The sequence below is a fragment of the Athene noctua genome, chromosome 4 (genome assembly GCF_965140245.1).
Source record: "Athene noctua chromosome 4, bAthNoc1.hap1.1, whole genome shotgun sequence".
NCBI lineage: Eukaryota > Metazoa > Chordata > Aves > Strigiformes > Strigidae > Athene > Athene noctua.
In genome coordinates, this window is record NC_134040.1 from 28,771,685 (window position 1) to 28,893,580 (window position 121,896).

The 121,896-nt window shown below is 37.7% G+C and overlaps 1 protein-coding gene across 2 annotated transcripts; it reads right to left on the bottom strand.

Annotated features, from left to right (window-relative positions):
- Positions 1 to 61,287: 61,287 nt before the first annotated feature.
- Positions 61,288 to 121,418, bottom strand: GABRG1 (gamma-aminobutyric acid type A receptor subunit gamma1). 2 transcript variants are annotated; one of them, XM_074904733.1, is made up of 9 exons: positions 121,151 to 121,418; positions 104,170 to 104,318; positions 94,587 to 94,654; positions 76,947 to 77,167; positions 74,239 to 74,321; positions 72,827 to 72,964; positions 72,558 to 72,710; positions 69,767 to 69,978; positions 61,288 to 65,096 (listed from the first exon to the last, which is right to left on the bottom strand). In XM_074904733.1, the coding sequence occupies exons 1-9, from the start codon at positions 121,240 to 121,242 to the stop codon at positions 64,818 to 64,820; spliced, it is 1,395 nt and encodes a 464-aa protein (XP_074760834.1). In that variant the 5' UTR covers positions 121,243 to 121,418; the 3' UTR covers positions 61,288 to 64,817. The 2 variants fall into 2 exon arrangements, with proteins under 2 accessions (XP_074760834.1, XP_074760835.1); XM_074904734.1 differs by lacking the exon at positions 121,151 to 121,418 and adding an exon at positions 111,061 to 111,147.
- Between the last annotated feature and the right edge of the window lie 478 nt (positions 121,419 to 121,896).

Here is a 121,896-nt window from a genome sequence, read left to right on the forward strand (position 1 = left end):
GCATATCTCGCAGCTCAGTCGGGGACAGAGATCGGACAGTCACCTCTGGTCCTTCCTCCTGTTCCCCTGATGGGCCTGGCTCATCCTCATCCCTCACTCTGCGAACTGACTTTCTGGTATATTTTGTTTTCTGTGTTGGGGCGACTGACACTGGCACTGTCTGGCTCTCTGGCCCAGTTTGCGTGCTGGTGGAGGCAACTGAGACTGGCTGTGCCTGTGCCCCCGGTTCAGATATTTTTTGTGTGGCCTTTTCTTCCATTTGAGGGCAGTGGGTGGTATCAAAGAGGACACGGTATGCATGGACAAGTCCCCAACACATCGCAGCGAGTTGTGTCTCCTGGGTTTCGCCAGTTTGGTAACACCCCCTTTCTAAGCACTCCATCAGCTTCTCAGGGCTCTGCATTTGTTCAGGAGTGAAGTTCCAGAGCATTGGGGGTGCCCACTGACTCAGGCCTTTGCCCATCTTTTCCCACACCCCTTGCCACTCACTATCATCTGACCTCAGGGCAGGTTTCCGGGCACTGCTATTGTTAGAGAAGTGCCGCATGGCCAAAACCAAAATCAGGCAGGCATTCAGAAGGCATAGTACAGCAATCACAGTGGCCTGCAGGCTCCAAGGATAATTTAAACTCCCCAAAGCCAAGAGGATCTCTTCCCCTGGCTCACCCACAACGGGGGTGAGACCCCTAACAAAAGCCCAAACGGCAAACAGGTACCGGCCCACCCCCCCGCACAGCGATACAAAAGCAGCATAAGCATTCGATAGCCCGTATAACAACATGACCTTTTATACTTTTTCCACCGATAACAAACGCCACCACTGGGATTATACACTGGATATAAGGATTAATCCAGCCCCACCGCGCAAGCAAATGGGCCAGCATTGCAAACATTTTCTTATCAAATAAACACGAATACAAACAGAAAGATTACACCCAACAGATTGCTTTATCACACTCTGGTTAGGGTCTGCCCCACGTTGGGCGCCAATTTTTAATGTGCAGGTTTAATTCCTGCCAGGATCTGAGAGCACGTTGCTGTTGCCCCTCCCCCACCCACGGCCGGTCGGGCTGGAAGTTAGGCACAGACCCGGGCTAAAGTAACAAGGAATTTAATACAACAGAGTGATAGAACAATCTGAACAACAACAGTAACAGTGATAATAACAATGAACAGCAATAACAGTGAGCAAGATAAAAGATATACAGAGAAATACCGGTAGCTGGTTTACGGACAAAGGATTCCCGCCACCGAGCCTGCCAAAGAGCAAGGTGAAAAAGGTTCCACCCCTGGACCTGATGTCAGCACGGTATGAATAACCCGGCTGGAGATCCCTTCCCCCTCTCTCTCTGTTGGGAAGCTTAACCCTATCCTAGCTGAACCAGGACAGGTGGATAGGCTGTTCTATCTACAAATCAATGCCAAATGGGAATGACTTTGCTTTTAGCTAGTTGTCCGGTTACTGATCTGCTTAAGACAGCAAAGTACATTGTCCATAAATTATCATTTGCTCTTGAAAATTGAATCTTTTCTTACACAATAACCATCCTCAGTCATCAGAAGACTTTCAGATTTCAGAAAATATTTAATTTTTGCTAGCACTGAATGGACAATCTGTCTGGTTAGCACTTTGTAATTAAAATACATTAAAATATTTTCCAAATTACTTCGATAAATACATTACTTTGAACATCAAGTGACTCCATGTAGAATTTTGGAATTTTTTTAAAGGAAGAATGAGTGAAAAAGATGGAGACTTTCACTTTCTGAAAGCAAGTATTTTTTAATGCAGTAATCTTATAATTATGACAATCTGATCTTATTCAGTATGAAATTTAGGACAAGAATGCATTCATAAAATTGGAAGTTAAAGCTCAGAAATGAAGAGACATTCTCTGGTCAAAATATATCACCTTAAAACAAATTGTGGCAAAGTGAAAAAAATCAAGAGAGGTTTCTTTCATTAGTATATAATAGCACTCAGACACCTGACTTACTACCTTGATTTAAGGAAACAAAATTACTTTCATCAAATTCAGCCACAGTTTTTGACAAAAAAATTAACTTTTCAAGATATTTTCAATCTTGACTTTTGACCAAAGGCTGAATACAGATTAGTTTTAAGCATTATGCACTGAGAGTTTTATTAAAATACTGGTGCATAATTTTATATTAGTGGTATAATACTGACTTTAGACCGGGTTTTCTTAAATGTCTTAAAATGTCTGGAATATATTATGTCAAATACTACCTCAAATGCAGTGCCAGAATATTTTCTTTGTTTAAACAGTGGTAGACAGTTTTCCAAATATTGATTCTGCTGAAACAAATCTTCAAATGAAGATTATTTTCTTTTATATTATACATGTGTGTTTACTTTTTTTAAAAGTAGAGATATTAAATCTAATCATAAATACTGCAGTTCATGGTAATTGAATTTAGCATTTGAAGGCAAGTACATTTGAAGGCATATACTTCATAGAAAACTAAGTTATATGTTAAGCACTTATCTAAACCGTGATTCAGAAAGAACACATTGCAAACTCTTACTGTTTTCCCTTTTTCCAGCAGAACAAAAAATGGTCACTTAGTTCTCAGATAAATACTATTGGCCTTAGATATGAGACAGATTAAAATGGTATTGCTGTCAAAATGGAAGACTTCTGAGAATGAACAGAAAAATTCTCAGATATCAAAGTAAAACCTGTGGAGGTAAAAGGTATGGAGAGGCACATTTAGGGTTTGGTGGCAGGTGCATGAATTTTCAGGATTAACTTTGAGCAAAAGCACAAAAATGAATTCTAAGTTCCATGTTAGGCACTCAATATCTGTGGCTATAAATACTGCCTTTAATTATGTTTTACTGTACAAGACAACATTGGCTTTAATTTAAATTTTTCATGAATGCCTAAATGACTGAAATTTCCAACCGGAAATCAGCTCACAGTGTACATCCAAATAAGCAAAACTACTGATGTTGTTCCTTCCTGGCAATAGGTATCTATTTGTTTAGAAAAAGAACTCTCTTACCTTACCAATTAAAAAAGAACAGAAAAGAAAAAAGTAACCCTTTATTTCAAAGTACTTTCAATTTTATGTTTATTATTTCAATTAAAGTTAACTAGGTTCATCGCATCCTGGGGTAAGGTCACAAAGAACTCACGTGAAATTAAATATTATCTTAACAATCATATCACATCAAACACACTAAGGAAAATAATCCCCCAAAAATTTAGTTCTGAAGCAACTGAAAATTCTCTCAGGATTACAGAAATTCAGATGAAGATCCTGAAGCAGGTTCAGAGGAATTTCCTCTAACCAGTCTAACAGAAAATCAGAAGTTGGATGTACATTATAAGCCTGATTCTAATGTCAATTGTCAAAATCTTCCTCTAATTTACTACCATGAAATGAAATTCTTGTTTACCTCAGTCTGAGCCAGATCAGAATCAAAATCTGTGCCAAGTTCAGGAATTGTCTCAAATTGATTGTCACAAATAAAGGAAAGTTCAGAGGCAAATAGGGAGCAAAATGTACAGACACAGAAAACACTTTTATGTGTTCTTGCATTTCCTAATCCAGATTTTACCAAACACCCTGTTCCCTCCATCTTTTCCCACTCTAGCTTTCCCAAGCTGAAAGAAAAAAAACCAATTAGCTGAATAAAAGAACAGCAAGAAAGAAGGAGAAAGAAGGAAGGAGACATGTTAGAAACTGACCTCTTCAGCAGCCTGCAGATAGCAAAACCTGCATCTTTCCTCTATGGGAACCTTCCTAGATCTCTATAATAAACTAATCTCACAGCAATAAGCAAGATCATTAAAGAAGTGACCTGGAACTTGGTGATAATAGTTTAGTTGATGATTGCACTGTTCGGATTTCTCCCATCTGAAGGGCTCTTTCCCATCTCTTCAGTCTGAACAAAAGGAAATCCTGATTTATTAGTAGATATTGATGGGAATATGGCATTGCTCAATGTAGCATTTGTATTTTCCTGGATGACACTCAAGAGGGAATCATTGTGAGGAACAGTAAATGTATTTGGGACAGGGAGCAAAACCTACTAGTTATCCTGGAGGATAAAGCAGTTATGTCTACCCTACTGGGAAGTCAAAGGAAACAAAAAAGACATAATGGGAGACCCTGAAAGAGGAAGATAGATCATGAGAGAGCTGTGCAAAAGATAAAATGAAGAAGTCAGTAGAAAGTAGTTTAATGAGAAAGAGAAGCAGCCTTTGAAGCTCATGAAGAGGCCAGAAGTCTGCTGAGGACAGACTAGGAACGGAGAGGGAGAAGAGCACAGATGTGAGAGAGGACATTCGGGGCCCACCTCCTTTAAACAAGTCTTACAGAAAAGCAAGCATGATCAGTACAAACTTACGAATGGAAAGCAGGGACTCTGTTCTTTAGGTCTTTAGGCATAAAATAAATAAGATTACTGGGATGGAAGAGCACTTGTATTTGACAGAAGTGGGGTGGCTCAGTTTGGTGGCATCATTAACCTGGCACCTATGGGAGCTTTTGCAGCCAGGATCAGCCAAAAGGTGGAAATGATGAAGAAAGGGATGTTTCAGAGAATTATGTCAGTGGGGAGAGATGAAAGCCTGAGAAGTCTTGAAAACACAAGTTATTCAAAACAAATTATTTTGCCTGCTCTGAATGTTTCACATTTTTAAAAAATTAAGCTTATCACTAGTGTACCCACTACAATGTTAGTGCTGCACAGCACTGTGAGAGCACATCAGATGATTAGGAAAGACATACCTGACAGCTGTTGAAAAATATTTATTAAAAGTGAGGCAGAAGAGCACAACCCAAAGGTATTCTACAGGGATCAATACTATGATTGAAGTACAATCAGCACCTTACTGAATTAACAGAACAATAATTACAGATAAGCTGTGCAGGTAAAAGAAAGGGTGGTGTGGCTTTTTAAATAGTAGTAGGGACAGTACAAAAGATGGTGCAATACTCCTATTGTGATAGACAGGGATTAATCACACTCATGCATTTTTTTCAGCTACAGACCAAACTACTCATATGCAATATGAGATGTTGAATATGTACTGAAAAAAAATGTCAAAAGCATACACTGTTAAAACAATTTAAAATGCTTCTTAAAGAATAAATATAACTAGAATTACTGAGTAATAACAGGGAAGTGATTTTCACTTCTCCTTATGGCATGATAAGACCAACACAAACATAATGAGTAACAATGGGGGTTCACGCTACACAAAGACGTTACTGAGAAATTACAAAGGGTACAGAAAAGTATTCAAAGACTAGAGAAAATGCCTTCCTATGAGAGATATAAAGAATTCAATCACTAGAGTTTATACAGAAGAAAGTTAATGACAGTGGCTTCACACTGTCCTAGAGAGAAAATTTCTGTTATTAAGACACTTGGTGAGCTACAAGAGAGAAGAAAGGCAAAAACCAATGTTTGGAAGCTAGAACCAGACAAATTCAATATGAAAACTCACACAGTTTTAATACTGATTAATGAGGGGAAATACAATTCTCAGAGGAAATCATATATTTTCTTTCTCTCTTGATTTCTTCCCATTAAGACTAGCTCTCTAGAAGTTAAACAGTAGCCAAACCAGTTGATGGGCATGGGAGAGAAATAGCTGGAGATCAGTTGCATAACCATTTACTGATCCTTCTAGACTTAAGATATTCTAAATCCCTGAATGCATCTCAACTTGGGAGATTAGCAGAGTACTCTTAGAGGTCATTCACTAGTCCTTGCTTCACTGGTCTTTGTGGGAGGGTGGTGAGAGGAGGAGTTAATTTGTCCCCAAAACAGACAAGGAACCTTTCTCTGTCAACTTCTGCTGCCCGTTTGTATTTCAGATGACAGCAATCTGTAATGCTCTTGTGCTTGACAAGAAGAAGATAAGATCCACTTTGAAAATAATGACAGTTTGGGGAAAGTTATTCTACTTAGGTAGACGACCACTGAATTACATGCAGAGGTCACCACTCAACAGTGGAGGGAGAAGCCCATTTCTTACTGACCTGTACTTTACATTGCTGCAACAGAAGCAAAAGTTGTCCCTACATATCTTTCTTCTAGAGTTAGCCCAGACTGGGATGTCCTTTAGTATGTACAAAAGTATGGAATGCATGAATTATAGAAAGTATGTATTCTTTTGAGTAATGTGTCTGTCCAACATGACCTATCTCCAGGTTCTTGTCCCTCAGGAAATCTAGCACACAGGCAGCTAGAGGATAATTAAGGACATCTGTTGCTTTAATTATGAATGCCTTTGCTTTTATCCATCTTAGAAAGGCAGCTCTAATGTGCTGTCAAGTGTTTGTTAAGAAGTGTCTCTCATTGTCAGTTGTCCACAGATAATTTGTTGTTACAACCTCTAATCACACAGATGCAGCTTTTTCATACAGAAGGTAGATAATGAAGTTTTGTCTCTCTTGTTCTATATATGGTTTGTCAAAGTGGTAATTGTCATCCAGCTTGGGTTTACTTGGGATATAAGATGTTCTGGATCTGTTGATCAGGATAAACTTCCTTTAAATAGAAGAGAAATGTGAATGGTGGTTTTGCCACCATTTTTCTTCATATTATCTGTAAAGGTAACTGCAGCCATTTATACTGTCAGAAAGAGCCAAATACATAAAGGTTTCAAAAATATTTTCTTTACTAATCATGCTACTGATTGTGCACTGTATAATTGTACAGATGGATATTTTCAAAGGAAGAAAAAAGAAACCCTCATTGAAGAACTAGTGATAGAAGGCACCTGTCCCTGTAATAGACTTCATGGCTCTGAAATGTTGATTTTTAACAATGTACTTAACCCAAAATGGTAAAAATAAAACATTTTAACAGCTGCTGCATATTTTATAACTGATTTAATTGACTATGCCATTTGAGACATGAATGACATTTTAGCTGACAAAGTTCATGACAAATTCAGCTGCTGGCAGTGTAATTATCCCCAGTCATTTATTCATCTGTAAATTTCCAAGAGGCAAGATTTCTGTGTTTTTCTAGATGTGATCATTAACTGTGTCTCTTTCTTACAGGATGATACCTATGTTTAGTTTGCTTATTTATTGGTTTTATTTCAGACAAAATAATGAATGAATTTGGTATAGTAGGAAGAGTACATTCTTTCTGGAATAAGAGATACAGTACTGAAGAGTGGAAACTGGAACAACTACCTTTTACAAATAATTCAGTGATATCCAAAGAGTAAAGGAGAAAGTTGAGTATTATTTCTCAAAACATGAAATCTCTGGCATTATTACTGAAAAATAGGTCAATTTGAATTTCAACAGATAATTCTAAATATGAATTTGCATTTCTGGATGAAAATAAAGCATAAGCTTGTAAGTGCTTGTCTGCATGCAATAGTTAGCACAGCGTAATTGCACTACAGTGATTTCTTCACACTAACTCTGTGCCTGGAAAACCTCACTCTGTGCTGAGGGATCCTATGCTGAGTCCCCCCTCTAGATAAAGTTACTTCATTTCTGTAAGTGTAGCGGAGCCTCAGGAGATTAATTTTACTAAGCTAAAGCTAACCTTTGTGAATTTAACCTACAAGTGCTTGTGTGCTGTAATTTAGTATCTGCCCAGGAAGAAAGTGGTGCTATAAATTATTCCCTCATTTACTGTGGATTAACTGGTCTGTGAAGACAAATTGTAAGTCACCTGGGTACTCACATTTTTAGCTTCACAGAACAACCATTTTCTTGTCATGCTCAGACATAGCAATCAAAGTCTTGACCTTGACCAGGGTTAGGGAAGCAGCAGTTACTCAAAATCAATCTTTAGAAATACTCAGAGGCAGAAAATCAGGTTTTGGAACAGTTTACTTTCTAAGAAACCCCTGTAGGTTCATTGTTGATTTCTAGTGCTAGCTACAGAGGCAGTAATCACAAAAAGACACCTATTAGTTCATGGTACTTATTTACAACAGTAAACAATACTTCATTTTGTGAGGTATTTTTACTGGTCGACTAAATTTAAAGGGTTTAAATACATGTTATTTCTGTTCTGATGCATATGAGCAAAGAGGACTTTCTGGGAATAGGGAAAGAAATCATCTAATAGATACCTGAAGCAGTAGATATTGATTCCCAGAACATCCTTTGTTTTCTATTTTTGTTCATGACTTTCTCTGATACAGGTAAATAGCAGTACTGTCAACTGAAGATGTGATCTTGAATTTTTTTCTCCAAAAGTGTACAGAATATTTCACAAATTCTATCAGAATTTTTCAAACATTTTATGCAATGTGTTTTGCATCTTAGCCTAGAGATCTATACATCTTATTTGAATTACTACTTATTTTTATAAATTTTTATTAGCAAGAATTTATATGTGAAATCAGATGAGTTAACAAAATCAATGAACTACAGCATTTCATTTTTTTACCATGTTTTAACATTGCTTTCCGGATTAAGGAAACAGTAGTAACACTGTAGTGTACTAGCCTTATAAAAACTTTCCATGAAATCTGATCATGTGTAAAGGGATGGAGGAGAGAGAAGGCAGAAGAAAATAAATTGACCTACCATCATGGTTATTATGTGTCAAGTAATTTAATTCTGTCAAACTTATAGCTCCAGGTCTAATGTTTAGAAAACTTCATATATATCCCTATTGACTTCGGAATTAGCATGTGTAAGATAAAAGCAAATGCAATTCTTAAACAATTACCATAGGAACATTATTAATGTTATGTTAGTTAAGACTGCAACAATGTTTCTATTTTTAAAAAAGTCTTCCTCCACTTTAGTAGTTCGTATAAAATGGAAAGTATACAGAAATATTTACTTCATGTCTCCCTCACAATGAGAGGTTATCATCTGAATTAATGTTCAGTCACCACTGAAATGGTACAAAATCTTTGGTGACTGATGCATTATATTAAAAATTTAATATTGTAAAATAACATCTAAATATTTTAGTTACAACTGATCCACAAGCAATGCTGAAAATTCCAACAAATCTGCTCATTTGGAGTGTAAAGCCAATATACTTTCCAGCCATTCTGTCAGCTGCTACATAAGGATGCCTTTATGTATATATGCACACTGAATTTACTAGGAAAAATTTTCAGTGTTATTCACCACAAATTGCTTCAGCTCATAAATTAGATACCTCAATATTTGCTGTCCTCAAAGTGATGGGACTCACAGGACAGCATTTCTAATTACGGTTTGCAGTCACTCAGAGATAACAAATGTAATCCTATTTCGGAGTATGCTGTATGTAGCAATGCATGAAAGCTGTATTTTCTCTTTAGATTATCAGAACGTTTTTGTAATTTGCCTAGATGTCTCCTACTATTGATAACTCTTTGTTTTCCTGGGAGATCAGACACTAAAATATAAATATATCTTACATGGGTTTCTGAATCCTTCATCCTTTCAATATTATGTCAACATTTTAATGGGTGAAAAATTAATTTACATTAGAATAGTATGTGAAAGAGTAGTCAGACAGCTACTTGGGAGTAGAAATGAACACAAAATTCACAGTGAAAAAGAACCACATTTCTCCCCAATGTTCTCATTTGCTTGGATAAATTTTCTTTGAGTTTCTGGATACCTGCAATGGAAACTGCAGTAGGACAAGTAAGTTCCCATAAAGCTGATGTGTCAGACAGAATAATTGGCACATTATGCTCTCTGCCTTTCTCCTTGCATGTACCTGCTTCATCCTGGAAGGCATTCTGGGCTGCAAGAGGATGAGAAACAAGGTATTGCTTGTAATCAGCTGAGAATCCTTGGCAAAAAAAAAGAACAGTGATGTTTTTGCCTTCAACCAGCTTTTTTTTCCTTTGTCTTTTGCTACTGTGTGTCTTTAGGAAGGGACAAGCTTTTGTCCAGGCCTTACATAAAATAAATATAAAATACTTTCTATTCCCAACAGTAATAAATGTCCATTCTGAACCAATTTATTGTAATCAGCCTGAAACGAATAGCTTTCTCTTACTGTCAAAATCTTTATCTCTGAAATCAGCTCCATATTGTCAATGAAAGATCTTTTTGCTGTAGTGAGGTGTTGATCTGTATGCTCTCATTTGAAATTACATTACTTCTAAATGTGTCCAAATTTTCAGATTTTGGAAAAACACCCAGAAGTTTTTTTACTTCTTGCTTTGAGATAACCAGATGTAATACTGCTAATCCAGAATAACTGGGTTTCTGGGAATGCAAAGCACCAGCAAGGATGAATTGTAGAAGGAAGAGTAAAACTCATCATTAGATAGAAAGGGACTGTCTAATTGAAATTTGAGAAGTGAAGAATGAATCATGCTCTATGTCTTGGAATGCTGTGAAGTTTTCAAAGGAAAAAACCTCACTACTTTCAGAATATTATCCAGGCTGCTTATATGACCTAGCAGGACATCTCTGAGTCAGAGAGCATTCCATACCCACTGACCTTCTGAAAAGGAAATTTGCCTTTTAAACTCTCTATGACTGCGTATGGAGGAGGTGGGAAACTGTATCTGGTTGTTACATGACATGGAGGTTTTTGTTCTTTAATAACAATGAAAAGACAACTTCCCTCACCAATTATTTTTTCCAGTGGTGTTCATAAGCTAATATACCGTAGAAAGCAATGCTGTATTTTTAGTCTTATACATTTGATCTAGACATGCCACAAAAAACTGTGTGACACTGACTCAGTTCAGTCCTATAATTTACTTGAAGTACTAAATTATTTCTAATTGCTCCTCAATTGTAATTAGGAATTTAAGACTGTTGTTGGATTAGCATGTCTAGTCTGATGGCCTCTTTTTTTCTTCCTTTCAGAAGTGCAAGTGTCTCTGTAGGTAGGTAATGAAACATAGTAACATGGCATCCTTACAGGGATACTGAGGCAATGTTCCCAGGGCTTCTGTTATCCTAGTATTTTTTACAGTTTTCTTACCCCAGAAAGCCTTCTTGCAACAGGATCAACCTCTTTACAGAGGAATGACTGTCTTGTGTCAGAACAAATATCTCTCTGAAGAACATGTCTCATCTGCAGTAGTAGTCAAGATCAGATGTTGAGGGAAGAATACTCAAACGGGGCAATTGGGCAGCAATGCTTTCCCAGAACACTCTCCCAGACTCCAATATTTTACAGTTCAAGGAAATATTTTGCCAAAACTGATATGTTTGTATTTAATAGTCCTTGGGATTCCACTGATTTGCCTAATGGCTTTTTTAACTCATGTAAGCTTTTAACAATCACAGCATGTCATGTCATGGAACTCCATAGCTCATCTATCATGGATGGATGCACTTCAGTTTCTTTTGCATAAGCCTGTCAATAGTTTTATCTGGCCCCTTGCTCTTGCACTGGAAGAAATAGTGAACTGTGTCTTTTCCAAGATGTTTATATTTTCACAGATTGTATCCATGTTTGCTCCACTGTTTCTTTTCTAAACAGAGTCCTAGTTTTCCCACCTGTTCCTTGTAGGGAATTATTCCATATCTTTGATCATCCTTGTTATACCTCTCTGAAATTTTTCTAGCTCTACCACCGTCTTTTTGGGATGGGAAGGGTGTGGGAGAGGCAGATGTTCAGAACTATGCACATCATCCAAGATACAGGAGTACCTCGGATTTACAGAGTAAGATAAAATATTTTTATTAAAAGTCCAAGATTTTACTTCAGAGTATTAGGAGCCAGCTTACAGCTCACTAGGTTTTAAATTTCCATGTCCTTCCCTTGCCAGCAATGAAATCTAAATTCTGTTTGCTTACTCCAGTAGACGCTATGGCAATCAAGTCCTCCCACATGCTTCTGGAGTCATGTGTGGAGAGTATACAATCAATATTACTTGGTGTCTTTAGTAATACCTCCCTGAGGTCTGTGCTATCCGCTGCTCAGTCATGAAGAAGGAATAACTGTTCCAGATGTTCAAAAGTCAATATTATCAGTGGTTTAACTGCACTGACCTGGTAAGTTGCATTTAAACAAAATGCTGTCTTCTCATGGGGAAAATAAAGCTTCTTCTCAGAATCTAAAGGCTTTCAGATTATTTCAGTTTTATCTCATTTTGTAAAGTGTACATGGCCCCGGATTAACAGCAGCATTTTCTGCTTAATTTAACTTGGTTTTATTACACAGTCTTATTGGTTTAAAAATTCCAAGTTCTGAACGGGTGTACTCCTAACAATGAGCTATTTCCTTATATTTGCTTTATTTAAAAAAAAAAAAAAATTATGATAAATTATATTTTCTGGAAGATGTTACATTTCTGCCTGAAATCTTAAGTGGAAAGAAGCCGGACATTGATTCACTGTCATTCCTAATCATATTCCATGCCTATAAATTATTATCTCCCTCGGATCAGCCAGGAGTCACACATTAGTTCAATGAGAGCTGCCAAGCTTAACAAAATAACCTTTCCTTTCTCTCCAAAACATGTCCAAAACCAAGCTGGATGAGACTGTAGTCCAAAACTACTTCTAGTTTTAAGCACAGAAATGGGGCACAGCTCTTCTAGAATCCTATTGAACCGGCTGCTTTTAATTGTTTCCCATGGTGGACGATAAAGTCCACAGTCTGTCCTATTTTGATAAGGACAGCTCCTAGTGGTTTTGGGAGGTTTGGGGGTTTTGGGGGGGGTGTTTTTTAATCTGAATGCAACAAAGTTCAGAAAAGTTTTCAAAATTAAATTCTACTGGTTTATATTAATTATCTTACAATGCTTTCCAGCTCAATTTCCCCAGTTGGAATGTAAAGATAATTTCCCTGACTGAAAACCCTGTAAAAACATATGAAGATATGTGGGTAGCTGCATAGACATGTCCTTGAAAATGCACTCTGAGCAAGACAAGTGACAACTCTTTAACTGTCTTTGTACCTTTAAGGAACTTTGTCTTTATGATGACTTATCCCTGTTTTAAAATTAAATATAATTCGTTATGTTTTAATATTAATATTATTTATAATAGTGTGACACACCGAACAAAGACATTTTAATAAAAATACCTCTTCTCTTAGTTTGAATTAAAATTTTAAAGTACCACTGTAGAGAATCGTATAGCTAAACAGTGGTTCCTTACTGCATAATTTATGTCTTTCAGCCAAAGATTTGGGTTGTAGACAGAAACAATTAAAACTCTACAGAACAAAAGTTTTAAGAAAGAATACTGTAACTCCAGGTGATATGTTTCTATTAGGCTCAATAAGTGAAAAAATCTTTTCACCTTGCAGATTGTTATAAGTCATTATTACTCAAACCCTGAGGCAGGCTCTGCTGTTTAATTGAAAAAGAGAAGCCACTGGCCAAGAGCGTTTCTATGGGGAGAGCTGTTGTGTGGTTTTAATCCAAAATAATTTTTTTAAACAAAGGATAATTCCATTCAATAAATTTAAGTAGTGGTAGCAAAATTCTATTTTACATGACTTTTAATGCAACCTAGATCTTATGTTTTTGTTAAAATTGAAAAAATAGAAATTTCTGTTATTGCAGTTTTTGTCTAAAAATAATCTAATTTGATCATTATCTGATATATGAATAAGAGCAAAAGCTTAATTTATCAACTTTAGTTTGCACAAATAAAATTTCACACCTCAGACTTTGTTACTCAAATTTCAAAGTGAATTTGTATCTTATAGCTCTGGATGCTCCTCACCAGAATGCATAAAATAATTGCAAAAATTATGTTCTTTAAACACTATGAAAAGTGTACTCAGCACAAAAGCAACCCTGACAGCAGCACCTGGGAACAATACTCTGTTCAAAATACCACTCTTCTTACACCCCAACATTTTAGCTGACAGTCTCTGTTAGGAGCATCATAATGACAAACATCTCTATACAGTATTATTTTCCTGTATGCTAATATCCAGTCATGCCTTGGTGTTATTGAGTAGGAAGTCCTGAAATCCCGAAGGGTACTTTATCAACCTCCTTCCTGCCCCAGGAAGCATTGCCCAGATTTGCATAGGAGTCCCAACACTTAATCCAGTAATAACAATTTCAGTACAACCTCCATTACAGATTTCTTCTTCTATAGCTTTGCCTTACCAGGTTAAAAACACATCTGAATTCTGTCTCACATCAAGTTCTCACAAGAGCAATGGATTCTCGGGGCAAGATAATCACTACCCTCATGCATTGGCTTTGGCTGGGAAAGAGATAATTTCCTTCATAGTAGCTAGTATGGTGATATGTTTCATACCTGTGATCAAAACAGTGTTGACAACACACTGATGATTTAGCTGTTGCTGAGCAGTGCTTGCACATCATGAAGGCTTTTCTGTTTCTTATGGTGCCCACCACACGAGTGGTCTGACGTGCACAAGCTGGAAGGCAATGCAGCCAGGACAGCTGACTTCAACTCACCGAAGGGATATTCCATACTATATGATGTCCTGCTCGACAATAATATCTGTGAGAAAGAAAGAGAAAGGGGAGACGTTCAGAGTTATGCCTGTGCACACAGCTTTTGCTTTAGCTATTAAACTGCCTTTACCTCAACACACAGGTTTTCTCTTTTACCCTTATTCTCTTCCCCCTGGCACTGTGGGGGTGAGTGAGTAAGAAGCTGTGTGGGGCTGAGCTGCCCACTGGGGTTAAGGTGCAACACCTATTGTGGAAAATCTCTTTTCCTCAAGAATATAAATCTCTTTTAACAGTCAGTTTTCCTGCTCAGCTCTGACTTTGTGTGGAGTTGCAGTTACTTTCAAAGTCACCAGTGCAGTCTTACATAGTCTACTCAGATGAAACATCTTTCTGGTAATCAACTCCTTATTCAGAAACAGGTGAAAGAAGATTACTTTTGTAGCATTCTCCCCCTGGGTCCCTACAGCTCTCTTTGGAGCATAAGACCCAAAGATTGTTGTAAACTTTTGGAGCTGTACACAGATACTTAAACATGACCTACCCCTAAAATCATTATTAGAGAAAAGAGATTGTTAGACTATAGTCTTTAAATGACAGCAGAATACAGCATCCTCTTTTTCCTAAATGTGAATTTAAAAAATGAGAATTTTTTTTCCATTCTTTGAGATAATACATTAAGCTCAAATTTATTGAAGATGCATCAGGAAGAGAAAGTGAAAGAAAGGAAGGTACCTGGAGTAAAAGAGTAATGGATCTACCAAATCACCCTAGAATAAAGTGAACTAATGAAGAATAAAACATAAACTCACCTCACTTAATGCAGAAGATCCATGATGGGAGAGAAGACTGACTGGCTGAGATGGGATAGGAGAGATGTGTGTGCTGAGCATCTACACCTACGATCTTACCGTTTCAAATTCAGAGAAAGATGTAGAGGAATGGAATAATGATCATGAGTAGGAAAAGAAAAGATGATAACAGTACAGTCAGTAGTGTTACTGCATTATAAGTGTTCATTAGCACCTTTAATATCCATTAGAGATTTACTAATGCCAGAGATTAGACAATAAGATTATACACCTTTTTCAAATCATTTCACAGGCAACAGAGTAATAAATGAATATTCAGGTCTAACAATTTGTCCATCAAAGAGTAAAAATAATGTGGTATTTCATGAATTGTGCAAAAATATAGATGCATTATGAGAAAAAGCCTGTGCAGTGACCCTCCTAAAATGCTTTAACTGCCCAAACAGTAATTTGCTGCAAGCTAAATTCACTGAGTCATCCTTCAGCTGTCTATTAGAAGAGATAATATACTGTACCAGGGGTTAATCTGGCCAACATGCATCTTTCTGTGACATCTTTAAGCCTTGAGAAGAAATGATAAAGTTCAAAGTTATAAAAGTTATCTAAGATTTTTTTCCTAAAACAAACTAAAAAATATATTAAAAATAATAGTTGAAAAATATTAAAACATTTAAATTAATATGATAATGAAGATTCTTTTTAAACCCACCTTTGCTCTAATTTTACATTATTTGAGAATTAGACAAAATATTAATTAGAGAAAGATAAGCAGAAAGTCCTCTGTAACAGTATGAGATACACACCTTGTACGTGAACCAAAATTGACCAGTCTTAATAGCTCAAATAGTGGCTTTGTCCTGCTAAAGCTTACCATTAAGGCTGGAAATAATATTACTCTTCCTTCTAGAGCTGCATGGATTGTCAATATCCTGGCAAAGTACCATCAACCTTGAGATCAATGAGGAAGGGACAGTGGGAGAAGAGGGTAGTTTTTGCAATGTATATGACTGAGCCACATTAGAGCTAAGGCTTGTTATTCCATGATATCAGCAAAAGTCTAAGCCTGCTAAGTCTAATTCTACAAACTGGCAAAGTTGAAAACCTGACTGAAAACTGATTCTAATTGAACAGTAGATGGGATTAGGAATCTCTTTCTGTGGATCAGATACAGTAAATGAGGTTACATTTGAATGTGCCAGTTCTGAGAAGATGGTAAAGCAATAGCTACAGTTTTACTGTCTTACCACAGGTTACTTATTAATCAATGCTTGCTCTTTCTTTTACTAGAGTATTGGTCTTAGACATTATGAATTAGTCCTCTGTTATTTATCAGATCCCACCTGAATTTCAGTTATTCTTTCAGTAATTTTTTTTCCCCCCTAAATTAAACTCTTTAATATTTTAATCTATCATAACAACAAAAATAATCACTGAGTGAGTCAGGAAAGGTATAACTTTCATAAAATTAGTTAATTGACCCACATAAAGGTCTTTTAAGATTTTTATGAAAGGTTTTTTGTGAGATATATTATGGATTCATCTCTACATGTATTGAATGAATGAGAAGGAAAGCAAGATAGAGCCTGAAGTCACTGAGGGAACCATTGACAGTTGTTCTACCAGAGCAAAGTAGGCTGCCCTAAGAAAGGGAGCAATCTTTGCTCTTGTAAGAAGAAAAGTCATTAAGAGCTAGCCTTCATTTTCCTTGGAGCCATTTCCAAGTGTTGCTAACTACCAAATACAATTATTTCTTTTAAATACTGGGTAACTATACTGTTCTTGGAATAGAAGTAAGTTACTGTTTTTTTCTAAGACATTATTTTATGTATTATTCATAGACAGTGAACAGTCCAGAGGGGCTATCCCTGTATACCACATCCTGATGAATGAGCAAGATATTCAGCTGCCAGTGATTATTTTTCTGCTACTGCAGTATCAGTCAGGAGTAAACCAGGTTATTATGTCAGACAGCACACTGGAGGAGACTGTATCACATCTTCCTTATCTTTCAGTGGAGCAGAAGTTTTGATCATTCATTGCTAGCACTGACAATTACCTCTCAGCTCTCCACATTTACACCTACCTGCTCCCAAAAATATGTTTAAGTTTACAAAGCAATTATGGAGTCAGTATGGGATTCAGTTCTTCACATAAAGAGATGTAAGTAGCTGTTTTGGCTACTATATTGTATGTTTCTGAGAGACAAATATTGTACTGAAGTCTATCTACAGCTGACAGTGTTTCAAAACAGATACTTTTCTACACCTAAGTAAAGGTATCTAGTGAGGAAAAAAAAACACAAACAAAAAACCCAACCATAAACAAAGTATGAGATTTTGCAGAATGAGTGCATAACTGTCATGACACTAATAATGGGTCTGCCATAGACTGGAAAGATGGTTTGGAACAATGCTGTGTAAGTGCAGAAATTGTTTCTATTTAGTGAACTTGAGTGTGGAAAAAGAAAATTTGAAATCAAAGAAATGCAAATTTGCAGTAAATCTTTTAAAATCTTTACCGTTGGCAGCAAGGGAACACCTAGGACAGGTAAAGTTGTGGGCAGAGACTGGGAAGAGAAGGAGACATCAGTTCCCAGACGTTCAGCAACAGCCTTTAATTTAGTTGTTCGCCCTGCTTCTTTTCAAATATAAAAGTCAAGTTCCATGTGTGAAGGAATCACAGGACGCACCAAGCCTGTTAGAAGAGACCTGAAACAGAAGTGCACATAGAAGGAAAAGGATGCAATAGTTCCCAGAGATTAAATGATGAGTGAAGCACTACAGCGCACCCTGTAATAGTGATGCTTATAACAAGGAGAACAGTAGAGCTGTCTGCACAGCCACCAGACAGCTTCCTTCTTCTTCCCAACAAAATTGTCGAAGTGATAGTACCATGAGAGATTCCTGGTGTGGTAATATGCTAGAAACACTTCAGTTCAATGTAATGTTATGTTTTAGCACAGTTCAACATATAACAGTTTAGGATGTTGTAAGAACAAGCTTTGTTGATATATTCTCAATACAGCCATGCTTTGGAATGAACAGTTAGCTATGCACCATTTCAATATCAGGAAGAGATTTCAGACATAGCTCTGTACATCGATTGTGGCCATCACAGAGCAATGGAAGTAACACATTTCCCACTGCTGGACAAGGAGGACCATTAAATACTTTTATCTTCCCTGACAGTTTCTGGCAAAGAGGAGGAATTTTAAAAGGAGGAAAGGTAAAAGAAGGAATCAAAGGATAATGAGATACCAAGACACCTGGCAGGAATCTAAAGGTTTCTGGAAGAAACATGAATGACTGTGAATGAGTAAGTTAGCACTGGGCGGGGGGGGAGACATGCAAAGCAGTCTTTGTCCAGCTACAGAAAACTGAGGTGGTAAAATGTTGGTAAGGTAGCAACCACGGGTCTAAGAAGTCTTGATAGTTTAGATCAACCATAAATGTGGAAGACTGCAATGTGAGATTCCTCATTTAATTTCTCCCTGACAATGAAACAAATCATTAAAAAAAAAAAAAAATTGGTCTGTACTGATCTTCAACAGTTTTCAGTACTTGTTAAAAGTTTTGTATACATGGTCTTCACTGAGTTCCAAAATGTTTATGGAGGAGCAAAGTAATTCATCTTAATATTAGAAAATGTTTTAAAATTAGAGGGAAGCAAATGTGAATATAATTGCAGACTAGCATCTATTCCACACTAATTTAATTTCTCAGGAACTTAAATAACCTAGCAATCAATCTAAACCAGCATTTTCTCAAGCATTACAGAAAGCAGAAAAAAATTGAATAACATCTTTCCCAGAAATCTGAGAAGAACTCTAGTGTTAAAATGAGATTTTTAAAAAACAAGAATCCTTTTGGTTTTCTGGCACACATTTTTCTTTTCACAAGGTTTGGAATTTGAGAGTTCATACAAGAGTCTTTTAAATTATATAAAAAGCCTTCAATGATACTTAAAGGGGCAAAAAAGACAAAGGGAAATGTAAAAAAAAAAAAAAAAAAAACAAAAATCCACAATTTTTTTTAGGTACATTGAAAGGTAGTTTTATAACATTTTGACAGGTCCCAGTAATAGAATGAAAGCAAGATCAAACATCTGCCACTTCACAGCAAATAGCATTCATACACCCCTTGGACCTCTGTCACAAAACAATATAAACCTGCTACAGTGGAAAAACCTACAGATAACGTAAGTGTATCTTACATGAGTTCTTCATTAATTTTTCAGGGCAATATACATTCTTATGACGAGATATTTAGGGTGAAAAGCCTAACGAAGGAACTCTCTAAAAAGAAAAGATGTTTATTTAAATAAAATATGTTCAATTTTATCAGCAAGCCATGTCATATCATGTAAGAACTTGGAATTGCCCAAGCACATGTTGAACATATGGAAAGTTCTAGAGCTCTGGCAAGAGGAAAGCTCCCAGCTGATATTTCTAAATTTCCACATAAGATGTTGTTTACATAATGCAGATTCTAATGCATCAAATATATGCCAGACCATGGCAGTCCTTGGCCATATTTGTGTGCAAGAGGAGCATCTCCTTTATTGTCTGGAACCGATTTCTTTCTCAGCTCCAGACTGTGTATTTATAGCCCTGGATTCTGAAAGGGAATTACTAAAACTAAACTTAACAATTTAAATCCCAGCAAGGGAAAAGACAAACACTGATGAAGTCTCACCTAACTTCAGACTCCCTGCACTGAAAGGTTTCCTCCTCCTCATGAATGTTTGAGTTAATGGGGGGCACTCTGCATTATCAAGAGCAGTCTTAAAATTATGCAAATAGACAAGTGTCATTTTGCAGACTGTCAACTACTCCTAAAATTGCCAAGGTACTATCAGAGAATTTCTAAATTGGAATTGCTTAGGTGGTAAAACTGCTACATCAAAAGCGCACAGCTCTGAGCCTCACTGTGGAACCTTATTTTTTCATAGGATTCAAAGAAAGAAACTGGATTTTTTGCAGGATAAGTTTTACTTTGAAGAGGCAATCAAGCGTGAATTATTCAAGTTTACCTGGAAAATTTCAATTGCACGTATATGAGGGAATTACTGACTCCTCCACACAAGTCTAGGTGAAAATGAAGCCTCTAATGTAGACATAAATTTCCTGTTATCTGTCTCTAGTTCACCACAAACACTGTTTAGTAGGTTTCTCTATTACAATTTTATTATGCACACAACTAGAATGAAGAATGTAACAGAAGCCCCCACTTATGAAGTTAAAGAATAAAATCTATATTTATTCATTTACCCAGGCGTTTAGAATTTCAAATTATCAGTCACTTAACAGGGGATTTGAATGGCAATTTCATATAGGTAAAAGTAGGACCATGAGAATTTTGATATTTCTTCTTTGACTTCATTTCAAGCCTTTGTTTATTTGTGCTTATCAATGCATTGTAATGCAGCTTCAGACAATATGGACAAATGCATCTTATTTAGTGGACTATGTCCATTTGCCACCAGCTGCAGATCTGGCCCATAATTTACTGGTTTGCTGAAACGTTCTAAATAATTGAGTAAATAAAATTCATACCCTTGTGCTTAAAACCAGGCTTTGGACAAACACCAAGAATAGAACTCAAGCCAAACCATCTGGAAATCACAGGAATGCAGTTCAGCCCCACATATCCCTCTTCCAGAATATAAATTGAAATATTTGCCACTTTGTTTCTTAAGCTTCTCCATAGCTATCATATGACACTCAAAAATTAAGCTTGTCCTCAGACACAGAAGTAAGGTACCCAGTAGATAGTAACAGGTGCATGCCATCTTAATGTTAGAACAAAAAAATTAGGCTTAAAAATACTTGCTATCTTTTTCCCCAAGATACCTATTATTTGATTTTCTCCATTTTGATGAGAGACAGTGGGAAAGTTTGTCCAGGTGTCAATTAGAGAAGGATATTTAAATGAGTTAATATTAAAAAAAAAAATCTTTTTTTTTCATTGTTTTTTCATCAGTGTTTCTAGTTCTCAAAAGGAAAAGTAAAAATAAAAACATTTACTTCCCCATAGCTTTTTCTACCTAATTTGGTTCTTATTTATAGCAACAATGTGAGTGTATGACTTTTAAACACAAAGACCCGTAGGAAAACCATATATGAGTGTGAAATGCTGGGTTGAAACACCCCAATCCCCAAATTAAGGTTGACACATGGGTGATTCCCACAGCCCTTCACAAAGGGGGGGGTGAGTTTGCCTTTAGGCTTCCCTCCAGGGTGCGGCCGGCCTGGCAGACAGAGCCATTGGGTAAATGAGCCCCAGGGGTCCCACATTAAGTCAGCAAAGGTCAGGTGTCCCACTTCGGGATGAAAGCTGGGACCACTTGCAGGAAGGGGCAGTGTCTGTCTGTGAGGTGGATGCCCTGTGCAGAGTTTCCTGTTGGGGAAGGATCTCCTGCCTCCCTGGGACTGGGCTGTAGTCAGGTCTGGCTTTTGTAAACGTGGGCTGTGTAGGGATTCATTATGTGGCTTCCTTGGTCTTATGTATTTGGTTTGTTGACTCAGTTGTCTCCTGTCCCTTCTATGGGAGACTGCATTTCACCATTTATTCCCCCCATTGCTGGTCATGCAGTGTTGTTATTGGGGTCAGTGGGATTGATGCTGATTATGTATAATCTGATTTGTTTGTACCCCCAGTGCTCACCCATGTACTGACCCTTTTGTATCAAATATGATTTGGTTCTTGGTTCATCTTTATGCTGGCTGTGTCCTTTATGCTAGGCCTAATAATTGGCAAAACAAAATGTTAAACACAGTGAATTTTCAATGAAGCAGTGAGAAACACATCAGCAAGCTTAGTCCTTGTGTCCTGCTTAGGTGACAGTGAAGAGCAGGTTTTTTATGCTGAATGTTGTAGAAGGGGAAAGTTTCCAAGATGACAACAGGGTGGACTCACTCTTCTTGGTTTGAGCAGACTTTTGCCTTCTCCTTTCTATTCCCACTGATGTCAGTATATCATCTGCCTTCTGGCAAGTGCCAGAAAATATCACTAGGAGGATCCATATAACATTGTTCAGCTGCAAGTTCTGGGCACTTGGTTCATTTTGGCTAGTGCATGCCATTAACATGCAGCCATCATTCAGCTGTTCCCAAATCAAAACATAACTTTGTTCATCTAAACTGATGTCTTCCAGGGCATTGTCCCCAATTTGAATTTAGCGTTGGCATGCCATTCTTGGTCACTCAGATCCATTCTCAGTGAGATGCCAGTCAAGATCTGTTTTTTCTGAGAGATCTTCAGATACTTTATAAGTTAAAACAAGTGAAAATATAATCAAGTCTAAGGTCTTCATGAAGAACAGGTTGATCTCAGTATTCTGATAATAATGACCCAGGAGAAGAACATTTACTTGTACTAGTGAAATTCAGTATTTGTTCTCACGAAGCATCAACATGTTTCCAGGTAATACTAACATCCATTCCTATAAGGGTGGAAAACTGCCTGATAAGTACTGGTAATAGTAGTTATATTCCCCACCTCAAATTCACCTAAAAGATGTCAGATTGATCACTAGATCATGGTTCTCCTATTTACTGTAATTAATACTGTGCTAGCACCAAAAAAACAAATGCACAACTGGACTTCTGTCATATCTGGTTTTACACATACAAAAACCGGAAAGACCAGAAAGAGCTCTTGCAGGCTCTGCAGTTTTCAGCTTAATATTTAGACAGTGTGTATTGGGTAAACAAACAAAATGACTTCATGACCTATTCCCACTTCTATTATGCCAAGTTATTTCCCCCTTTTTCCTTTTATCTGTACAGCTCTGTACAACAGAAACAACACATAAAAGTCAGATTACTTTGCAAAGTTACCACCTACTGCTGCAGATTTATTTTCTCCTATTCATTTTCATAATGTACTCAGCAGTTTTAAATGGAGCAGAAACAGTATTTCTATTATTTGTCTAAGGGACTTATATTACCACTAATAGTTCTAAAAGTGAAAAGATTTAACTTCATTATCTTTTACAATGTGTTATTATAGAGAACATCATTACCTAGAAATGATAGCTATTCAAAGTTTACATATGGCAAGACCTTTGAGATAAGACAGCTTTTTACGTGCATGGAGTGCAACTACCATCTCTGGAACCCACTATGAAATAGTGGCTTCTGTGCAATAAGCAATGTTCTGCGTTAGTAAGTCTTGAATCAGTAGATAGATGCTATAGAGAAAATGAAATACAAATGGAAATATGCAGCTGTATTAAATAGACAGAAGCTGGTTTTACAGGTTTCTCAGTGGAAGAAATCGCCTATTACTTTCTCCTTCTGGTAAGCGAGAATTGGGTTTGTTGAGTAATATTAGCTGTAATATTAGATAGCTTTGTGACAAACAATTTGTGCTTGGATATCCTCATTGTATTTGTTTTGAATTAAATGCTTTGGCATCACTGAATTAAAAACACTATCTGTTATCTCCTTCTCCAGGACTCAACCTTACTAAGGTTTAAAATAATTATTATATCCCATTGGACAAACTAATTTGTTTCGTATTATGAACACTAATGAAGAAACTGTACAAACTTGTTTGAAATTTTCTGGAACTCCCCCAAGATTATTTTTTTCCCTGCAATTGAGTTTTAGCAGCAGCAATCCCTGCTGAGATTAAACCTAGAAGCAATAACTGTTCTTCACATATAGAGATATGCATATATGTATATGTATGTGTGTACATACATATTTACAGATTTTCATTTTTTTCCTGATCTGGAACTCTGATCAAGGATGAACCAGATCAACAGCTGATATAAAATTACCTATGAAGCCAGATGGACAAAATCCAACTAAATTTATACTACAAAGAGCTGTAGACCTCATTTTAACTTTTCAATAAACATAAAAAATATTGTTATTTGTAACAGTTGTACTGCTGATAATAGAAATTTGGATGAAAATATTGACAATAAAACCATTTCCATGTATTTTTTTTCACCCAGAAACTATTAACAAACAGAACAACTGAAATAAAAGGAACTAAGATACAGCAGACTTATGGAAGGATGACTAGAAGGAGCAGATAAACATCTGTTTTGAAAAAAGTAAAAAAAGTAAATTACAGAGATGGATTAAACAGGATAGATTGGCCTGTCATCTAATAAAGACCTGTTCCAATATATATACACATATCTGACATACCTATGTATGTGCATGTATACATACACATAAAAATATATAACATGAGATTATAGTATAGAGTCTTTTTATCAATTATAAATCTTAACTTTAAATACACAAACTGACTACATGGTCAAGCCTGCCTTCATATTCAGAAACTTAGGAATACCAACTTTAGATACAAATTTAACCATGCTAATTATCTTCTGTAATGCATAAGCAAGCCCTAAACTTTTCCTGATAGATATAGGACTAAGTCACAGTTCACAGACAAAAAAGTATTCTCTTGTTTTCAGAATAATTTTTCTTTATCAGTGTCACCAAATGTAGAAATACTGACAGGGAAATAAGCCATTTCTATAAAGGTATTCAGAGTTTTTCAAGTCAACACCATATTAAATGGCTGTAGAATACCTTAGATGTCCTATTTTATTTATAGTGTTATAAAATTTAAAAAAATATTTTACACCACTAACATAAAAAGAGAATAAAAATGACAAAACAACAAAAGTAACAAAAAAAGGACTTGTAAGTGGAAGCAATTCATGTTGCCTTTATGTTTATTCTTGTTTTGCCATCCTTTGACACTGCCAGATTCAAAAACCTGTAAAACATCTTTTACATATCTTAGAACTGAGTAATGTCCTTGAAGATGTATATCTGAAATCTTCCAACTCACTTCTTAAAGCTGGTGAATTATTTGCAAAGAGTTGATCTGTAATCAATATATGATATTTTTAGGTACTTCTAGAGCGCAGCTCATAACTGTTACAAACAACTTCTATTAAGTAATATTCTTTATTTCTGCCGCTTTGAGTAGAGCTACCCCTTTGTTTGTCTTACCTATCAAGAGAATTAAAGATAGAGCTAAATTCCAATTTGAATTGACCATGGAACAGCAACAAAACAAAAATTGATAGTGATGATGATGTAATAATAATATTATTCTGGTACCCACCACATTGTAATCAGGAGCAATATCCTCTGCCAGTTTGGCTAGCAAATCAGCTTTATCAAATTCACTGTCTGCTTGAGTTGCATTTGATTTGGTGACTATAGATGTAATATTCAGTCATCATCCCTGTTTTACTGAACTTGGTGACTATCTTGGTTTTGCCAAGAATAAAAGTCTGATGCTGAAAAGCAGGATGTAGAACACAACAATCAAACTAAAAAATGAGGATCATTCTAGACAACAGGGCAAACAGTAAAGATAAGAGAGTGTTTAGGATGGTCATGATTGTAAGTGCTCTGATGTAGCAAAAGCAGAACTATGCCCTTCAGAGAGCTCTACATATCAGTGCTGGCATTCTGGTGACCTGTCCTTCAGGCCCAGGCAGCAGCTTCTGCCTGAGCATGAGGGGAAGTTCTACCACATCACAATTGGTCACATAGGGGCAGCATACAAACCTCACATGTTTGATGTGCCCTTGAGCAGTTTCCAGCTCCTACATGTCATGACTTTCCAGTCCTCATATAGCCATATCATTATCATACTAACAGACTCCTTCAGAAAAATTGGGTCCCTACCAACAATAACCAAAGGAGGTGTTAAATTTACCTAAACTGAAGGTCATTTCTATAGCTGGTCACTATCCATCATATACATAATCATGTATCAGAGATCAAAGACCACAGAATCACAGAGTTGTGAGGTGGGCAAGGACATCAGAAGACCTTCTAGTCCAACATCCTGTGCAAGCAGGGTCACCTACAGCAGGTTGCTCAGGGCTGATTCCAGTCATGTTTTGATGGACAGACCTTTCTGGGCAACCTGTTTCAGTGACTGATTTCCTTCACAGTATAAACATGTCGTCTTCTGTTCAGCTGTGTTTCAGTTTGTGCTCATTGTTTCTTGTTCTTTCATTGGATACCACTGAGAAGAGCCTGGATCCCTTCCCTTTACACTCTCCCATGAGGTATTTATACACAGATAACATCCCCCCGATCCTTCTCTTCTCCAGCTAAACAGTTCCCCAACTCTCTCAGCCTCTACTCATAGGAGAGATGCTCCAGTCCCTGGTGATATCAGCCATGCCCCAAAGATATCATAAACCTTACAATTTCCACATCACACAAAGCAACTGAGCCAGATTAGCTAGCTTGCTGGAATTTAGTGAAAATTGGAAATACACCAAACTTAGCTTTCTTTTGAAGAAATGCCTAGTTCATCAAAACAGTATTAAGTCTTTTAATACATTTTGTAGTCTTATTTTTAATACATTCAATAGAAAACAATAGAAAAAGTATGTACTAATATTGCTATTTAAATTGCAATACTTCACCCAGATTTCACATAAATATTTATGAAGCTCTTATTTACTATTTCTTGAGAATATTTTACTAACAGGCAAAACATATCAGTTTTGTAGCTACAACACTATATATCTGTGGACTTTGTCCTGAAAACAGTGAATAGCTTTACTAAGGGCAAATTGTGCCTGACAAATCTGGTGGCCTTCTACAGTGGGGTTACAGCATTGATGGACAAGGGAAGAGCAATTGAATTTGTGCAAATCATTTAACACTGTCCTGCATGACATCCTTATCTCTAAATTGGAGAGACATGGATTTGATGGATGAACCACACGATGGACAAGGAATTGTCCAAAGAATTATGATCAACAACTCAATGTCCAAGTGGAGAGCAGTGACAAGTTGCATTCCTCAGGGGTCAGTATTGGGACCAGAACTCTTAAACATCTTTGCTGGAGACATGGACAGTGGGATTGAGTGCACCCTCAGCAAGTTTACCAAAGACACCAAGCTGTGTGGTGTGGTCAACACACTGGAGGGAAGGGATGTCATCCAGAGGGACATGGACAGGCTTGAGAGGTGGGCCCATGCAAGCCTCATGAAATTCAAGGCCAAGTGTAAGATCCTGCCAATGAGTGGAGGCAATCCCATGCACAAATACAGGCTGGGCAATGAGTGGATTGAGAGCAGCCCTGCAGAGACAGGCTTGGGGATATTAGTGGATGAAAACTGACTATGAGCCAGCAATGTGCACTCACAGCCCAGAAAGCCAACTGTATCCTGGGCTGCATCGAGAGAAGTGAGGCCTGGTCGAGGGAGATGATTCTGCCCTCTGCTCTGTTCTCCTGAGATACCACCTGCAGTACTGCATCCAGCTCTGGGGCCCCCAACATAAGAAGGACATGGACCTTCTCGAGCAGGCCCAGAGGAGGCAATAAGGATGATCAGGGGACTGGAGCACCTCCCTTTCTGAGGACAGGCTGAGGGAGTTGGGGTTGTTCAGCCTGGAGAAGAGAAGGCTCCAGGGAGACCTTAGAGCGGCCATCCAGTACTTAAAGGGGACCCACAGGAAAGATGGTGTCCTGGTTCAACTGGGATAGGGCTAAGTTTTCCCAGCAGTGAGGAGAGGGCGTTAGCCGGGTTATTCAATACCATGCTGATGTCAGGTCCAGGCGCCAAGCACGGGAACATTTTCCTTTGGGGCTTTTGTCCGGGGAAGCAAGCGCGGTGGGCTGGCTGTGTCCCTTGTGGTATTTCTCTGTATATCTTTTGTCTTGTTTACTGTTATTACTGTTTATTGTTGTTGTTATTGCTATTGTTGTTCATATTGTTATTTGTTACACTGTTGTATTAAATTTTTCCTTATTTCAACCCCAGGGTTTGTGCCTCACTTCCAACCCTGCTCGGTCCGGGGGTTGGGGAGGGACAACGGCAATGTGGTCTCCGGTCCCGGCAGGGCCTAAACCACCACAGATGGGGAGGGACTCTATCAGGGAGTGTAATAGGATGAGAGGTAGCAGTTTTAAACTGAAAGAAGGTAGATTTGCATTAACTATAAGGAAGAAATTCTTCACTGTGAGGGTGGTGAGACACTGGCACAGGTTGCCCAGAGAAGCTGTGGCTACCCCCTCCCTGGCAGTGTTCAAGGCCAGGTTGGACGGGACTTTGAGCAACCTGGTCTAGTGGAAGGTGTCCCTGCCCATGGCAGGGGGGGTGGAACTAGATGGTCTTTTAGGTCCCTTCCAACCCAAACCATTCTATGATTCTGTGATTCTATGTAAAACAGTTTTCAATTAAAGATTTTAGTTTATATATAACAGTTTTCATATTCTGAGTATGAAATACATAGTCTTGTTTTGGGCTGTATTGTTTATCTGCTTTTAGTTGCCAGCCGATCTTTCTGGGTGTAGGCCTCTGGAGGCACCAGAGTAAACAGGACTGGCACTGACTCAAGCATGCTGAGCCCAAGGTTTGTATTTAATTTGGAAAAATCTAGCTCTTTCAAAAAAATAAAAATATTTTCAGTTTGAGAACTTCTTTGTTCATAATCCCACATTTAAAAACCAACTTCTGGTGTTTGCCTGAGGCTTTAAGAAAGCATGCCACTTTGCCTACAGCAAAGTAGAAAATTCAAGACAGAATTTTTAGGGGGTTTTGTAGTAGCAGGAGAAAAGAGCCAAAAACAGCCTTATAAATGTGCATGTCTGATCTGTAGAAAAAATTTAACAATTTTATAATATCCTGAGAGTCCAGAGGCCTAAGCATACCAATGATTACATTTTTCTAAATTGAAAGCCAATGAAACTTGTGTCTGCTGTAGATTTTAACTTAAAGGCCACATCTGCATATAGTAAAAAAGCTCTGAGGTTTGATCAAAACCTTGTTCTGTCTACCCAAGCCAGAGGAAATCTATTTATGTACTGCTGGCTGGTGCACATACAGGTGACCGTATAATATAGAATCTTTCAGTGTCCATATAACACACGCTAAGTGAATAAAGAGAAACAGTGGAATATGAACCATGATACAGTCATACCTGCAAGACCTATTGATTTTCTTATTTTGCTGTAGATACAGAGAATGAAAGCTTGATCCCACAGACTTCGTGAGGTCCAGGTGAGATGTCATCCAGAAAAATTTGCTGAAAAGTGAATTCTCAAATACAGTCTTCTGTGTGAACAGACATAGCATCTACTTTGAAAGATATCAGTATCAACAACAGTGTAAGACTCTTTCACACCCTTTTGTTGGACCCATAGATCCTAAATGGATCCACAAGTATAGGCAAAGACCTGAATGACTGCATACTGAAATTAAATATGTAAACTAAAGATAATCACAATTCAAGATTTTTCTTCTATAGCAGAGTTAATTTCTTCAGTTTATTTTATGTTCTTGGCAGTTACCCAATAAAGTCACCTTTTCTAGAGAAAAATTGAACCTTTAATTTTATTGGGTTTTCTTTGCCTTTTCATAAAATTATGAAAGGATTAGCATCTTATTCTGGTAAATTAACACGCACTTGTCCCAGTTTTACAGAGCATCAATAACCAGATCTAGCCAGCACATTTTAAAACTGAAACAGCAGGTGCAGCTATGTGACCATTTTAGACAAGCTGAGGACTGTAAACCTTGTCCTTACCACCACCTACTGCACTTCGGTTGGCATTGTGGCATGGCTTGAAAGTGCCCTCCCCACATTCCTTTTGTATAAAATTAAACTGGGAAATAAAGCCCAGGAGCATACCAGACTATAGCTATTTCATATCACCTCTAAGATGATTATAATATGGCTGACAGGTCCTCAGAGCCAACTGTTTCTCTTACAGGCCACTTCTATTAAGCTACACTACTTGCTAATATAGACATAGCCTTAAAGAACCTATACCTATCTTTTCCCCTATATACATTCTTCTATACCAGGGAGAGATCTCTTACTCTCATAACTCCCTTGAATTGAACTGCCACCTGTTCTGTCTGATATTAAGAACTATAAGAACTAAGCTGCTATTAAATCACTTATCAGAGCCAAGTAAAAGTGTTTCTGATACTACGATAGCTTGTAAAAATCTGACAAAAATCTCACTGTCACGGATGCTTGGCTAGCTGGCTTTTCCAACTATTTATGTGTTTTATTAATAAATACAAATTTAGTCAAAGATACATCAAAAATTTTTGCAAACTTAATTCTAATAATTTTCTGTTAGGTACAAAAATATTCTGTTCCACTGTAGTGTTGCATCTCAAAGAATATCATATTATTTCAATATCAAAAGGGTAAATCAGGAATATCTACCTTCAGCATGAAATATGTTCTCATTCAGCAAAACTTTAAAAAAAAATCTAAAGGGAAAAATACTAATGCATTTTCTTTGAACTCATGATGGAAAACAATTTTATCATTTTCTATCCTGTACGACTTCTTGACATAAATAGCTATATAGGCACATTTATTTCAAAAAATCACATTCTCTGCCCATTTAATTTTTACAGTATTCTGGACCATACATAATGCATGGTCTAATGAAATTCAAATACTAGATCTATCATGATGAAAATTAATTATTGCAATCACAATGGGTGTTTTACCTTTCAAGGTACAGCTGCTTTCTGGCAAAGTAGGTAAGTAATATTATCATGTCTTGTTTTTCTCTTCATAATGAATAGAAATAGACAGTACATTGTTTTACCTAGAGTAGCTCCTGTCATGGTTGCTTGTGGGAAAAATATTGATCTATTGAGAAAGATCTACATTTCTAGAGTGGAGTAAGGGGAAACTATTAAGTGGCTGCTATAATTTTTTTCAAGGGGAAGTGTACAGCTTCTACCTCAGAAGTGAAAAATAAACTATAACTCTGTGAAGATTAGCTCTAACATGAAGAATTTGAATGAACCTTTTTCATCTCAGGTTTCAAATCCTCATTGTAGAGGTTCATAAAAAAAGGTCATTTTGTATTCACAGGCCTCACATATATCAGCAAGAGAACGTTCTCAAGTATTATGAAGAAAATTTTGCTTTTATAAAGAGGTTTTGCATTATGTGTGATTTCCATTATTTTCAAGACAACATCTCTTAAAGATATCTTGTGAATGCACAATGTTTAAATATATATATAAATTTGTGAAGGGAGAGAAAAAGGACGAAAAAGTGTTTCGTATTTTGTACATAACGACAATCCATGCTCTTGATACAATAACCTGAACAATACAATTCAGAGTCTCTGCAGGTACCAAACAGCAAGAATTCAAAAGTTCTTGGTTTCTCCCTATAGAAACATAAAAAGAGGTCAAATTTATTATTTGCAAGTGTCCTTTCCTTTGTAAGCCTTGAAGAGAGGACAGTAGGAAACAATTCCCCCATTCCTGTTTTTGTTCTGCATACAAATGAATCCTGGTTCTGTTTCCCTTTCGAAAATTACCATACTGCAAACAATTATCAAAATGGTCATGTCAAATATGTCTAAATACTACTGTAACTTTGATACTCTAGAATATTTGAGGACCATTCCTTAGAAGTTCTGATCTGTTTATCCCCAACTTCAGGTTTCTATTGATTTTCAATCTTCAGGACATCACTCCAGTTCTTTTCCTTACTTTGTTATCTAAACATTTTTATATGTTTAAACATTTCAAATGTTATCTAAACATTTACAATAGAACGTAAATAACCTGGCAGAACAACTATTACAGACCTCACAGTAGAAAGACAGTGAATGTCTGGCTTCATGTGTTGTTTTCAGATACCTAATTCTTTCAGCTGTCTTCATGTTTAATCTGTGCTTTCTGCTGATACTATAAAATATTATTCAAAACATTATAAAAAATGCCAGTAATGTTTGGACATAATGAAGACAGGTGTGCTTTTTCATCAGGGCGGAGGTGAAGGGTAAAAAACACCAAGTTCCACTCATGTCAGCTTCTCAATAATAAGAAGCATAGAAAAGCTTAGAACATCTTCACCATACCTGCAGCTTCCAAGAAATGACCATAATCTGTTCACTGCTTCATATTCTACTTACCTTAATAAGATGCCACCTTATTCTTGCCAAAGGCCATGAAAAAGGATGTTGAAAAGTCATCCTTCATAAGCTCCAGGCAGTGAAACTGAAATAGAGTATGAGTTTTAGGAAAGCCACTTTTGATGACTATTACTAGAACTATCCCCATTTAAATGACTTGTGTGCTGAAAAATTATTATTACTACAATAAATGTGTCATGTTCTTTCCACAAACCACATAATACAGTTCAATATAATGAAATAGTTTAAATCTACCTAGCTTAATTTTCCCTGCTTGTACTACATAACTGTTGATGTGTAATCAATCTGATATGCTCACTTAATAAAGGCAATTTCACTTGAGGTTCTTCTGGCCTTATTGGGCTGAACTATAGCTCAAGACAATGCTATGAGCTATATTTAAAGTGTAATATTGAAGTCTAAAACAATAAGGACTTTTTAAAAATGGCTCTTAAACCTTAATAACATAGAGGAAAATAAAAATTTATCTCCATTTATCACTTACAGTAACCTTAATGAAATGTTTATACTCAAGGTAAAAAGGACCTATTGGCTTAGGTGTGACGTGCAGTGATGCTGGTTTCTCAAGCATATTTAATGAGAACAATATTGCCTCATGGGCACTTAAAGGGTCATAGGTCAGACTGATAAAATCAACTACCTTACATGCTCAGATGATTTGCATTATTGGATGTATCAAAGCAACCCAAAGCATCTGAATCAGCATCAGTCCTCTTAAGAGTTCTAAACACTCATACCAATATGATTAGAATGGGGAAAAAAAGGTAGAAAAAGATAAACAAAGTGGCTTATGTATGTAAAAAAAACCCAACAGCAAAGCAGTTAATTTGAAAGGAATCATCACATTTTCAGGCTTTGTTCTATCTACTAGACTATTCTTATTTTATGCACTCAGAAATACAGAATAAAGTTTAAAAGGTACACATTCTCATTTAATTTAAGATTGTGGTGAACAGACAGGATGCAATTGATAATGTAGTCCTTCCACTTAAAAAGACATGTTTCCTAGGGAGTTGCAGAAGAGATGGTCTCCACTGTACAATCTGGATTAACCCACCTTCCCAAATGTTGTCCACTTCTAGAGTGCATTACAAGAGAGATTCACTTTCACTCACAGAAGGTCACTCCTGACGTTTTCATAGGTACAATATCAACCATATTTACACTTACACTGATCACAATTGTTAGTGTAATTGAATGCAAACTGCCAATAGCATTTCTATCAGTCAAGGTGTAACATTAACAACAATAAAACGTGGAATTCCTAAATTATAGGGAAACCCAGATGAACTAGCAACAAACTCCAATAAAGCCAGAGATTATGCTGCACTACCTACATGTACTTTAAAGTTTTATTTACTATGTATGAGGGATTTCAAACCTACTTTTTCTCTTTGAATTCATGACATACAGAATGGCTTAATGCAAACTGAGTTGGAGACAAATATGTTTCATTAATCTCCCGGGATTTACACAGGTCTTGGCATGACTCTGATTATGTGGCTACTAGCAAGCTGACATCAGTCAGGTTAATATTTATAGAGAAAACTTTAATTAAGCATTTCATGCAATGGGCAGCATGTAATTGGCATGCATATGCCTTCTGTAGAGCAGCCTGGTTAGTCATAAATAAGCATTGCAGTACTGATGAGGGTAATACATGAATACTGCATTTTACTGGTACCCAGGATTATTGATTTGAAAAGATCATGATGATAACATTGTTTTCAGGAACTAGAGCTGCCAAGGCAAAGTAGAGGAGTGTTTGTGTCATAAAGCTATAGCCCCAACGTTCTGTTTGTGTCATAAAGCTATAGCCCCAATATTTTAGATAATCAGCACAGACTAATTTAAGATCACACAGAATACCCTGATTGCAATGATTTATTTGCAACTGGGCAAACACAAATATATATACAGTTGTGCTGGAGTAATTGGAGTTTAATAGTTAAACTTTTTGCAGAATAATCACAATTATACATGCAGATCCAATTTGCTGCAGTGTCCCAAGGGAAGACTATAATAATTATCACCAAACTGACTATATGTTTATAATGCCATCTGACAGATAGCAAATGGAAATCAAATGCTCTTTCTCACTCCATAGGAGGATGTATGCTCCATATGACGAACTACATGAAATAGAATTTGAGTTTAATAAGCATTTTTGTTGTAAAGTGTTAAAGACATTGATTTCTCTTTGTTTCATAATTATATATACATACATATGTACACAGGTATTTATGAAGCTATCTATAATTATTTGTAATTATGTAATTACAGATGTGCATGTGTGTACCATATATATGTACATTCCCATACTCTTAAAAACAGAGGTTTTTAATTCCTGAGTGTTTGTGAACATTGGAATATGAACTTTATATAATAAAAGTAACAGTTGAAGTCTTTAAAACTCAGTAGAATTACAACCAAAACACTCTCACTATGACACAACGGTTTGCTCTAACAAAGGCTATAGGGGAACTAAGTGGAAAATATGGAATTCTGAATAAGAAAATGCTACAAGTTACAGATACTATGAAAATTTTAATGAAAATAGCATCCAAATAATCAAGAAGTGTGTACAGGATTCAATAGTAAATAAATTGGGGCATATCCATAAATTATAGACACTTTCATGTGGTTGGCTTCTAGTAAACTATGACTGTTAACAATAAATACATTTAAAATATTTATTACAGATACAATAGAAAGAAAAAAGATAAATCGTGTATAACTTTTACCTTTATCTGTAACACTTTCTCTTCAGAACTCTCCTCTTGTTTGGGGGGATGTTTCTTGTAGACAGCACTAAAGAAGGTAATAATAAGTCTTCTTCAATGAAAAATGAGTTTTTCAAAGAATGATGAGAGAATATTTTGAACTTTTGTTAGTGGAGTTTTATCCCATTTTCCTGAAGATGAAAGAAGACAAAAATACCCAAGAAGGGAGAGAAAAGAACAGTAGAGGTAAAAAAACCACAGTGTTTCTGGTGTACAGTCTTGTTAACAATTTCTCTACTGGAAAAAGAGATATTGGATATTTCAGATGTTCTTATGCCTTTCAGAGGACTTAGTGAAAAATATTATTTTCATTAATTTTTAACTGGGGGCAAGATTTTCTTACTGTTTTTCTTTCTAGCTTCTAACAAGGTAGTTTCTATCATTTGCTTTTAGTGGCTTGTTCATTTTTCTAAACTTCAAATAATTATTTCAAATTTTACAAAGATACATGTTTCTTTTCAGTGACTTTTCTGAAAATAATGTAATTATTTTCTGAAAATAATGTAATTGTAAAGATTATTCACAGCAAAATGGTGATTTTTAATTAATCTTAACTGACCTACAAACCAAATGAGATATATCTATTTGCAACTTTGTTTTGGTCTCTGCGATTGTCTGTTCCGTGCCCTCACTCCACAAGGAGCCTTCCTTTACCATTTTCTTTCTGTTCCACCACTTCTGAGAGGAATCCATCTTCTTTCAAGTAGACTAGATTTGATATTGGCTTTTGTACCTAAGAAAATATTTTGTCAATAGATGAGGAAACACAGGAAGTGGTGTGGAAAAATAGTCTAGGTCTTCTGTTTCTGAGAATATTCATTTCAGTGCTCTGTACTAGAATTTTGTAAGCACACAGGGCTTCAGACACAGCTTACTACTACAGTTCAACCTGCAGCAGTCAAAGGTTTAAACGGTTGAGGATTGCCTTCCTACTAAGAAAAAATAACTGAGAATAACTAGTATTTGCTGAATGAAAGCCTAGTATTAATGAAGAATCCAAGTAGAAAACAAAACTAGGGCTTGAATTCACCACAAATCCAAGTTCATCTGGGTTCAGCTTTAGCCAGCTGTCATTCATCCATAAGCTGACATTTTGTATGCTCTAGGCCATTTTGCTAGCAAGTGTGGAGTCACACGTGATGCCGGCTGAGAATGACCATGTGCCACCAGCCTGAGCAGTCTGCCCGTCTCAGCTGGTGGCTGTATAGGAATTCTTCAAAGGGACAGAGAGAACTGACACCAATTCCACAACTGGGAGGCTGTGCACTGGAAGTACAGTTCCTGGTCACTGTTATTCATATGGAGAACTTGAACAATATACCTTTTCTCCCCCCGCCCTAGTCCACAGCACTTCCTTCAAGGAATACATCAATAATTTCAGGTGCAATAGTACTATGGAATGACACTGAATATTAAAATTTAATTGATATAAATCACCAATGCAGAAATAAGCAATCAAAAGGAAAAGAACTGATTGTGCAGGAAGCAAGTTAAACTGTGTGATCTGAAATTTAAAAACTTTACCATTATTAGCTATATGACTTTTTCCACTACTGTCTTGAAACATGAATGTGTGTTCTGTACGTGGTCATAATTATTTTGGAAAGAATATAACATTTTCTTCTAGAACATCCCTGTTGAATCCCAGATGGTGTCTGCTGATAGAGCTTACCTTTGCTCTGTATTGCTGACGAGCCTGTCCTGCACACTCATCAGGGTGACCTCTCCCAACATTTACATGTATCACAACATTTACACCTATCATGACAGTTCACCAGTGCAGCTGAGGAGCTTCTTCCACTCAAAAGACCACTTTATAAAATACTGTAATAACATCTAAAGACAGCTTTCAGTTTCACTAGTCTTTCAGTAATATGGATAGAGCTTTAAAGGCATCCTACTTAGTGGTATTTCTGAAGAAATTGTTTTTATTCTACTGCTCACTCAGTTGCCCAGTAACCACTGTTTATGGAACACAGGTATTAATCTGTGCTACTCTGTTTCTCCTGATCATCTTGCTAAGCATCTGAATTTCAAGTAAAATTATGTAGGAGAATAAAAACTGATTTAATTTCACAGTGTAAGTACCATAGCATAGTACTTGACACATACCAAATACATTTTGTCCTTTTCTTTTTTATTTATTTCTTCAGGTGAATGTTATCAAAATATTTTAAAAAAACAACCTAGATTTCTTAGTGTCAAGGTGTTATATAATTTCAACTCTGATTAATTATTAGAGCTTATTACTAAGTCTACCACTTGCTCTTTGGAAATGTCATGGGGGGAAAAATTTAAGGTACTGAACGTAGAAACATTTGTAGACAAAACATATGCCTTAGTAAAATACAAAAGTTCTATTCTTGTTTTAAAGTAAATTTATAAGTCACATTTATACAAACTAGTAGATAGTAAAAATCACAAATTCATCTTACAGTTTTATTTCTTTATTTTACAGCTACCAATAAAGCAGACACAATTTTAGAGGACTTTTTTTCCTTTTTCTATTTCCACTTTTTTACTCAGGTTACACATATACGAAGTACATTGGAGAAGTTCTAAATAGGCAACAATATAAAAGCACTTATTAGAAAGAAAACAAAGCTATAGTGTAGGAAGTTCCATACCTCTCTGATGAAGACATTTGAAAAAGAAGTGCTGGCAGTCACATGGAGCAATGACAAATCACATTATTCACTGCAGGACAAAGTCAGCGGGACAAATCCCTCATCAGCTTTCCACAAAGTCTGTTCCCCCATCATCAGATTCAGTGAAGAGGGAATATTTACTGTCCAGTTACTGATTTTAACCCTATCAAGAGACAATGTCAAAGTCTTGACTGTTTCACTAAAGGTCTGAACTGCTGGCACTGTTGGTTAAAATATGATTTCACTTACAACACACAATTTTCATAAATAATTAGGTTTTTTGCAAGAAAAAACTTTATTTAAAAAAAAAAAAATCTAACCACATTAATCTATTTCCTTCAATCTGAATTTCAATACAGGTTTTATATCTTCTCTACTGCTTTTCGAATTTTTTAATTAATAGGGTGTTTTAACAATTTTCATTAACACTTTACCTTATCTATTTCTACAACAAATTGCTGGCAATAATTTGCCTGAAAATTTGAAATCAATGTCCAAGTTTTGACCCTAGGCATAAAAGATAACTTTAATGACAATTATTTCTACTGTCATTTATTTGTCAAATAAACATCTTTTTTTCTTCCTTTCAGTCAGCTTTTACTTTGAGCTAACAATGTCTAAGAAGACTTTTTTTTTACTTGTAGCATGCTGTTAAACGTTCTTTTTTTTCCATTTTTTTCATGGTACCTAATTGGCACAAGAGTGATATTACTGCCATAAGATCACTGGGAGTATTATTTACCAATACTATTGTCATTCTAGCAGTTATCAACTTCTAATCATTAATTTTAATAATTGAAAACAAGCAGGCAGACAGAAATATACATTTAAATGGCATCTGTTCTCTTTTACCATCAGTTTTCTTTATCTGTATGCTGGTGCATAGACACACAATGAGTCTGTGTAGAAGCAATTGGTCTTTGACTGATGATCAGATGCAGCAAAGATGCTCCTGCATAATCAGAGAGAGAGAATAGGTTTGCGTTCCTCAACTTGCAATAAGTAAAACGAATTCACAGGTGAGGGGAGCTAAATACAGCTCTTTTTATCTCAGTCAGAAAGACTCTCTTCTAAACTGCCTGACTGAGCTTCACCATACCAGTAAGTTTCAGGTAACTATATCCCAAAATAAAAGCTCAGTTTTTGCAGCTACAGTTTGAAGACTTGCTTTGCAGTCCCAAGTCAGCAACAGAGTGGGCACTATGGGCAGTGGCAGAGATAACTGAAAAGCAAAAAGAAATCAAGAACAAACAGATGAGGTTTCAAGCCCAGTATGCTGACCTGAGTCAAGGCATTTAAAATACATTAAAAAGAACACTTTGATCACTATTTTTCAGTCTTTCCTCTCCTCTTGCTCTCTTTAATCCCTAAGATTCTTATATCAGCATAAATTAAACCTTCTGAAAAATAAATGTAGTTTTAGGAGTCTGGAGTATCATTAAGTGTCCCCTGACATTCCTTTCTTAAATAGGAGTGGCCAGTATTATCTCATGGCATTTCATAAACAAGTCAAAATAGAAGAAACAGAAGTGAAAAACAGAAAGGAACATTTCTGCTGTGCTGAAATACTGTGGTCATCTAACATTCTGTTTTTTGAAAACATATTTAGGAGCAAGATTTGTGGAGTTACACACATACGTTATAAGTCTAAGAATTTATTTTGTACTGACAGAAATTAAGTCCTGGTGATTTCAGTCAGCTTCAAGATTAAGGAGATACAATGTGAGGTCACAATTTTGGATTCCAGCACTAAATGTCTGCATGAATCCTGCTTCAGGAATCTTAATCCTTTACAGTGTCTAGTCTCTGATCCTACTAGCCTTGCCAAGGCCTGGAAAACTTGTGACAGTGTAAAGATACAGAGAGAGTTCTTTTTGCCACCTTTCTAATCAGAAAAGTAAAGCATTTTTGTTAAAGAATGTCTGTCTTAGTCTGCCAGCCAAATAGTCAGCAGAATGCAAATGGAAACAGAGATATAAAATAAATGCGGCTGGGGAAGGAAAAGGAGAGGAAGATAAAAGAGGGAATCCATATTACACATTTAAATCCAGTGTTGTTAAATTCATCTGTGGAAATGCCTCTCTGACATATTTTGATCAGGACATCTTTCAGAATGAGCTTGATGAGGGTCTAGTGGTGCGATGATCAGAGAAGGTGAGAGCAGCAGTTCGAAAGGAAAAAAATCAGTCTTTGGTTCACCCATCCCTGTAGCATCATCATCAACTGAACACCTACAAGAGGTAGAAAGCCTATTATTTTGTTCCTCAGTTTGTCAGAAGGGTTTTGATATGTGCATGTATAGTTCTTCTTGCTCAGAATCTTAACTACAGACCTCTGAATGGGCAGATTTAGTCTATCTTTAAACTGTTGCTGAATATTAAAATTTGGCTATTGAGCTAAGATGGATCTTTTTCCCTAGGACAACTTGCCAAACTTCCACATATTTCTGAGCATCTAAACATAATTCTACCACCGAGTAACATGAACGTCTACACAGCATTACTTTGGAGTCCCATAGTTCATGCTAGAGCCTCTTAAATATCTTTCCAAATGTAAGCACAGGGGAAAAATTAAAAAAGACACCTGCCCATTATAAAGACAGCTGGAAGATGGAAAGCTTCCCTAGAAGGAAAATATCAAGATTTTGGAGGAATAAATTAGATTTTTACCTTCTACTAGATTGTTGAGACTAATGGAAATTAGAATATGGAAATCTGGTTAGAGATCATCTGGTAGCCCGGTATATTTTTGGTTTAGATCAGTTTTATGACTGAGAAAAAGGCATAGTGAACTACAAAAAAAAAAAAAAAAAAAGGATTTGAGACCTTTTTTTATAACTACAGTTACAGGAAGTTTTAGGAAATAACCATTCTGCACACATGCAAAAAGCTCTCAAGCAGATATAATCAAGTTAAGCACTTCAGGAAGTAGCTCTGGGCCCTGGTTAAGTTGATGAGACCACTTATCTTTCTGAAATAGTGTATTTCAGTCTTTATAGACCAAATTCCATTCAACCCTCCTGCAGCAGCTGTGCTGAACCTAAAGGGCCTTTTCTTAGCCATGTCTTCCTTTTGGATCTCCTGTTGTCTAGTCTACCTACATAGCTTAGTATTCCTCCAGATCATAACACTGTTTCATGTAATGCAATGCAATGCAGATGTCAGCTTGCATCACCACTAAAACCAAATGACACTTTTTAGGGCAGCCTAGGAATTAGAAATGGTAAATAAATATTCTTCTCTGAGCACGTCTCTGCACCAGGCTGATCAACAGTCTGGACTTTCCCTGCTGGTGTACTCTGAACAGCAGCAATTTTGTTTTCACATTTTAATAATACTGGTAAACATTATTAAGGAGGCTAGGACTTTAAAATTGTAAATATTCTGTCTCATTAAATATGTTATCCTTAGATAAAACAGGATCAATATCATGCATCTACATAGACAAAGAAAAACAATGTGATCTGAAAAACTATTTAGGTGATACAAATAGTAGTCTTCTTGACAAAGAAAAATTTAGTGAGTTACTGGACTCCTTTGCAACGTTTTATAGCAGTAGCTTTACTTTAACTTGGTCATTCTTAACATCACTCAAGCAGTTAGAATAATTTAATAGTATGAAAAACATACATAAATTGAACAGAGTAATGTAGCTTACTTACTGTCACAAATTACCCTAAACTTTGAGGTTTACTTGCAGAATCTGTAATTCATCACTGATTTAAATCAATGGTAGTACACTGAGACTCAGTGAAGATGAGCTCTACTGTGATCAACTATGTTTTGCAGCTCTCATTTATGAAGATGAATGACTGAATTTAACCTCCTGTGATGAGAAAGATATGGTTACTACAACCGTTCTTGGGTCCTGGAGGACTTCAAGATGGAGAGTGGTCTTCTCAGTACAGTCGTGCCATATTATATTTCTCCCACGACTGTTTCATAGTACAAAATAAAGTGTTTCAAGTTTCAAAACCCTTTCACAAAGTTTACTTCTCAAAGTAAATTTCAGGCATAGCCAGGAATTTGTGCAAGACTGCCCATTGGAAAGAGACCAGGGTCCAACAGACCCACCACAGGTCCATCAGGCAAGCCAGTGGCATCACTGTGAAAATGTATTTTTAAAAGGCCAGAAAACACCACACAGGCAGCAGAAGAGGGAATAAAAGGGTGAGAAACAACAGTGGGAGCACCAAGGCCAGAAGAGAAGGAGGTGGTCCATGGTGAAGGAGATCCTCCTGAAGAACTTCAGCTCTTGGATAGCCCAAGCCAGAGCAGAGGAAAAATGTGAGGAGGAAGGTGTGGCTGAGAGGAACTATTGTTTCCTGATAGTAAGCACCCACTCCCCACACTCCTGCACTACTTGGTGAGGAAGTAGAGAAGTCTGGAGTGAAGGAGTGAGGTTGAGCCTGGGAAGGGGGAGAGAAAATGTGTGGTCTTTTGTTCGTCTTTTTGTTTCTCCCTACCCAAATCAGTAACTAAATACTTACTTTAATTTGCAATACATTAATTTTTCCCAAGCCTAATCTGTTTTCTCTGTGATGGTAATTGGCAAGAGATCTCTTTATATTGGCCCATGAGTTTTCTCAGCCCTTTTCTTCCTATTTTCTCCCCCCTCAGCTGGCTGAGGAGCAGAGAGTGAACAAGAAGCTGGGTGGGAGTTTAGCTGCTGGACAGGGCAAACCCACCACAGACACAGTTTTTAAGAGGCACTAGAAAGAGAGGGGCATTTTACCAACCAACCAAGAATAACCAGATATTTCACCACAAAAAAACTAAAACATTTCAAAGGGGCTTACTAGCATTTCCACAATACAGGTACCAGAAATATGTCAGGAAGACTGTTCTGCAGATCAATAACAAAGGCTGGCCATGCTGCAATGACAAGAGGCAGTGCTTTCCAAAGCAATATCCTCACAGTTTGATTCATTTGTGTAAATGTCAGCAGACCTAAATTTCTGTGTTTTGTTTTGTTTCCTTGCTTCAGTCTTACAAAAAATCCTGACAGAGACATGGGAACAATCTGCTAATGTCAGATGTCTCCATAATAGGATTGCAGCTATTCTCTAAAGTTCCAGTTTCCAGATGTACAGAATGTTCTTTCTACCTCAGAAAGAGCAAGGCTGTTATTCTAGCACAGCCCAAAGGACAGGATAGTACACATACCAAATTCCCTCTGGGTGGCACTCTGGCTTAGAAACATCTTTTGCTGACCAGAGGGTAATTCAGTAAAATTATGACTCAGCCATCCTGGCTACTAAGTAGAATCAGCCTCAATCAGCTGTAATCTGCTGTGTCTCTGACAAACAGATCTTCTACTATTGGAATTAAAAAAATATTTTTTAAGAAGGAGTTTCAGCAGAATTTTTTAAACTATCTTGCCAAAGAGAAACCTCAACAGCAGTTGAGATTCTTTCCCTTCAGGTATGTCTTTACTTCATCTTTAATGAACTTCTTAATTTCCCAAAGGTTTAAAAAACTAAATCAGAAAAAAAAAAAAAAATAATGTGATCAAGACTCAGCTTAAACCACTTGGTAATATCCAGCAGGACTGTACACAAGATTATCCAAAACCCACAGTTTCAATTGCAAAGAAAGACTTACTTAATATTTCTATTATATTTCCATATATTCATTTGTTTATTTGGTTTGGTTTTTTGAACATTGATCATTTGTTTGTTTTTTTAACTGCAAAATTTTTAAAAAACATCTAGAATCTACAAAGAGACTGCAATTCAAGTTCAAAGCAAACTCTGTAAGATCCAAAACAGTGCTCCCTGACTCTATTTATTGTATTCTGTTCAAGTCAAAGGTCTAACTCAGGTGATGCTTTCGGTCAGGTCCTACACATTGGATTGTGGCTTTCTAATTAGTTCTACAGATGTTCCTGAACCAGTCTTAAGCTAAATTAGCACCTAGAAGTACGGCTCCAAACAAGAGCTGGTAATTGTGGATGAATTTAGTTCTTCACGGAGGCACAAGGCATTCCTGAGCAGTCAGCAGTACACATTCTCCAATGTCCTGTTGTTTGGAGGTGAGGTGTGGGGGAGAATAAGTTGTCATTTTAAAGCTGATTCAACTAAATCACTTCCAACTTATGCTATGATCCATGAAGACAGATTCCTGGGCTCTTGTTTCAAAAACATTTATGAAAATCTCTGTGAGAAGCCTATATTTCATGTAGAAATGGCACTAAAATATGTTAATACAACTGTTATCAGCTATCTGCACAGCAGGAGGAGTTGTCAGGCTTCAATAACATCCTACTAAGGAGAAATCTCTGATAAATCTCTGATTTGTCCATTTCACATCTACCTCAGCCCTAGAAGGGATATAAGAAGAATCCCACACACAGCAATGCAGGAAGAGTCATATTTCAGGGCCAAACATCATGACTTACCTCCATCCAGCAGTTCTGTCTCAAGAATGGATTATTAGCAAAGACAAATCACTGGAAACCTTGTGCAGCTACTCATGACAGAAGCTCCTAGAAACTGAAACAAGTAATGTGGAATGCCATGTCAAAGATACATCATATATGAAGAAGAGCTTTTTGGCCTTTGTGCAGAATGATCTGATAACATCTTCCATAGAATAAAGAGATTTTATAGGTTATTACAAGTCATCAAAAATTGAAGTGTGTTCAGTCCACTTTAAATGACCAATCTCCCATTCATAGCAAGGAGGTATTGACCACTGACTTGCAAAGTTAAAATATTGAAATTATGGCACAGAGCAAGAACATTTTTCCTACACATCTGTAGGCAAATGGTTCAAAGAAAGACAGCTGTAAGAGACACAAAATGGTAAGTGGGAACTCCAGGTAGCCTCCTGCTATTTTTTTTTTTTTTAATTTCAACAGCATTCAAAACTAAAAATTAAATCACATACGTTTAATGGTTGATGGGTTAATAAAAAGCTTTTGGCATTCTGCAAAAAAACCCACTACAGTAAGTATTGTCTCTCTTCCTTGAGGTCAGCCACAGATACAGATATAGTGTTCCATTCACAGTAAAGCATATGTCACAGTACTTCCACTAGATTTTAAGAACAGGAAAAAAAATGAATATTTAAAAACCACAATGGAAACAGCAATGAAAAGAGTCAAACTCTGCATTACATGTGTAAGTTAGTAGCTTTCATATACTTGTCATTTATATTTTACTCTACTTCAGTTTATTTAAGTAATTTTGAACTTCCTGGATCTGAACTTTTTACCATTCACCATTAATCACTCCCCTTTTTGCATGGTATTAAGCAATTACTTGATTAGCTTCAGAAGTCTCTATTAGTGTGTGATGAACTGGTGAAGAAAACTATATAGAAACATAATCATATCATAGAATCTTTGCATAGTGTTTTGAAAATGATCTGCTTCATTTTCATTCTGTTCTGCTATATGTATCATCTTCCTAATCTATGTCCAGTCTTGAAATGCTGGGGTTTCAACCCCAAGCCCCAAATTAAGGTTAACACATGGGTGATTCCCACTGTCCTTCACAAAGGGGGGGTGAGTTTGCCTTTAGGCTTCCCTCCAGGGTGCGGCCGGCCTGGCAGACAGAGCCATTGGGTAAATGAGCCCCAGGGGTCCCACATTAAGTCAGCAAAGGTCAGGTGTCCCACTTCGGGATGAAAGCTGGGACCACTTGCAGGAAGGGGCAGTGTCTGTCTGTGAGGTGGATGCCCTGTGCAGAGTTTCCTGTTGGGGAAGGATCTCCTGTCTCCCTGGGACTGGGCTCCAGTCAGGTTTGGCCTTTGTAAACACAGGCTGTGTAGGGATTCAGCGTGTGGCTTCCTTGGTCTTATGTGTTTGGCTTGTTGACTCGGTTGTCTCCCATCCTTTCTATGGGAGACTGCATTTCACCACTTATTCCCCCCATTGTTGGTCGTGTGGTGTTGTTGTTGGGGTCAGTGGGATTGATGTCAATTATGTATAATCTGACTGGCTTGTTTGTACCCCCAGTGCTCACCCATGTACTGAACCTTTTGTATCAAATATGATTTGGTTCTTGGTTCATCTTTATGCTGGCTGTGTTCTTTATGCTAAGCATGATAATTGGCAAAACAAGTCTCTGAGCACTGTCTCCTTCATATACACATGCAAATCCTTTTCCTCAATGAAAGTTTCAATGTGTCAATGGAATACAGCAGTCATGGAAGGAAACAACTTTAGGAGGAAGCATATGTAGATCTTAAGCTCTAAGAACAGCATCCTGTAGTGGAGAGAATATCAGGAAACTAACACTGGCATCAAGATTATATACATTGCTCACAGTATCTGCCATGCAAAAAAAATTGACCCTTCAAATTCTTTCACAAGTCTTTGCTGCATTTCCATTGTTGTAGCTGTTAATAAAACAAGAAAACATAGTTGATGCATCAAGTCAACTCTGTGCTATGCTTCAGTCTATAATTTAAATGGTCAATATATCATATGAGACAGATGGAATTTTGAATGTAATTTATTCATAGAAAAACTATGGCCTGCAGTTGAACTTACAGGAATACCTAAGGGAGACAAATGCCGTGGTTTTTTTTATTCTGTGTTCCTATATGAAATGTATCACTTTATGATATACAGTAGGTTGTACCAGATAATCTTCTGGAATATCCTCAATATCCCCCAACAGTAAGAGCAACATCTCTATGTTCTGGAAAACAGTACCAAAAAGAATATAAACCTTTCAGCAATAAGTGTTATTTCAGTCTCAAATGACAAACAGTCCTCATCAGTTGTTTACCCATGTTATTCACTGACTATGGATTTTACCTCCTTAAAGTATCCTTAAGCAACTTCTTCATTAAATTAAAAGCTATTTGTTCAGCTGTTCTAGACACAGCTAAGGTAAGTATACCTTTAAGGCAATGCCACCATGAAAAAGAAAAGCTCTTTGTAAAAAAAAAAACCAACAAAACAAAGATACACTTTCTATAAAAAAAAAAGTATCATTGTCTTGCTACAAAGGAAGTTAAGGACTCCATCCTACAAACATGTCATGTAATTAGTTTTTACTTCTGAAATGAATCAGAAAAAATGTACAATCTTCTTTCCTATACCTCAAATATTTTTCTGCTTCAAGTCAGGCCAGAACTTCTGTTTCGTCAAGACTCTTCACAGCTTTGAAGCAGGAGATACTGGATATGGCATCCATTTTCCGATTCCTCAGTTTCTAGGTAGGCAATCATTTAACTCCATTGCTTTCAGAAGGAGCCTACTCAGAATCTTATTGATAAATGCAACTATGTATGTGCTATAAATATAGGAAAACATTTTTAAACATTGAAAACTAGTAACTTTTTAAACAAGATTTACACAGTTGTTCTTCTACTGTATTCCCTGTTTATTAAGAAAATTGGTATAAAAAATAGGCTTTGAACATATCCTTACTATTTATTAATGAATGGTCGACATGTCATTGACAAAAAAACCTTTGTAGTAGCAAAAACTATTGCTGCTGGTGTTTTCAAGTAAGTCCAACTCTTGGCCTTGTGTCCCTTTCTTCAGATGACTCTTTCCATGGGCCTTTCACATGGTGCACAGGACTGTGGGAGTAGAGATCCCTCAGGAGACTGCATGAGTGTGTACCACTTCTCTGAGCAAAATGAACAGCTGCTGTCTCAGGGAACATCACAGTCACATTACAACAGTCTAATTAGCTTTACTGAGCAGCCATCCTACTTCTTGTCCTGGTGTTTGCTGTCAGCAGTAATTTGAGGGTCTGTGTGCTGTGTAGACCTGCTAGCACCATCTATACCTGAAATTAGAGAGATTTTTATCAAACACTGAGATCAAAACTGAAAAACAATAAAAAGTCATATTTGCTGGGGCTTTTTTACTTCATATGACATTTCTAAGCAAGACAAAGAACTAAAATTCATCAGCAATGAAATTTTTAAGAGTAGTTCATTTTTTAATGATGTAGCTCTGAAAAGGTTTTTACTCTATTCCTTCCTTCCTTCCTTCCTTCCTTCCTTCCTTCCTTCCTTCCTTCCTTCCTTCCTCCCTTCACTTCCTCCCTTTCCTCTATTTACTTCCTTTCCTTCCCCAGCAGTTGAAAGCAAATATTTGAAATATTTCCCATGAAATTTCCCTGCAGAATCCATTAACTCTCCCCGGAGAAGGTCTGAACAGTTCATCTGTCAGGTTTACTTTATATCTTTTATCCAACAATTAAAAGCAACTACTCACAGTCCCTTAAGATGTAGGAAATGTGTTCCATAAGTTCCAAACTTTGGATTCTGAAATATTTGTTCTCTCCTACAACCAATACTTACCTCATATCTCTCTGAGCACAGCTTTATCCTTAGAATAGTCTCAGAAAACCTTCCTACCCTATTTGTAAACTTCCCCAGGTTTCTTCATATTATGGTAAGATAACCTTCCTGGTTATACTTTAGCTTTTTTTGAAGTCCATGCAAAGAGAAAAAACTAATTTCTGCTTCTTCTTTTCCTGTTGAGGAACTCATATCTGAGAAGGAGAAGGTGTAGACACCAGTCTCTGCCTTTTTTGGTCACTCTTCAGGCACTTTAAACAGAAAGAAAAGGAAACTGTGGCATTGCCTCTTTCCTTCACTTTCTATAATCAAACAGTTCACATTTCATACAGCTCTTATGTTTTCTGAGCTTTCATGGTGAGAACTACTATGTGAAACATACTTTTGTGATTAGTCTCTTGCACTAAGACTCTACTAGCTATACAGATCACAAAGGGATCCACACAAAAAAATCTGAGTAAAATGTTCAGAATACAGTTTTCTGGTAACAAAGGTTCCACTTCAGATGATTTGGGTTTCATGCTAAATCAGGACCAGAAAAAAGACTGTAGACTGTAATTCTTTTTCCCATAATATTTAAGATTGTCATGATGCAGTTTACCTCACACAGTCTGAATTGGCTTCAACCAGTATTTCCTTGATCCTAATGTTCTTTGACATAAGTCCTGGTAGATAGATTCCCAAAACTAATCATATTGTTCTCAAGCTCTTATGCCTTGAAGACTAAAATATCTGGTGATGCACTGAAAGGTATACTGTCTTCCACTGACATTTAAAGTTTTGTTTAGCTCCCTCACTACTTGGAACTTTCTGCTTTCTATTGCTTCCTCTTTCTAGGGAAATGCTCCTGTAGCAGGAAACTGTGAAGAAACTATTCTTGAAAAGCTTTATGTGTGGGTAGCAAAAAGGAACAAGAAGGCACCCTGATTCCATCTCCTGGTGAAGGTGTCTCCAGGTAAAATGTTGCTTCATATGGCCTTTCCCAAGGGAATGACTATTAGAATGCAGCTTTGGTTTACCACACACTGGACTATCATTTCTCTGCTGGACTGTGAATCACAAAGTGGTTTATTTTCAGACTAAATTATCAGCTAATTATTATTTCTCAGGCAAGCAATAATCCCTTTCATGAGGGAAAGCCTTCAAAGGGAATATTTTCAACTGAGAACACAAAGAGCTTAGAAATACAAAGCAAAGAAAGGTTAATCTTAGCTTGGTGCAAGCTTTCTTCCTTCTCTAAGCAGTCCACAGCCTCAAGTGGTTGGAAAGGCCTCGAATACAGAGATTTTCATTTACCCCTCTGCTATAATCCATTTAAAATGTACAGTTGTGAACCTGACTGATTGGTATTTTAAAGGCAGCAGTCTGAAAGTGAAACAGTTACAGGCAAGATAAAACAGAAAGACAGAGAAACAGCAGTGCTAGTAAAAGTGAGGCAAACTCATGAGGAAAAATGCAACTTACCCAGGAGAACAGTAAAATACATGATTTTGGGTTAGTTGATAGCACTGACCCGGAAATATTCTGCAGAATTAATTCTACAAATGAAGTTACCCTGGTGTTTTTCACCAAGTAAGAATAATATAGATATTTTCTCAGACATTAAGTTCTGGTTTCATTCTGAAGTACTGCACCAACCAGACCGGAAGAAATGCCACTACGGACTGTGGGGTTGATGTGGGGGAGAAAGATAGTAGTGTCCTTCCTTCCATTAGTCTCTGAACATAAGGCACCACTGCCTTTCTCCCAGAAGGCGGGAGACTGGAGTGATGCCAGGAAGCCTGCCTCTTGGGTTTCAAACTTCCTGTTGCCCTTCTGCGTTAAGCAGAGATGCTGGAAAGACTCATGCTAAGTATGCTCTACTAAGGGCAGGTGTGCCTGCAGCACACCACAAACCTCGGGCTGACACCTGGGGAGTTGCCCAGAACATGCTGGTGGTCCACCTGGGCCTTCTGCCCACAGAAATCACTGGACAAGGAGCAGAGTTTATTTGGGTCCTGTCACAGTCTCCCTTGCCTATCTGATCCCAGTACCGAGTCAGATGCAACTACAGCCTGCTCTAGGAAAGAAAAAGTTCTAACGTAGCTGTACCAAGGATCATGACACTCAGGAAAGCACCTCTCAGTGAAGCATGTCCTAGCAGTCTTCATAATATCAAGGAGTCCTCAGGAACCTACATCAGTTCTTCTTACCTCTCCAAAATTTTCTTTAAACTCAACCTTTCTGTCCTTCATTGTCATGCTTTGCCAAGCAGAGATCAAATGAAATTATGCAGCTGCCTTTTTAGTCTGTTACAAAAACCAAGAATTCCAGAATTTTAATTTGATTTTAGTGATAGGCCATAACTTTTTGGTCCAGTCCCGCCTGTTTCTTTATCTTAGAACTTTATTTGGGTGCCTGAATGTTGAGCTGTTTATCTGCCTGATGGATAGCTCACAATACCATGAAAGCATCACTTTATAGTTTGATGGTTTTTTTGAGTATTCAGCTGATGCCGCTGAGTTTCCCTGAGGGGGAAGTGGTGGTGGGAAGGCGCAGAGGAGACAAGAAAGAATAAAATCATTAAAATCTTTAATGCAAGGGAGAGATGGGAAGCAATAGTATCACCAGATACTAGACCTTGCTGGGATAAGGAACTGAAGGGATCACTGAGAGGTAAGAAAAACATTTACAAATTCTAAACACAAAATAATGGGGGGAAAAACCTACTTAAACCAGTGTGAAAACATTACAATACTTTACTATTTTTTAACTAAGGGTTAGAAATTTAATTGTAGCAGGTGCGCCTAATCTCTCAGGTTTTGTGTTTTAGCCATATAGGTTATTCTACAATTGTGATTTTTATTCACTTGCATCTCTTTTAAACCATTAATTATTGTACGTCTTTTAATTGTTTAACTCTCTACCTGGCACTGAAACTTGTTTAGAAAAAGGGGACTATTTCAGTGATCAAAACCAATCCATGCTAGTTCTGCACAGTGGTATAAAATATCATTCTCTAAAACGGGGTTTGTACAGAATAAACATGCCTCCAGTGCAGAGTTTGTGGGAAAATACACGTTCAGCATTACCAAACCTGTCTTTAAAATCTAAAGAAGGTAGCTAAGGATATTTCTGTTGTGTATTCCCTTCACTACAGTTAAAACAATTTCAGCCTCTCAGTGGAAATTATAATGATGCTCTTGATCAAGTTCTGAGAATGACGTCTGTCAAAGTGGCTCCATTCCCCTTTCCTAAGACACCAATAGGATGGTACTGGATCTGTGCTAACAGAGATATTAAAAGGTTTGATCCTGGAGAGGACAAAACTGAAATGCTTCAGAACAGAGTGTACAGAAAGCTGATAGATCTTAAAGGAAGTCATACACTGAGGAATTCATAATTTCCACTGACCGAATCACATACTACATGGTCCACATAGTCAAATAACATATATTTCTATGTATCGTCACAACATCCACATTTTTGCAAGTTCATGACTGCTGCCTGTATCACAGGATACTCTGGCTGAGAGCAAGTGCACCATTAACGGTTGTCTGCATGCTTCTGACTGCTGCCCAGTTATTGACCACTAATCCCCAGGAGTCTGGAGGACAAATCAGTTTTGATGTATAACTTTCCCTAATGTATTTTTTGGAATACTGTGAAGATAACACATGCACATTTATCTTCATTGTTGCTGCTGGGAAATTTGAAGGTTGCCTGTAACAAGATTTTTCCCATTTAGTTAAATAATTATATTAGGATTTTAAAGCACTCCGTGTTATCAGAAGGCAGCAACAAAATCTCTAACTAACAAATGGTACGAGGATGAAGATATTTTAGCAAATAATATTTCTGCACATTGCTGTAGAAGTCGAAACACAGGAAACCAAACCCGGTTCTCAGAAGAACTAACTTTACTGTTAAGTCATGAACATATGTACTCAGTGCAACTGACTGCATGGATTAAGTAGCAGCTGCTGCTGAGAGCAGTGTTGAACGTTCATCGGCAGTCTGAACAATGATGGTGTGATCTCACTACGAGTTTACTGTGTGTTGAGAAGGTTGTATTTCCAAACCCAATGCTTCTTTGATGCAAAACACTGGTGATACTTCTCACTCGTGTTGGAACACACAGCTCTGAGTTATAAAATAATTTTGTCATGCAGTTGAAGCTGTAAATCAGTGTAATTCTATTGATTTCAGAGAAGCAATACTGTCTTACACTGAGACTCTGGTCCTGTCAACTTTTAAATAAAATTAGATTAGCAGTCTTGATACATAGACTAAACTTTGCTATTAAATTTATTTATTCTCTGACAGACTTTTTTCCCCCCACGCATTCACGCCTTAGGCAGTGCTTAGCTGTACTTGTGACTACAACTTAATTTACAGCAACTATGAAGGTCTTAGAGTCTTCCAATACTGCCTGTAGGACAAACTACAAATAAAACCGGTATTAAGATAGCATGCTTTGTTATCAGCAACAGACCCGAAACAGACAACAGATAAGCAGGATAAAATTGCTTTTGTATATTATCATTAATAACAACAGGAAGACATCACTGTACGTAGCTTCACACTTCTTTCCAGAGAGCTTTCATATTCAGAGGATACTGGCCAGATAGCTCTACTATTGGTTACTTCTTGAGGTGAACCCTGATCACCAAAAGGATCTATCTTCATTAATGACTGTTTTATTTACCTTTTAATACTTGTGGAAAAAAAATATTTGTATTAGTAGGGAAGTTCCAGGCACACAACTATCACCTGTCTCCTTAATGAGTATAGTTCCCACTAAAGAGGTGCATACATTTTTTTTTCTCATAATCGAAGGTCAGCGGCATTTGTTCTAGTTCTCTGACAGGTCCTTCTTTACAAGAAAAGCAGAGTACTTTGCATTCATTATTCACTGTTAAGTATAACAGCTCCATGACTAGCATTATTGATATCTTAGGGACAGAAACTGAGGCACAGGGAAATTGATATCTCAAAGAAAATGAAAAATAGTTGAGCCACACAGATTCAGTGGTCATAAAGGAAAAGGAGAACCTTAAAAGTCCAGGTTTTAAGGCTCATATCTAGACTTTGTTTCATGCTCTGAGCATAGACCCCAGCATCAATCTTAAGCTTGAGCTTGTCATAGTGGTCTCTATGGTAAACAGTTAGGAGCAGGGAAATAAGGTCATTATTGAGGTATCAGTGTACCTATTTGTTTATCCATTGCTGGTAGGAAAATTTGTAAAGTATCTGAACTTTCCCAGGTTTTCTATCTTAACATGTAATAGAAAATGTATTCAAGACCCAAACCAGCTCTGAAGATACTGCTGCTGAGAGCTCAACAGCAGGGCCATGTAAGACCATCCCAAACAAAAACCATTCTCAGGGATGTTTTTTTCCTTTTTGACTACTGACATCCTTAAGAGTATGATAGGAAAGATCTGCTGTTTATTTACCATTTCTTGTCAGATGACTTCACACCAGACAGAAGTCTCTGAGGGTTCTTCAGACAGCAGGAAGCTGATATACTGCATCATCAGACTGCTGGTGGTGTGCAGGGAGGAAAGTGCTCGTTTCTTATGTCAGCATTACTTTCACAGCAATCATCTCTCACCTTCCACAGTTCTCATCTGTGAATGTGTGAATTAAACCAGGACTAAACAGAAAATGAGAAAACAAAGGTGCAGAAACAGGTAAAAGAATGGACAGTACAGTGGAAGTCTAGGAAGACACAGTGATTTCTGATGCAAGGAAAAGAACCTTGCTGAAGAAAGTTATGAGAAGAGGTGGGTGGGGAAACCTGAGGTGGTGTTTCTCACAGGAGGGAATACATGAGGAAACAGAAGAGCTGCAGCTAACCTGACACAATCCATCAGGGATAGGTAACTGATTATGAAAATTTTCAGTTGCCAGTATGTACCCAACATTAGCCAGTAGGGTCTGAAAGCTGATACCGTTGCTGGCTTCTCACTGGCCTGTGTGGAATGAATTCATTACTCATGGCCCCCTTCCCAAAAGAGAGGTGAGAGCATCACAGAAGTCACCCTTACCAAGGGCAGTTCTATTGGCAGTCTCAGGGCATGCAGACTAGGTTACCCCCTCACAACAAGCCACAGTGCAGGACCTTAGGGCATGAGAGGGTCTGCAGAGACAGCTTTACCTCTTCCTTTGGAAAGTAGCACTTGCTTCTTTTTGACTAAGATTTTTAAATATCCACAGGTTTCTTTTGAACACTTCGAGCTCCTAATCCACCTTTTTAAAGTAGCTTGTCAATTTCTATTGCAGATATTATTAGCAAATAATAATGTTGGATATGATTAAGATTTATTTATTATTAATTTTGTTTACTAATTATTACAAAGTAAAATCTAGTATTAGATATTACTAAGGTAAAGTAGTTGGGAAATCTTAAAAATTTACTACCTTGTTCTGGTTCTGCACTGACATTTAGTAACTAGTCAGCAAGTCTTGTGCCCACCCCAAGTCTTAGCACGCTCAGTTTTGTAGAAAATAACACTGGCCTGTCAATGAGGAATTACTTCATTTTATCTCCTTGCAGGCATGTATTGCTGAAATTCACCCTATTGACAGTAATAATGAAAAATGTTTACCTTAAAAATATAGACGACAGATTTTACTTTGAAGTCTGTACATAAAGGTTTTGCCTAATTCCCTCATTCATCAGCTACTTCAATACTGTGGAAGCTAGAGGTTTTATTATTTTGATCTAAAAAGCCATTCAAGAATCACACTCTCGGAGGTTTGGTGTTATGAAATACCACAGTCAATTGCACCATTCATACAATGGAGAGGACATCAACAATCCAAAAGACAGATTCTGTTATAACTTAATTAACCTTAATAATTTAAGTAACTTCTGGCAAGACATAGTACTGGAGGTAGTTACCAGGGAAAAAAGAACGTACGATGCTAAAGGGAATGTAAGCATTGCTGGGATCCCTGACTTTAACCTGAAAAGGATGTATAAGTGGCTGCAGAAATCTCTGGCATTTTCAGAACTCCAAGATGCTTAAAGCATCTTTGACCCCTTTTCCAGAGTTTTTATGTTGACTGCATCCCACTTTCATCACATTTCCACACTCTGTTTAGAGTGAATGAAAAACATTTTCGGGAACTGACCACACAAGGAAGCTGATGATTACAGACAGATCCTCCAGTGGGCCAGCAAGGCCAAAGAACTATACAGATTTGAGGAAAACAATGAGGAGTGATTTTCCTCTGGATATTTGCTTTCAGTGTGAGCCCTGCTCCTTACTTCATGGCATGTCTAATAGAAAGTTACCTTTCCTAAAATTGCAAACAAAACAAAGAAGAGGGTGCCACACACCATGGCTGTGAGGGATCCTGGAAGGGGAAGAAGAGTGGGATGAGCCAAGCACTAGCTCTGGCAGAAGTGAAGGGGTTGTGGGGGAGAGCAGGACCACTCCTCTTGGCAGTAACAAGCAGGACATCTTTCACCAGCTATAAAACTGGTCACAACCAAAATGGCTGATGAAGTGGAATTTTAGCTCCAGAGCTTTATTTCTGTGAGATGACTGATGTTCTACTTACATTATTACCTCAAGAAGGAAAGAAAGGGAAAGAGGAGAGGAAAGGAGAGTGAAGGAAAAATTTTAAAGCTAGTAAAGGCACTGCTCTCAGTCAGAGCTGTGTACAAGCCTATTTTCACCAGAATGACTATCATCACGGTCTTAAAGAGAAAAGAATATATGGCATGTAGAAAATAATAAATAACATCAGAAAATAAGTAGACAGGCACTATTTATTTTTTCACAGTGTAACCAATCCACAGCAGATACAGTAAAAACAATGCATTACAACTGCTTTACAAAGTTCAGTGTTGAAACTCTCTTGATTCTTATCAGTTTAACAGACATCAGAGCACAAACATCTAATCTGTTCATTTTGCACAAAACACATGGTATTAAGTGGTGGTTTTTTAATTGATTTTTCAAGACTATGGCTTTCAGAGTTTTACATTTAGAAGATTACAGCTACATCTCAGAAACATCTGTATGAACCATGCACCAGTGTGCAAGCACATTTCCATTCAACGCACAAGGACTAGTGCAACATTTATATGAAAATTTAATACACATTAACATTCACAGTACAGTCATGAGCTAGAAAACCTATCCTTCAAACTACTGTTAGCCTTCTCCCGGCAAGAGGTTTCTGAAATTTTGTTTTATCTAGAAATATTTATAATCCAACTCTCTCCCATAATTTTACTTCAGAACTTCTGTTTCAAAGCCTTGAGCAGCCAAGACCCTTCTGATAATGAGGGCCAGCAAACACCTCCCTTCTGATATTGTTAGTATCATTCCTGCCATCAATCTCAAAGTCTCATCAGTCCTCAAATAAAATTAGCTTTTAGCAGCTGATGTACTATTCAGCATGAGGTATACTGTTGTCAAAAAAATCCCATATGGTGAAATCCCACCATTTCCTTTCATCTCTCCCCAGACCTCAAGAAAATTAAAAAACAAATAAAAAACCTCACAGACAAGAGAGAACAAAAGGTGAGAAAATTCTAGCCTTGAACTGTATTTGATCTTTCTGCAATAATCTATAGCAATCTAAATTTTACATGTATTTAAAACACTCTCAGGGATGCCTAGTTACTCACTTTTGGAGTGCTTTAAGCTGAAAGTTTAAGGGATGATTTTCAGAAAGGGCTAAACATTCACAATCTGAAAAGCAGGTCTTTTTCATATGTCTTAAACTGCACATTGGAAAAAGAGGCATCCAAAAACTAAGGATATACTAAAAAGTGTAAATGTCTGGGTTGATCTTTTACCTTGGTAAAAATAGGGTTCTCAAAATAAAAAGCAGAATCTATCTACTTCATAAATGCGATGACAGCAACTTCCTCAGCACTGAAGAAATTTGCTCCTACCTATACATATAAATCAACTTTTCACCAAAGAGGAAATTTCTATGTTTACCTTCAGTGATATCAATGCCTATCTTCAACAGAATATGTGTTCTCTCTTTGTTCTTTAGAAAAAGAAGTTGAGTTAAATTAAAAATTAATCCACAAGACACATCAAATGGAGCCATAACTATTTTAAGCTTCTGAATCACTTCTACATGTAAACTGAAAATCTAAATGGGGTAATTTTAGGACCTTTTTGGTCACATTTAGAACATCAGTATTTGGGGGGGGGGGGGGGGGGGTGGGGAAAGCTTGTTAAAATGACAGTCAGAACTTGATGTATATGTAAATATTTTAATATCTTTCTTTCCAGTACACATATGTCTCTGCCATTGTCAGTATAATTTCTACCACACTCACAAAGTCTGAGCTGTATGTCTGAGATGAAGCTAAGAGCTTCATCAGTTTATCATCTCTAAGTCCTCTGGTTCAGCCATGCTCATTAATAATGTCAAATATTAAAACAATGATATCTATGTTTCACTCTAACCCGGCAGAAAGACTTCATCAAAATGGAGAAGCAAATAACAATCAATTTAATACCTGCAAATGCTTTATTTCTGGCATTGCACACTAAAGATCATGATATTTTAAGAGAGGCTGAGGAAGTCATAGCTTAATCACATTAAAAGCCTGTGAGGATACCTTGATGTTTCTAGGTAATTGAATATAAATAATAATGGATGAGTGCATACTAAGGCTATTGGAAATGTACCAAACAACTGAGCAGAACTGTAAATATCACCACACTTATAATAACAATATTAGCCCAACTGAGGAGGCTTCTGAAAGAAAAAGTGAAATGGAAGAATAAATTTGCATCAGTATCATGTATTTTATAAATAATCCTTAGAAGAAGCACTTAGAGTTACAAAATTTATCTTAATGTTCCATAGTTTTTTTCAGTAAGTTATCCACAAGGGCTTTAATAAATAATTTTTAAAGTAACATTGATGCATAATATTGTGACATTGTCCACTGGTGCCAAAACACTATCAAATTAAATGCATGGTACAAATGTGCACTTAGGTAGTTAAAAATACTAGCATTTTTTAAAAACAGAATGAAAAAAAAAGGATGCACTAGTAAGGGACAAACTGTGTATCACTGAAAGACTATGTGAACTATAAATGCTGAGACAGACTTGCATTAAGAGTGTATTTGAATAATGGAACCTCAGTATAATAAATATTGAAACATGTAATAAACGAAGAAGTGTTATTTTTGCAGGCTATTTCTGTAAATTTAGTATTTAGACCATACACTGTAATTGTTTATAAAACTTCAATGAAGGGGAATACAAATTATAGCAATATTATTTAATTAATTGGAAACAGCAATTAAGAACAACTATTAGATTTTCCAAGATAGGATTCACCATTAGGTTGCCAGATTCTGATCTCCCAGTTCCATTTAAGGAAGTATTTATATTCTATAGTAAACTGTAAGTAAAGGTATAACGCAACCCTTCATGTTCACACAAAAAGTCTAAGCGGTCACAGTGGACAACAGTGGGAAATACAAAATATACTGTGAGGATGCACCAACCATTAATATTTTTCTCAGTGACTGAAGCATGAACACAAATTGTATATTTACACTTGGCCTATGAATATGCCAATGTTCACATTTACCTAGCTTGTAAAATATGGGCCATAGTGCAAGTGCTTTCATTGTTCTTGCTCCTATGATGTCAATGGGCAGAGGGACAAACACGACTTTACCTATTTAAAATGACCATGACTTGTTTTCTGCAGATTTCAGAAGACAAAAGATTTCTATTTACTGTCTTCCTAAGGAGAGAAAACAGTTCAAGGAGAAATAGATATCTGCAGTGAAATATTGACTCATCCTCACTTTCCCACCACAGCAGCTGGTTTTGGTTTTTTGTTTTTAAAGTATCAAACTGGCAAAAGTAATATATCCTCTGTGGGGGCAGTATTGGTCATTGCTGTTAATAGTCTTCAACCTTTTCAAGTCTAAATGACAGAGCAATCTTAATGCCACCCTACAGAGCCAGTCTGCCTCCTCAGCGGGATGAACTGAAAATCACTTTTCCAATGTTTGGTGGCAAGACGTCTCCTACCTGCAATGCCCAGACAGTGAAACTTCAAGAGGAAACCTTTTTTTTTTTTTTTAAATTCAGCAAGGCTCAAACCCTGATGATAAAGATCATTCTGTGAAGCCAGAAACACACAAAAGAATTGCTTCCAACCTGAAAAATGTTTGAGTCTCAGGTAAGCATGCAGAGATGTATGGAAAAGCAGCTACTACAAAGAATTACAAAAGAGAAGCCTTATTACTGCAAGCAGACTCCTGTCTCTCTTGATCCTGTCAGCTAGTGAGGCCTTGTTGTCAGTAGCAAAATTGTCCTCATTCACATATCATACACCTACCCTTCTGAAATTCTTTTCCTGACTAAGAAAAGGAACTAAGAACAAGGTAGAACAGTTTACATGTCTTCTGTCTTACATACCCCATGGCTCTCCTAACACAACTCAGGTAATGTTGATCTACCATAAGCAAAATTTGCATGCAAAGCAAGATTTGTCACTTGGAAAGGGAATGAGATTGCCCAACGATTTTACAGATTTTTTTTTTTTCTTAAAATACTATGAGACTTTTAAAATTTTTTTAGAAACAATATATTGCCAGTAGGCAACAAGACACATGTATGGAAAAAAGGGCTAGATCCTTTAGTCTATCAGTTTTTTAGCTAATCTCCTATCTCCATGGGCTGTCTGAGATTTCCTATAAATCCTCATCAATGCTTTGGCTTTCTCAGTGAGATTTACTAGTAAGTAAAATCAAAAGCTTAGTATTCACCGCCTTTTTGCTAGCATCGTAACAAATCCAGAAGACAACTCAGAATCCACAATACTGAGCTCTGTGACAAGATTTAGAAACCTTGCCCAGGAGTGCAATCAAAACTCTCCCCCTGTGCCACATGGAGAATACCTCACAGTGTCTCATAACAGGACAGTCAACTCAGTGAAACTGCTCCTGTGCAGATAAACATTAAGTTCAGGGATGCTCTTCAATCATTCTGGAAGTCACAGCACATATCCATCTTCTGAAAGGAAGTATGTACACTGTTTCAAATTACAGTCTTGCAGGCAGAAAACACCCTTCCTTTTAAACAGAAATTGTTATCAACCTCCCTGTAGTACACCAGCTATCCTAGTCCATGCCTGGAGTGATCACAATCCACCTTTCCCACTCCCTTGAAGGAGAGATGCACTCACTGATTGCACTGATTGAATGTAGTCTGAGTAAGGTTTCTGTTCCCAAACGTTTTATTGTACTAATTAATACTCAATAATTTTAAAAATAGTCTTATCAATAAAAATAAAAGTAGAAAAAAAAATAACCTCTTTTTGATTTCTGATTTTCTGTCTGACATTTCAACAGAATGATCACTCAAGAGAACTGTTGCTATTGCTCATTCAGTTTGTAATTAATGTATAGAAAATTCACAGTATTTTTTTCTTTTATAAAAAAAAAGATTTAATTATGTTGCAGGGAAACCAAGAGCAGTATCGCAAATACTAGCCAGAAACCCATTAACTAAATATAAGTCATTCAGATCCATGCAACTGCATTCTGGAATCAGTGCCTCCAGCAATCTCCCCCCACCCATCTTTCCTCCACACCAGCTTTCAGTGCAGATTCTCAACAGAATGAAATATGCCCATCATAAGAAGCCATCCTTCTGCCTCCAGCTGCAAGCTCCTAACACCTGTCTTGGACTAGAACTTAGTCACAGTCTTGCATGTTCAGGCAGATGATCCCACCCATCTAGTTGAAACATTAACTTACAAAAGAGTAAAATAAATTTTCAGGTTTTGATTCATCTGGCACCATGGCCTTACAACTGCTACTGCTGGCACAAGTGAAGCAGAAGGAAGAGATGACTAAAAAAGGAAGGACAGATCTATTCCTTTCATTGATTTAAACCACCTGGGTAGGAAGCCCATGGCATGAACAAATGCAGAGGCCTTTTCTACAGCCTGGAGAATATTCTACCTGTCCCTGTGAGTCAGACTGCTTCACAGCACATTCATCAGGGTATGTGGATATTCACTGAGCTTTTTCAGTAGTGGAAGCACAGTAATTCCTTCTAATTCCTGTCCTTGTATTCTTTAGCTGAGGAATTCTACATTAGTTTCTGTTTTCTGTATCTAGTATAATGACTAAAAACCACAGTATTATTTCACAAGCATAAAAGATCACATTTAATGTATGACTGGGAGAAACAGCAATAAATTTAAAAATAATTCTATTAATAATGATTTTTAAATAATTAGATATATTTGCACTAATTGTCAGGTATTTGGAAACAGTAAACTGAAATGATGGCTGATACAATTCAACAAAACATATCTTACTTTAGGCAGATAGATATTTAAATCCAGACTCCTGCTGTTGGGCTTTCAATTGAAAGGTCAAAGGTGTTCACAAATTACAAAGCACAGTTCATATATCAATTTTAAACAAATCTTTTACTACCATAGCAAATAAGCAACAGAAAATTACAAAAAAAAATGTTGGAGGTGATTCTCCTTCGAAGTCTTATACAATCCTATGTCTCTGAATGTCAGAAAACCAGGTAAGGTTAAAGCCTTTGAAGCACATCAACATGTGAATATAAAATACATTATCCAGAGCTCATGCTTTGGTTGCACTGCCACTACATAGAACAGATTCATTCAGACACGGAAGACATGCACAAAAGATCAGTGAGGTACAATGATAGAAAAAACCTTACCAAAAAATAACACACTGAGCTGTACTTACTACTAAAACAGACAAGTGGTGAACACTAAAACAGAAATATCAAAGAAAAGTATCTCTTTTGAAAAATACATTTCAGGAGATGCCTAAGACAGGTGCAATATAAAACAGTTTCCCCAAACTTTTTCACCTATCCGCCTTTATGGCAGTTCTCCTCTGTTGCTCTTTCAGTGAGAAAACTGACTGAGGAGGCTCTGGCTAACATCCTTAATGTTCAATCATTTGAGCTACTGAACACTCATTATTGAAATCAGTGCAAATTAAGCATGTGTTAATGGCATCAATTCAGGATAGCATCACTCTTTATGACAGTACATAAGCACAGCTTTTCTGAATTCTGGTATAATTACAGTACTGATTAGGAATAGGTTTAAGAATGCACTTAGGCAGTAAGTGTCAGAATGACTCCAAATACTGTGATCCCAGATACCAGTAAATGAACTTTTATACAGGTAGGTTTGAAAAATGATTGTAGCCTCTAAGTCCAAGTAATGGTAGTCTCTGTTTCTTGCCATTTTTTGGGTATCACTTAGATTTCTTGGAATCAAGTGCTTACATGCAGATTAAAAAGGAAACACATAGGACTAAAATAACAAATTTATTACATGCCATGTTACAGTTCACCCATTCCCATTTCTATTTGCACTATGGGAAACTAAAATTATTTCATCAGAAACAAATGAAGTACACAGAAAAGTTTGTCAACAGACAGAAGCAAGTGTATCCATAAGCCAAACAGCCATAATATTCAATAGGTTTAATACTCCATTACATTGTTTCATAGAAATTAGAGATGAAAGACTTCTTATCCATCCCTTGCCAATTCTGGATGTTTTCTGTTCTCTAATTCAGTCACTGGAGGCTGATTGGCAACTGACAACCACATGAATAGAAAAAGCTAACTAGATGTGCCAGAGAGCAGGCTGTGAAATTTGTATTTCCTCTTGTGAAATGCCAAGTTCTTTCAAGTTCCTTTTGTTTAAAGGTGAATTAATGAAACTCAGGAGCTCACAAAATCTGGGCCTTGTATTGTACAGCAAGTAGACTGCCTTTCAAGTACACATCCAACATACTGCTGCTGAAGACACCTTCATCCCTCCTACAGAGGAATGTGTTTAGTGTGGTGTCAAAAAGCATCAAACTGCACTATGGAATTAAAACCGACACACTTCCATTGTACTGAACATTTTCTGAAAATGAGACTCTAAAGAAACAATAAATTTGAGTAGATCAGTGTTGTTAATGATGCTTGCACTTCTACACTCAAACAGTCATAAGTTGGTGGTGATCAGAAAGATCATGCAACAAATACTGTCAGCCAACCCTGACAGACGACTTTCAGGTTCTCCCAAACACTTTCACATTTCATCATCTAAATACTGAACTAGCATTTGTATTAAAATGGGATCTTCTCTGTCACGCTTTATTCCAGAATCACTGCACAGAGTGTTGCATTCTCTGTTAAACTTTGTGGCTGAACACTGCAATAACATTTCATCTGAAATGTGTATTGCATATCATATCTTACTATGTCTGGTACCAACTAGAATATAAAAATACAATAATCTTTTCTGAGAAATTCAGAGGAGGGAGAACATTCAACAGAAATATGGGGGGCGGGGGGGTGTCCTTCATGTTACCATTTTCTATTATTAGCCATTAATCATGTCTTTATCTCCAGTACTGAACAACCTTACCTACAGTCAAATGCTAATCCCATTAATCCTCTTTAAAGATCTGTAAGGTCTTCTGTGTAATTCTGACTTTTACTTAATGCGTATCTTAATTTTACAGCGATTTTTGCAAGCTCACTGGAGACCAGTTTCTTTCTGAGAAAGGAGGAAAGACTGTACTTTTTCATAATGAAGACAATGGATTTGAAAATAGAAATGAGATACTAAATGCCACCAGCCAGCAATAGTCAATACAGAGAAGTCAGTCCAGAAAAAACACTACTAAAGAATTGCTACCAAAGAGAACAGCTCTGACCACAGAAAGGCTGGAGAACTGGTCCTATTATTTTTTGGGGGATACATCCCATCTTGGAGAAGGATCTGTAATACATAAGGATTATCTTAATTCTTCCTTCCTTGCTCCCACACCAGAGTTTTTTCCATTAGAAACAAACAAATATCGAGGCGGTAATTACACAACAATCACGGGTTCAGCAAATTCATATCATTTGGCTTTGGCTCAGTGAGTAGCATATGCAGTAACAAGCAGAATCTACAATATCACACTCTGTGCAAAGTGGAACAGGTCACACACTACACTCTTGGGGCTGGAGATTTAACATACTGGCTTTAAATACAATGACTATAGCACTGTTGCAGGTTTTCCAAACTCTGATGATACAAATTCTACCGAACATAGTTATTACTTTTTCTCTGGACCTGAGTATGAATCAGACAAAGGAGAAGGGATTGGAGAGTACATGAAGAGCATTATACTTAATGGCCAGAATCTTAGCCAACATCAGTCTGGTTTCTATGAAACAAGCAAGCAATGGCAGCTGGGTAGGAATTTTTGAAAGTTGTAGTCCTCTTGGAGAACTTCAGGGAACTCACAACAATGAAGTAATAGCAGATGGAGCACAGACATAAATGTAATCTAAGGTTGAAAGCCAAAAGCCTATATCAATGGTTAGGATAAGACAAGCTCAGAATTACCCTTGGTTTTTTGTGATATATCCATTTCTCACAGCTCTAATCTCTGCATTCTGTATAAATCTGAATGTGATGAATTATGACTTAATCACTCTTTTTAACATACTGCAGAGAATAAATGGCTGGTTGAAAAATAGAAATGTTCCATTTCAACTTTTTAAACTCAGGGATTAATAAAAAAATCATCACCTTATGGATGAAATGAATGAGAATAACTAATCCTATTTTATTAAGGCTTTCTTTGTAAAGGTGTAAGAGATGCTACAAAATTCATCGGCATTATCATTTAGGATTTAAATTGAAAGTTTATGCAGAACTGTCCAGTTAAATAACACAGCCTCTTGACTCTGCATTTTATGAGAGCTGGACAAAAATATGTGTGTGTTCAGGACAGTTAAATCCTAGGGATATTTATTTTAAAATTTTCTCTTCAAAATACCAGTATCAGTTCTATAGTTGATCACAAGAGGGAGACAACATCACCATATTTCCTCTCATTGTGTCAAATTTTTTAAGCATCCAAATAATTTGAGCCATTTTAGGCCAGCTCTAATCTTTGACTGCTCACTGAAAAGTGTAAATGACTGTTCATTACCATTTTTTTCTGAGTTTGTCAAACCTCTGAAATCTATAGATAAAGATAACCAATCCAGTAAACAAGATTGAACAATGCAAAGGCAGTTGGAAAGAAGATTCGAGAATAGGAGTCAATTTTTGCGATACGGATGTGTATTCTTCCTTCCCTCCACGATCCTGTGCGGCAGTCTTCAAAACAACAGAAGAAGCTAGCACAGTCTTTCCCTTCTAGGCACTCATATCCATAATCATCATCACGTTCAGGGAGATGATTAATGTTATTAATTGGAATTAGTGTCGATCCAGGTCGAACAGCAATTGCAGATGGTTTCTTAAGAAAAATAAAAAAGAAAAATATAGTTTTGTGGGGTTTTTATCCTTACATTAAATAATTCCATAGGCTTTCCATAGCAAAGGCCAATATAAGCACCTTCAGTACAATATATAGAAATTCTAATATTAAAGAAAACATTTTGGGGAACTTTTGAGAATTATGAACAGCTGTATATAATTAGCTCATGCAGGCAAAAGATCATGAATGATTTTCACCTGCCACAGTGAAAACTGGGTTGTGCTGGGATCTGGGAATAGTGGATAATTAGTTACACAGACAGGGTTAGCCGATCCCATCTACACAACACAAATGAACATTCTGAAGTCAGTCACAGCTTGACAACTGGGTCACAAGCAAGTCCTAAAACAGGTTATAAACTTCTCTACCAAGGGAATGATGGTTCTTCCATCATTTGAAGTCTTTAGAATGAGACCTGATATGTTTCTGGAAGATCATTTTCACCAAAAAAAAGCTAATGGGATTAGTACAGCATCGCTGGTGACATGTAAGAGACTGACACATATAAAGCCAGGTTATATCATGTAACCCTCTGATGCCAAATCCCTAAACAATATGCCCCACCTTTAGAAACCAAGACATAAGGCTTCTTAGGATAATGTCGTTCATGTCAGTGAAACTGATCAGCTCTTAATTCTTACTTTTAGTTTCTGTGGACATAAATCAACCCTCTAGCAATCTGGTAAAAACTCAATGTAATAGATGTTAAGGTTTATAAATAATTTTTCATAGAAAAATTCTGTGTGCCTTATTGCCTAGTGCACATACTGTTTGCTATTCCCTGTCTTGCAACTTTTGCCTTTTCACCTTCCTTTTACTTGCACTACCTCAGCCCATCTTTCTCCCTTGTATTATTTTGTTTCCATGCAGTTCTTCACTCTTCATCGTTGTTTTCCTGAGTATTTCAAAAGACATTCTATTTCTCTATCTGTCCCTTTTTCTCCTTCTAAATCTTACAGCCTTTTTAAACTATTCCAGAATCCTCTTTCTTTCAACCCCTCCTACCTTTGGCATCTCTTCTAGAATCTTCAGACTGAAGATAAGGATTACATCAATAGTAACCTTACATTGTTTTCCCTCTTTTCTTGGAGATGGTAAGGAATAAATACAGCAGGAAAGGATGCAGTCAGAACTACCTGGGTATTGAAGTCTAGAGAAGAATCCCTCTTAAATAATTATACATGATAGGGAATGAAAATATACGAAAAAATATGAAAAGCAGGAAGCCACATGATTTAGATTCTTTTTATGTTTTAAAGTCCTGTTGTCCCACTTCCAGGGAATTACTCTGGCCAGTACACAGATCTCTATATGTTGTTAAGGAGGCACTCTATTGCTGCAGGGACATTTTACCCAGTGTCCCAAGGGGTGATGTCAAAGCAGTGCAGTATCCACCACATTTTTGAATAGCTTTATTTAATGTCCTTACCAGAAGTTGCTTCACACAGATTGCTGTTTCAACACTTTTTAGACATGATGACCTAGGGAGCTAATTATCATCCTAAAGGACCTCATTATTCTTTTCAGTTATGATAAAATACTGACAATGCTAACAAATAGCAGTTACTTGCTTCTACCCTAATTTGAGGCATTATAAACAGGGCTTGTTCCTATAAAACATAAAAAGGAAGTTCAAATTTTTTTCTGAACATACAAAATCATTATTTTGTTAAAGACATATAGAGGAAGATGCTTATTTCTGACTCACACCTACTCTGGCTTTACAAGAATTTTCTGACTGTTGATTCTGACAATGTAAGATTCATGGCATGATTTGTTTCTACTAGTGGGGTAAAACAGGAATCCCCAGCTCAGAAACACCACAGGAGGAGGAAAAAATAACAGTACTGCTTTTCACTGCTCATGTCACCAGCACGAACTGAAGCTGGCTACTGAATTACAGGTTTGAAAGAGTGGCCTGAGAGAGGCAGAAAGACAATACCCTCTTTATAGGCCTAACCACCTACAGGGAATACATAAAATATGTGTAAGAAAGAGTCAACTTGAGGGAAAAGAGGAAAGAAGACCAACACCTCACAAGAAAATGACCTTATATCAATCAGCAGAGACTTAAAAAAAATCAAAAAACCCCCATGTAGGTACAGTAGCACATGCTGATTGTTCATGTATATGGCTACTGGTAATGTAGATAAAACTCTATGTATAGTGAGAAGCATTTACAATACACTCTGACAGGACCAAAACCAAATCATTCTGCATTAACACTAATTCATGTAGAAAAGAAAGCCATCATCTGTGGAGATCATAGCACAGGTGATATGATGATCAGAACAAGATCCACAACTAATTAAATTTAATCTTTCCTGCTCAAACTCATTATCCTTACTAATGTGGATTTACATAGGCCAATTCATATTACCTTTCTTGAATGATGCCAGCACGTATTTTGTAAGATAAAACTGCTGTAATCATTTGTAAAATCTCACTATTTTTTCAGAAGATCATTTATTGCAGTTTATTAGCATCAGTTCGTGGAATAATAAGCCTTTATTGCATTTTGCAATAGAAATAGAAGAGCTATGCAAGGCAAGTTTTCCAAGGAAAAAACACCTGTAAATGAGAACTTTTCAGAAGGAATTAAACTAACTATTTTAATTAAATTGGTTTTTGAATACATATCTGTAACTACAAGAGAAAAAGAATGAATAGAAGTATTTAACAAAGATAAAGGGGGAAAAAAAAATGAAGAAAAAAAGATTTGTAATTTTATGACTTCCCATTAATTAATCCAATGGCTTGTTTAATTGTTCTACTTGAAACAAGAAATTTTATAACTTCTTATAAAATGTCACCAAAAAACCCTCTATTTATCAAATTAGAATCCTTGCATCTAAGTACACTAAATTTAATCCCCCCCCCTTTTTTTAGAGTAATCTTATAGCCATAATGCACTGAAACATGTTTAAAGAATTCTTCATGAAAAGATGGCTGTTTTTCAACGACTTAGAAATAAAAAGCATACATTAGGAACACAGTAAGCCACAACTGAACAGTATCTTGAGTAATATATAGCTAATTTTAATCTTAACACAACCTTCAGTTATTTATTCAGTAAGTGTCATAGTTTCTATCTCACCATTATTTTAAATTGTCATATGCACTGAAAATCTCAAAGCATTTGGCACATTATTGCACAAATGGCTGGTGTGTGAACAGATTCTGGAAAGTCTCTTTAGTCCATTCAATAGAGTATACTTGCAAACCACTTCAATGGCTTTTCATCTGCCAACAGGTGATCTTTAATACCTCCCTGGTTTGAATAAGCAATATTTCGTCCCCTCTTCCTTTTCTTCTTGTTGCACATGCTGAAGAGAAGACCCATTTTAGCTCCCTAAGTATTGCTGAGATCTTATTGCAACAACCTAAAATTGACTCTGCTATGCTAACACTGGGGAGTTTCCCAAATTCTGCAGCCTCCATTATGTTTTACTCTTATTGCTCAGCTGTGGCCCTTGCAAAGCCTGTTTTCCATCCTTTTTATTATGGCCATGTTTGCTTCTACTACTAACAGGAAGGAGGTTTGAAGTTTCCATTTTCCAGTTCTCTTGGCTATGCTGGATTCTTTGAGGATCACAATGATGTCTGACCAAAGCAGCACAGGGCAGTATTAACCCTTCGCCACTAGCCTTGTCTTAAATACACAGCTGATCCACTCGGATCATCTCATCATATGAAATGTAAGGGCTATCATTTCCCTGGTATTAAGCCACAGCAGCCCCACAGTGCTCACATAAGAAAGTCTCCCACAGCAGTACCACAGCTCCTTCTTCTTATTCTCTCCAAAAGATGGCTACAATCAAGCCTCAGATAATAAGGCTAGTGTGAATATGCTATTTAACGCATTTACCTTAATGTTTTATTAGTTTAGTTTTAAATATTTGTATTGGCTTTCAACAATAGATTTTTGGGGAGTTCCATTATTCTTATTACAAGAATGGAAAGCCTCTTAAAATTCAGTAATACTCGTTCCTGGGATTTATGGAGATTCATACCATAAAAACATCAACTTGAAAAAGCTGGTTTCATTTTATCATAAAGAAACATGGAAGCAGATTAAAAAAAAAAAGAAAGAAAAAGAGTTAAAGTAGAATTTCTGAAGTGAAAGGGAGTCAGAGTACTGACGAATATTAAGCACATTTTCTTTTGCAAAGCTAGTGAGGTAAGACCCAAGTTAGGAGATGCAGATCCAAACAAATCGTCACACCTTCAGTCCATTTACATTATCTCTACTACTACAGTCTTATCTACGGTTCTCTGCCAGGTGCTGTTTTTCAGGAGCACTGTACCCAGACATAACTGTCTCCATGGGCACACATTCCACAGGCAGCTCTAGAAGCACCAAGGGCTTGGGCATGGCATGGAAGCGTGGAATAATATATCAAATCACTCTCTAGCTTAGGCTCATGTGTTCTCATTCACATATGAGTGGAATGATCTAAAATCTGTCCTCATTAGTAGTATTTACAGAATATGAGTACAAGCTCCCAGCTGTAAAAATGTTATAAAATAAATATTAGTGTTAATTATCTTTGAACATTAGCCCTTCTACTTAAGAATCAGTCTCTCAAAATTAATGCAACAATAAAGAGCATTCTGTATTTTTGTTCTTCTTGTTTGGTTAAACTTACTGATGGCTTAGATTTTGCCTTCTTTTCTTTTCCTTTGTCTCCTTTTCTGTTGCTGGTAAAGTAATGCAAGGTACCATATTCCATCAAGGCAGCAAACACAAAAATAAAGCAAACTGAAACAAAAAGGTCCATTGCTGTCACGTAGGAAACCTTTGGGAGTGACTTCCTAGCAATTGTACTTAATGTTGTCATGGTCAGCACCGTTGTAATGCCTGTTTGAAAAAGAAAGAAAAAAAAGAGAGGAAGAGGGAAGTGTATAAGTAATTGAATCATATTGTCACTAAAAAAATCCTCAAATTACCCTCAATTCAATCATGAGGCATACAAGAACTGAGTCACAGCAGGGTTCACCACTGATCACACCCACACACATCATTGCTACTGCAAGCCATCCCTGTGGATCCAGCAGCCACCAAGGGATCATGCAGAAGGCAGCACATTTCACCTTTTGTTTAAATCCCTCCCATTTTCAACACACCGAATAAACAATGACACTGATAAAGTTTGTGTAATTTTATAAATCTGTTCTAGAATGCACAAAAACCCCAAATATAATAGACAAACAGGTTCAATTAAGGACACATTTCATAAACACACAAAAAAGTCCTTTGGCTCTTGAAACATTAAAATGTACAAAAGGACAGAAAAAAATGTGTGTTATTTCTCAATTATTACAAACTTTCAGAAAACGCGAGAAAAAGGAATAATGTTTTCAACTGTTTGCTTCTGACACAGCAGATCAAACTAGATGACCTTCATGGCCTTTCTGGTCTCATTCTCTAAGGTACTAGGTATTATTTCCATATTGTGTCTTAAGTAATAGAAAATGTTTCCCTTGATTCACTTATACACAAGTTAATTAAAAGTACAAGCTGGCCTTAATAGTGATGTGTTCAGAATCTCAACTATACCACTTTTCACTGGTTTAACATTTAGAAGGTGTTAACACTTTCTTCTTATATTTGATGCTTCAGGGAGATGCAAAGCCTTTTACATAGTAGTACAGAATTAAGATGTGACCTTTCCTTTAGAGAGCAATACTTGAACACACAAATAATTTGTTATTTACATGCACGGGCTTATTGCAAAAAAAATGTGTTACACCAGTCTAAGGCTGTCTATAGCTTTTAAATCAAAGCATGGAATCAGGGGTCACTATGGATTGATCCTGCAGCAGGAAACAGTGGTGATTTTGCAACAGATTTCCCAACGATATTACATGCCTAAAAGGACGAACAGATAACCTCAGAGCTTTTCAAAAGTGCTGTGCTCCCACTAGATGCTTTTGAAAATCAATTAGGCATTTCTCTCCATAGTTAAATACCTAAATACCTTTAATCATCTCAAACCTTTTGCTCTGGGAAACTACAATCTACCAGGATCTTTCAACAATATGGAAAAAGACCCAAGCCTTTACAGTGCACCAGACTTCAGCACAGCTTCCGGGTGGGAAGTCACCCCCACCATTCCCCTTACTGGCTTGGTTCAGAGAGGACAAAAGGAGACGTGGACTTGCCCAGTCCTCCCCACTGCGCAAAAGGCATACAGGGCCTGTTACAGGGTGCAAACCTTCCACATCATGATGAGTGCTTGCCATGATGGACCTTGCTTAATTTTGGCTTTCTTAATTTCTCTGTCTTTTTCTATAAAATTGTGTCTATTTGACTGGATTTTTTTTCCCTTACCTTTTCATTAAGCTACTGAGCCATGATCATTTTTGCTTACTTTCTTTCTTGACTCATTAATCTTGCAGGCTTGGCTGCACAGTGGTCCAGTTTCAGTGGGAAAGGCAGGGAGTTAAAGCCTGGACTCACCATTCCGGTAGGAAACACTCCTATAATGTGGGAATGGTGTGTTCACAACCCTATAAGCTGTTAAGGAAAATTAACTCACATCTCTCACTTCCTAAGATACACTCTCAGCTTTTGATTTTTCCCCCAAAATAGGTCACACTGCCATCACCAGTTTTACTAAAAGCATCTGTCACTGCTAAACTCAAAGTTGCTAGTGTGCGTCCTGTGTGCTCCACACACCACTGCCTATCGTGCTTTAGATGGGGGCTATGACTCTTCTCCAAGGCAGCACATAAATCCTAAACAGTCAAACATAGGAGACTGACACCATGCTAAACAGGTCAGACAAGATGACACTAACACGGAATTCTCTCTGTAGCAGAACTCACAACACGTTTCAGTACTGTCTGTAGTAAAAGCAGGACAGTGAGTCACTTTCTGTGAGTTATATGCTGAACCTCTTGAAGTGCAACTTTAGTTGCACATTTTCTGTCCTATCTTGAGCTTAAAAAAAGAAAAAGAACCGAATCATTTCTATTACTAAAAAAACTACCAAGAGCAAGAAGAACAAAAATCAACAACAAAAAAAACACACAAAAAACAGATCTTCATGGGTTTTGCCAGTGTAGTACTGACATCCTTTGTTCCATGAGGCTAAGTGAAGTTTAATCATACTTGTCAGACTAATGATTGTGATATTATCATCCCTGGAGGTGACAAAAAGAACACAAAGGGGAAAAAATATATTTATATGAACAACAGCATATCCACAATACTTGGATCAGGATTTCCAGATTTCCATTCTCAACACTCCCTCCTTAAACCCTGCTGTGCAGCCATAGCAGGATCCTCCTACTCTTAATCTTGCAGCTCAAGAGAAAGGGTGAGCAATGGTTACGATCTGAAGGGGAATAAACTGTGATTAATTTACTCCCTGCTGCAGATTTGTATTCCTGAGGAATACCAGACCCTTCAAGGTTGAAAAAAGACATTCTTACCCAGAGAAGTCCTTGCAGGAACTGCATCCTTATTGATCCAAAACGACACCCATGAAAGAACAACTGTGAGTATACAAGGAATGTATGTCTGAATAGTGAAATATCCCATACGTCTGCTGAGATCAAAGAAGATTGTCATAATAATATAATCACCTATAAATTAAAAAAAGAAAAAAAAATACTTACATGACATTGAAAATGGTTTTCAGTTGTTTCATCTGTTAGTCTTGTTCTACATAGATATTAAATAAAACCAAACTTTGCCTTACCAGACAAGGTATGAGAAATTTCAGTTGTATTTCGTAACCCTACAAATGCAAACTGATACAATCTCCAGTATTTTGGATCTGCCACTTCAACAGAGGTTTTCTTCCATTTGTACTCAATTTCATTTCTGGGGTATCCATCTAAAATAAAACATTGCAAATCAAGTGCTCAGCCACAGTATATACCAAAGCATGTTTTGTGATCTCTGAAGTTGTTTATAAACTAAAACAGGTCTATACATTAAATGGATCAGAGAGAAAATCAATCTATAGTTCACCTGATACACCTAAAATTTAACTACAAAATATCTAGCCTCAGTTTTAAGCTGAGCTAAATATATGATCTATCAAAAACTATGTAAATACAAATGCTTAAGAAATACCTACACAGTATACTGGAACTCAGATATGAAAAACTGGCTCCAAATCGTCACTGAATTAATACACAAATGTAATATACATTATCATTAAAAGCCCACAAAGAGCTTAAAGGTACAGATACATATTACTACCTAATTTGATAAAGTTCCTTTCAATGTTTATTTAACATTTCTTTGTCTATTATTTCCAGAATGGATTTCTGTGGCCTGATTCACTGTCCAGTACTTCGACTTTAAGGAAGTGCAACATGCTCCATTTTCATGTGCCTCACATGTTGCCCCACATTATCTTACAGAAAGGCAGAAGTGAAATTAAGCAAGACTTGCTTGTTTGCTACAACTATGTAATCAATGGAGCTACCAAATCTTATTTAGCTGGAAGCACTCAAGAAGGAAGTATTAAATGAAAACATTAATTTTAAAAGAGTCACTGAAGTTTGATTTCATTGTCTATTAGGTTTCACATTTAGGAATAAGTTATTTAGCTGTGTTCAGGTGGTTTGGGTTTCTTTTGATAGTAATAACACAATTCCCTTAGGATCTTTTTTTTTTTTTTTAAACATAGTTTATATTAAAAAAAAAATTAAGCTGAAAGTTGTGTTTCTTGCTCACATAAGTAAAGGAAAAGGACTTCTTACACTGATTACAGGAATAGGTTGAAGAAGACAGATTTTTTTTCCTTCTAAATATACCACATGAAACTAATTCAAAGCTGGCGAGTCTGGCAGGCATAAAAAAATGTTCTTCCAGGGCAATAGATTTCCATTAACTGAAATAGGCATTGTATCAAACTCCTAAGCAATAATATTATTTTTAAAGTTGCACCTAAATGAAATGCATGTAATTCAACTCATTCATTACTTCATTTAATAATGCATTCAATAATGCGATAAATCTAATCAAAACATAAACAGGTCAGTTCTTTCCTTCACTGTAAGGGTTTAAAAAATAAACTTGTCCTCTTGCTGCCAGAATTTAAGGAAATTTAAAGCCTGAATGTTAAGAGAAAAAAAAAAAAAGTATTTTACCACCTACAGCTTGAAAACTCCAGCGGACAAGAGTGTTCATCCATAGGAAAGTTATGAAGCTGAAGATAACATTCAGCATTAATTGTCAGCCTAATTAGAAAAGGAAGGGAAAAAAAAAAAAAAAAAAAAAAAAACATTATATTCAAGCATCCAGACAGTTCAGACTAGATAGTAAAGAACATGCACAGAAATCAATTTTGCCAATTAATGGATGTTACGCATAGTCAACTGTGTACATGCAAAAAACATCCAGCATCACCACGAAATAACAAAACCTATCATCATAAGTAATCTGAGGACCTGCATTGTTTCAACTGGCATTTCAAGCCATTTCAGAAACTTCAATTGATTTGGGGGGATCTCTGAGCTCTCCACCAAAAATAGGAGATAAAAGGGAGAGACTGAAGTCAGGGCAAAGAGGGGAGTTTATTATAGCAAATAAAGAAACTTTCCAAAGAATGGATTTGACAAGTCAAATTGCATTTGGTAACACTGTATCTCTCAAGAGAGAAAGTGGGGACACTCTGGTTTGCTCTATACTCGTGAAAACAGCTCTGGTGAACAGTAGCATGGATAGGAAAGAGCTGACTTGATATTTCTAGTCATTTAATGTCTAAGGCATTCAAGTAAGTCATGGAACTTATAAACATTTTAGAAGTAGTTTAGGGCTCATAATGGTACCAACTGAATCACTTGCTGCTTTTGAAAATACTACCACATGTTTCTAAAGAGCTTCCAAGCAAACAAGACAAAACTCAGATATGCTAACTTTCACTAGAAAGCTAGAACAAGGGACTAGAGTCCAAAGTGCCTTCTTTGCATTTAAAATACCTCTTCCTTTGTTGGTAACACTGTGAAGAAAGTCGGAATGTCTTCTAAAATCAATTTTGAAAATTAATATAATGCTTACATACTTGACTGTATGCAATACTTACATATTAGACAAAAAGGTACAGGGAAAGATTCTGCCACACGCTGCTTGAAAGCTCTGTTAGTCTGTGAACAAAGTAGTTATTCTACACACTACACGTAGTGTCACTATGACCATTCTATAAATTTGTCCTGACCAAGAGAGAGGTTTATGAGGGAAAGCATATTTCTTGCCATAGTGGGAGGGGAAAAAAGAGAAACACACACATTTCCAAGTAAAACACCTGCATCACTCTGAAGATGCTTTTCAAATTTGCCGAATATGGTATATACATTTATTGCCTTTGTTTTCCATTTTCAACCTTTGGATAGTCAAATGCTTAAAGAAAAAGAAAACAAAACCAGATTTTATTAAAAACAACACAGCTAGATCTGAAATCACTGATGGGTGAAATGGACAGACCAAGGACTACCCTCAGAGGAGACTCTGGAAGCCTAACAGAATCACCACATCTGCTCCCTGAATTACCAATGGGGAAAGAATGGTGGTACAGGGGAGCCTGTGAACCTGGAGCACTGTCAGATCCTATTATTGTTCCTTCTATAGCCAACACATGAACCTCTCAACGTTATTGCACCTTAGGCCAAATGCAGACCATACCCTCACCAATACAGATGTTTGCATATTGCAGTGCTGGACGAATACCTGTTCTGCTGTTTTATTACTAGCTCATGGCACTTCATACTCTAGCACAATAATTCTAACCTATTGCTCTGGGAGACCTCACACGGTTTTTTTGGTTGTGTTTGTTTGTTTCTTTGTGTTACTTAGACCCTGTTTAAAATAAATTGTACACTGAAACTGAATGGACAATGGAAAGGTAAAGTACGGCTCTAGGACTGTTAGCTACCAAAAGAAAAAAAATATATTAGCATGCCAACAGAAGAGGCTCTCTAGAGATTTTTATAAACAACAGCATAATAAACTGTTTAAAAAGTGGTCTTCAGAGATATTTGTATACTCTCAAATGAAGCATACTAAGAATAAACTCTTTAAGAGCAGGATCAGTTTATGGCATCCTCTGCATGGACTGCTTCTTGATCAGCTCCTAATTTATTGAGAGATTTTTTAGGCATACTTAGAAAATGAAACTGAGATGACCCTAACATACTTTTGTATACACAGCCTTCCAAGAACTGCTTGAAAAGTGACTCAAAGATCAGTACAGATAGCCTAGATGGCAAGCTTAAAACCATCCCAAGCTTTCCCCATTTGCCAAGAAGAATTATCACCATGTTTGCTTATGCCTAATTTGGATGAACAGATTTGTTGACTTAATAGCTTACAAGGGTAAACATGTTAATAAGTATAAGCAGTACTGGGTCCTTAGTTTTAATCAAACTTATTATGATTTTTATTCCCTGAAGCATTTCATATTTTACTTACAGAATATAATTTGGTGGAAATTAGATACTGAACTATTTAGAACAGAAAGTCTGAAAAACACTTTGTGACTAGATCTGAAATATGTTAGAGACCACCATGGTGCTACATGCTATACAACATCTTTTTTTAATCTTGCCTAAATGAGATGAAAATTTGCTATCCTCTTCAATTGTCTTTACCCAATTATTTTGGTAATATATTTCAATGCCATTAATTTCATGGGGTTTATGATCAAATAATCTTTTTTTTTTTTTTTTTTTTTCTCCTTTACTAAACTCCTTGCAGATTCCCATGGCACACAACAAAAAGGATGACAAGGATTTGATTTATATTCATTATTTTCATATTCCTGGCCACAGCAGGTTGTTTTTTTTTTTAATCAGTTAATAAAAACCCACCTTAGAGTGTATAATACTCTTCCATCACTCCAGATCCGAAGCAAACGATTTGGAGTTGTAATCCAGTGAGCATCAGATTTCCTTGAGTTCCGGAAGAAAGTGTCTGGAATCCAAATTTTTCCAACCATATTGCTATTAAGCATAAGCACCTTCATTGAGCTGTTAAATCTTAGACGACTGTCATACCAAGTCTGGGCAAAAATTATATCTATAGTGTATTCCTAAAAACAGAGAAACAACCATATCTATGTATACATTTACAAAAGTCTGCAAGCCAACAACTTTTAATTAATATATAAATCTGAGGCCACTTCTATTGGATGAGGGAAAAGCTGTGGATATTGTCTACATGAATTTATGAAAAGCATTCGACACAGTTCCCCGTAGGATTCTCCTAGAAAACTGGCTGCCCATGGCCTGGATGAGTGAACAGTCTGCTGGGTCAAGCACTGGCTGGATGGATGGTCCCAGAGAGTGGTGGTCAATGGAGATGAATCCAGCTGGTGGCCGGTCACAAGTGGTGTTCCACAGGGCTCGGTGTTGGGACCATTTCTGTTCAACATCTTTACTGATGATCTTGATAAGGACATAAAGTGCATTATCAGTAAATTCGCAGATGACACCAAGTTAAGCGGGAGTGTCAATCTACATGAAGATAGAGAAGCTCTACAGAGAGACTTGGATAGATTGGATCGGTGGGCCAACGTTAACGGGATGAGCTTCAACAAGGCCAAGTGCCAGGTCCTGCCCTGGGGCCACAACAGCCCCCTGCATGGCTACAGGCTTGGGGAGGAGTGGCTGGAGCTGTCTGGAAGAGAAGGATCTGGGGGTTCTAATTGACAAGCAGCTGAACATGAGCCAGCAGTGTGCCCAGGTGGCCAAGAAAGCCAACGGCATCCTGGCTTGTATTAGAAACAGTGTGACCAGCAGAAGTAGGGAGGTGATAGTCCCCCTGTACTCTGCACTGGTGAGGCACACCTGGAGTATTGTGTCCAGTTTTGGGCACCTCAATACGAGAGAGATATCGAGGTGCTGGAGCGAGTGCAGAGGAGGGCAACGAAGCTGGTGAAGGGCCTGGAAAACAAATCCTGTGAGGAGCGATTGAAGGAGCTGGGACTGTTCAGTTTGAGGAGGAGAAGGCTGAGGGGAGACCTCATCTCTACAACTACCTGAAAGGACATTGTAGAGAGGTTGGTGCTGGTCTCTTCTCACAGGTGATTAGTGACAGAACAAGAGGGAACGGCTTTAAACTGCAGCAGGGGAGGTTCAGACTGGATATTAGGAAAAAAAAAAAATCACAGAAAGAGTGGTCAGAGAGTGGAATAGGCTGCCCAGGGAGGTGGTGGAGTCACCATCCCTGGGTGTGTTTAAGGGTCGTTTAGATGAGATGTTGGGGGAAAATGGTGTAGGGGAGAACTTTTTAGAGTAGGGCTGATGGTTGAACTCGGTGATCCCAAGGGTCGTTTACAACCTGAATGATTCTTTGATTCTTCTATTCTCTTTTGTATTACCGTTTGCATAGCACACAGCAGCCTGTAACCCCAAACTGAAAAACTACAAGCTGATGAAAGATGCCCACAGCCTCCTGTCCCTACCTCCTCTTCCCTGACACACATTGATTAGTTAAGGAAGAGGAGATCTGACGGGAGCTTGCTGTAACTTGGAGGTACTCACACAGTGCAACTACCTCTGGGGGCCCTAGACAGAAATTTAAGGGCAATACTTCAGGGCTAGGTTATGTTTGTTAAGACAGAGGTTCTACATCTCTTGAAAAGCAAACCAAATAAACTTATTATATTTTCCCCAAAACTTTACATGTAGCTTAGGATCTTCAAGAAATTTCAGATTCTGTAAAATTCATGAATATGCGGGAAGTCTGCAGAACTATGTTACTATCTGCCTCATATATCTACCTCCATACACATAAAAGTGTACGTAATCATAATCAGGAAGGAAATTTCCCTAAAGCAATTCCACTTATTAAAGCACCAAAAAAGCTACTTTTCTGATAGAAAGGCAAATTCCTCTGTAGACTTATGGCTAGAAAAGGTGAAAAGTAAAATAAATAAATATAAATAAAAGGAAAAGCCAGTCTTTTAATGAGGTAATTCTTGACACAGTAAAACTTGAGGGACATAAACACTACAGATGCAATGATATATTGCTTTTCAAATAATCCAGCCATTTGTTCCTGCACTCTAGACAAAGGAGCAAAGCAGCAGCCATTTTATTTCTCACAGCTCAGGCCCATGACTCTGACCATAAGAGTAATAGTCTCTCTGCTTGATGGCAGATGTGATCTTTCCTGCACGGCTGCCCTACAAGGGCTCCAACGAGCACCTCGACAGCTCCTCTGAAGGGAAAATTGCTGGTGACCAGACTCAGACACTTGGTGTTGGTTGTTCCCCTCTCAGTTATGGGATGAGTGGGCGGGAGGAAGAGAGGAGAAAGTGGTTCAAACTCTTGCTTGAGCCAAAAGCGTCACTACTAGTTTTACCTGGTCAACGAAAGTGCACAGTGCAGTCAACTCTGGTGTGATTTTGCGGGTTGGAGTGGGGGGGGTTGTTCATTTTAATTTTAGATAATCACAGCCATCAACTGTATGAGTTGCTGATTCCTCACTCATTTCTGCAACTGATATTACCCTTCTCTCAGGAAAGTTTGTGAAATTTGGCACTTCATCCTTGAGAATTATGTCCTTCCAGGACTACTTAAGTCTCTCTCAATTTTCCCACCTCTCCAGGTGGGAGAACAGGTTCAGGAAATGGACATGTAAGAGGGAGTCTTGCCCTTGCTCTGTGATGCATGGCAGATGAATTACCACCTGCACCATGGTAACTCAGTGACTCTCAAGGTTATGGATAACTAGTGTATGAGAGACACAGTGGAGGGACAGAGGGAACAAAAGAACTAATCAAAAATGCACTTTAGAGATTACATAATTCTAAAACTCTGCTTATTCCATGAGAGGCACTGCCATCGGGGGAAGATTGTGCGGGTCAAAACAGGTCCTTGATTATTTTATTTCTGTAAACAACATTCAAGACAGCTGTGAAAACCCAGGGCCTGATTAATCGTAAAATTCAGCCTTCTGTGTTCATCTATAGTGGTTACAGCTGGAAAGGAAACTTGCCTTGCTGCAGAGTAAATGAGAGCTCAAGGCAGTGCACCAGAGAAGTGTTTTAATGAGCTTAAATGGAACAGGATGAACAAAGATTTAAGTGTTACTTTTAGAGCACAAATAGGAGAAAAAAAGAAAAGTCAGTGAGTGAAATCAACAGACACAACCAGATGTATGACCAGAGGAGACTGAGTCTGAAGGTGCTACTCTAAGCAGCCACTTCACAGTAGCACTGCATTTCTGAGAAAAGGAAATTTATCAAAGCGTCATCACAGTCAAATCCACATAGAGCAAAAAAATTCAGGTTGTTGTAGAAGACCAACCACCATAACAAATTAAGATAAAAAAGGTAGAGGACCTCACAGATTATTTTGAATACACAAAACAAAGGAATAGCCTCAGCAGACCCAGATGCTTGTATTCTCTTTTCTTTCAGTATTAAATGTGCAAGTTTTTATCACACTCATGTAATACAGGAGTTGTTTAAAGAACTTTTTGGAAAAACAAAACCAAACACAAACCTCTGTTAAAATCCTTCATGATACATTTATCACTCTTCAAAAGGAATCTAATACATAATAGTTTAATATAATAAAATTAGTAACTATTTGTTTCCAAGTATCTTGCTGAATGTACAAGACATCCAATTGCTAGCCTCTTGTCACATACCTGCAGAGGGTGGTCCTGCATTTGTAGCTCAGCAGCCAGATATCTCTCCCTCAGGAGATTACATGGCAACCAAAGGCATAATCCTACTACTCATCCCACATGAAAGACATGGATTTGCAGCCTTGTGGTGGGTGGCAGCAGCATTTCATCTCCCTCTTCCGCAGAGACCAAGAGTCAGTGCTCTCTGATTTCTCCCAGGAACATCTATACCGTTTCTAACATCTGCTTTGGTAGACATTACTACCTACTTCTTCAGCATATCTATTTGTCCTATGCCTCCCTGAGACGTCTCTGTCACTGAGGGTCCATAATACATCCTGAAGCTGCATATATTCTTCACACAACTCATCCCACATGGGATCACACTTTTAACCCACTATGTATACACTATATTTCACTCAAGTGAACATTAGCATGATGTCCAAGCACCTACATGTACTGATATTGTAGTGGTACAAGGCATGTGAAAATGAGACTCAGATGTATATTAGCCTCCTTTGTGAACATCAGTTTCCTCACAGAAGAGGCCAGGTGGCATAGGTCCAAATAGAACCCAAGCAGTCACCAAGCACAGGCAAATGTATAGGATCTGCCCAAGAGTCTGGCAGCATGCAGCTGTGACAGTACAGATGCTTGAGAGAAGTAACCTGAAAGGGAAACTCTGCTAGGGTGATTATCGAGACAGTTGGATTCTTTACGAAAATTTAGTTTTGAAGTGCGCCTGAAATTTTCAGATTTTATGGGTTTATATACAGTATTCCCTTGAATTTGCACCTTCTGAAAAATATTTCGTATTTCCTTTTCAGAAGGGGAAATATGGGTCCTTAAATTTTATTGAAAATTAGGTAAAAAAATCATTATACTGTCTTCTCTAGGAATACTTTGTTTCAAAAGCTAGGTGAATAAAAGCCCTATCTTTATTTAGACACTACATGAACAAGCACAATAGCAGCCAGATTTATATAATATTCTTTTAGTTCAACAAATCTATCTGAACAAACTATTTAGTTTTCTGTTTTCACAGAATCATCTAGTTTGGAGAGGACCTTGAAAATCATCCAGTCCAACCGTTAACCTAACACTGACAGTTCCCAACTACACCATATCCCTCAGCGCTATGTTGACCCGACTCTTAAACACCTCCAGGGATGGGGACTCCACCATCTCCCCTGGGCAGCCCATTCCAACACCTAACAACCCATTCTGGAAAGAAATACTCCCTAATATCCAGTCTAAACCTTCCCTGGCACAACTTGAGGCCATTTCCTCTTGTCCTGTCGCTTATTACTAGGCTAAAGAGGCTCATTCCCAGCTCTCTGCAGCCTCCTTTCAGGTAGCTGTAGAGGGCGATGAGGTCTCCCCTCAGCCTCCTCTTCTCCAGACTAAACACCCCCAGTTCCCTCAGCCGCTCCCCGTACGACCTGTGCTCCAGACCCTGCACCAGCTTCGTTGCCCTTCTCTGGACACGCTTGAGTCATTCAATGTCCTTTTTGTAGTGAGGGGCCCAAAACTGAACAAAGGAATCGAGGTGCGGCCTCACCAGTGACGAGTACAGGGGTCAGATCCCTTCCCTGTCCCTGCTGGCCACAAAAATTTAAAATTAACACTCTTGTCACTATTTCTATTAGTCTTTCATAAAACTCACCATTCAGTGCCACTGTGTAACCATAAAAATTGGTTTACTACTCTCTCTTTCAAAGGAAATTAATAATAAAATAGCCATGCAGAATAAAATGGAATCAACCCATGGCTGTGTTAGTCACAGCCATAGGAAAATGGATGCTTATTCATATTCAGCCTCACAGGGTTCAATAACCATGGCACACATTAGCTCATATTTGGCATTTGATTAGATTACTGAACTCTTTTCTGCACAGCTGGCATAAAGAGCCCACCTGCCTAATTATTTACATATAACTGCAGTTGTCCTCCATCTCTCTCCTCTCTAAAAGATCATAAGAAACTCCAAAGGCTGGGAACACACTGCCTAATCAGAGATTACCATTAAAGGGTCAGGCAGTGAATAAACTGTGAATATTGACAAGCAGGTATATAGTCTGGGAGAAAATAATTTAATAAATAAAAGCAATTAATTCAAATAAAATAGGAACATCTACTGTATGGGAATAAATAGAATCCTCAACATTGGTTTCATTGTCATGCACAGTTCAATTACAGTCAGGCATGAAAATAGGCCAGTGGATGGGTTCTTTTATTGGAAAGCTCTGAAAGAGAGACAGATAACATCCTACATGATTGTTTCTCAGTACAAACCACATCACATGAATTCCAACATAATACTAATAAGGATGGAAAAAACCTCACAAAGAAGAAAAAAACATTTTTCTTGGGTATTATGTCTGACAGTCTCACAACTAATTTGATATTTCACAGTAAAAAGTATGGAGAAGTCAAGCAATGAGTAGCTGAATTGTTGGCTGGATTTTGTTAACTGCAACACATTTTGTTTGAGAACAGGAAAAAAGTGTCCTAGTTTTCTGAAGCCAAACACAAAAGCAATGAATAGTCTCAAAAACAAACTCAGAACTGAAAAAATGTGTTAGTGAACTACAGGCCTGAAATACAGTTCATACCAGTGAATTTCAGAGAAAAATGAATAAAAACATACTCCTGTCATTTCATCTTTGCTCAGAAACCCATCCCAGCTTTTCTCCCAGATTCTAAAGTTCACCTGAAGGCCACCTGGAGTTCTCTGGAGTGCAACACGCTAATTCAGAAATCTGTGTCATAGGGAGACCCTGAATTCAGTTCAATTACCAAGTGTGACATGACTTCATCTTATTGAGTTATCTGAGCTTCGAGATATTTTCCTCATGTTTCTTCATTCTACCCAGCTTTCTAATTCCCTAAACTGGAACTCCATGTCTGGGAGGCAGGGCATTTTTCAGAAAAAAAATTAAGAAGGAGAAACTAAAGAAAGCATTCTAACAATCTGTATGTTATGACATTAAGAGATGTGATTTAATATCAAAGACCCAGTTTAATATGCTGATTAAGAGAGTTTTAAACAACAAAGAAAGTAATAGACAAAACTGGTACTTACATGATTTCCTAAGAGGTAAGCACCAAATAAAGCATCAAGCATTAGCCAATTTATCTTCATCTTGCCAATGTGCTGCCAATACTCATAACCTTTACCTTTTCCTTCACCTAAGTATCTTTGGACATCAATAAGGAGCTATTAAGTAATTTATTAAAATACTTAATCTATCTTTGATGTATAACTACTCTTAAAAAAATGTCTAAAATGTGGTTGCTCTCCCTGATGGGTTATTTTAAAAGCCCTTTAAAAAGATTTTTGAGCTGCTTCAGGGCCAACAGTGGTTTCAGAGCTTGGTCCCCATGGCTGGGACTGAAGCAAAAGTAAAACTTCTTGTTTTGGTAAACTGCTTTAGTTTGCTTGCTAGAGCAATCTAAACCCAGTGACCTTAGTGTGAGATCTAAAAGATCCAACAAATACAATGATTCTGACATGTACCTGTAATATTACATTAATAATGCTCCAGCTGTGGAAGTGATGGGGGCTGCAGAAAATACACTGAAGTGCACAGCATCTGCTCCCAGAGTCTTTTAACCAGCCAGATTGTTATAATTGTACAGATAATCACACTGGAGGATGCTATGAGAACATAGGCACAAGGTAAATGGAAATATGGCAAATCATATCTACAGAAGGTGAGGGAGTGAGACCTACATTGTTACAATAAAGAAAAAATCTATCACTCTTCACATCATAATTTGGCATCTGTGCTTATCCAGTCCCTATTTTGAACATGCAAAGTGACAGATGCAAACAACAATATGAATAAAATGAAAGATTTATTTCAATGCTTTGTAGACTAGGAACTATAATTAAAATTTGCCAAGAGTAAAAAGATAAAGTAACTAAAGCACTTCAGCAAAATCTCTGCTTTTATTTGACCAGCTCAGATTTTGGCCATTTGAAGAGACCATAAGGAGAGGAAGTAGATAATATATAATCTATATATATTCCCACACTGAAAATTACATAAAAAGGGGTTTTTTTTGTTTTTCAATTGAAACTTGAACATTTCAGACACTGCAACTCAAAACCAAACATTAAACTACAGAAAGAACTAGAGAAAACAACTCAGAACAAAAAAACTCAGACATAAATACTTATATATTAAAAACCCAGAAGTGAATACTGGTATGGATTAAGGGTTGGGCTTTGAGGCTGTCAGTAGTCATTTATCAGGTCCATGAACTGTACTTTCTAAATCCAGCAGCTACATCTACCTTCCTGTAACTAGAGAGACTCAAGCAGTCAAAACTGGTCCCACAAACAACTTTAGCAGCAAAGCTGCATATTACTCAAGGATACACGGTTTTCTACAGTTTCCTTTTACAAATAAACTATGAAGTCTCAAATGCAACACTTCACCATTCAGTATGGTGCAACTGTTTTAAAAACAAGATTAATTGTACAGTTACTGTTTGGTCTTTGTCCTGGTTCAGCTAGGATAGGGTTAAGTTCCCAGACCTGACATCAGCATGGTATCCAATAACCTGGCTGGGGGTCTCTCCCCACTGCTGGGGGAACTTAACCCTATCCTAGCTGAACTAGGACAATCTTTTATTTCCATGGTTTTCCTGCAGTGCTTCAAAATCCCAACATAGATGGCAAGAAGACTTATCTGGGTTTGGTTTGTACCCTGCAACTCCTGTAAGATACATGATCCTACACAAAATATAGCACTCTTATCAGTTTAGCTTTCTGATTGTTGAGGCAGTCATGCAACTCCAAATATCAATTATCTGGTATACTGAAGATACAAGAGCATGACAGCTGTTAAGAACTTCCTAAAAGAGACTCTATTTACCTACTGGCCCCAAAGGCATAACCCTTTGTGGGGATAACTCTCTACACTAGAGACACTACTGTTACTCAAAAGGTGAAATCTCATGCAGCACTTACTGTATGCCAGTGAATGACAAACTCCAAAATAGCCCAACAAAACGTGCTGTAGATGTGCATTCTCCATGGTGGTTGAAATAACCATCCAGAATGTATAAGATGAAATTTAAAATCATATAACAACAGAATAAAAATAATGAAGGCCAAGATCAACAAGCAGGGAAGTTACATACGCTTATGAGCAAAAGCACATTGCATTTTTAATAGCTATTTTGTCAGCTCCCTTACCACTACTGACAAGGGAGTAGGGCGACACTCTTCGCAGGAATGGGTCTGCTTCCTTGGTAAACAGCTTGGAGGTGTTGCTACAGGAAAGGACATCCAGATGATTCCCCTGCCTTGTAACGTAGAGTGAACTTCCCATAGCATGCACTATGAAGAAAAAAATCCTGCTCCTGTGGCTGCCCAGCTTTTAAGAGAGGATGAGGTTTTGTAGTGTCAGCACAGATCTTGTCACCAGCCATTGTAGGGGCCAGTGAATGACAGCAGCTTTCCTCCAGGGCACAGCAGCTAAGAGGCAATGAAAAGCTGTATGGTAGGAGCCCTGGCCAAGGACAATTTCTATTGCAACAAGCTGTTACAAGCTATTAGAACAATCAAAGTACATCCCCTGCCTTATTTCCCAAAACCCAGTTCAAATCTAGTCCAGCAGAATTCCCACAACTGGAATGTAGCATCACAAATTTCCACCTAGACAGACAGATTAGGAATTAATAACAAAGAACAGGTGTGTAATATTCTTCAAAATACTTATCACCTATTTGACACAAAGATAAGAGGTACAAGGCAAAGAACTAAGTGTAGCTTGTCTCAGCTGCAGACACAAGGGAGACAAGCACACCAGAATCAGATGGAAAGTATTTGGAGAGGATATTAAGGCATCAGAAGTGTACAACAGAGTAGCCAAGCAGTCTGTGCAGTTTTGGGGGGAAAAGCAGTAGTAGTGTGTTTGGGTTAGCTTTAGCACTAGTTAATACCTTGTCAGTGAAGCGCTATGTGGTACTTATATTAACATTATTCTTGGTATAGATCATCTCAGATCAAAGATGAACTGTGGAGGCACTCAATACTGCTTATACAGGATTCACATCCTCTGCAAGGAGTTTACTGTTTGAATTTAACATAAAAGACAAGATTTGGAAAGACAACAGAGTCACAAGTAACACAAAGCAAAGAACCCAGTACCAGTCAGAATTACAGGTAGTGATCTTAGTACAACAAAAGCTTAATTGTTTGTGATATTTTGCAGTCTCCACAGAAAGAAAAAAAAAAAAAAAAGTAAGTCTAAATAAGAACATGGTGAGAAACAATGAAGCCGCTTTGCAGACATTTATAGAAAGTTTCTTTCAAGCATAAAGGGCAGCTTGGGAGAAAGTGGTATGAAAAGTTGAAAGGATGAGAGCAGAACCTAGTGAGATCTGAGATAGAAAGTGGCCTCTTGGGGAAAACAACTAAAAATTGGGCTAGGCTTTGGATAGTGCATTGAAAGTGGGGATAGGCTTTGAAGTACCTTGAAAGTGAAAGGAAACTGTTTATGTGTGAGGTCCAGTGAAAGGGGAAACAGAGAAAGAAACTGAGCAAGAAATGACTCAGTAGAAACAGTGGAAAATTCTCACCGTAGGAAATCTCTAGATGGAATGAATGGGGCAAAGCTTCAACTGGAAAGTTACAAAAATACCTTAGTGTAACAATGGGAGTCTGGACAAAAGGTTCCGTGCGATGGATTAACAAATAAATAAAAATCAAGCCTCTTTATGTTCAGAATTTGCAAGACTACAACTGAGACCCTACTACTGGTTCTAAGATCCATCATGTCATTAAAAGATTTTAGATTTCAGACCTCATCAACATATAGAGTAGTGATTATCCATAGCAATTGAGAGTGTGGAAGGGGTGAAAAGTGGGAAAATTTAAAACTATCATAGCCATATTGAGTAACTAAACACCTGTAAACAGATATGAGGAACACAAGGCAGTATTTTAAATTGGACAAAAGGAGACACACAGAATAGCAGTCAACTGGCATAGAAAGGTTGCTGAATTTGCGCATGAAACTATCAAGAAATAGTTGAGAGCTGGAGAAAAGAAGGTGATCGTGGAACACCTACTGAACAGAAGTACCAAAGGAAGAGCTTTAAGAAGTACATCACATCAGCACTTAAATAGATCAAGTACTGGGAACATGAGAAATTAAGGGATTTCCTCACAACACACTGAGAAACTGATCACAGATAAAACGGAAGAAGCTTTTCAAACTGTCTTCGAGCCCAACCATGTCCACAGCTCAGCACTTCAGCTATTTCTTTAACAAATCAGCCTTATGCAAATACAGAGCACTAATATCTGAAATCTCAGACCTTCCAAGGCAGTTCGGTTATTGCTCTGGCTATGGATGTTAAGAATCTGAGATGATATAAACTGGATTTCCAACCAGTATGCTGGCATACTCTACTGAAGTCAAGGGAGTTAAGTGAAAGTAATAGTTTATTATTATTAGTGCTATACAAAACCAATACTTCCTAAAGCATGAACTAGTCTAACATAAGATTTAAGAATAAACCACAGCACAAAAAGACTGCTGTCTTAGATTATAGCATTGCTAAATGCCAGAGAAATCAGGCCATATTTTACAGCAAATAGCATAGATTTTTCTGGTTTCTTGTATAGAACCTTAACTACCTCTCCTGACCTCGTATCTATTAAGCGACAACTGTTAAACTACAGCTGAAAATGGGACAAGTACTGAATGCTGATTAAAGTGAGGGCTTAAAAGATGCCCATACTCTGGTTTGGTTTCAGAAAGCTCCTGCAACATTTATCTGTCATATAGCTGCCTTTTCCCTCATCCCTTGCCATTCTCTTCAAAATTATCACAGAATTGGGAGTGACACAGGAACTGCTGTGCTGAGTCAGTATGAGCAGAATATTGCCTGCACTTGGACAATTCTCCTGAATCAAACAGGGCAAGCTTAGAGCTACCTTGCAATAGCAGTAGGCAAACTAGTTGCCTGCGAGAGCCAGGCTAATCAATTTAAGGTGGGTTTTTTTCAGAAAAAGAAAAAACAGAGAACATTCAGAAAACTGTATTCATGAAGTATTACTCAAGTTCCTAGAGCTGATAAAATAAGAAATACTAACAGACATATGAGGTTTGACCCTGAAATATATTTCATAACAAAGACAAAACAATGCTCAAGCCTACTGAAGGAATATTTACTCAGCTGCTGTAAAGGAAAACTGTGTCCATCAATCTCAAACACTCATCTGAGTAACAGTCAATTAACTGATCACCTGCAGTGTTGACAGGCACCAAAATGATTGGAATCTATCTTTCTTAAATCAAAATAAAAGAGTAAGTTGGGAAAAAAATATCATTCTATCTTACTCCAAAGAAGATGCTGTACAATAAGAAAGAGGCAATGTTCAAAGACTTGGTATTTCTGTCCTGATTTATGAACAAACATTCCTGCCATTTGAAAGAGAATGGAACCAGTTTGCATAAAATGCGCACACTTAACTCTGAAAATCTGCAGCGCTTGCACACTGAATCCACACAACCTTAGGAAACCACATAAATTCTCAAATATGGGTGGAAGTGCATCCCTTACACTCTTCCTTTCAGTCTGTCATCATAAAGCTGACAGAAACAATGGTCCTCCCCAAAATGGTCTTCTTCAAATATGAAAGCAAGTAAAAACTTCAAATGCAGTTCACAAGCCACAACAAGACCTATCAAGCAATGTTCACCCAGTCCTGAAATATTACTACACACTGCAGTATTTGTATAGCACTGTGATTTATTATGTTTATGTTTCTTGTATGGAACTACATTCACTTAGACACACAGCTCTCTGTAACAGACAGACAGGGAGGGAGTTCATACTTTTCCTTTTACACACTTCTTACTTTGGATTTTTTCCTACTGTGCTTGCTAAATTCTTAAGTCAATGCGACATGGTTCACACATGTAAACTAAAGTACATGCCTAGGTATCCGCAGGATCAGGGCCTTGTTAATTCTAGTATCTATTTCTGTCTCTGCTTAAGCCTCATCTTTCCTTTATGCTAGTTATTATTCATTCAGAGACATAACATTTAGTATCATTTAAAACCAGAGGTAAATACATTGATTTACAGAATAATGCACACAAAGAGTGTGCGTCTTTGAGTACTGCAATTTCAGGGTACCTTCAGATAATGTATCTTTGGGTCACAATTACTTATATTCTAGTGCATTTAATGTAAATTATCTGGCACTGTAAAGTAAGAGTACAAAACCTTCAAACTTTCAATACAAATTTAGTGACTAGTAGAGTAAGTGCAGTGACATACCTGACCACAAAGCATCCTCCACAAGTACAATAACATTGAGCAATCCGTATTAGGATACGGATCACATTGATACCTGAATATTTTAATAAATAAATAAATAAATCTGCAACTTGAGAATGAAATGGAATTTAGAAGTCAAAGTATACTTAAAATTCAGCATCAGCACATTCTACACAAAATCGTAAATGGTATAATATGACAGGAAAAATTGTATCCTAACAGTGTTCAGGCCATGCAGTCTGTGTACCACCATAGTGCACTGTGTGTTCTGTGAATATCTGACTTGATCAGTGGTTTAGCTACCTTGTTAAAAATAACAGTGCTAGGTTTCAAAGTGTGGCCTTCAGCTTATAGTCACAGCAGCCTTCAATGAATAACTAGCAAGGATCATGTGACAAAACCTAAATATCTGCAAAAGAGACAGAAATGTTGGAAAATAACAAGGAAACAAAACTGCTTCAGTGACGTGCAGTCCTAGAAATTTAGCCTGGGATTTTCAGTCTGGACCTTCTAATACTTAGTTCCACTAATAAATACAAAAGCTGAATAGAGAGCATCATCTAGAGCACCCAGAGCAAGGGAAGAAAAAAAATACATAGCCCTCAAACACTAAAATGGCAACGATACCATAATGTTTCAAGATGTTAAATCAGGACTTACGAACACATGAAAGAGTAAAGGAATTTTAAAAAATCATTTTTATTCTGTAAGCATACATATTAATACATGTATACACTTACAGAGGGATACAGATAAGTAGAATGTTTTCTTTTAGCTAGTTTTAAATCTACCTATCAGTCATGATATCTATGCATCTCTATAGAAATGATCTGCCTCTTTCTAACCCCTTCTCCGTTCTTGTTATGTCGGTATTGCTACACTCTTTACTATATGAAACCTGATTAAATAGACATTAAGGACAGGGAAAGTATAAGCTTTTCTCTTTGCTTTTCATTTTTGACACAATAATGCAATACTGCTTCTTACTTAAGGAACTGATCCTGTATTTCTTCTCCAAAAATTTCTCTCATTTGGGGTAGCAGTCTTTTATTGTCATGACAGCTTTGCTCAAACAGAAATTACAAGATCAGGTATTCTCTTAGTTAAAGGAAGGTAAAAATGTCTTGGAGGGCTGCCATGCCTCTCCCATGCACACTTGCATGGTCTCATCAAACTACAAAAGCTGTGGCACTGGCATTGTTCCCTGGACCCCTTGGGGCACCATTATCACGAAATGCTATGTATTTACAAACACACGGGGTTTGGGGGATGAACACAGGGCAGAGAAATCCAATGAAACCCACAGGCAAAATGGATCAACATGCATTTTTACACAGGGACTACATCCCACTCGTACCACCAGAGTGGTTGGGTTTTTTTTTCATCTTGGCCCTAGTGTAGAAGGAAAGAGAAAGTAGTAAGAGCTTAGTACATCTACATTAAGTGCTCAGTTGAATGAGCTTCCACACAGAGGAAAACCAGGCTCTAAATATTCATCAGATGTCTAAATTCTACTAAGAAATCCCTAGACCACTGCAGCACTATTGAGCATCAAGACTTTGGCTGTCAAAATGCACTTAGCTACTTTTTACATGATTGTTGTATGATGCATAGCATAGGTTAGCTCTAAAAGACAGATTAAAAAATCTTTAGACAATGAATTTTAGAAGCCTAAATACTCTGCTGATCCAGACATTTGTTTAAAATGTTTACTCAGGTTGTGGATGACTAAAGACATCACGTGCTGTAGAAAAACATCTCTTAAGCATGTGGTATCTATACTGTCTAGGATTTTTTGTAGATCTTTGTTAAATAGTGAAAGCTGAAACACAACAGCCTTCAAAAACAAATTCCGAGTCATACATACACTTAAAGTATCCCTTTTATTAAAGTGAAAGTCTATCAGATAGCAAGAGAAAAAGACTGAATTATAACAATAAATCTGTTTCCTCTCATAATATGTGTCCTCTGAAGCTTTCAGACAAACATACTCCCTTGATAATGCTGCTTCAGTGTCACTGTTAGAAAAAATCCTTTCTACATCATGCCATATTGTATCCAAACTAAATAGTTAAAGGACATCAGTTGCCAGAGTGAATTCACTTACCTGGCAAATAAGCAGTCCAATGGGGAATCACAGATATGTGTTCTCACATTAAGTGATCAATGTAGGGCTAAGGACAGCCCTTGAAATGGAAGGAATTTTTGGATTATTGGTTAACAGTCTCAAACAATACTCAATGACTCCAGAGAAAGTGCCTTCCTAATGAAAACAACAGCTCACATAAAGAGCGCTTACAGAGTCAAATCTGTAATTATTTTTTTGCTGAGAATGTTGTCTTCCAGATTAAAAACATCTTTTTTTGCAAATCTTAATCAAATTATTTGCATATATATGGTTTTATTTATTTTCACAAACATTTTATTTTTGTAATGTTGTTAGATGCTGATATGATCCAGGTTCCTGGAGTCCAAGCCCAGTGAAAGCAATTGCTGTTTTATGAAGGCCATAGTGCCCTTTGACTATAATTTAAATTACTAAGTAGTTCTCTGCTCATTTTTAAAAAAACATAGAATAGTTTTTGAAGTTCTGTATCTTACTGATATTTACATTATCGCCCTTTGGTGTCATCCTCATTCTTTTTTTTTTTTTTTTTTTTAACAGAAATCAGAACGTTAGGGGATAAACATACAGTTGATATACATTATAACCATTAGGATCTCTCTAATGATGCAATATACCTCTTCAATATGGTGCTTACATTGGACTAAAAGCCAGTATGACTGGCATTTATTAGCACCATGGCAAGAGCATCACCACCCAGCTCTAGGGCAGCTCTAGCAGATGTGGGGAGATCTCAAAACAAGTGACATGAAATAGTCCCATGGTTGATACTGTCATTACTGCACGTGTGGCAGTGATAATGCTGCCTCCCAGGCTCTGGGCTGAGCAAGCAGAAGGCAGCTGTGGGGACAGGAGAGAACATGGTACATAGCAGTGGGGAGACTTCCCAGAGGCTGTGGAGACAACAGGGCATGGGAGATAGGGCAGGGCTACACTGCAAAGCCAGCCACATGCTGGTTCTTTAAAACTGGAAAACTGAAGCTGTAAGCATTTCTAATTTTCAGTTTCAGTGTAAGCAATACCTACTGTCCACAGACTGAAGAACTTACACTGGTTACTGGAAAAGGAAGCCTCTAGTATTTGCTAAACCCTCCTTAAAGGTAGCTAGCTGCCTGTTCACATATTTTGCTCCCACAGTAAGTTCCTTCAGAAGAGGATAGGATAGAGAGAAGCAAAAGAGAAAGACTGCAGTAGGAAGACAGACAAAACCAAAGACACCACTTATACTGGACATGTAAACTGAAGTTTCCCCCCTCCTCCATCACTCTTCTGCTCTTTCATGCATTTCTTTATGTACAGCCCTGGCCTGAGACGTGGACTTCCTTGCCACAGCCCCAGCTAATGACAACCCTAAGCTTGCTAGACCATTATGCTGGAATCAATATCCATTGCCACAGATCTGCACCATCTGCTTTTGGCACCTTTATCCATAGCATCTAAGAACCACTGTTTTTCCTGTTTGGCTTCCTATCACTGAAAGTCAATATCCCCCACCCAAGCATGATCACATACAGGTAAACCACAAGATCCTTAATAATAATCTAGAATTACTATGCTTTCACCAAATGCTCGGTCCCTGTACTGGCATACTCAGGCCTCAGATCGAACAAAACATTTCTCTGCCATGCAAATTCAACACTGTCAGCAATTCTGTAGGGAGGAAGAAAAGGAAAAAGGCAGGAGGGGGCTGAGCTCAAACTCACTCGAGGGAGAGTCTCAGTCTTAATCCTGGGCAGCGGTCCCCAGAAGTCATGCAAAAGGCCTTTCTAAAGACTCTGATGCTACCATTTCATACGATGCACATCATGACAAAATATAAGTGATTTAAGAAAAGGCCACAGATTCAACTTCCTCATAAGTGCTGTTACTTCAGTGTTGGCACCAAATAGGTCAGATCTCAACGGGTCTACTGTAAACTACATGAGATGCATTGCTTAACTTCTGAAGAAACCAGCTGTGTGTACACACACATAGACACGCACACTGAAGAGGACCCATAAGACTAAATGAGACACGGAATAAGGAGGAAAAAAGAGTTATTTTCAAATTTTTCTTTCTATGAATTTGAAAAATAATAATAAAATGCTGGGTCAACTGTTATTTTTCTTAATCTCTGAAGAGTAGCTCCAAGAAATTATACTTGGCTAGAGATAAACCAGATATAACCAAAAATAGTGAAAATCTTCAACACAAACCAAAATAAGGACTAGATACAATGTCCTCTGTGTGGCCTCATCTTTTTAAAAGAATAAATATATTTTTTAAATTAAAATTTTAAATAGAGTCTAAACGTGTTTGTGCAATAATCACAATCATATCCAACAGCATAAGAATACACAGTAAGAAATAAACTTATTTGAATGAGATTAGAATTATTTCATAATATTAACCCATAGCATCATTCAGCTGTTTTCTGTCAATAATCAGAACTTACCATATTGATTGGGTCAACTGGGCCAATGCTGTTAACATAGACATCTGTTTCAATTACCGTAGTTCTCACTAAACAAAACAGTAACCATAATAATTACATATTTAATTAACTCTGTACATTGTTAGTGTAATTTAACCTATTTACTAAAACAACAACAAATCTGATATTCTTTTATTAGATTTAGAATAATTAAACCTCTTTTTTGTTCATCCTGTGAAAGATCATATATGACTTGGCTCCTTTATTCCATATGGATTGTTAGAATTATCAACATGATTTTTTTATTTTGTAATGCAATCCCCATCTGTGCTTTGTGAACAGATACAAGATACATATAAAAGGTATAAAAGGTAAAGAAAGGAAAACAAAAACAAAATCTGTCTTCCAATATAAAAATTTAATCATAAAATTTGGAAAAAGTTGCTTCTACAATAAACCATGAGGTCTGGGAGCAGATGTTTTTATGAGCTGTAAGAAATCAATATGCAGTGCTTTCTGTTGATTCCTATTGAAAATGTGTAACAAAAATAAAATATCACCACAAATTTCTTCAATTCATGTAACTATAGCCACCTAAGGATTACTAATGTCCTTTCATCAGTTTGATTAACACACTGCTTCAAACATCAAATTGAAAGCTCCTCAAGTGAAAGTTATTTAAAAATTAAACATTTTCCAACTTATTTTTCTTTAAAAACACAAGGAAACCACTCTCACTGGGCAGACAAAAATTAATTATTTTAAAAATATATTCTCTTGGAGAATATACTCTCTTTGTGCACTTACAGAAGGGCACAAAGTCTAAGTGACTTCCCATGAAAGTCACATCTGAAGTATAGGTGGCACTAATAATTCATTTTTTTCCTCCTAACTGGTTTATAAGGAAAGAAGGTACAAGTGGAAGAGGTCAGGATGCATTTTAACCTCATCAATTTACCAAGCATTTTCTTTTAGTTTGTACTGGAAAGCTAGAATGTGGACACATGTGTCCTAGTCCCCAGTGGAATGAAGAAGGTTAAAGCTTTGCTAGTCTTTCTTTCATGGTCTGGCACATTAAAATGAAACATCTCTGTCCATCTGCAGATGGAAAAGGGTGAAGGTGCAAAGAAAAAGGCACTTTGGTCTCATAGTAGAGGTACCCTCGATCATCAGATTTGATTTCTTTACACTCCAAGACATCAGAGATTGTCCAACTGCTCTATAACAACCCTAAAATCTTAAGTAAGGGGATTTTTCAAATCTCAAAAATCTAAAACTGGAACAGATATACAGAAAGAAACAAGGTATCATTAACATCCTTGCCAGCTACAATGATACATTTTCTAAATATTCTAAAATATCTTTTCCCTGCCAATCTCACTTGGAAGGAAATTCTCCCTAATTCCAAATCTGATTACTGGTGTGACCCTGAGCCTGACAGCAAGACACACCAGTGAGACTCCACAAAGGATTTTCTGTATGACCATAGAACACAGTCACTTGATCACCATCCTGTCCCCAGTGTGCTTCACATAAGGTTTAAACAGACTCTGGAAACCAGTTTCTTTCCCTGAGGAAAAAATAAGTACTTCCTGAGCTGCAAATGTTTTCAGTATCTGCAGGGCTCATAAAGGAGGACAACACAATAACTCATATCCACAGAATGAAAAATCAGAGTAAAAATAGTATATAATGCATGGATGTATACACATATATAACATATCTTACATACACATATCTGACAGTCACGTCTCGCAGATAGACATACTCTTCCTTTAATTTTGCAAATCAATCTATGTAACAGCAACCCCACTGCTAGACTAGAACACAAAGAGGTGGATCAAAGTGTATCTTGCCTCACTGTTCAAGCAATGCTTAATCCATTATTTCTTCCCCATATTAGTAGGAAACGTTTAATTCTCCTTAGCGTTAGGAAATCTTGTTTTGCTCTGAGGTTCAAGTCTTTGACTTCAACCTTCAGCACTGCCTAGCCATATATCAAAGCTCTTCAAAGGCAAGTACCTACACACAGTGATTAAGGTCACCTTTGATACTTGCCTTCAGTATGCTGAACAGTTCATACTGCATACTGCAAATGCAACCTACATAACAATAAATCTGTTCATCTTTAACTTCTAAACTTTCTCCACTGTTTCCAGATCCATCTTGAAATGTGGATATCAGAACTGGAAATTTTTGTAACAGTGTTATCAGTGGTTTTTTCAACATTTCCAGATTGCTACTTGTTTCTTTTCTCAGAACAGCGCTGAAGGGATGCATAACTAAGATCTTATTTTACACAAAATAACTAAGTTTTCCCCTAAATCACTGCTTTATTATGCAGAATCACTCACCTTGAAATATGACCCACAAGCATCCTTGCCCCCCCCCCCTTTTTTTCCCCTTCTCAATTTTCGTATCTCCAGTTTTACTGAAGGAGCTGATTACTCTGCAGATACAGCCTCTCCCTTTTCAACAGCCTCTGTGTCACCCGCCAACTTTACTACAAAAATTCATTGCTGAAATCATTAAAAATATCATTATTCTTGATCAAGACTTTCCTATGAGACCCCACTATAGACAGACCAACCACTGATATTTCCTTATTAACAACTAAATTTTGAGATCTGTCAGCGAGCCAGTTTTTAATCGGGGCTGCATCAATTTTATGAAATTCCAGCTTGCAGCAAGCAGTACTTGATCTGCCACAAGGGCTTTCCTGTAATGTGCCACAGAGTTCAATTTGCCTTTTCCATACTTCTCTGAGTAAGATTATTAGAGATATTAAGAGCCAGTGAAGAGTCTGAAAATCTGCCTCTCTTGAAATTATTTTAATTGACCCAAATGATCCAGAGAAAGAGATCCAATTCAAGAAGACTGGAAGAGGCTGTTTTGTCACCTTAATTCTGTATGATACAGAGCAAAGTACTTCTGTGAATTAGAAGAAAGATTTCATTCTTATCATGTTCTTGAACTACAAGTGATACGAGTCTATGAAAATAAAAAATGCTGGAGGAAAATACATTATTGATACTAATTTGACATCCATATAATTACTATTGTTCATTGACTCTCCAAAAAGAGCTGAGTGAAAGATGGTTTGAGAATATTTCTCTACTGTCAATGCTTCTTATTTTACTTTAAAAATTTGGTATCAGCCTTAAAAACACCATGAGTTGGAAGAAGGCTATTTAACACATCCTGTGTGAAGTGCAAAACAGCACTGTAAACTTACAGAAGCTTCTAAGGAAGGGGAGAAAGGGCTTGCACACTTTAAATATTTACACTGAAAGACAATATGAATCAGGCCAAAGTAAGAAGGTGAGAGGACAGCAGACTGCATACTCAATAGAGTGAGAAAGAAAAAAGCACCAATGGGAAGCTGCCCCCAAGGAATAGTTCATCAGCTCCTAATGTAGCTGAAGCACACAGGGAACCTATTTGCTAAGCCCAATCTAGAGATCTACTCACACATTCTGATTTCCTGCTTTGACATCTTTTTTTCACTACACTAACTTTTCTTCTGATTTGAAAGGTTTGACTGTATTGAGCATCATCTAACACAAGCACAAAGCTAAGGACAGGCTTGTTCCAAGAACTAAATATAGTAAATAAGTGACTCGTGTCTAGAATTCAAGAACAAGAACAAACTTCTCAACAAGAAAGACCTGGCCAAAAGTTTCTCTCAGCGGGCATGGACTCCTCTAGTAAGGGATGATTCAGCATGACCCCCAGACTGTAGTGGGCTGACCCTGGCTGGATGCCAGCTGCCCAGAAATACTGCTCCATCACTCCCCTCCTCAGCTAGACAGGGGAGAGAAAATATAACAAAAGGTTTGTGGGTTGGGATAAGGACAGCAAAATCACTCGCCAATTAACATCACAGGCAAAACAGACTTGACTTGGGGAAAATTAGTTTAATTTACTGCCAATCAAATACAGTAAGATAATGAGAAATAAAACCAAATCTTAAAAACACCTTCCCCCCATCCCTCCCTTCTTCCTGGCCTCAATTTTACTCCTGAATTCTCTACTTCTTTCCCACTCACCAGCACAGGAGGACAGGGAGTGGGGGCTGCAGTCAGTTCATGACCTGTTGTTTCTGCTGCTCCTTCTTAGGGGAAACACCACTTCTCACACTCTTCCCCCGCTCCCAGCATGGCGTCTCTCCCATGGGAGACAGTCCTCCACAAACTTCTCCAATGTGAGTTCTTCCCACAGGCTACAGTTCTTCATGAACTGCTCCAGCATGGGTCCCTCCCTCCCACAGGGTGAAGTCCTTCAGGAACATGCTCCAACATGGGGTCACAGGACCTGCCAACAAACCTGCCCCATCGTGGGCTCCTCTCTCCACAGGTCCTGCCAGGAGCCTGCTCCAGCATGGGCCCTCCATGGAGTCACAGCCTCCTTCAGGCATCCCCCTGCTCTGACGTGGGGTCCTCCGCGGGCTGCAGGTGGAGATCTGCTCCACCGTTAACCCCCGCGGGCTGCAGGGCACAGCTGCCTCACCATGGGCTGCACCGCGGGCTGCAGGGGAACCTCTGCTCTGAGCCTGGAGCACCTCCTCCCCTCCTTCTGCACTGACCTTGGTGCCTGCAGAGGTGTTTCTCTCACATATTCTCACTCCTCTCTCTGGCTGCAATTCTTGTGTTGTTTATTTTTCCCCCTTAGTAAAAATGTTAACACAGAGGTGCTACCACTGTCACTTATGGGCTCGGCCTTGGCCAGTGGCAGGTCCATCCTGGAACCGGATGGCATCGGCTCTACAGACACAGGGGAAGCTTCTAGCAGCTTCTCTCAGAAGCCACCCCTGTAGCCTCCCCACTACCAAATCCTTGCCACGTAAATCCAATACACAGACATATTCTGAACCCCAGTTTGAGTTCAAAAACTGTATTTTGAAAAATGTGTACTCATGATTAGAAAAATCATAGTGAAAAAAATCTACCTCAGTCATTGACAAATCATTTTAGTAATTGTTCTCACTATCAGAAGTGCCTCTTTTTTAGCCTGTATTTATCCAGGCCCAGTTTTCAGCTTTTGATATTTGAAATATCTCTGCCTGCTATACTGAAGAGCTTTCCTTATCAGTTACTCTCAGTTTATATACCCCCCTCTCCTGACAGAAACCATTATCATTATTGTAAAAGCGCAGAACACTGAACTTTTTATTGCTTAGTATTGCTCCATTTTCATTATTCCAATCCTCAACATTACCTAATAGCATGTTAGTCCATCTAAATTCACTAACCAGTTTCTGTAGTTTACAACAATTCTCTATTTTGGAATGAAGGTCTAAGATATATCACCTTTTTCTTATTATTACTTATCATGTTATTTATTTAAACTAAGACCACTTTTGATAATTTCATCCAGGCTCATTTTCTTTGAGCATGTTTTCTGTAACTCATTAATTGCCTAAAGAAGCATCTCTTCTTGATGTTAAAGCAGTTATTCAGCAAATAAATTAGGCCGCTACCACGTTCAGAAATAAGAGAGGCCTTCAATTTCTAATAGTTTTTAGTGGAATAATACAATCCTCACAGCCAGTTAGCTAAGAGTAGTACTTATATGGCTATCTATATTGAAAATTCGGCCTCAAGTGTCTACAGCAGGCTTCCAGCTCCATCTCTGAAGAATTTTTTAAAGTAAATTTGATGAAAGCAGAACCTTGTTCTCCACTTCTTTTACCTTTTTATTTAAAAGAACCCCATCTTTAGGAAATACTCCTACTGCATCACTTTTATTATTTCTATCATTTCTTATGCAGTGCACACATCCAGTACCTTTAACATTCACTGCATATGCTCTTCTACATCTTGCTCTTGTATTTCAATTTCCTTCAATTCTTGCAAAATATTCTTCATCTCAGAATATACACCTCTCTACCTTTACTTGATATTTTCCTGCTTATTCAGGCTTACTACTTTCCTGCCTATATCATCCTTTCATCAGTGCTACACTAAGAGCACCTGTTCGACAGAGTATCCCCCTAATACCCTTATCCTTTCAGAATTAGTGCTTCTATTCATCTCTTGAAAGTCCACTTTTCATTCATGTATCCTTTATATCCCTGAATAAATGACTTTTCACATCAGCACACTGAGATGCAATTACTTACCCATACCCTGCTTACATGGCAATTACAACTATCCAAATTTCTCCAGGTATCCAATTTCTGTGTCCATCAGCAACCATCCTCATCATTGTTAAAAAAGTGATTACTTTCCTTAAACTGTTGATCGAGAACACTCCATTAGAGTTGTAGGCATGTGATGATTATTCCCTATTGTTAATTAAACTTTCAGATTAATCAGTTGTGTTTCAACAATATACAACATTGGACATAAGACATAGCTGGAAAAAATGTGCTGTACATTGATAGGTTAATATTAATATATCAGTGTCCATAAAGTGTGAGAGACGGAAGAGTGTACAGCCAGAATTCTTTCCGTTAAAAAGGAAAGTTGAAAAATAACAGTTAGTTTGATGCAGGACTGAAGCTAAAACAGTGTGGTTATAAAATCAGACAGCCAAAAGGTAATGTTACAATAAGAATAATGCTGCTTTATTAATATATCAACACTCCAAGGTTGTATGTGTAATTAAAGGGATTTATACTACAGATAAGACACTTCATCTGGTAACTGCTATTACTTCATACAGAGCAGAAGGTACTTTAATATTAGTTCCTTTATGCTCCAAACACTTCAAAATATATTACATAAGTTAAACATGAGTACGATTAATAAACATAACAAAGGGTAGAAGTTAAGAAATCACTGCAACTCATAGATATTTGAATGAGACAAACAGAAAACGACATTGTGGTTTTCTCCTATTAAATTTCAGTATTGCTTCTGATGTTTCAATTTTCATTTGGCTCTCCTTTATCCTCTCCTTCAACTAACTGCACATTACAGTGAACAATGAAACCCCTTATCTCACTCTGAGATGCTGAATTTCTGTGTCAACATCAGGAAGAAAACAAAATTCTGCTCTAGTATTCAAACCCTAAAAGTCCAGGTTCAAAACAAAAAATGTTTCTATTGTAACTGAACTTCGTAATTCAATAGTAAAAATGTTCTGTGGGGTATTACTGCTTTGAAAGATAATTAGAATTCCAGTTCAATAATCTTGTTGTACAAGTACTGACATATACTCTGAAGATGAGGAATCTGACACCAGATTTTATCCACGTAATTGGAGCATACTAAGATGAATGCACTATATCCTGATTTTGTTTATCTGTCTGTTAAATATCTGCTGCAGTTCCTAAGCAGCTGGACAGAATGCAATGCCTTCACCTGAAGCTGGAAATTTCATCTTATGTTGTCCAAAATTTCTGCCTTGTTTCAGAGGCCTGCAACTTACCCTCCATCCAGAAGAAGAGTCAACATTTTTTTGCCTGGCAACAAAGTGAATACTCCCAAATGTCTCCTGTTCTTATCACTCAGGCTGATTTTTCATGAACCTTATGTTTGAATATGTTGGATGAGGGCTGGTCCCAGATAGCAAAGATCAGATTGGTACAGAAGAATTGCATCAAGAGAGCAAAGAAAAAGAAAGGAAGCATTTATGTGAGAGAAGCTAAAACCAAGTGTCTTCTCTCAGGAACTGATATTTGGAGTCCAAAAAGCTGTATATTGAGTTACTCACAAAAAGGAAGAGTTTTGCCCTATCAAGACTCAGTACATAACCAGAAAAGTGAAGGGTTACACCAAAATTCTTCCGTGCCCATCTAAATCCATTTGACATGTCAGAATAAACTTTTCTTCCTTTGTTTTCCCTTCATTTATTTCTAAATTCTATGGGCAGAGAAGAGAAACAGAACTCTCTTTTCTTTCATCTGCACCTACCAGCTAATCACTTCGAATGGAGACAGGTTATTCCCTCATATTCCCTTTACGTTGAAGCAAGTCCAGAGGAGGGCCATGAAGATCATCAGAGGGCTGGAGCACCTCTCCTATGAAGACAGGCTGAGACAGTTGGGGTTTTTCAGCCTGGAGAAGAGAAGGCTTCGAGAAGACCTTAGTGCAGCCTTCCAGTACTTAAAAGGGGCTACAGGAGAGATGGGGAGGGACTTTCTATAAGGGCATGTAATGACAGAACAAGGGGTAATGGTTTTAAACTGAAAGAGGGTAGATTTTTATAAGATATGAGGGTGGTGAGACACTGGCACAGGTTGCCCAGAGAATCTGTGGCTGCCCCCTCCCTGGCAGTGTTCAAGGCCAGGTTGGACGGGGCTTTGAGCAACCTGGTCTAGTGGAAGGTGTCCCTGCCCATGGCAGGGCGTTGGAACTAGATGAGCTTTAAGGTCCCTTCCAACCCAAACCATTCTACGATTCTGTGATTCTATAATTCCTTTCCTGTCTGTTGCATCAAGCAGTCAGGGGAAAAAAAAACAGTAATGCTATACATCTGTCACACATTGAGAATTTAAGGAAAGATATAATAGAAGACCTTTCTCATCTAAATGTTTGCAGTAATTCAATTAAATTAACATGGCAAAGACTTACAACAAACTTCATGAGATTCACATGTGAGTGTATTATGACAGTGAGAGAAAAATTGCTATTCAACATCTTCAGGGTAACAGTCAGTAAAAAAAACAGAAATAAGAAATTTGAGAAAGAAAATTTGTCAGAAGTTTTCAAAAGAAAATACTTAGTTTGAGATTGCATCTCTCTGTTCTCCCACATAAATGAACCAAGTCTAGACTGTTCTGTTGTTTATCGTATAAGCAGCTTACAGACACATGACATTCCTTTGATAGGGAATGCCAAATAATTATGTCTGCCACCTCTCCCTTCACAGTTCAGGAAACAAACTCAGAGAAAATAAATTATTTTTCTTAGTTTGATCCAGCATGCACGTGGTAGACAAGAGCTGGCAAGGTTTCATGTATTCCATGTTTTCAACACAAGATTCTTTCAAATATTTACACTTAATAGTTATATGCAAATTGATGCTTTGACTATTGAAAGACAAAATTGCCTTCCTCCTAGCTGCAAAGTTTGATCTATAATAATGCAGTCTTCTTTTCTACATTCCTTTAAAAAAGATATAGTCCTAAATTATATTTTTAGATTCTCCAAAGTTATTCAAAATCTGAGCTGAGGGAGGAAGCGAACTGGGCTGAGTTAAATTTGCTCAAAATACACACTTATAGTGCATTTTCTACAGTAAGAGTAAAAATATGAGGAATAACTCTTTAATAAACTCCTACAGACTCAAGATCAAATATTTAAATAACCATGGCTGCTTTATATCTACAATTGTTTTTGTCAGAAGATCTAAGTGAAACTGAAACAAAGCAAAATATAACTGCCCTTTAATGATTTATTATAGATTTCCCACTGTCCCCAAAAAGCAATACTTTACATACGAAAAAGAGATTGTAAATAGAACATAAAAAAATATACTCTTGCATAGAACATTATTTTTACCAGTTCCAAAAAAAAGCATTGCATTTTATTGTGGTTATACTTAGTCTGCTATATCAAGCTTTAAGAATTGCATTAAGCAGATTTTTTGCCATCTTTGACAAAATGCATGACATCTCTGCTTCACATCTATTTACTGTGTTATTTTATGGGCTTACCCCCAATATCTGGCCGAAGCTTACTGTCATATCCTTGAAGTAAGGAGTCCAGTATGTGTGTTACATCCCCACCATGAATCTTTGGTGCAAGGACCCACGTTTTATTCACCATTAGATCTTCATCGTCCTCATCATCTGCTTTATCAGCTCTATGGTGAGTCAATAAAAAAAACAAGGTAAGGAAAAAAAACCCAAACAGTGAAACTAAATACACAAGAGGAGAAGAAGAAACTGATAAAATATTGAACATTATTTAGAGTACTTTATAAAAATCCAAACGCATTCTGGTGCCAACAGAAAGAGGCAGGCCGTTATTTAAAACACCAACATTTTATTTTATGGCAGTAGAGAATGTAAGCCAATAAACACATCAAGAGAGGCATTAACACGTCACCCATATAGAAAAACTCAAGCCATGAGACAAACCCATAAAAGCAGCAGTAGGCATCCTCTTACTGTCAGTCTTTTTCCATTTTAAAACACAAAATGTAATTCCCAAGCTTTTCTGTACATCTATTTCGTTTTCAAATCATGGTACCAACATTTCTAAGAGATGTTTAATCATGGTAATAGATACATCCTGGTGTGAAGAACATTAACAAAATCTCCTTTCTAGTAGCCTCTGTTCTAACTATAAAAAAATAAGGCTTGTATACTTACTCAGCTCCATTCAAATTTTAAGAAGGCAAACAAACATTACTGCCATGTCCTGTGACTAAACATTCACAGAAGCTACAGTTATGTGTCAATTATGAATCTGCATGTATATGTGGTATAGTTAAAATGTTGTACTGTTCCTTTCAGTCAAGATCATTTGTTAGCTACCTATTTTATCAAGATGAAGCAAATGTACAAGGAAAACACACATTCACTTGTTGCCTATCTTTTAATTAGATAAGCAGCAATATATAGTTAACCACTAAGTCATTAGGAAAAAAAATCTCAATACCTTTGTTGCAACTGTAGATTCACTCAGATGTCACCGAAAGGTCAAAGAATGCCTGGAAGTAGTTTTCTTTCCATTTGAATCAAATGAGTGTGGACTAAAGTATTCCTCCAGTGCTAAAGTTTGCAATATATATTACTCATCCAGCTTATTTCAGGGAACTGCTATAGGCTTCAAGTCAAGCAAAGTGCATCAGACTGATAGCAGTAACTGACAGTCACAGAACGTATCTTCACAAATGGACACAGGCTAGCAATTATTACAGAACATATGCAATCCATATAAATCAGTTCCAATGTTACCACAAGCACAGATATTCCAGTAAAAGAAAAGAATTAAATTACTGTCCTTGTATCAATTTGTATTGTACACCAAAACTAAAACAGTTACTGCTATAGTATTAGGAAGGGATTTAAGGGCTTCTAAATTACACAGACATGCTGCCTTCAAAACTAAGGGTGGAATTTTTCAGTAAATTTCCTACAAGAACGAAGATCACCAGCATGTTTCACATGGAGACAAAACTACACCTTCAGGGGGAAAGGACAGACTAAGTCAGGAAAGGAGAGAGATGGAATAGTCATGCCTGAATTTTATCGCACTCCTTTGTGGGAATGTACCAAAACAGTCTGTATTTGTAGGACCTTGCATCACCTCTCAGATAACACTAGCAAGTTTGACTGAAAATCAAGACTATCATGGCTGAGGAAACTGCTCAGTGGTTTTGGCATGCCTGCTTAATTTGGGAAGTGCAACAGGGAGTTTGCCACAGCTCAGTATGTTCCCAGAGGATGAACAAAAGGCATTGCTCACACATTGAGACTTTCATACCTAGCTTGCTGCAAACATGTTACAAGAGTCTATTAAAACTGAAAGTAATATGCAATCTAAATATAAGGTTCACTGACAGCTTCCCCTTAACAGTCTGAAAAGTGCTTTCAATCTTTTAAATTGAAATGCACCATAAAATACTTAATCTTTACTGCACTACATAGACATTATAGAAATGTCAGATATTAAATATTTAACATTTCCCATTAGCAGGATCCCACTAATAGGAGCACTAAAAGAAGTAGGAAGCTAAGTTTTGTAAATGTACACTTTTTCCCTCAAAGCTACCTATTGCCATCTCTTTTATGTTTTGTTACCACATGGCACTTTTTCTTATGTATTTTTGGTCTGCTTGCACTTTATGTCATCTAAGTACTATATAAATTAGTTTACAGTTGCTAAGAGTGCAGAGGCAATTCCAACCTTTCCCCAGGGGCATTAAGATGATGGGAGTAAAACTTAATTTATAAGCAACTCTCTAAGGAAAGAGACATGCCCACTACAAAACCAACCTTTTCTTCTTCCTCTTTTTGTCCTCCATTCCACAAATAGCAGAAAGTGCAGTGAAACTACCAGACCTCTGTACAGACCCAGGGCACCTCTCAGGATCAGCCCAATTATTTGGAGAGAATTTGAAGTGATGATGACACAATTTTCTTCTGTTTTAACTTTCTTTCCAGAGCACTATTAAGAACAGCATAGATTTAGCCAAAATGAAAAATACAAGACATCATGACACTCCCACCTAAACCCAAGATGAGTTACAACCATGATACCTCCACTCCCAGTCACTCAAATATTTTGTCATTTTGAAGAGTACTTAATTTTATTTATACATTCTCAGGACAACTCAGGTGGGAAGGGATCATGGAAGTTCTCTAGCCCAGCCTCCTGCTCAAAGCAGGCCCAGCTCCAAGGTCACAACAGGTTGCTCAGGGCTTGATCAAGTTGGATCTTGAAGACCTTCAAGGACAGAAACAGCACAACCTCTCTAAGCAATCTGCTCTCCACTTCCTTATTTTCTGCTATTTACTATATTTAAATAAACTTGAAATTAACAAGAAAAATAAAATACATATACATTTCAGATTTTCACTGTCTTGCTTGATTGAAGGACCTCTGGTCCTCCTCCAACTTCAAAACTCAGAACTACAAATATGTATACAGATGAGGACATTGATAGCTTACAGAAAGCTATTAATAATGCAGTTCCAGAGACAGAGGGAGAAAATCCATCCCAACATCTGACAGCTTTTCTAGCCAGTACTAAGTAAATCCACTTAGGGAGGCACTTTTACTAGAGGCAACATTTCTTTACTTAGTGTCTGACAGGAGTCTTGGCTTAAAATGCACACTTTCACTATTTACATGGAACTACCTGGTTTTATCTAGAAAATATCACACACTGAAAAAGTGCCAACTGCTAGAAAAGAAATACACTAGACTTCCATACCACTAGCTTAATGAGAGCTTGTGACTCACTAATCCGGTATCTAAACCAGCAAAGGAACCAACACAAATCAGAAATTAATATGACCAAATGTGGAGGAACCAGACTATTGCTGTTCTACACAGTGAAAGGAGCTATTCTTACTTTCTCTATTCCTATTTTACTGGCCTTTCCAGAGACGATTGACTGTGATTAACCCATCTCGCTACCAGAATACCACCCTTTTAACTCTTCTTTAAAATATGCCCAAGACCACTGAGCATGCAATATAGACTACAATGTCTCTGCAGTGCTGATGGCACCCAGTTCTACACTTTTGATTCCTACGCCACAGCCACTGGCATGCAGTCACAGGGCTGAGATAAGAATGGAATGATGCTGGCTGGAAAAACGAAGTGACCAGAATATATAGAAAATGTTCTGTATGCCTTCCAATGAAGCAGAGCACACAGTACCTGCCAACTTGGATTCTCAGTGCATATGTTCTGGGGCAGCTGCATAAAGATCCCCCAAAAGATCACCTACACACTTGAAGGCAACAGGACAGACACTGTGTACATATTATTTCTAGGCATCTGAATTACTGACCTCTGTCATACTAAATAGATTTGAACTACTCTGTTTCAAAAGTAGAAATTCCTTCAGATTTACACAATCAGCAGGATCAGCTGCTAGACTATGTTCTTTAAAGAAACAGTCACTTTGGAAAACAAGATGGTTCAAAACTGTTGACCTTTTACCCAAGCTTGTATGTGTCTCACATTGCAAAGTCCATCTTTTTCTGCAGGGTTTGGAATGGGGTAGAATGAAAAACACAAGACAGCAAACTTCATTTCAAACAAGAAAACAAAAAGTTAAATTCAAATATTTAGCAACAGTTAACTTGGGCTGAGCACATTTTTACTTCTTTGTAGTCAAAATAAATCTAACAAACACATGAAGATTAATGTCGATTAACTCCATCCTCACTTTAACAGCAGCACTTTCTCATCTCTCTCACAACCCCAGGAAGAAAGGCAAACTTGATTAATTCTTTTCCTTTCCAAGTTCATCTGAAGGTTATTTCACTATACACAGAACATAATACTTGATCCTCTCTCCATTTACTGGAAAATATATTCCTTCCAACAAACTTCACTCAGCAGCTCTTTCAGAATGTCCGGAGAGACAATGATTTAGAACAAAAATATTACATCAGACGTTAAAACATTTCTGTTCCCTGTCATGACGCTATTTTACATCTATTACTGCAGGTATTAATACTGATCTTAATGATTTTATAAATAAGAAAGAGACCTCACTTCTTATAACAACCCTTGCTGTTATAACGCTTCAGCTAGCCTCATACCAGTAAACTGCATGTATACAGTTAACAGTAATTAGGAAAAAAGTGCCCTAATTATGCTCTCTGTCCTTCAACTAATTGGAGATATTACCATGACTAATAAATCCCTGAGTACAAGTGCCTAATGACTAAATAGGTCTTTTCAACATCAGACAACATGCTTATCTTCAGACATTAATATCATAGGTCTTTGTTTCCCTTTAAATATGAAAAAAATAATCAGATGTGCTTTAAGTTGCAATTAACATCTGTCAGGTTATGTAACAAACTGGAAAAAAAAATTGATATACTGAGAGTGCTCATACTGCTATTTGCATCATACATATAAAAATATTAAGAACATATATAGCATAAGTGGGAGTATTTAAACACACCTAAGGATCAATTTAGTTGTCCATTCCCAGGCTCCTATTCCCACTCAACAAACTCAAGGGTACCCGGTCCTCCAAGAAGGGTTGATTTATGGGCAACCAGTAAACTTCTAGAGAAGCAGTAGAGACTGAGCAGGGAACCTTCATTATCTCCACCAACACTTCATGCCCATGTGCAGGCAACTCAAAGAAGCCCTCAGTGGCTGTGACGTTTAAACAACCACGCACAGTGGCTTTGTCTGTTTGGAGATAAAGTGATCCTTCCATAGAAGGAATACTCTGGTGATCGTTTAATAAATAAATAAGAAGGAAAGTCAGTGTATCAGATAATTTCTACACTGAAAGAGCTGAAAGGAACATACCATTTTCCTTTTTGCCTTACACATGCAAATGAAAACAGTAAGACTAGTTTTGTTAGTTCCTTCAGCTGAAGGCCCTCTCTGACAGCAGCCAAAAGCAGTTGCTTCAGGAGCTATACCAATACCCCCTTACCAGGGGTAGGGCATGGTGACACTCATGTAAATCACAAAACATGCCTTAAGACGGTTGTTCTTCACTGGCTCTGCTTCCCAGCATATTATATTTATGTCCTTTGTCTAAGTATAATACAATTTAACCTTTATTTTCCAGTACTTAAAAAAAAGTACTATTTCTCTCAAATTTCAGACAAAATAATAATGTTTCCCATATTGTAAACATGGGAGATTACTTTGTTAGCAACAATACAGACTCAGAGGTCTGTCAAATACTGCAGTTAACCAGACAATGTTTCGTAAGAAGTCAGCTGAGACAGATAAGGTTTCCAAGGGAAGGTTTCCAACTGATCAGACATCTAACCAGACACCACCTTACTCCAGAACACCAAATATGATATGCTTGTATGTGGTAAAGAAGTATATTTCATGGCCCCATCAATGAGAGTTCAGAGTTCATCTAATCTAGCCAGATTCCACATGTGAAAAAAGACCTAAAGCATTGCTGAAAAACAAAACATGGTCACTGACACCCCAAAATCCAGAGCCAGACATTTTTACAGAGGCTGGTAATGTTTCCAATTCAGAAGTTAAAAAACAAGTTCTTAGGCATATGTCACATGAATGACCAAGGCATAGGACCAGGTATAGATGAAAATATGAACTCTAGAATGATGATAAGTTTAAACAGTGCCTGTGACAGAAGAAACTTCCTTACAGAGAGAGCAAAATGCAACTTCAGCATGGTAGGAATGAGTAATTACTCGTATGTCAGCAATTTAAAATACATATTTACATATTTCCTTGGATCTTCCTAAAATAAAACAAGGGCCTCAGACAAACTTGTAGTACCCTTCAGAAGCTGAAAAAGGATCAGGACTCCTGCATGTACACAAATATTATTTCTTTTCAGTAGGAGCAATGGCAGCAGGACCACATAGCCATGACTGCTAGAACTGGACAGAGTTACATTTTTTTTCAAAATATTTTCTTGAAAGCTTACTTCCACTGATAGCTGTCAGTGGTGGACAATTTAAACATCTCTCAAGATTTATCTTCCAAACCTGATGGCTGACTTCATCAGTTCTATTACATTTTGCATATCATCAACAACTTCTTCACCGATAGGCTTTACTCACCACAGAAAATTTCTGGGAAAATAAGCATAACTGCAAGCAAAGAAATGAAGCTACTGAAAATATGTCTCCACTTGCTTTTCAAAATCCTGTGGGATATTGAGTCAATGATGTGGTACTCCTTCATCTTCATCCTTCCTAAACTGGTTTAGACAGTTTCTTAACAAAAATATCTTTTCTCTTCCCCCTACATGTTCCATCTCAGACGCTTTAATCAATTTCCCCACTCCTTCTGCCTTGCCAAACTTTGGCATATTCTTTTGCGTGTCAAAATGTATTTCTCTCTTGCACTGAAGTATATTTTACTTATTCTCTACATCTTTTTTCCAGTATACCTACCACATACTGCTAGCTTGATTCTTCTTCTGGATACACATACTGTCTTGTGCTCTTCACCTTCCCGTATTTGTCTGGCTATTCCCTGACCTGCTTCCTCTTTCCCTTCTCCTTCCTGAGTTTTTACTGAAGAGATGAATCTGGGCTTGAAGCCTAAAGTAAAATTATCAGGGAAAAGTGTGGAAAAAAAATATGAGAAGTTCTTATACAAAAAGAAACATTTTTAGGATAAGATACATAAAGAAGTTCACTTAGTACTACGTAAGTAAAGCTTTGTTTTAAAAAAAAGAACAATCATAGCACTAACAGAGTGAAAGCGGGTACCTCTGTTGTTCATTCCATGTAATGAAAAGTGTTGCCTACATATTTGAGTGTTTAGACTATAAAACTTGTGATATCTTAATACATATCACAATCATCAGGTGATCAATCTCTTTTTGAGTCATCACAGCTTTGAAGCACATCTCTGGAAGATATGAAACATTTTCTCCCACACACAATAACTTCAGTACAATTCATTTTAGTCCCAGCAAGACCTTCACTTAAAAACACAATCATATTTCTTATTAAATGATCTGTGATACTAATATAACAAAAACTAATCCGAACAGAAATTACTGAACAATACAACCAGACTTAACTCTGAACACTTAATAAAGGCACAACCTGACTGCAAAGAACATTTGTAGAAATGTGAGTTTTTAACATTAAGAACAGGTATTATTAAATATGTGTTCCAAAGAAAATTTTACTCTGAGATGCACACAAATTGCTCCCCTCCAAGTCAGCTTTCAGATAATGCTACATACTATTTGAAATTACACTGGTCAAGTTTGTTATTAATTCAAATGTCTTCTAAAGATCTCAAAAAAAATTATCACGTGGACTCAAAGCATCACAGATATTCTTCATCTATCAGTCTTCTCATATAATACAAAGTTAATCTCTCCTTGACAGTTCATCCAAATATTGATATGCTCAGACCAGTATAGCTGCTGTCTCTACTCCTATCAAGTTGCAGTCCAGAAATCAATTGAACATTTTCCTCACGTATCTATCCAAGTACAGGTAATTCTCTGTGCCAGTTCAGAGCTGCTGGATTCTCAAACATATTTAGCTTGGTTAGTATAGTGATGTCACTTTGACCGTCTTAATAAAAATAGCTCTTTACCTCCATATGTGATCACAATGAAATATTCTTCCCAGTTTTGTAGACCTGATAGAGACAACTACCTCTGCACCCCTTTTATACGATACAATAGAGAGCAAGAGCCTTGCACAAGTAAGATATCAAAACACCTTTTTAAAAAATAAAATAAATTAAAAAACAAACAAGATGATTCCTGCCGTTTCCCACAGAATCAGGAGATTTAGAAGGGGTCTTGGGAAGCTGACTTCTGCTCAAAGGAGGGCCAATACCGGATTCAGACCAGGACACTTAGAGCTTAGTCCAGTCAGGTCTTTGAAAATTCCATGGACAGAGATCCCACAACCTCGCTGAATAACTTGTTCCATTGTTTAATTATCCTCACAGTGAATTTTTTTCTTTACACTTATTTGGGATTCCCCCTGCTGTAACTCATCACTGCTGTTCCTCACCTTCTTACCATGCACCACTGCAAATAGCCTCCCTCTGTCTTTCTGATCACTTCCCCATAAGTGCTGGGGCAGCTGTTGGGTCCCTCCAAAGCCATCTCTTCTCCAGGCTGAACAGCCCTCTCCTCACATGGCAAGTGTTCTTGCCTGACCAGCTTGGTAGCCCTCTGCTGAGCTCCCTCCAGTTAAAACCCAAAACTGGATGCAATATCTAGATGCAGTTTCACAAGTGAGCAGAGGGAGATGATCACTTCCCTCAACTGAGTGTGCATCTGGGCACACAGACCAGAAGGCTGCTGGCTCTCTTTGCTGCCAAGGCGCCACACTGCCCGCCAGGAACTCCAGGTCCTTTTTGGCAGAGCTGGTCCGCAGACAGCTAGTCCACAGCCTGTCCTGCTGAGGGGGGTTTCCCCAACCAGGTCCAGGACCTAGCACTCATCCTTGATGAATTTTATAACATTCCTCTCAACCCACTTCCCCGGTCTCTCTGGATCCCTCTGAACAGCAGTCCTGCCCACAAACGTATAAGCTTGGTAAAAACAGTCTTTCAACATGGAAAAAAAATAAATTGTCTTCGGGAAAGGCTATGTTAATATCATTATTCTCGAAGCTCTGACTTCCCGATGCTCACTTCTCTTCCCTCACATCAGTTATTCCACATTCTGATTATAAACTTGTAGAATGTGTTGTGTGCTTTGTTTTGGCTTACACAAACTGGGTAATTTATTGATCGTAACATATTCACAGTGTAAGTACACCTCTTCTTCTGTTCTGAGAAAATCATTACTACAGTATCTTGAAGCAGTTCTTTACCTCGGAAAGTATTCGAAAGTACCCATTATTTTCAGTAAGTAAGTTTTTCTTTTTTTCTAGTACAAACATTTTTAGTGCTAGCTGAAAAATTAGTGGGGGCCCTATATTTTAATCTTATAGATCAAGAATATTTGTCATTGTAAAATTTTTGGACAAATATATATTCATCTTCCTCTATAAAATGTCTTCTAAAGAAAGCCTTCCAGCCATTGTATGCAACAAAAACCAAAATTTATCAGGAAGATAAAGTAGGCCTTAGGATAACCTGTACTGCCTTGGCTCAAACAGAAGTCTAAACCTACTAAAATTCTTAGGGAGATTTATCTCAGATGGATTTGAATGAAACCTAGAAATGTCAGTTTGTAAGTTTTTACCTTTGTGGGTTTTGGCCGAATCATGCAATCAAATAATTGAAATTTAAACAGCCATACTCCACTGTTCATCCAGACCAAACAGCAGGGAATAAATGAAGATTCAAAGAACAGAAGATAAAAGGATAACGATAGCAAATTATAGAGCCTAAGTCGACATAACTGAAAAGGGACAAATGGTGTTAAACAAAGGACAAAATATCACCAAACTGCTAAGGCAGGACATGATGATGAAAAGGCATCACCTCTCTGGATATCTGAAACATATACTGACCACAGGCAGTATCAGATCTCCTCAGCGTTTCAGATTAGGATCATCACACAGACACACATAAATCCATACGCCACATGTCAGCACCCTGTTCAAGAGACTGCGGATCTCTTATCTACACTTGACTGATGAAAGGTTAATTATCATCAAGTTCAGAATGAACTGATGTATTGTTGATGGGTTAAGTGCCTTGATCCAAGGAATACTTTCCGTAGTGGAACTAGACTTAAAACAAACCTAACATAAATGAATGCTGAGAACCATAACCTCAATAAAAAGCAGTTGCCCTAATTAAATGACATCCCACAGTCACTATAACATTCATCAAATTGCAAAGTCAACTTTGTTACAATTCTACCTTAAAATGTCACCAGCCTCTCAAGAAATATATATATATATATATATATATATATATGCTCTCCTTTATAAGGCATTTTCAGTCATTTAAGCTGCTCATATTTCAACATATTCATGTCAACATTTGTTCTAACACAATTCATTGCATATTTCCTGCAAAACCTTCAGGTAACTAGAAATCTACTACAGCCCTTCACAAAAACAATCTTATTTGAAATACTTCCAAGTTCTGGTACACATGTGAGCAGGGATCAGTCTCTTCCCACAGGAGGCACAAAAGTATGTATAGACTGAAGAAGCAACAGAACCAGAGACTTGCACTGAACCATAATTGAGACTTATAGGTGAATCCAGCTTAGAATCATAGAAACCATAAAAAAGCGCCATATAACTGCAATATTTAGGCAATGACAGCCTATCCCCAAGATAAATGTGGGGAATGGGTTCTACTGAAATTTTATCATAACTATTATTAGGCAATAATGGACTAATCCAAAGGTCAATGAAATTAATGATTTGTACAAAGAGGTGAATATACTCCATAAGGGCTAATGTAAATACCTAAACCATGTAATAAAAGACCTTGCTGTCTCTCTCTCTCTGCAAGAAAAATTATGTCTTCTCCACTGTAATTTATTGTGTATTAAATATAACACATCATTTACAATAGGAGTATTCTACTTCTTGTCAGATGGTCGCTAAAATTCATGGGTATCAGAGTTGTGCCCTGCAGAATGCAACCTGCAGGCCATCAGTTGGATGGCCCTCATTGACAAAGCAAGAACCTAAGGTACAGGTCCACAGCTCACCTGTGGCAAGACTGATACAATCCAGTACATATTCTATGGCTGTATGCTGCTGAGATCAAGCACCTTCCTGCCCCAGGGAAAACACTGAGAGTACTTTATTTTAAAAAAAACATTTACATAATTTATTCTGCCAGGTAAATGTGGTATCAGACAATGAACAAAAAACGTTTGTCATGACATATAGTGACAGCCACCTAAATTAATAATACTACAACTTTTTCCTTCCAGCTGATTGATCTTTATTCTGAAAGATAAATTGGACCATAATATTACATTAATAAGACTCAATAACAATAAGACTTAATCCCTCATGGCACACTGCCTTAAATATCAAGAAAAACGTATTAAATGTAAGGACTAACAATCTATTTAAGACCTCATATAATTTAATCCAAAGGGGACATATCTCGTATTACCTCAGCTCTTTCGTATTCACTATGTCTGTCTGTCTTCCTGAAAATAAGAAAAATAACTCCATATAAATTTAGAAACACAGTTAGCCATTCACACCTTACCAGAGATGAATGCAGTGACATAGAAAAGGATTTGAAGATCGAGGCAGAAAGCAAAAAGAACATGAGGTACACCAGAGAAGTACTGGAGCTAATCCTGGGATAATGTATCTCAGCAGTATGAAGTAGTAGTAGGGAAGTAATATTCTGTGTGTATCTGCCATTAATGAGACTAATATTCATATAATTTACCCATTTTTAGGCCTGTTTTTCAAAGAAAAAATTGAAAGGGTTTATCAAACAGTTGAAGAAACAAATCAGTATTTCTGAAGAAACGTAAGTAGCTCAGTTTACTTATTTGAGAGGAAAATGTAATCTGCTATTAAGTTTCCTCTTAAACTACATATACCAGGGAAATACTTTAAACAGTAGTTAGTATGACTGTAGCATGTGTGAGTCCAATTCAACTGAAATTTGCACTCTGCATAGAATATCTCTGATTGTGACACATTTGTATAAAACTTCTATTTTGGACTAGTTCATTCACCCTGCAACAACTGCTAGGCATATAACTGCACTGCACCTTCTCATCTCTGAGAGGTGAGGAAGTCTGAGCAAATAACCTATCAACATATCAAGAAATACTAGTCTGAAAAGAGAAAGTCAGTTGGACGTTTTCTGCCCAAAATACTGGTTCCTTTAAGAATTTTCAGGATTAATCTGAGGTGCTCTGAGTTCTTGTTAAGGCAAAATTTGGCAGAAGCACACAGCAAGGAAGAGCTTTGATGACTGGATGTCCTGCTGAAAAGCAGATAGCTGCAAACCACACCCCATTCCTGAAGAGCAGCTGCAGCCATGGGTCTGCACCCTAAGGTTGCCCTGCTGAGGTATGAACCAAGACCTGGATTTCCCCACAAAGAGATGGACATGAGATCCAGTGGCTGAACCAGCTGTAGTAGCTGGTACTGGAAAAAAATCAGGCTCTTTCAGCTAGCAAAAGAAGGCAGGAGATCCACTGGCTGGAAGCCAGAAAAAACTCAGACTGGAAATATTGTACAATACTTCATTGGATTCCTCCTCATCAAATCTTTATGCAGGGACTTAGAGCAGTTATACTGAAGCCACAGACCTGATGCAGAAGCCAGGGTAAATCCTCCAGTTTTGTTTATTCTGATATCAGACTAGATTATCACAACAGGTCCTATTGACTTAAATATCCACCAATGGAAGCATAATTTAGAAACTATTTCTTCCTATCTTTGCAATATCACTGAGATTTCCCTCTTTGTTGAAGTAAGTTCTGTTTCGGTCAAGTCCTTATTACCTTTCTAGTCTCTTCAGTTACCTTTATTAATTCAGTGTTGTGGCATGATTTACTATTTTAAGTTTAGATATGCACAATCCAATTTTTACACAGGACAGTAGGCCACTGAACTCATCACACTATTTTCGGCCATATTAGAAACATTTGCATGTGAAAAAAATGCAAAATTGGGACTCCCGTGTCATCTCCAGGTTAATTCAATTGCATCTGAATCACTCCTTACAAACTATTAGCATTCAGAGAAATTGTTAAGAAATAAAAGTTAGTGTCATTGTCATTCACCACCTTTTGAAAGGTTTCTGACAGTGTGCTATATACTGTCATTTATAATTATCACTTCTCACTGCTGCTCTTTACCAAAGAAGTTGTGATATTGTTATTTTACCTAAGTACACGCTCAATTTAGTGTGCAGTGCAAGAAAGGGCTATGCAGGTAATTAAAAAAGCCCTAGCACTCTTCTCTCATAAATGGGACTACAAAAATGGCTCTTTGTCCATCTTGGGGGATGCTCACCTTTGTTTTTCTGTGAGTCTAACATACATGATTTTTTAGTGTATATATATATATATATGTGACAGAACAAACCAAGGCACCTCACTTTCAAACAGTGCAGATGCCAAGTCCATTTAAGTAGTCCTACCTACCAGCCATAGAAACTAGGTGTTGCATTCAACCCAGATTATTACAATTCCCCTACAGCTTCAAAGAAAAAACACAGATCCCCCAGCCCCCTTGTAATTTACTCTGTGGACAGACTTACGCATCCAGAAAAAAGTTGACCAAAGTCAACAAGTGCTCATGTGTAACCTTTCCTATCCAGCTCAGAAAGGCTTGAATTGGTAGCAAGGGTGCTCTTATTTAACATCAGACATAGTTAACAAACAGAAAATTAAAAGTCATTTTGCTATGAGAGACTTTTTTTAATGGTTTGAAGGTTTCCTTTAAATGCATTGTAAGAAAATTGTGTGCAAAGAATAGGAATATTTATCAGTATTTATGTCGCGCTAAACTTTATACTAGCAAAAGAAAATATTAATATCTTTTAATAAAATAAACCGTATTTTAAACCACTGGGACTGCTAAATAACAACTTATTCATTGTCACATCATGAATGAAGCACCCAAGAGCGAAGATAATAATGAATAAACATCACAGATGTTCAAATGAAACAGTAAATCACTATTATCAAACATTAAGAAACCCATGTTGTTATGACAGACTTAACTCTGATCCAGGAATCTATATGAGAAGAAAACATAGGCCATATTATGTATTTTCCTAACAGATACTTGGAAAAGAAAGTGTTAGCTGACATTTGCACCTGCTGATGGTTACGTTGTAATGGAGCATTTATAATTGCTTTTTAGAACATCAGGGAAGATGTGGACAAAATTATGCTAGGGATGCTGACCAGCACATACCATTTAAAGCAGTATAAATTAGAAGTAATGTTAGTTATGCTGCACCTGTATGGTTAGAACTAAGGAGATAATATTAATTATGTTGTCAACTCTTATGCTCTCCCTATGAATTATTTATTTATTTGAGTTCAAGAAGAGTAATAAGCTTGCTGAACACTTAAGACTGTAGTGACTACTGGGTAACTACTCTTTTCCTGCACATACCTTATAGAAAGGCTCAGAGCCCAATTTTTGCTATGGAAGAGATGTCAGCTATTGACAAAAATAGTCCTTCAAAACACTGAATCATGGAGGTTACAACAAGTTCTGATCTGTTTGGGCTGCATGTGCAGAACTGGGGGAAAACATCTGTTTTATGGGACAGAGTTCAACTTCAATGAATCCCTTTGGTGAAGGAAGTTTGGTCTAATGTCACACTACAGCTTTTCGTGCAGTACATTAAAATAATAAACTCTTGGTTGGACTCAACATCCAATGTCCTTGCTTAGGCTTTAACTCCATTTGTTACACCTGAAGTAACTTTACTCACACTCAGCACAAAATACTTTGTGTACAAATGCATACTAGAAGTGATGCAATTTACAACCTTTTAAAAGTCTGTGTTGAAAAGCTGGGTTGGCTCCCGCAAGATGTTTTTAGAAAAACAGCCAGAATTGGTGCAACCTGGTCTGTTCTTGCGAAAAGCATTATTTCTGTGGTTTAGTCTGAACTTCAAGGAAAAGCTTGGGCTGAAACTACAGAAAGGCCTACAAAGAAACAGAAAAACAGTATCTCCATCCTACTTTGTGGCACACTGCTTAAAGAGCGGTAGAGCTCCTGAGCTCCCCGCAAACACCCCTGGGTTGTAATGCACCGCATACCAGAGAATCAGGATCTGAAAAACATGCCTGTTTGTGGTCACTTAAAAAGAAAACAGAGAAAGAAAAATATTTTAACCACCATTTTCCTGTGTAGCCTCTGAATGAAAGGCAAGCCTGAAAGTAGTTGATTCAGATACCTGGATATTTATACCAAAGGGTCCATTTTATCTGAGATGTTCTAGAACACAAGATAATGAATGTAAGTTACCTCTTTTTCTCACTGAAGACTTCTTATCAACATTTATAAATACTACTGTTAATGAGATATATACATAATAATCTACATCTAGTCCTGTAATCACAACCACACTTTGACAAAAAAAATATTTTTTTTTTGTAGCTAGTCCTCCTCCTTTTAACTAAGTCTTTGAACTGATAAATTAGCATGCATATTCTTTTCTCTCAAACCACTTGATAATTTCTTTCATACCTGAGGTACAATATGTTCATTAAGAAATATTCTGAAGATGCACAGCTGCACTGGTATAATTTCCATCAATGCTTTTGAAAAATATTTCCATAATAAACTGAGGTTTTAAAAAACACAGATTAAGAAAAGTATAGTCAGTGGTGTTTTGACTAGAATAACACAGCAGTCTTCTGAAGATGAGACATGAGCCGAGATCAACACACTTCACATGGATTGATAAATCATCACTCAGTATGGAGAAGGGATCTAGAATCTGATGGACTTAACCAAATGTTTGACAGATTTTTTTTTTCCTTTTTTTTTGTGCCAAGCTTTACACTACACGTGTGCTGTAGCCTCTTAGAATGATAATTTGGTCTACCATTAAAAAGACAGACACACTGGGCAACAGTCAAATACCCTTTCAGTACTGCTTTGTGATTTTTATGGAAGGATAACCTGTGGAATGATTCACATTAGGTCTGAAGTATTAATGGAGCTGGATGATCAGATTGCTTTTGGCTAAGTTGTTACGGTTACTAATAACACATTTACACAGCGGTACCAAACTGTTGTTTCTCCAGAGCCCTTCGGATCAGTCTTAGAACTCTTCCTTAAAACGCTCGGTTCCAACTTCTCGGACTTGAGCAGCTGCCCGGCACCATCCCACGCGTGGGCCCAACGCCGCTCCCGAGGGCCGCAGAGGCACAAGCCGGTGCCGCGCAGGATGCTCCGCAGCGCGGGCAGGGCAGTGAAAAAGTACCAGCGCCAGGAGCGGTGCCCGCCGGTACCGCCAGCCGCCGGACCGGGCTCTCCCGAAGCCGCCAGCCGCGGCGCCGCCGCTCCAGAGCCCAGCCCAGCCCAGCCCAGCTCCTCGCCCAGCGGCAACCGGCGAGCCGGGGGGGACGGGCGGGCGCGGCGGCGGGAAGGTGCCGGCGCTGCGGGGAGCTCCTTGCGCCGGGCGCGGCCCGCTCCGCCACCGCTCCGCGGGGATGTCCTGCCGGCCGGCTGCCCCGCGCCGCCCGCCCGCCCAGCCCGGCCCCCCCTTGCGCGGGAGGGAGGGGGACGCGCTTTTCCCAGCACCGAGCTGAGCCCGGACTCGCCAACTCGCTCAGCGAACAAGTGGGATGCGGCTGAAGTTTTACTTTGCCGGTGCCGGCTTCCCCCGCAGCCGCCCGCAGGAGCCGCCGTCGCAGCACCGGGACCTCTTTTTTTTTCTTTTTTTTTTTTTGGGGGGGGGAAGGGGTGTTTAAGTTTCGAGGCGCGTAGCACGCCCCCTCCCCCCTCCCCAGGCCCGTCTTGCGCCCCCCAAACTCAGCCCGGGGCGCGGGGCGCAGGTAGCCGAGACGCAGCGGGAGGGTGCGGACGGCGGGGGCGGGGGCCGGTGCGGGGTCCCCGCCGTACTCACCCGCTCCCCAGGCGCATGGTCAGCAGCAGCAGCAGCAGCCTGGCCCCGCGGCGGCGGCTCCAGCGGGGCGCGGGGCCCCCCCACGCATCCATGAGCGTGAAGGCACTCTCCCTTCCCCGAGTTCCCTCCGGAGAGGCTGGGGAATAGCGACCCTGCCAATCCCACCGCCCCCCCCCGGCACACGGCAGGCAGAGGGAGGGGAGGGGAAGGGAACGGGAAAAAAAAATAAAATAAAACACCCAAACAGGTAGGAACCTACTCTACAAGGACCCAACAACTCGCCCAATAGGCTCATCAGGTTGGTCCATAAATTATCCTAAAAACTGCTGGGCGAATCAATCCCTAGAAGAGGTGGAGCTTCCTTTACTAGAAGGGAAACATGCTTTGGAGAAAGGGTGTCATTGATTTGCTATTTTCTCCAAAGAGGGAAATAAAATAGATCTTCTAGATATATAAAAATATACATAATATACAAAATGTTAAATATATGTTTAAAGCTACATATATATATTTAAATCTTTTTCTTTTTTAAGGCTACTCAGAGGGCGGCTTGCAATGTGAGAAGCAGCCCCTCGGCCCAGCCAAGCGGAGACCCGCAGCCGGTAGCTGAAGCGCTGGGGAATGTGCGCGGACACCCGCGGGGACTGCGCGGCCCCGCGTCCGGCACGACGCGATTTTGGGGAGGGCGGCACCAGCCGCGGGGAACGGGGTACCCTGCAGCCCCTCGGCCGTCTCCAGGAGAAGGG

Coding starts and splice junctions, on each gene's coding strand:
- GABRG1 (XM_074904733.1), bottom strand. CDS start 121,242: ATGGATGCGTGGGGGGGCCCCGCGCCCCGCTGGAGCCGCCGCCGCGGG. Junction 77,168..94,586: donor CAGTTGACCCAATCAATATG/GTAAGTTCTGAT, acceptor CTCTGTTTTTAG/GAATACACTATAGATATAAT. Junction 65,097..69,766: donor AGGCAAAATCTAAGCCATCA/GTAAGTTTAACC, acceptor ATTTTTCTTAAG/AAACCATCTGCAATTGCTGT.